Source organism: Coregonus clupeaformis, chromosome 7 (genome assembly GCF_020615455.1).
Source record: "Coregonus clupeaformis isolate EN_2021a chromosome 7, ASM2061545v1, whole genome shotgun sequence".
Classification (NCBI taxonomy): domain Eukaryota; kingdom Metazoa; phylum Chordata; class Actinopteri; order Salmoniformes; family Salmonidae; genus Coregonus; species Coregonus clupeaformis.
In genome coordinates, this window is record NC_059198.1 from 29,383,118 (window position 1) to 29,527,296 (window position 144,179).

A 144,179-nucleotide genomic window follows, 5' to 3' on the forward strand; every position below is an offset into this window, starting at 1 on the left:
TAATTATGTATCTCTGTTAACCTACAAACACACCGTAAGCCAATGTGTCTTTAGTACAGTTATGTATCATAGGGGGATTAAGTGCAGTGATGGATACACAAGCAATAGCATGACTGTAGCAGTGTTTTTCTAAATAGGCCCACTCTCTGTGTGAGTGAAAGAACATCGCCTACCCACAGTACATTACCAAGCCTCTACCCTCATTTTAGTCGAGTATACAGAAAAGGACACAGCCAAAGTCTGAGTGTTTTTTTCTTTCTCCTTTTTCATTATCTCATTTGCGCTGGATCATTCTGCTAAATGTAAAGCTGGTATCTCCTGGCTGGCATCAGTTAATCTTGCAACCTCAACAGGGAGAGACATAGTCATCGCGGCAATCTAAGATCCTACACATACCCTCGGAATTGAACAGATTCACCTTTTATAACCATACCACTTGTAGATATTATTGTTATTAAACCTTTATTTTGACAGAGAATGTCTATTTTTCTGATGAGCCCTGTGTAAATGCATCAAACTTATTGTATATACAGTGCATTCGGAGAGTATTCTGACCCCTTGACTTTTTCCAAATTTTTGTTACGTTACAGCCTTATTCTAAAATGGATTTTTAAAATTACACAATACCACATAAGGACGAAGCAAAAACAGGTTTTTAGAAATTTTTGCAAATGTATTAAAATAAAAAAAACGAAATATCACATTTACGTAAGTATTCAGACCCTTTACTCAGTACCTTTGGCAGCGATTACAGCCTTGAGTCTTCTTGGGTATGACGCTACAAGCTTGGCACACCTGTATTTGGGGAGTTTTTCCATTCTTCTCTGCAGATCGTCTGAAGCCCTGTCAGGTTGGACAGCGACTTTCAGGTCTCTCCAGAGATGTTAGATCGGGTTCAAGTCCGGGCTCTGGCTGGGCCACTCAAGGACATTCAGAGACTTGTCCCGAAGCCACTCTTGCATTGTCTTGGCTGTGTGCTTTGGGTTGTTGTCCTGTTGGAAGGCATTCTGGAGCAGGTTTTCATCAAGGATCTCTCTGTACTTTGCTCCATTCATCTTTCCCTCGATCCTGACTAGTCTCCCAGTCCCTGCCGCTGAAAAACATCCCCACAGCATGATGCTGCCACCACCATGCTTCACTGTAGGTATGGTGCCAGGTTTCCTCCAGACGTGACGCTTGGCATTCAGACCAAAGAGTTCAAACTTGGTTTCATCAGACCAGAGAATCTTGTTTCTCATGGTCTGAGAGTCCTTTGGGTGCTTTTTGGCAAACTCCAAGCGGGCAGTCATGTGCCTTTTAGTAAGAAGTGGCTTTTGTCTGGCCACTCTACTATAAAGGCCTGATTGGTGGAGTGCTGCAGAGACAGTTGTCCTTCTGGAAGTTTCTCCCATCTCCACAGAGGAACTCTGGAGCTCTCTCAGAGTGACCATCGGGTTCTTGGTCACCTCCCTGACCAAGGCTCTTCTCCCCCGATTGCTCAGTTTGGCCGTGCGGCCAGCCCTATAAAGAGTCTTGGTGGTTCCAAACGTCTTCCATTTAAGAGTGATGGAGGCCACTCTGTGTTCTTGGGGACCTCATAGCAAATGGTCTGAATACTTATGTAAATAAGGTATTTCTGTTTCTTATTTGTAATACATTTGCAAAAATGACAAAAAACCTGTTTTCGCTTTGTCATTATGGGGTATTGTGTGTAGATTGATGAGGAAAAACTTTATTTAATCAATTTTAGGATAAGTCTGTAACGTAACAAAATGTAGAAAAAGGGAAGGGGTCTGAATACTTTCCGAATGCTCTGTACAACATACAATATACAAAATTACAAAACATATTAAGAAAAACAGACACATTTATCAGCATAGGTCTCTGATCATTTCTCTGAACTGACCAAGGGGGACCAGAACATCTCATTTCAGAGATCCTTTATGAATTGTTCCACATAAAGGGTGATTAAAAAAAAAAGCAGCAATACCCAACTCTGTGGAGACTGAAGGGGCCTCCAGTGTTATCCAAGCCTGTAACCAGGTTTGTTAATTTATAGGATGTTTCTGCATGAGTGCTTTGTAAATAAACACAAGAGAATGCTGCTCTCTCTTTACATATAAAGAGGTCCAACCCACTTTTTGATAAAAACACAATGGTGAGTTCTATAACCATCACCAGTAATAAACCTAAGGGCACAATGGGAAACAGCATCTAGTGGTTTAAGTGCAGATGCTGCTGCATGCATAGAGATAATATCACCATAATCAAAATAGACAAGAAGTGTCCTGGACAATTTCCTTCATATTAACAAAAGTCAGATATGCTTTGTTTCTGTAAAATAAACCAACCTTGAACATCACCTTCTTCACCAGCTCAGTGACATGTTTTCTTTATGACAGTTTTCCCTCAAGCCAGATACAAAGACATTTGTAGGAAGGAACTCACTCAATTTGTGTACCGTTCAAACTAGTCATTACAAGTTAATTTAAATCTGGGTTATGGAACCTAGAAAAAAACATTCATTTTGTTTTGTTTGCATTTAGCACTAACTTTAGGTCCAATGGGGACCTCTGCAGTGCTAGCAATGTTAATTTCAAATTTGAAAAGGCTTGTCCAACCGATGGAGCAATGGAATACAACACTGTATCATCTGTATACAAATTAATAGATGTAGTTTTTACAGCATTACCAATGTTATTTATATAGATTGTAAACAGTAATGGGCTGAGTAAAGGGGCACCCCTTTATTTAACTCAAGGAACTCAGATTTGACTCCATCTACCTTGATGGCCTGAGTTCTGTCATTGAGATAACTATCAAACCATCTGCAAGCATCAGTACTCAAACCTATCGTGGACAGCTTATTCAACAGAATAACATGGTCTACAGTATCAAAAGCTTTTGCCAAGTCATGGCAGTCCAATTCTTTCTATCATCTAAGGCATTTGCAATATCGTTTACAACAAGCATGGTAGCCATAGTGGTACTATGTTTAGGTCTGAATCCGGATTGATTAACTGTGGCGTACAGCAGGTCAGCCACCAGGGGGAGACTCGTCGAGGCCTGGTAACAGATGGAGTATACATCACGAGGCGGTGGCTCCATCTGCTGGACGTGCCAGGTCTCGACGGGCTCCCCGGACAGGACTAATTGAGGCTGATTGGGAGCTGGTGAGTAATTAAGGGCCGATTGCTCACCAGCTGTGCAAGGCCCATAAAGCTGCCAGAAGGGCAGCACATGGGAGAGGACTGGGGGAAGTAAGGTAACTTCTGTGTAGTTGGAGACGGTATCCTGGAGAGGGTCTCATGGGGAGACTAATCTTTTCTTTTGATTATTTTATTAATAAACACCCTTGAAACCGAGCTAATCATACTCTGTCCATGTCTGATCTGTGTAAACGTCTTGACCCAACCCCCTGACCTGCCACATAACATTAAGAATACCATTTACAGATATAAAATAACGTAGCTGTCTGCTGACCAATGATTCTAGGATTTTCGCAACACAAGGGAGCCTGGAAATGGGTCGATAATTATTGAGATCACTACTATCCCAGCCCTTATGGAGTTGAGTAGCAGCACAAAAGCTGCTTTCCACACTTTTGGAATATTTATATATTAAAGTTAAATAAAGAATGTGTGTTACTGAGCCAGCAATGGGAGGTGCTGCGTACTTAAGCAAAGACGGGTCCAAATTGTCAGCCCCTAATGACTTCTTGGTGTCAATAGCTAATAAGGCAGCAGGAACTTCTGTTTCTGTGATTGCCAAAAATAAAAACCCTGATAAAATTCCCTTACTAATCAAACATGAGATGGACACCACTATTTCCATCTAAAGCTATTGCCCACCCATCCTGACCTTAAACCTTCAAACCCAAGGTGAAAATCTCCATTTTTAGCACATGGCTGAGCGTGTCTTTGCCCTCTTTGGCCTCTAGGGGGAGCAGGGCCTGCAGCAGCATGATTCAGTGGACTTTTGACTTGAAGGGCCTGAGGAGCGGAGGGATGGAAAAAATTACTGTGACCAAGGAGGCGTGCCAGGGAGCTGTAATGGGACAATATAACACCATTTCACCCGCACATACAATTGGCCCGTTGGTCACTTAAGCGTAATATGTTGCAGTGCATTGTGGGTCCAGCTGGTCTGTGACTAAACTGTGGAGAGGTGATAAGGGATTAGACAAGTATGTTGACATAGGCCCGAATATGGTGTTTACAATCACTAATTATTATTCGGATTTAGATGGGACTTTTAAAAACTTGTTTTCTTTAATTTCTGCTCATTCTTTTTGAGCCGTTCACACGAGAAGTATTATTTTCAAGGCAAAAGCATTGTTCCATCTTGCACTGTCACAAATGAACAGTTTTGAATTCTCCCATTCTCGTCCCCTTTCTGAAGACGGAAATAATATTCTCCCTCGTCTCCTGGCTTGCTGTCTCATCGTTTTGGAAGAAATCCAACGAGACTAAGGTTTTTTTTATAGCCTCCCATTTCTGCCATGACTATGTGAAATAGTACATCATCATAGCAGTATCAGGGATTTAACTGATCTGATCCCATGTTGAAGAACTAAGAATAAATGTTTCATTCTGGACTTTTCCATTCACTTCTTGGTTTGTTTCCTTGTCTTGGCAGCATCCTGCGCAGAGTGCTGAGGTGTCAGTATAGTACTGCAGTGGGCACCAGGCCCTGGCCTTTATTTTGGCATTCTGTGACATTGTTTGATGGCTTTGGCTTCCGCCTGAAACTGAAACAGTAAATCTATATGTCTGTCATCAGTCCCCTTACGCCGCCGCATCCTGCCGGTTAGACTGAACATAATTTGATCTCTCAGAGGCCTGCGTGCTTACGTGTCAAATTCGGATCTCGGTTTAATCTGTAACCAAGTACAATTCCTCATATGAAATATAATGTACCTTTAATTACGGCACAATTAACAAAAATATGTACGTTTATAAGTAGACATATTTATTGTAAATATGCTGAGCTCATATCTCAGGCCATGTAGCTCAGTTGGTAGAGCATGGCGCTTGCAATGCCAGGGTTGTGGGTTCGTTTCCCACAGGGGGCCAGTATGAAAATGTATGCACTCACTAACTGTAAGTTGCTTTGGATAAGAGCGTCTGCTAAATGACGCAAATGTAAATGTAAGCATCTGTAATTTCCTCTGGCTGCTCAGATGGTTAGAGGATTCTCCTGTGCTAAAAATGTAGCATTAATTAGTAATATGACAAGGGCTGTGGTGCATATGTAGTTCATATTTTGAATTGCTTACAACATTGTGGTCTGAATTTGAATTTAGCTTATTCAATCATCATTCTTGTATCATCATAGAACCTGACAAGCTTCTCCCCACACTAAAGCATTGAACAACCCATTTTACTAGGCTACATATCAATAACCGCGACTGCAACAGACAGACTACAGTAGACGGACATGGAAACATGGAAACCCACACCCTCGTTAGAACCAGTCCAAACAGACAGTGACATGCAACACGTATTACAGCGTGCTCAGCAAAAACCATGTTGGCAGGCGATTTGTCCGTTGACCGACTTTTTCACAGACCTGTTTGGCATGAGAGGTGGGCCAACAACCCTGAGGCCACTTGGGGTGAAGTGAGAAGTCAAGACAAGCAGATGAAGCTTCTTTTGACTGAGTTGTTATTTTAAAAAAAGGAACTAAGTTCCTCTTTGTGTTATAAGAGAAGGTGCCGTCTCGGCAGAGCCATTTGAGAGGTGTGACTTTTTTCAACTTTTCTGCTGAGTCATTTATATGTCTTCTTCCCTTTCAACACATCTGAGGCTGTTCTGTACACACACACACATGCACATTCTCACACACACAGTTACACACTTACAAATATACCCAAGCAATGTGTCGACTGTAGTCATTTCTACTACTATTACAACTAATACTACCACTACTACTTCTGTAGCTCAGCTGGTAGAGCACGGCGCTTGTAACGCCAAGGTAGTGGGTTCGATCCCCGGGACCACCCATACACAAAAATGTATGCACGCATGACTGTAAGTCGCTTTGGATAAAAGCGTCTGCTAAATGGCATATTACTATTATTATTACTACTACAACTACACTACTAGGCCTACTAAATTAATGAAACAACCAATTTGGAACCTAACAATAAAACTCCTATCTCTACTGTACCAGCATCACAGCTGCTGTAATAAGCCAATGGAAATGTTATTTCTTTGAAAACACATTGTACCCATCACTAATGGTGCTTTTCCAATGAGACTTTCCCACACCAGTGGACCGCCAGTGTTTTATGTTAATGTTGGCTCTAGTGTTATTGTGTTTCCATCAGGAGTGTGATCCTTAAGACTTGTTGCGAGCAGAATCAACACCTGCATCATTCAAGACTGTTGCTTTGTGAGAAGGTGTTAAAGTTCACAGTTAGCCATTGTTATGTAAATGCAGCTGAAAAGTAACCAGGACCTTGCCTTGGCTCCAAGATAGAGCAGGTCCGCTGGAGCCATGACCCAGTGAGACACAGGTGACATCCGACGTAGATGGAAACAGAAAAGTCTGAGCATTTTGGGTAAAACACTGGGGTAAATCCTCGATGGGAAATGAGTGAAAATGACTCAAGGAATTATCTGCTGCTCAACAAACCCTGTTTCTCAAATCGATGTTGATAGCCATATTGTCATGACTTCCGCCGAGGCTGCCTCCCCTCCTTGTTCGGGCAGGTTTCGGCGTTCGTCGTCACCGGCTTACTAGCTACTGCCGATCCCATTCTCATCACTCCACTTGTCATGTCTTGTCTTGTCAATCACACACACCTGGTGCTCATTCCCCTAATTAGTATGTGTATAAGTGTTCCCTCTGTTCCCCTTGTCTTTGTGAGTGATTGTTTATTGTGAGAGCGAGTAGCTCGGTTGAGCTACTCTTCACATTGGTATTTGCCAAGGTGGAATTTTTCCCTTGTTATAGTTTCATTTTCACACTGGGTGTGTTTTATATATGTAAACGATATAAACTCTGGACTTCTGTGTTTTACCTCCTGCGCCTGACTCCTTCATTCACACCTCGTCACAGAATCACTCACCCGCTGAATGGAGTCAGCAGGAGAAGACCGCATGCCTGGAGTTGTGACAAGGGTCCAGGAGCATTCCTCGATGCTGGCCAACTTGGGGGAAGCGATTGATCGGGTTCTTCAGGTAGTAGAACGCCTGGAGAGGAGAGGACCCGATCTATCGAGACCAGCTGGTCAACCGGATCCAGCCACCTACACCCCAGCCCCTGGAGGGATCCAGATATCCCGGCCACCGGCATTTGATGGGACGGCAGCGCGATGTAAGGGATTTTTGCTCCAACTCGAGCTGTATTTCTCCAGCATCAGGCCAGCGCCACTGGAGCGGGAGAAGGTATCCGTCCTCGTTTCCTGCCTATGTGGGAGAGCCCTGGTGTGGGCCAACGCGGTGTGGAACAAGAGAGGTGCCGCGTTGGAGGACTATGGGGAGTTTGCTCGCCTCTTTCGGGCCGTTTTCGATCACCCGCCTGAGGGTCGAGAGGCGGGCGAACGACTGGTCCATCTGAGGCAGGGGACGAGGACCGCACAGGACTACGCGCTGGAGTTCCGGACGCTGGCAGCGGGGTCCGGGTGGAACGAGCGGGCCCTGATCAACCATTTCCGGTGCCACCTAAGGGAGGATGTCCGACGGGAGCTAGCCTGCCGTGATGCCATGTTATCGTTCTCCAAACTGGTGGACATGGCCATCCGGCTGGACAATCTACTAGCAGCCAGAGGACGTCATGGTAGGGGTCTGCCCGTTCCCACTCCGGACAACTCTGACCCCGGGCAGATGGAGCTGGGGGGAGCCGCCGGTTGAGAGAGCGCAGTCTTAGGTATTCCGTGGTTAGCCCTTCACAACCCCAATTTTTCATGGCCGCAGAGGGTTCTTATGGGGTGGTCCGGGTAGGTGTCTACGTGTTTCCGTTGGTGCGACCACGGTGGAAAGTCTAGACGGTACTCCCACCGTGCGCATTCCCCCCGAATACCATGATCTGGCGCTTGCGTTTTCCAAGATGCAAGCGACTAAATTACCACCTCATCGAGAGGGGGGTTGTGCGATAAACCTTTGGGTAGACGCTGTACCTCCCAGGAGTCATGTGTATCCCCTGTCGCAGGCTGAAACGGAGGCTATGGAAACATACGTCACCGAGACCCTGCGCCAGGGGTATATACGTCCCTCCACTTCACCTGCTTCCTCAAGTTTCTTCTTTGTGAAGAAGAAAGATGGCGGTTTACGCCTGTGCATTGATTATAGACCACTGAATAAGGTGACGGTACGATTTAGTTATCCTCTTCCCCTCATTCCTTCAGTGATTGAGTCAATGCATGCGGCCCGTTTTTTCACAAAATTAGACCTCAGGAGTGCCTACAACCTGGTGTGTTTTCGGGAAGGGGATGAGTGGAAAACAGCATTCAGCACAACCTCGGGGCATTATGAATACCTGGTGATGCCCTACGGTTTGATGAATGCTCCATCCGTTTTCCAGTCCTTTGTGAACGAGATGTTTCGGGACATGCTTGGTCGCGTTGTGGTGGTCTACATTGATGACATCCTGGTGTATTCCTCTACGCGCGCCGAGCATGTGTCCCTGGTTCGCAAGGTACTGGTCCGACTGCTGGAAAATGATCTTTAATGCCAAGGCAGAGAAGTGTGAGTTTTTCCAGCAGTCAATCTCCTTCCTCGGATACCGCATTACTACCACAGGTGTGGAGATGGAGGGAGATCGCATTTCAGCCGTGCGTAATTGGCCGACTCCAACCACGGTGAAGGAGATGCAGCGTTTCCTTGGCTTTGCCAACTACTATCGGAGGTTTATTTGGGGCTTTGGCAAGGTCGAAGCTCCCATTATCTCCTTGTTGAAGGGTGGGACGTCCCGGCTCCGCTGGTCAGCTGAGGCTGATTTGGCCTTCAGTAGATTGCGGGGTCTGTTCACCTCCGCCCCGGTACTGACTCACCCCGATCCGTCACTACCGTTCGTAGTGGAGGTGGATGCGTCCGAGGTAGGGATAGGCACTGTCTTATCCCAACGCTCGGGGACGCCACCCAAGCGCCGCCCCTGTGCCTTCTTTTCGAAGAAGCTCAGCTCGGCAGAGCAGAACTACGGTGTTGGTGATCGGGAGCTGCTGGCTGTTGTCCGAGCTTTGACGGTGTGGAGGCATTGGCTCGAAGGGGCGAAAAACCCTTTCCTCGTCTGGACAGGCCACCGTAACCTGGAGTACATTCGGGCAGCGAGGAGGCTGTATCCTCGCCAGGCCAGGTGGGCCCTCTTCTTCACCCGGTTTGATTTCACACTCTCATACATTCCAGGTACGAAGAACGTGAAGGTAGATGCACGGCTGGATCCGGTTGGCCAGCTGGTCTCGACAGATCGGGTCCTGTCCTCTCCAGGCGTTGGACGACCTGAAGAACCTGATCCATCGCTTCCCCCAAGCTGGCCAGCATCGTGGAATGCTCCTGGACCCGTGCCACGACTCCAGGCATGCGCTCCTCTCCCGATGACTCCATAGTGAAGGGTGGGTGAATCTGTGAGAATGTGATTTGAAGGAGTCAGGTGCAGGAGGGTAAATCACCGAATACAGAGTTTATTCCGTAGGACACAGTTATGCTGGATAGCGTCAACAAAAACACAGGCACAAGGGGAACAATATCCCCGGAAATACAAGGTACGGTACAACCGAGCTACACTCAACTCACAGATAACAATCACCCACAAGGACAAGGGGGCAGAGGGAACACTTATACACAGACTAATGAGGGGTTATGAACCAGGTGTGTGTAATTGACAAGACAAGACAAATGGAGTGATGATAAATGGAGCGGCAGTGGCTAGTAAGCCGGTGACGACGAACGCTGAAACCTGCCCGAACAAGGAAGGGAGGCAGCTTCGGAGGAAGTCGTGACAACATTAAAGGGCCAATATGCAACTTTTTGGGTGACCTGACCAAATTCACATAGAAATGTGTGTTATAGATCTATCATTCTACTTGAAAGCAAGTCTAAGAAGCGGTGGATCTGTTCTATGTGCGCTATTTCTAAGTTTAGTTTTTGTTACTTTCGGTTTTGTACACCAGCTTCAAACAGCAGAAACAACAATATTTTGTTTTAGATGGTACAATGATTCTCTACACTATACTAGCTTATTTTGTCACATAAACTGAAATTAGGCGAACTATTAGAGTTTTAGCAACCAGGAAATGGCGGAGCAATTGTGCATATTGCAAATAACAGTTACTGATGTGCACACTCCAAAGGTATCTTGAAAGATGCAACATTAATGTATATTTGACACGTCTGGTTTTATACTCTTGCGCATTAAGTTTTCATCAGATGAAAAACCGAGGGCCTGATCGAACTCTCAATGTTCAGGGCTGGAACTGTCATAAAATATGCAATTGGAGGAAACAAGACAGAGTGTGTGTCAGAACTATTTTACTGGTCTGTCAATGGGAACTCGTCAAACTTAATAAGGCTAAATAAAGCAGTGAAGTGAACGTTTTTTTTCATTCAGTATGTCTGTCCCCTTGTATTTGTGTTGTGTGTATGGGTATATTTGGGTGTTAGAGAGGTTGTGAGAAAGTGTGTGTGTGTGCGTGTGTGTGTGTGTGTGTGTGTGTGTGTGTGTGGACGTGTTTAACTATACTTGAAGAAGTGTGGACGTGTTTAACTATACTTGAAGAAGTGTGGACGTGTTTAACTATACTTGAAGAATAGTAAACCCCAAAAAATTTGACCAACTGGGGACATGTTGTTAGTCCCCACAATGTCAAATGGTATTTCTAGGGGGTTAAGGGTTAAGGTTAGAATTAGTGTTAGGGTTAGGGTTAGGATTAGGTTCAGGGTTAGGACTTAGGATTAGATTTAGGGTTAGGAGCTAGGGTTAGGTTTAGGGTTAAGGTTAGGTTTTCAGGTTAAGGTTAGGGTTAGGGTTAAGGTTAGGGTAAGGGTAAGGGTACGGGTTAGGTTTAGGGTTAGGGGTTAGGGAAAATAGGATTTTGAATGGGACTGAATTTTGTCCCCCCACAAGGTTAGTTGTACAACATTTACATTTTACATTTACGTCATTTAGCAGACGCTCTTATACAGAGCGACTTACAAATTGGTGCATTCACCCTATAGCCAGTGGGATAACCACTTTACAATTTTTTTTTTTTTTTTTTTTTTGGGGGGTAGAAGGATTAGTTTATCCTATCCCAGGTATTCCTTAAAGAGGTGGGGTTTCAGATGTCTCCGGAAGGTGGTGAGTGACTCCGCTGTCCTGGCGTCGTGAGGGAGCTTGTTCCACCATTGGGGTGCCAGAGCAGCGAACAGTTTTGACTGGGCTGAGCGGGAACTATGCTTCCGCAGAGGAAGGGGAGCCAGCAGGCCAGAGGTGGATGAACGCAATGCCCTCGTTTGGGTGTAGGGACTGATCAGAGCCTGAAGGTACGGAGGTGCCGTTCCCCTCACAGCTCCATAGGCAAGCACCATGGACTTGTAACAGATGCGAGCTTCAACTGGAAGCCAGTGGAGTGTGCGGAGGAGCGGGGTGACGTGAGAGAACTTGGGAAGGTTGAACACCAGACGGGCTGCGGCATTCTGGATGAGTTGTAGGGGTTTAATGGCACAGGCAGGGAGCCCAGCCAACAGCGAGTTGCAGTAATCCAGACGGGAGATGACAAGTGCCTGGATTAGGACCTGTGCCGCTTCCTGTGTAAGGCAGGGTCGTACTCTCCGAATGTTGTAGAGCATGAACCTGCAGGATCGGGTCACCGCCTTGATGTTAGCGGAGAACGACAGGGTGTTGTCCAGGGTCACGCCAAGGCTCTTCGCACTCTGGGAGGAGGACACAACGGAGTTGTCAACCGTGATGGCGAGATCATGAAGACGTGTGTGTGTGTGTGTGTGTGTGTGTGCGTGTGTGTGTGCTTAGGTTGGTTGTTTGGTTTGTCACAGGCTACTCCATAAATGGGTATATCTCTGTTAGCCACTCCCCTTCTGACATACTGTATGTTGGTATATAAATATACATAGGTTTACTGTTGTCCTATCTAATGTATTTCACCTCGAAATACCAACGTCTCTGTGTAAGGTGAGTCCAAATAATTTGATTGCATTCCTCTTGTAGAAAACTCACTATTGTTTTTTCATTGCCACTCAATGTACATATTTTATGAATCATCACTTGATATATTCAAATTTAAGTAATGTTATTCTGAATTTCAGTTCTATTTTGGTCATTTACATTTTAGTCATTTAGCAGACGCTCTTATCCAGAGCGACTTACAATTAGTGAGTGCATACATTTTTCATACTGGCCCCCCGTGGGAATCGAAACCACAACCCTGGCGTTGCAAACGCCATGCTCTACCAACTGAGCTACACGGGACCATGATGGTCATATAGTCACTATTGTGAACCCATTAACTATTGTTAAATAATTTGACTATTTTCAACAGTCAATAAGAGAACAATTCACAATCCAAAGAATTGAAAGAGCTCAATTGTTCAAAAGGCCATATTGCCTAATATAAGGTTTAGTGATTTGAATTATCAAAGACAGTTCAAATGAGAGAGCCATTCATTATGAAACTCATTTTAAGATATACTTTATCAAAATTATTTTCTCAAACATGTACAGCAAAATCCTCCCATTAAATGTCAACCAGTTTTCTTTGCTTGAATTTAGATCTGAATCCAAGATGTTTGTGTGCATCAGTAACTCCTCTTATATCCAATATATGATCTATGTTATATATTCAGTGGTGTAAAGTACTTAAGTAAAAATAGTTTAAAGTACTACTTCAGTAGTTTTTTGGGGTATCTGTACTTTACTTTACTATTTATATTTTTGACAACTTTTACTTTTACCTCACTACAGAAAATAATGTACTTTTTACTCCCTGACACCCAAATATACTTGTTACATTTTGACAGGAAAATGGTCCAATTCACACACTTATCAAGAGAACATCCCTGGTCATCCCTACTGCATCTGATCTGGCGGACTCACTAAACACAAATGCTTAGTTTGTAAATGATGTCTGAGTGATGGAGTGTGCCCCTGGCTTTCCGTATTATTATATAAAATAAAAAAATGGTGCCGTATGTTTTGCTTAATATAAGGAATTTGAAATTATTTTTACTTTTACTTTTGATACTTAAGTACATTTTAGCAATTCCATTTACTTTTGATACTTAAGTATATTTCAAACCAAATATTTTTAGACTTTTACTCAAGTAGTATTTTACTGGGTGACTTTCACTTTTACTTGAGTCATTTTCTAATAAGTTATCTTTACCTTTATCCAAGTATGACAATTGAGTACTTTTTCCACCACTGGTTATATTGTTTTCCAATTCATTAACTTTAGTGACCTTTTAAAGGCAATGTGGGAAATACAGATCTTGGAATGCCTGAACGAACTTCCGTGTGGATTTCACAGTGACTTGAGACCTTTTTTAGATTTTTGTCCTTTAATAATACACCCAAATTTAGTAAATACACCCATTTTTGGGATGTTGATGTGACGTCTTTGCTCAGTGGGATGGCAATTGCAAAAGCTTATAATAACTTTATTTCTAAAATCCCTCATTATATTCTTTCTACATCTATACCCTGCCTTTGTCACACCATATTTGTCAATTTTCTCTCTTCCCAGCACCTGCCATGTCTGTCAACCTTCTACTCTTCCTCTTCCTCCCTTTGTGTCACGGTTGCCACACTGGCTCCTTCACCGACTGCCAGAAGGTTCCGTTCGTCCCCGGCCACAACCTGGCCGGAGAGGGTTTCGACATCGTCAAGATGCAGACCTCCGGCGCCTTTGTGGTGGATGTGCAGAAGTTCATGGTAGATGGGCACGATGGTAACTGCACCCTGTGCATCAACACTCTGATGAACAACCAGGTCCAGAAGTTGCCACTCTCTGTAATGGACTGGCGCACAAAGGTGACATGTCGTCGGATCATCAGCAGCAAGATGTACGAATCAAGCAGCTCCGTTCTGAAGGAGACCACTAACTCTGCCAGCATCAGCTGGAAGGTTGGCCTGGGATTCGAGGGCATTGCTGGGGTTGCTGTTGGAGGCACACACTCCAAGACTGCCAGTTCGCCAGAGGCCACTCCACCAAAGATAAGTAATCTTTCACCAGCCATGAATTCAAATGCAAATATTACACATGAGTCGAGATTTTGATTTTAGTGTCATAGGATGTAAATTGAGGTGGTCTAAAGCCAAAAAACAACAACAGCTAATTATATAAAATGTGTACGGAAAAAAACGGTGTTCTCCGTGTTGTTGAAGTTGTTTTCATTCATCATACCTCTCTCCCTGTCCTTAGCTTCCGCCTCCGAACCCAACCTCCCCTGAGCCAGGAGTTTCAGGACTCCCTAAAAAACCTCCCCAGCATGTACACTCACAAGACCGACCCCGCCTACCGCCACTTCCTCTCCATCTATGGCACCCACTACATCCGCAGGGTGCACCTGGAGGGCCGGATGCACTCCACCACAGCCGTACGCACCTGTAAGGTGGCCATGAGCGGCCTCTCCCTCCATTCTGTCAGAAACTGTCTAGGGGTGGAAGACAGTGGCACCATCAACGGTGTCACGATCAGCGCTGAGACCAAGTACTGCAAGTCCCAGAGCAAAAAACTCAAGACAGGCCAAAGCTTCGGAGCCACCTTCTTGGACCGTGTCACCGAAGTGCAGGGCGGCAACGTCGAGGTTGCGGACATCCTCTTCAACCCCGACAAGAAGTCTGGCTACAAAACCTGGCTGAAGTCCCTGAAGAAGGTCCCTGCTGTGGTCTCCTACCAGCTCAGCTCCCTGCACTTCCTGGCCAGAGACAACCCCATCCTCAAGGCCAACCTGCGCAATGCCATCAGAGACTACATCCAGAAGTACACTGTGTACACCTCCTGCCCGTCTGCTTGCAAGATGGGGAGACGCAACAAAGACTGCGTCTGTAAGTGCAGCGGTCACAGGAACGTGGTCAGGATGAATGTGACGGTGGTCCGAGCTACGGGGCTCTGGGGCGACTACTTCTCTAAGACAGACGGCTACGTCAAGGTCTTCTATGGAAAGCAAGGCGATTCCACTCCTGTGATCTGGAACAATGACTTCCACTACTGGAACTACAGGATTCAGTATGGAACGGTGGATTTGAAAAGTAGTTTTTTCCATTTTTTTGTTAAATAGTCAGATCCGTCTCTTGAGGGTTACTATGCATAGGCTTCCTGTACAAAGGAATAAGTGGAGCAGCAAGACATATGTTAAGGGTGTTTTGGGATCTCCAGGGTAGTTTCCAGTTTGCTAATTTTGCTCCCTATTCTATAAAACCTTGTAACAGTAAAAAATAAATAAAAATAAAAACATTTTGCCAGCATTGTGAATATATTGTGTATTCCCACTGCTCTTACTTAGAGTTCTCTCTCTCGTTCACCCACTCTCTGTGTTACTTAACAGAGCCTTGCACTTTGAGGTGTGGGACCGCGACAACAGATGGAACAATGACCTGCTAGGAAAGGGCTCCATAACCCTTCGAAGGGGCATGAACGTCAACCAAAGGTTCAAGTTGAAACACGGCACACTTTATGTCTCCCTGTCTGTGGTTTGCGGCCCCAGCCTTAAAGGAGCCTTCTGTGATCAGTATGCCCCCTCGCCTGGGTCCCAGGGTAGGCTGAGTTACGTCCATGACTGGGACAGAGAGACAGAGATGTTACCCACTCTCCGGAACAGGACCTTCCTGTGAGCGGCGCCCCTCGTGTTAAATTACTTACTTAATTATAATATAATAATAACATATGCCATTTAGCAGATGCTTTTATCCAAAATGACTTACAGTACAGTGCATACATTTTAGAATATGTGACCCCCAGCGGGAATCAAACCCACAACCCTCTAACCATTGCTCTTACCATCTGAGCCACACAGGACTACTTACTCCTCTTCACTCCCTGTGGAACATAAGGTCGCAACAACACACACCATGCCAGACGGTCCTTTGCAGCTTTCTCTCTGCTTCACCTTTGTTACATGAGGCTAATGGTAAATCAGTAAAAAGAATGCATTAAATCTATAGGTCAACCAATTAGTCTTTCCTTTCCAAGGCGATAAAATGATTCATTGTTTCAGGGTTGCCTCTACATTCGTATCTTTTTTATTTCTGTCACGAAAATAATTATTTCTCATTATTTTTTTTTATTTTTTTTTACAATTCTATGTAATGTCTGATACATCCACTCGTATAACTGTGACACACAAAAAAATCTTCTTCAAAGTAATGTGAAAGGAGGGATTTTAAGTTTATTTCAGGCCTGCTTGAAGGGGAACATTACAGTGCCTTGCAAAAGTTTTCATCCCCCTTGGCATTTTTACTATTTTGTTGCATTACAACCTGTAACTTAAATGGATTTTTATTTGGATTTCATGTAATGGACAAGCACAAAATAGTCCAAACTGCTGAAGTGAAATGAAAAAAATTACTTGTTTGAAAAAATTCTAAAAAATAAATAATGGAAAAGTGGTGCGTGCATACAGTGGGGAAAAAAAGTATTTAGTCAGCCACCAATTGAGATGAGAGAGGCCTGTAATTTTCATCATAGGTACACGTCAACTATGACAGACAAAATGAGAAGAAAAAAATCCAGAAAATCACATTGTAGGATTTTTAATGAATTTATTTGCAGATTATGGTGGAAAATAAGTATTTGGTCAATAACAAAAGTTTCTCAATACTTTGTTATATACCCTTTGTTGGCAATGACACAGGTCAAACGTTTTCTGTAAGTCTTCACAAGGTTTTCACACACTGTTGCTGGTATTTTGGCCCATTCCTCCATGCAAATCTCCTCTAGAGCAGTGATGTTTTGGGGCTGTCGCTGGGCAACACGGACTTTCAACTCCCTCCAAAGATTTTCTATGGGGTTGAGATCTGGAGACTGGCTAGGCCACTCCAGGACCTTGAAATGCTTCTTACGAAGCCACTCCTTCGTTGCCCGGGCGGTGTGTTTGGGATCATTGTCATGCTGAAAGACCCAGCCACGTTTCATCTTCAATGCCCTTGCTGATGGAAGGAGGTTTTCACTCAAAATCTCACGATACATGGCCCCATTCATTCTTTCCTTTAAACGGATCAGTCGTCCTGGTCCCTTTGCAGAAAAACAGCCCCAAAGCATGATGTTTACACTCCCATGCTTCACAGTAGGTATGGTGTTCTTTGGATGCAACTCAGCATTCTTTGTCCTCCAAACACGACGAGTTGAGTTTTTACCAATTTTTTTTATTTTGGTTTGATCTGACCATATGACATTCTCCCAATCCTCTTCTGGATCATCCAAATGCACTCTAGCAAACTTCAGACGGGCCTGGACATGTACTGGCTTAAGCAGGGGGACACGTCTCGCACTGCAGGATTTGAGTCCCTGGCGGCGTAGTGTGTTACTGATGGTAGGCTTTGTTACTTTGGTCCCAGCTCTCTGCAGGTCATTCACTAGGTCCCCCCGTGTGGTTCTGGGATGTTTGCTCACCGTTCTTATGATCATTTTGACCCCACGGGGTGAGATCTTGCGTGGAGCCCCAGATCGAGGGGAGATTATCAGTGGTCTTGTATGTCTTCCATTTCCTAATAATTGCTCCCACAGTTGATTTCTTCAAACCAAGCTGCTTACCTATTGCAGATTCAGTCTTCCCAGCCTGGTGCAGGTCTACAATTTTGTTTCTGGTGTCCTTTGACAGCTCTTTGGTCTTGGCCATAGTGGAGTTTGGAGTGTGACTGTTTGAGGTTGTGGACAGGTGTCTTTTATACTGATAACAAGTTCAAACAGGTGCCATTAATACAGGTAACGAGTGGAGGACAGAGGAGCCTCTTAAAGAAGAAGTTACAGGTCTGTGAGAGCCAGAAATCTTGCTTGTTTGTAGGTGACCAAATACTTATTTTCCACCATAATTTGCAAATAAATTCATAAAAAATCCTACAATGTGATTTTCTGGATTTTTTCTCTCTCAATTTGTCTGTCATAGTTGACGTGTACCTATGATGAAAATTACAGGCCTCTCTCATCTTTTTAAGTGGGAGAACTTGCACAATTGGTGGCTGACTAAATACTTTTTTCCCCCACTGTATGTATTCACCCCCTTTGCTATGAAGCCCCTAAATAAGATCTCGTACCTTCAGAAGTCACATAATTAGTTAAGTCCACCTGTGTGCAATCTAAGTGTCACATGATCTGTCACATGATCTCAGTATATATACACCTGTTCTGAAAGGCCCCAGAGTCTGCAACACCACTAAGCAAGGGGAACCACCAAGCAAGCAGCACCATGAAGACCAAGGAGCTCTCCAAACAGGTCAGGGACAAAGTTGTGGAGTACGGATCAGGGTTGGGTTCAAAAAAATTATCAGAAACTTTGAACATCCCACGGAGCACCATTAAATCCAGTATTAAAAAATTGAAAGAATATGGCACCACAACAAACCTGCCAAGGGAGGGCCGCCCACCAAAACTCAGGGACCAGACAAGGAGGGCATTAATCAGAGAGGCAACAAAGAAACCAAAGATAACCCTGAAGGAGCTGCAAAGCTCCACAGCGGAGATTGGAGTATCTGTCCATAGGACCACTTTAAGCCGTACACTCCACAGAGCTAGGCTTTACGGAAGAGTGGCCAGAAAAAAGCCATTGCTTAAAGAAAAAAATAAGCAAACACGTTTGGTGTTCGCCAAAAGCCATGTGGGAGACTCCCCAAACATATGGAAGAAGGTATTCTGGTCAGATGAAACTAAAATTGAGCTTTTTGGCCATCAAGGAAAACACTATGTCTGGCGCAAACCCAACACCTCTCATCACCCCGAGAACACCATCCCCACAGTGAAGCATAGTGGTGGCAGCATCATGCTGTGGGGATGTTTTTCATCGGTAGGGACTGGGAAACTGGTCAGAATTGAAGGAATGATGGATGGCGCTAAATACAGGGAAATTCTTGAGGGAAACCTGTTTCAGTCTTCCAGAGATTTGAGACTGGGACGGAGGTTCACCTTCCAGCAGGACAATGACCCTAAGCATACTGCTAAAGCAACACTCGAGTGGTTTAAGGGGAAACATTTAAATGTCTTGGAATGGCCTAGTCAAAGCCCAGACCTCAATCCAATTGAGAATTTGTGGTATGACTTAAAGATTGCTGTACACCAGCGGAACCCATCCAACTTGAAGGTGCTGGAGCAGTTTTGCCTTGAAGAATGGGCAAAAATCCCAGTGGCTAGATGTGCCAAGCTTATAGAGACATACAGCTGTAATTGCTGCAAAAGGTCGCTCTACAAAGTATTGACTTTGGGGGGGGTGAATAGTTATGCATGCTCATGTTTTCTGTTTTTTTGTCTTATTTCTTGTTTGTTTCACTACAAAAAATATTTTGCATCTTCAAAGTGGTAGGCATGTTGTGTAAATCAAATGATACAAATCCCCCAAAAATCCATTTTAATTCCAGGTTGTAAGGCAACAAAATAGGAAAAATGCCAAGGGCGGTGAATACTTTCGCAAGCCACTGCACCCAAGTGCTTTTGCTGATTCATTACCACCCAGATGAAGTGGGTGAGACCACAGAATCTGGATGCGTTGCAAATTGCATCCTATTCCATTTATAGTGCATTACCTTTGACCAGGGCTCACAGAGCTCTGGTCAAAAGTAGTGCACTATATAGGGAATAGGGTGCCATTTCGGACGCATAATCTGCATTAGACCAAGGTAACAGGAACATGACCACATTCCTCAACTGACATTACACTTGGGAACAGCTGAGAAAGTAAATGTAAATGTCACTTACATTTAGTTGTCACAGTATTTATTATTTGATATATATATATGTTCCTTTCCTTTCACATTTGTTTAAACTTTGTTAATGCAAATTACATTTTATCATTACATTTTCTATTTTCTGCTTGTACTGTCCGTCAATAAATTGAGTAGGCCTATCATGGTGCCAGTGATTATTTCACTACTGAACAATTTGATACCTGTGGGCTGAATCCTATCTGTGGGCTGAATTTACACGCGTTAACCCAGACTTTCATGTAAACCATGTATTTGGGTCAATGGTAGACATGAGAATTCAAGTTATTCATGGATATGAAGTTACAGTAGGATTTGGCCTTGTATTCCCTTACAGAGAAACTACAAGATTTCACATGCAAAATCATTTGATTTCACATGAAATTTCACGTGAAATCATGTGAAAATGTGTTTTTGGAACACTTCACATGTGATCACGTTTTCACATGTGTAGTTTCATGTTATCACATGTTGCGTTACATGTTGTCACATGTTATCACATTAACTTCACATAAGATCACGTGTTCACATGAAGTTCATGTTGTTTTTCTGTAAGGGTTTTGTGAGGATAGTTTAGAATTACAGTTATAACGGCTGGTTATTTGGAAAAGGATAATCACCTCTAAAGATGAATTCCTGAGGTAAAATGTTTTTTGACTTTTTGAAGGGAGCACTTAAACTGCCAGAGATATTTGGGGTGTATACGACAGGTATAATCTCTGACTTGACTACCTCCAGATCATGTTTAGTTATTTCAATTGTAGGCCTTAACTCAGAGTCCTTTTCAGCAGGCCTGGTTTTGTGAGGACAGCTGGGAACTTGTTAGAAGTGATAAGAGCAGCTTACCCAGATGGCATCAGTTTAAACAGAGCAATGTCCACAATGGCTTCCATTATTGTATCTATTTCACACTACTGAGCCAAACTGAACTGAGCCAATCTGAACTGAGCCAAACTGTGCCCAGCCAAGCCAAGCTGTACTGGGCTGAACTGGTTACGCATCCACTATAGTTACTGTAACTCTGCAGGACAGGACAATGTCCAAAATAAAATATCAGAGCCAGCAGTGTATAGTTCAGGTCGGCCCTATAGTGTGAATCAAGCAGATGTGACATGTTATGACTATCAGGGACTCCTTCAGGATATACCCCCTTTTTAGTGAGATGGACCCCCACTCTTTCAGCTATGTTTTAACCCTGCCTCATCTCTGCTTTTTTCTTTCTACTCTATGCTAAATGGAAGACATCAAGGTGGGTTATACAGTACAAGACTGTTGGTTCATCACTGGGTATGCTGCCATTTCCAAGGAAATTAGAGTAGAGCGTGAGTTCATCACAATCGTAAAATCCTTATTTGAAATGACTCTGCACCGTGGCCCAATTTATTAGCGATCTTACTGGATATAAGATGGCACTGCATAACATAGGTACTGATTAATTGGTAGATAGTATATGTTTATCCTTTGAATTTCTCCCATTTAATATTGGTAGCTTAACAACTTCGGTCTAACCTCAGTACCTGATACTGTACATTGCTTGTAGAATTAAAACTGAGAAGTATTACAGATAGTACTGAACCATGCCAAGCCACAAGTTAGGTCATCTGTGCTAGACTAATCATTCCACTGAATGAGGATATAATGTGCATTATTCGGACATGAACTCCATACATTGCCTTGAATACAGGCATTGAATAATGTTAGGAGCTATTATGGATTATTCTTTACAGTCGGCTCTGCTCAAACAGTCAGGGGCCATTCAGGGATACTGTCAATATGGAATGTGAGTGCACAACTCTGATCAATTGAGTCATCATGTGAGGAAATGGAATTGAGCACAAGGTTGGAGACAATATTCATGTTATGTTTAGTAATATGACCCCTTTTGTTGGTTTGGGGGGAAAGGCCACTGAATACGGAATACAATAAGATAACTTTGACACAAGATGTAGACTTATAAAGCAATCTAACATGGTAGCCTATTCTAATTTAATTAAACAAAGGTGTCTGAAATGTTGAAACAATGTTGATGGCATTTGCCTCAGGTTATAGGCTATTAGAATGCAGGTCTAGATGTATTACAATCTAATAACTGTAAAATCAGAGGTGTGAAGGTTTTCAAAATCTAGGCCTGTCAGTAAAATAGTCTGCTGTAGCCTAATATTAAAACAGAAAGTAAAGTATGATATTGAATTCGCTAAATAATTAGGCTACATTGCCTTTTAGCCTACAGCTGACTTCCAGTCATTACGATGGCGTTTGCCATTTTGTGGTGGACAGCTAATACATAGAGCTCTTGTGCATTGAAGTGGGTGCCAGTATGAAAAAAATAAAAAATAATGTATGCACTCACTAACTGTAAGTCGCTCTGGATAAGAGCGTCTGCGAAATGACTAAAAAGTGGGTGGCTTCCGATTTTTTTTTAAACGTGTTTAAGGGGGGAACATCACCTCATCCTCTAATTATCTCACTTCCTTCTGCCTGCCTGCCACTATATACCACCATGAGCCCCTTGTGGAAACCGCTCCTTTGGGTAGGGGGGCTGGGGTTTCCGTTGCCCTACCCGTCTCCGTGCGCGTGAACTGAATTCCACAAAATTATTTTCATTCACCTAAAACAAACTACAGTTCGCTGGTTGGCATAGAGCGCCGACCGATTACGCGCTGCGGATAGACACCGAAGGGAAAAAAGAGCGGAGGGGGAGGGGTAGCAGGTAAAGTCATAGAGATGGAGAGAGGGAGACCACGCGTGCGCACAGAGTTCCATCCCTCTGCATCGCTTCTTTTTTCATCCTTTTTTTTTTTTTTGCAGCATCAGTACCGCGCTCGTATCGCATTCGTTTGCTGGAGTCGGAGCGCGCTGCGGGGCGACACTGCACCGCCAAGGAGGACGCACAAGCACCGTAGAGGGGGGACTAGAGAAAAGGAAAAAAGACAGAGAAGGTAGAGCACAGGGGAGACTCATAGCCTACCCCCTCATTTGAATACTGGTAGAAAATATAAAATTGTCGGACCTTTGGACATAAGAAGACAACGAGGCGGAAAAACCCAGGCGATTATATTTTAGCCAGCACGGCGTGGAAACAATGAAGGATCGTACACAAGAACTACGAAGTGTAAGCTTATATATTTCTACCATTCCTGCCCTCCTCCCTTGGTCACACTCTCTCCTCCCTTCCGAATCCTCATCGCAATCGGGCGTCAGCGTCTGACATCTCCTTGCTGAGCGCTAGCTCACGGCAAACATAAAAAATATGTGCACTGAGGTTTCGGTTCTTACCAAAAATACAGAGGCGGATATCTTTAGGCTATTCATTTCTATTTTACGCATTCGAATGTATATTCCCATCAGTGTCAATAGCCTAGTGGTGCCCGCATGCGTGCACTGATGATCATACACGTAATATGAGCATGATAGAAATATGACTTCTCTATTAAAGGTCCGTTAAAATGCAGTGATTTGAGAAAATAGCATAGGGGTATTAGCATTGCAGGCAGGCAAGCATATAAAACAAACACATCTACCATAGATAGTCTACTGATAGAAATTACCCATATCGATATAAGCTTATGCATGCTTATTGCTGGCTAATATGGATGGACAGCTACCCTTAACAGTGGTAAAAATACATTGGATGAAGGCTATCCTAGCCCATAGTCCTCCTAGCCAAGCAATCTCTGCAAATACCGTTAAAGATTTTTCTTCAACCCTTGATAGAACGAAATATTTGTTCAGAATTGCCTCAGCCCATCGGATTTATCGTTTTCTAGATAGTTGATGGAGAGAGCGTTTTATAGGAGTGGGACGGGGCCGACTACGGTGGGGTTGGGGGGTCATATTATGAGATTGTACATTTAGTTATAACTGGCCTCTATAATAGGGTATAGTTTACATTATTGCTTGTATTAGACCCTAATTCGATCAAGGAGGACAGAATTGTAGCTCTCTCCCAGCTATGTGCCTACAGGGTTCAATTGGGTTCGCTTTGGCGACACTATGCTATGGCAGGATCTGCACCAGGGTTTCATTTTTTCCCTGCATTGGAAAACCACATTCATACCGGTTTAAAACACATTCGGTGACTAGATATATGCCACAAGGATAGACACTGTCATATATTTGTGCAATTTGTCTGTCTAGGTTTAATTGAAAACAAATTTCCCCTATCCTCAAAGCAATAAAATCGATATGAGGCCCGAAGCATGCATGGCTTTTTTGTCGTAGCCCAACCTCCAAGGTCTGGAGATCAATAAAATATCAGAGGAAACGCCTGGACTCACTGCCGCTCTGCACCTATATCTAAAGCGTGTGTGTGTGTTTGTGTGTGTGCCTGTGTGTGATTATTACATCCAAAGGTAGAGCCAATACAGGTTATACTGCACAGCTGTGAACATTATAGCAAATGATTAGGATTGTGCCACCGTCCCTGAGATAGCCCCTGGTCAGCGGATGCACCTTGTATGAATTCTGTGCCTCCTTCCCACTGAAACGCTGAACACAGCTAGATCCATACTCAGTCAGACACTAGGCACTTGCCTCACTGCCCACTGCAGATTCAAGGAGACTAGGCTACATAAATCTCTCGGTTATGACGCTTTCGTGTCCAAACGAACCATAAGAGCGTTTATTAGACGTGTTCATTTTGTAGATTCTCTTGCTCTCTGAGACGGATTTTCGTTCTTTCTTTACCTGTAAATAATGGTTTTGTATATCCAACCCAACCCCCCTCACCTTCCCGATATAATGGATGCCATCTGAAGTGAAATTGATAAATAATCGCTACCGTTGTCTAAGCTCTATGAAAATAATATTGTTAATGTTATATATATATATATATAATGATAGAATATCACGTAATTCTGGCAACAGATGTTGTATGATTGGGTAATAATTACATTTTATGTAATCATCAACATCACAGTGACGTATACGTCGCGCGCTACATCGTCCTACTCTGAGCAAGCCGTGTCTGCACGGGTTTCACCGAATCTGCTACGTGTGTGAGTGAGAAAAAGATTGGCCGGCTATATTTACCATGTCTATACCGACTATTCCCGTGTAAGCCAAAGAGACGGCTGATAGACCTTCGAGTGAGAGTGCGCGCGTGCGTTAATGCACAATATCTGTTCCAATTTTATTGATTATAAACTGGGGTAGGGGTTGCTGAGAAGGGACATAATCGAAGCTCAATCGCACTATATATCATAAACCTAAGATGAAACTGCAACCTTGAGCCAAATTCTGGGGGTTGAAAAGGCACAGGCATAGTTTTCTTATTCTTAACCATATTTCTAAGCATTATAGTCTACAGAGATGTCAGTGGAATTCCTTACTCATAAAAGTAATATTGCTCTCTGTCGTTGACACACACACACACACACACACACACACACACACACACACACACACACACACATATTATTGATTTGTTCTCCCAAGACCAAAGATATATCACTCACTCAATGTCCTTAACATTTCTGTAATTGCACTAGCATTTTGTATGATTACACAAGGCATTTATTCAGTGCAAAATTGTGTGTGTGCATTTTTATTTTTATTGGTTATATGGTTGCATTTAGACAGGAACCCCAATTCTGATCTTGTTTTTACCACTTATAGGTCTTCTGACCAATCACATCAGATATTTTCATGTCAGATCTTTCTCAACGCTGATCTGATTGGTCAAAAGACCAATCCAGAGTGTCATTTTAGTTGCAAAGTGGATACTTTTCTGGACTGTTTTATTTATAGGCCTATAGCATTGCCAACCTCTCTCATATTAGTAGTCAATAGAGCATTATGTAATTTACACTGTCTAGAATATCAGTAATATTACTTGTGGCCTTGAAAGGCAGAGCCATAAATTCAATACATGCATCCAATTTGTAGCTACTCGGTAGGGTCGTGAGCTTATTTATAAGAGGTTTATAACATATCCAGTGACATCTTTGTGTCCAATGCAGAATTAGCACAACATTCTGTTATTCCAGTAACTGTATATTTTGTGTTGTTTTGCTTAAATCTGTGTGTGCCTCGATTCACTGTGATGCATTATTTAGCCCCACATGTATTTAGCATTCATATTCACCACATGTATGCCACAACGGAAGTTTAAGAGTGGGAAAAACAGCTTTCACCTCCCTACCATGCAATGTGTCCCACATAAACAGGGATTTTAGTAAGACACAAGCTGGAACTTCCTGATTGCGACAGAGGAAAGGAGTGTCTGACTTCAGTGTCCGACCTAGACAGCACACCTTTATTTACATTGAGAGGCTTATTCATGTAGAGGTCTGTGGTACTGTATATGAAGTGCCTTCAGAAAGTATTCACACCCCTTTACTTTTTCCACATTTTGTTGTTTTACAGCCTGAATTTTAAAGTAATTGTAAGGTCCCTCAATCGAGTAGTGAATTTCAAGCACAGATTCAACCACAAAGACCAGTTTTTTTTTCAATGCCTCGCAAAGAAGGGCACCGATTGGTAGATGTGTAACAAAATAAAAATCAGACGCTGAATATCCCTTTTAGCATGGTGAAGTTATTAATTAGGCTTTGGATGATGTATCAATACACCCTGTCAATACAAAGATACAGGCGTCCTTCCTAACTCAATTGCCGGAGACGAAGGAAACTGCTCAGGGATTTCACCATGAGACCAATGTTGATTTTAAAACAGTTAAGAGTTTAATGGTTGTGAAATTAGAAAAATTAGATGGATCAACAACATTGTAGTTACTATACTCCACAATACTAACCTAAATGACAGAGTGAAAAGAAGGAAGCCTGTACAGAATAAAAGTATTCCAAAACATGCATCGTTTGCAACAAGGCACTTAAGTAATACTGCAAAAAATGTGGCAAATAAACTTTTTGTTCTGAATTCAAAGCGTTATGTTTGGGGCAAATTCACCACAGCACATCACTGAGTACCACTCTTCATATTTTCAAGCATGGTGGTGGCTACATCATGTTATGGGTATGCTTGTCATCGGCAAGGACTAGAGAGTTTAATATTTTTTTTAAATAAACGGAATACAGCTAAGTACAGGCAAAATCTTAGAGGAAAACGTGGTTGAGTCTTCTTTCCAACAGACACTGGGAGACTAATCCACCTTTCAGCAGGACAATTACCTAAAACACAAGGCCAAATCTACACTGGAATTGCTTACCAAGATGACATTGAATGTTCCTGAGTGGCGTAGTTACAGTTTTGGCTTGAAAATCTATGGCAAGACTTGAAAATGGCTTTCTAGCAATGATTAACAACCAACTTGACAGAGCTTGAAGAATTTAAAAAAGAATAATGTGCAAATATTGTACAATACAGGTGTGCAAAGCTCTTAGAAACTTACCCAAAAAAGACTCACGCTGCCAAAGGTGTTTCTAACATGTATTGTCTCAGGGGGGTGAATACTTATCTAATCCAGATATATTAGTGTTTTATTTTTCATAAATATTTCATAAATGTTAGAATTTTTCTTCCACTTTGACATTACAGAGTATTTTATGTAGATCGTTGACCAAAACTGACCATTAAATCAATTTTAATCCCTCTTTGTAGCACAACAAACTGTGGAAAAAGTCAAGGGGGTGTGAATACTTTCTGAAGGCACTGTACATTGAAACATTCACCTGTACAAACCTCAGATTATACAGTACCATATTTAAATGTTGCAAAACATTGTTATTGCAATGTAATAACAATGAAACAACTTTAAGATTATATTGTTCATATTTTTATCAAGGCTGTTGAGAATTAGGCTGGGAGAGGAGAAATGTATAGCCATCTGTTCTGAGTCAAAAGCCTATGTTTTGGTGACAATCCATCATCGAAATGGGTACAATCAAACACAGATAGCAGCTGATGAATGAGTGAACCTTCTATAACCTTTTGACCTTTGACAACAAGGGTTAATCAAGGCTCCTTCAGGACAAAATGATACTAAAGCTAATAGGGTTAACATGTTGTAGTGATAGTACAATACAAATTATACCAAAGCACAATTTGCCAGGTGTAGTAAAGATCATGCCACATGATAGTTGCGATATATCTTGACTCTATTGTGCCTTGAGCTGTCCTTGAGTCATTGAAGGGCATGGCACAAACCACCACTTAAAAAACGCAGAGCAGAACTATATACAGGAGAGTGGAGAGAGACACTAACATATTATACACGCTGAATGAGGTTTGGTCAAAGTGTATGACTGAATTCTGAGGTTTGGTCAAAGTGTATGACTGAATTCTGTGTATGACTGAATTCTATTTCAGAAATTATAATATTTAGGTAAATAACTGCATGTTAAAACTGTGTGAGGGCAGTTCTGTCTCAAAGGCACAGCCTAGCAGTTCAGCTGTACTGAATGCATTTGACATATTTGCATCTATTTGTGGTGGCTTTTATAAAGGATTTTCTTGGCATGTTGACATGTTGACATGTTCATCTACTTTTATATTGTATTTTATATGAAGTATGCATCTTTTATGTTACACAATTCCATATTAGGACATTCATATCACATTTCTATGAGACAGTAATCCCACCTGACCCTAAAATGTCATTATGCTCACTGCTAAACAAATGAAATCAAAGACCACAGTGGTGATTTGCATTTGATGCAGTTAGTAGATCTATAGGATATCATTATACCCCCCTAACACATTGTCTGAAAGAATTCTCATCCTAAAGTGGATTTTTTCACAAAATGTGTAGCAGAGCATCTCCATTTGATGGCCCTCCAATAGTCACTCCCCATGAGTGATTACCGCAGCTAGTAATACATTATGGATGAGCACCACCCCTGACTACATGCCACATCAATGTAATAGCGGATTGCACCAGAGAATACTGGTCGCTCTGTGTTGAGTATTTTCCATTTAAAGACATTATGCTTCGTGGATGGAGAGTATATTCCAGGAGAGGTCAAGGATGTGCATTATCTATTCTAAAGATGTATTTGTATCAAACGGTGAGTCATAACGGCGGCCATGTTGGAAATGAATAACCCAGGAAAAGCCACAGTTTCCTGGTTTAGCCCTAAAGTCTGGCGCATCTGTGGTAGAGTATGGGCATGATAGGGGACGGACGCAGTGTTCTGTGAGGTCATTTGCAACCAAGGGCAGAGACAGCCACTATATTTAAAACCTCAGTGCTTTTCAGTGGTACACACAATACAAACAGAAACCTAGAACTACCGGTAGATACGTCCTAAATTTGATTTATTTCCCAATAAACAAGGTCGAGCAGACCCAAGCTGAATGAGTGATGTGTGTTTTGAGTCCTCCTCCACAAAGTCATTTAAGCAGAGGGATCTTCATTTGCACTCTGTCAACCCAAAAAGTAATTAAGCCTGAAATTGTTGTCGTATAGACACAAAAGTTAAACAATGAAGGAAACAAATGCTAATCAGGATTAAATAGCAGGAGAGAATGTGACGGATCTATTGCAGCAAGACGTCTTTCATCTGACCGAGGGATCTGTTTGCCTACTGGTACTTACAGACTGGTACACGTGCCCTTGATGTGGTGGACACATTAGACAGTAAAAATAACCCTCCAAGGCATGTTTTAGCATCTATATTCCTCTCAGTGGCAATGAACTGAACAGAGGAGGGAAAGTCACTTTACGTAGACAACAAATAGCCTTTGTTTTGAGTGTAGTATTTGGTGTGGATTGGGTTTGGGGGTATGGTTAAAAGCTGACCCCAATCCATGAAGCCTAGGGTACTCAGGAACAGTCTTTGTCTCTGTCTGTGAGTCTTACTCACCTCACACTGCTGAATCTGTCACATGTTGTTTATCCCCACATATTTGGATTAAAGGATTTTTTATTAAATAGAAACTACCTCGATGTCTGCCCTGCTTTTTTGATATAGTTAAGTTTACCTCAATAAAGCTAGTCATTTATCCTAGGAGTTATACCTTCAAATGAGTTCTAGAAAGTCCAAAAACCATCCGATAATTCCTACTCCACTTTTACTCAATTGTTTTTACTATGTGCTATATAAAGAATAGCTTGCATTTTTTAAATGTCAACGTAGGGGAAAGAAAGACATGCTGACCACTTACTTCCGTCAACAACTTCAGCCACTAAATTAACACGCTGAATAATTACTTCAGCTCTGGCATCCATCCTACTTTTCTGAGGACTCTGTGCCTTACTGTGCCCATACAAGTCAGAGAGGAGCAGGTTGATCAGTCAGATGAGATCGTGTGGCTATCTGGCGAAATTCTGTTCATAGCCTAACGCACATCCCCTTTCGCTCAGACTGAGCTAAACACAGGTGGAGCAGTGAGATCACCACCACATGGAGCCGTTTCAGGATGCTTACGATGTCCTGCAGTTGGAATTTATTGTGACTCACACTGCTTTAAGTAATAAGATGTTCCAAGGACTATCATTCCATCTTTCAAGCACCGTAGAGTCTAAATCTCTTTGGAAATTGAATGCCCATGATCATTCAAGTCAGTTGTTGTACGTTTTGAAACACGGAATCCGAAGTGTGGGGTATGCCATCTCTTTGTCACAAATGCAGACTTTTATTTAACCCTTTACACTCGTGGAAATTGACCTATATGGATAGGGATCCATTGAAATGTTTATTACGGAAGAAATATGAAAACGCATAAGCATGGTCGCAATTGAAAGGGTTTGGAAAATGTAATTTTGGGAAAATTATTAGACTAAAGTTTAGGACACAACAGTTCACATGACACAAGACTGAATCCAAATATTACACTGCGGATTTTATGTGCATTTTACATTTACTCTACTTTTTGCCACATTTGTTGATGACAAAATCTGAAAATACTCTGGATACATTCAGTAACATGATAAAAATATTCCTGGAAAATGTGGGGTAGGTGCAACATAAGACAAAAACATTACAAGGGTTTGAGTGAGAGGACTAACTGGTGTATTCAATTGGCCACACACCTCTCTAAAGTGTGCACAGTTCCTAAGTAATTTCAATGCACTTCAATGACTCAAAGAAGAGTCGTCAACTATAAGGTGCTTTTTTTAGCTCTCCTAGCTGTGCCGTTGAGGAACTAGAGCAAGTACACTTGTAGTTATTTTGTTAGGAACACAACCCTGCATCCCCGTAATCACACAATTACTGTTGTTCACACAATCCAAAAACGGCCCATTATAAATCGCAATCTGGGTCAGGTGGGCATAATTTGAAAGCTTGTTCTATTGCCAACAGTTATAAAATACTATCTTACCATGTAAGGCTTTCATAAGGCAATTCAGAGAAACAGACTGTAATAATAATAATAATATGCCATTTAGCAGACGCTTTTATCCAAAGCGACTTACAGTCATGCGTGCATAATTTTTTTTGTGTATATGTGGTCCCGGGGTTCGAACCCACTACCTTGGCGTTACAAGCGCCGTGCTCTATCAGCTGAGCTACAGAGGACCACATATACATGTAATTTTGGTGCGCATACACGCTTAGAAAAAAATTGTTATTCACCCTTTACCCTTTGTTCCAGGTAGAACCCTATTGGGTTCCATGTATAATCCTTTCCCCTGAGGGCTCTACATAGAACTCAAAATAGTTCTACCTGGAACCAAAAATAATTCTACCTGGAACCAAAAAGGGTTCTCCTTTTGGAAACCTTTTTTCTAAGAGTGTAGAAAGGAGTCATGAGTGCATTCAGGTGCGTGTTCCGCGATATATTTTCTTCACAATAGACAAATATAGGCTCATTCTGTTCAGAACAACCCAGGGTATGACGCCATGTCATCTTGTAACTGTATATCAAACATAGTGATCATAAACGTTGACACTGTATATGACATGAGTTTTATGATATGGAAATGTGAAGTGCACATTTGGACTCACAGGTATTTGGCTTGCTTGTATGCCATCAAAGTGGTATTTATTATAATCCTCAACGTCTCATCTTTCAAAATACATCGAGTCCTCTTAATTTACAGCATTTCCCTCACACAGACAATAAAACATTTGCAAACGTTTCCCAATTTGTGGGAGGGATGGGGCAACTTCTTGTCGCGTGCGGTGCACAAGTTCAGAACAGCTGTCAGTCAAAACCCATACAGCGCTTTGAAGCGCAGAGCCTGAGCTCTGATGTAATTTATAGGATGTTACTGTACAGCTATTGTGTTCCAATTTAGGCGCTTATCAGTGCCCAAATCTGCCATTTTCAACCCCAGGTACGATTGTAAAGGACTACGTCACGTGATTTGGTTTTAATCTAACATCTTTAAATGATTCGGCACAATGAAAGGACAAAGGAAGGACAAGAGTTCAGCAACAAAATTTGCCTTAAGGACCACTATGTTGGGGAGATGTTATTGAAGTTTGATTATCTCCTGCTCTCTCAATTTGTATGATCACCATGTTATCGTTGCAGAATATTATTTCTGAAATTGCTAGTTGGGGAAATTGTCTTGGAAACAATCTAGGAATGTCAGATGGTCTGATTGTGTTGTATGATCTTTTAGAGGTCAGAGTTTTGCCATTTTTGGGGCGAGGAGATACAATAATTCCATGTCTGTTTGGATTGTAAAGGGTAAATGTCAGATCTATTTACTACACTGTGAAGCAATCATACACCTTGATGACAAACACATTTAAAAGGTGTTCCCAGATATATCAATCCAACCACTAAAGTGAGTAAAATTGAAGGACAAAACACTATATGATGACCGATTTAGATTGATGTACTGTATATTTGACATCCTCAAGAAACCATGCCTGCGGGTAGTCTAACTATCGATAAAGCTACAGACTTATGACCCCAATAAGTAATCAATCTCTCTCTCTACTACAGTACATTAATAAGTTAAGCACTTAAATCATTTTGATGGGTGAGAAGCTATGTATGGCTCATGTTAAGTTCTCAGAAAGTTGCAAAGAAGGATGACCCTTCTGTAGTTGTCACGATCGTCGTTAAGAGAGGAGGACCAAGGCGCAGCGTGATGAACGAACATGTTTATTTATCATTAGCGATAAACACGGACAGTAAACAAAAACAACAAACGACTCGTAACATCCTAGGTAACATAGACCAACACGGAACAAGAACCCACAAACACAAAGGGAAAAACAGACAGTTTAAATATGGCTCCCAATCAGAGACAACCAGCCAAAAGCTGACACTCGTTGCCTCTGATTGGGAGTCACTCAGGCCAACATAGAAATAAACCAACTAGAACTCCCAACATAGAAAATACACCACATAGAAAGAACACACCCTGGCTCAACATATAGAGTCCCAGAGCCAGGGTGTTACAGTACCCCCCCCTAAAGGCACGGACTGCGACCGCGCCTCAACTAGAGCAAAACAGGGGAGGGCTGGGTGGGCATTCCTCCTCGGCGGCGGTTCTGGCTCCGGCCTTGCCCACCACCCTCCAATAAACCCCCCATAGCGCCCCTGGTCCGGTCTGGCCCCGCTGGCTGGAGCTGAACTGGACGTAGCAGGAGCGGTTAGCTTCAGCTCCGTAGTGGAGCAGTTGACCGGTACCTTACCAGGCACCGGTGACCCAGGCACGGGTTGTGCTGGACTGACGACGCGCACCCCTGGCTTGGTGCGTGGAGCCGGAACGGGCCGGACCGGGCTGACGACTCGCACCCCTGGCTTGGTGCGTGGAGTAGGAACGGGCCGGACCGGGCTGACGATGCGCACACCCTGGCTTGGTGCGTGGAGTAGGAACAGGCCGGACCGGGCTGGCGACGCACCCCGTAGGCTTGGTGCGTGGAGCAGGGACAGGCCGGACCGGGCTGGCGACGCACACCGTAGGCTTGGTGCGAGGAGCAGGGACAGGCCGGACCGGGCTGGCGACGCACACCGTAGGCTTGGTGCGTGGAGCAGGGACAGGCCGGACCGGGCTGGCGACGCACACCGTAGGCTTGGTGCGAGGGGCCATAACAGGCCGGACCGTACTGGGGACACACACCACTGGCTCTACCCCGGGATCTGGAACGGGCCGGACCGGACTGGTAACACACCCCAGTACCTCTCGCCGTGCCTCTAAACCTTCTTTCCCTCCTTTGACCAGTGGCCCCCGTAACCTGGTGGCCTTCTGAATACGCCCCTTTTCTGCCTCCGTCAGCCCCGTCGTCCATGCCCTGTGCCCCCCCCTAAAAAATTTCTGGGGTTGCCTCTCGCCTGTAAGACCACGGCCCGGTTGACGCCGCTTCTCCTCTCCTGCCTGGGTCTCCCCCTTTATCGCCTTCCGGTACCGGACGGCCTCCTCCTCAGTAATCTGCCCCCAACCGAGGAGGACATCCACAAGAGTCACCTCCTGCGTGTGTTCCTGGACACGCTGCTTGGTCCTGGTATGGTGGGTTCTTCTGTCACGATCGTCGTTAAGAGAGGAGGACCAAGGCGCAGCGTGATGAACGAACATGTTTATTTATCATTAGCGATAAACACGGACAGTACACAAAAACAACAAACGACTCGTAACGTCCTAGGTAACATAAACCAACACGGAACAAGAACCCACAAACACAAAGGGAAAAACAGACAGTTTAAATATGGCTCCCAATCAGAGACAACCAGCCAAAAGCTGACACTCGTTGCCTCTGATTGGGAGTCACTCAGCCCAACATAGAAATAAACCAACTAGAACTCCCAACATAGAAAATACACCACATAGAAAGAACACACCCTGGCTCAACATATAGAGTCCCAGAGCCAGGGTGTTACAGTAGTACTACCCTTTACATGGAAACTATACTATAACAACATTGTAATTGCTGACAATGAAATAATCAAACAACAATTGAATCCTGCATTTAGGGAGGAAATCCAGGTTAGAGAGTACTATATTAACTGTACAATTCAATCCTGATACATGAAATAGCTTTGAATTTGTCCCATACTCTCACTTTCATTCCGAATATCCATCCTCATTTGTGTGTCTATTTTTCTAAAAGGTGGCATTACTGGTGCTATCTGCACAATGCCCCTCGCATCCTTAAATTACCTAGTTTACAAGTATTGCTGATCTCACATTGGTATGATCGTAGTAGCAGTAGTTTGAATCTCCCACATTACATAATAAATTGTAGCCGTTGAATTTTAATCTGGACATACAGTACCAGTCAAAAGTTTGGACACCTACTCATTCAAGGGTTTTTCTTTATTTTTACTATTTTCTACATTGTAGAATAATAGCTAAGACATCAAAACTATGAAATAACACATATGGAATCATGTCGTAACCAAAAAAGTGTTACACAAATCATTATATATTTTATATTTGAGATTCTTCAAAGTAGACACCCTTTGCCTTGATGACAGATTTGCACACTCTTGGCATTCTCTCAACCACCTTCACCTGGAATGCTTTTCCCACATATGATGAGCACTTGTTGGCTGCTTTTCCTTCACTCTGCGGTCCAACTCATCCCAAACCATCTCAATTGGGTTGAGGTCGGGTGATTGTGGAGGCCAGGTCATCTGATGCAGCACTCCATCACTCACCTTCTTGGTAAAATAGCCCTTACACAGCCTGGAGGTGTCCTGTTGAAAAACAAATTATAGTCCCACTAAGCACAAACCAGCTGGGATGGCGTATCGCTGCAGAATGCTGTAGTAGCCATGCTGGTTAAGTGTGCCTTGAATTCTAAATAAATCACAGACAGTGTCACCAGCAAAGCACCCCCACACCATCACATCTCCTCCTCCATGCTTCACCGTGGGAACCACACGTGCAGAGATAATCCGTTCACCTCCTCTGCATCTCACAAAGACACGGCGGTTGGAACCAAAAATCTCAAATTTGGACTCATCAGACCAAAGGACAGATTTCCACCGGTCTAATGTCCACTGCTCGTGTTTCTTGGCCCAAGCAAGTCTCTTCTTTTTTTTGGTGTCCTTCAGTAGTTGTTTCTTTGCAGCAATTCGACCATGAAGGCCTGATTCACGCATTCTCCTCTGAACAGTTGATGTTGAGATGTGTCTGTTACTTGAACTCTGTGAAGCATTTATTTGGGCTGCAATTTCTGAGGCTGGTAACTCTAATGAACTCATCCTCTGCAGCATTGGTAACTCTGGGTCTTCCATTCCTGTGGCGGTCCTCATGAGAGCCAGTTTCATCATATCGCTTGATGGTTTTTGCGACTGCACTTGAAGAAACTTTCAAAGTTCTTTAAATTTTCCGGATTGACTGACCTTCATGTCTTAAAGTAATGATGGACTGTCGTTTCTCTTTGCTTATTTGAGCTGTTCTTGCCATAATATGGACTTGGTCTTTTACCAAATAGGGCTATCTTCTGTATACCACCCTACCTTGTCACAACACAACTGATTGGCTCAAACCCATTAAGAAGGAAAGAAATTCCACAAATTAACTTTTTGGCATGTAGCTTAGTGGTTAAGAGCATTGTGCCAGTAACCGAAAGATCGCTGGTTCTAATCCCCAAGCCGACTAGGTGAAAAATCTGTCGATGTGCCCTTGAGCAAGGCACTTAACCCTAATTGCTCCTGTAAGTCGCTCTGGATAAGATCGTCTGCTAAATGACAAAAAATGTAAAATGTAAAAAAAGAAGGAACACCTGTTAATTGAAATGCATTCCATGAAGCTGGTTGATAGAATGCCAAGAGTGTCCAAAGATGGCTACTTTGAAAAGTATAAAATATAAAATATATTTTGATTTGTTTAACACTTTTCTGGTTACTACATGATTCCATCTGTGTTATTTCATAGTTTTGATGTCTTCACTATTATTCTACAATGTAGAAAATAGTAAAAATAAATAAAAGCCCTGGAATGAGTAGGTATGTCCAAACTTTTGACTGGTACTGTAAGTAAGTAAATTACAATGAAACAGCCTTCAGATGCTATACTTAAGTGGTTAAGCTCATTTACATATAGACTGTTCTTTTTTGTGTAGGTTGAATATGTAATTGATCACCCACTTCCTGTTTCAATCATGAGGCGAGGGATGGAAGGAGGGGGGTGAAGAAATATGCAGCTCACTGCTCCCTATAATGTCTTCTGCAGCAAGGGGATTTGGCAAGGCAGCAGAAAACTGATCAATCAAAAAATTGGTAACACTTTACTCTAGGTGTCCATATGTATGCATTCATAAAGCCTTTATAACAACTATATAACACATTATAACATTTGTCATAAGCTGTTATAAGTAGTTTTAAATAGTTATAAGTAACAAATAATATGTTATAAAACTAGTTATAATGGGTGTTATATAGATGACTGTTCATCCTGTTGTCATATGCTCTTATGTCACTGTTAATAACAACTGCTATTACACAGTCTGCATAACAACTTATGTCATATGTTATTACATGCTTCATAAGAGTCTACATACCAGATGATATTACAGGGTGTTATCTCATTTACCAACCTCTGTGCCACATTATTACATTGAACCGAATGATGGTGTCATAACCATGTCATATGCCATTATAGAGTGTGTACAGACACCTTAAGTAACGTGACATTAATTTGAGGTCTTATAAAACAGTTATGAATGTGCTTATTGACCCTCCTGTAGCTCAGTTGGTAGAGCATGGCGCTTGCAACGCAAGGGTTGTGGGTTCGTTTCCCACGGGGGGGCAGTATGAAAAATTTATGCACTCACTAATTGTAAGTCGCTCTGGATAAGAGCGTCTGCTAAATGACTAAAATGTCAATTGGATCACTTATACCACAGGATGAGTTGAGAGTATCACAACATTTTACCATTCAAAGGATTTTAAAAAACATGGGCAAATGGGAGCACAGATGTACATAGGATTTTTAATTGGACGAGACAATAAACTGCTCTGAGTTGTACAAATTGGACCAGTGCTGCCCCCTCTCATTGAGTAACTCAAGTTGAAGGCCGACCGGGGTACTGCAAGCTGCCATTAGCAACTAGGTTATCCTTATAACTTCTTCTGTGTGCGATTTTAAAATAATCGGTTCATTGACATACATCAGGTGTATTAGAAGCAATTATTGGTACCATGATTGTCTTCCACATTTTTTTTATTTACACAAAGATTGACCACAGATATTGCAATTTTTCATTCACTATAATGGGGGATCCTGTTTTCTGCTAACAATGCCTGCAGTACCGCAGTAGGCCTTGAACTTCTGTGGCTTCAAGGAGTTGGCCCAGTTCTCTCCTGGGCAAATCCAATGATTTATATACACTCTAGATGACAGACAGGGGGCGCCGTTTTGAAGCCCTCGCGCCTCTATCTTGGCAATCCCCCACCATTGTAAAGATATTTTTGAAGCTATAGAAAGGCATTTATTAATGTCTACATTTGTTTTTGCCACGTCTATTCTATTACAGACTTTTAAATGATATTATGTGAGCTGAACATACAAATCTATAGATTTTTTCCCGTAAAATATATATTTTTGAAAGTACTAATGTTACTGTTACTAATTTTGTCCTTGAAACATTTAATTGAAATACCTTAGAATTCCATTCATTCCTATGGAGGACTGCTCCTTCTGGGGAGTGCCAATATGGCCGACCTGTGGCTTCAAATCCTCTCATTGGCCAAAACATACACTATATATACAAAAGTATGTGGAAACCCGTTGCTGACAGGTGTATAAAATCGAGCACACAGCCATGGAATCTCCATAGACAAACATTGGCAATAGAATAGGCCTCCCGAGTGGCGCAGTGGTCTAAGGCACTGCATCGCAGTGCTAGCTGTGCCACTAGAGATCCTGGTTCGTATCCAGGCTCTGTCGTAGCCGGCCGCGTAGGATGCCACCTTTCCATCAAGTCAGTTCGTCAAATTTCTGCCCTGCTAGAGCTGCCCCAGCCAACTGTACGAGTTGTTATTGTGAAGTGGAAACGTCTAGGAGCAACAACGGCTCAGCTGCGAAGTGGTAGACCACACAAGCTCACAGAACGAGACCGCTGAGTACTGAAGCACGTAGCGCGTAAACATTGTCTGTCCTTGGTTGCAACACTCACTACCGAGTTCCAAACTGCCTCTGGAAGCAAGGTCAGCACAAGAACTGTTAGTCGGGAGCTTCATGAAATGGGTTTCCTTGGCCAAGCAGCTGCACACAAGCCTAAGATCACCATGCGCAATGCCAATTGTGTCAGCTGGAGTGGTGTAAAGCTCGCCGCCATTGGACTCTGGAGCAGTGGAAACGCGTTCTCTGGAGTGATGAATCACGCTTCACCATCTGCCAGTCCGACGAACGAATCTGGGTTTGGCGGATGCCAGGAGAACGCTACCTGCCCCAATGCATAGTGCCAAATGTAAAGTTTGGTGGAGGAGGAATAATGATCTGGGGCTTTTTTTCATGGTTCGGGCTAGGCCCCTTAGTTCCAGTGAAGGGAAATCTTAACGCTACAGCATACAATTACATTCTAGACGATTCTGTACTTCCAACTTTGTGGCAACAGTTTGGGGAAGGCCATTTCCTGTTTCAGCATGACAATGACTGCCCTTGACCAGCACAAAAACATCCTGTGGCGTACTGCATTAGCATCAAATAGCCCCCGCGATATGCAACTTTTCAGGGAAGTTAGGAACCAATATACACAAGCAGTTAGGAAAGCAAAGGCTAACTTTTTCAAACAGAAATTTGCATCCTGTAGCACTAACTCCAAAAAGTTTTGGGACACTGTAAAGTCCATGGAGAATAAGAGCACTTCCTCCCAGCTGCCCACTGCACTGAGGCTAGGAAACACTATCACCACCGATAAATCTACAATAATCGAGAATTTCAACAAGCATTTTGCTACGGCTGGCCATGCTTTCCACCTGGCTACCACTACCCCGGCCACCAGCTCTGCACCCTCCGCTGCAACTTGCCCATGCCCCCCCCGCTTCTCCTTCACACAAATTCAGACAGCTGATGTTCTGAAAGTGCTGCAAAATCTGGACCCCTACAAATCATCTGGGCTAGACAATCTGGACCCTTTCTTTCTAAAACTAGCCGCCGAAATTGTCGCAACCCCTATTACTAGCCTGTTCAACCTCTCTTTCATAACGTCTGAGATCCCCAGAGATTGGAAAGCTGCCGCGGTCATCCCCCTCTTCAAAGGGGGTGACACTCTAGATCCAAACTGTTACAGACCTATATCCATCCTGCCCTTCCATCCTGCCATTTCGAATCCCACCGTACCTTCTTCGCTATGCAATCCAGTTTCCGAGCTGGTCATGGGTGCACCTCAGCCACGCTCAAGGTCCTAAACGATATTATAACCGCGATCGATAATAGACAGTACTGTGCAGCCGTCTTCATCGACCTGGCCAAGTCTTTCGACTCTGTCAACCACCGCATTCTTATTGGCAGACTAAATAGCCTTGGTTTCTCAAATGACTGCCTCGCCTGGTTCACCAACTACTTCTCAGATAGAGTTCAATGTGTAAAATCGGAGGGCCCGTTGTCTGGACCTATGGCAGTCTCTATGGGGGTGCCACAGGGTTCAATTCTTGGGCCGACTCTTTTCTCTGTGTATATCAATGATGTCGCTCTTGCTGCTGGTGACTCTCAGATCCACCTCTACGCAGACGACACCATTTTGTATACATCTGGCCCTTCATTGGACACTGTGTTAACAAACCTCCAAACGAGCTTCAATGCCATACAACACTCCTTCAGTAGCCTCCAACTGCTCTTAAACACTAGTAAAACTAAATGCACGCTCTTCAATCAAACGCTGCTGGCACCCGCCCACCCGACTAGAATCACTACTCTCGACGGGTCTGACCTAGAGTATGTGGACAACTACAAATACCTAGGTGTCTGGTTAGACTGTAAACTCTCCTTCCAGACTCACATTAAGAATCTCCAATCCAAAGTTAAATCTAGAATCGGCTTCCTATTTTGCAACAAAGCCTCCTTCACTCATGCTGCCAAACATGCTCTCGTAAAACTGACTATCCTACCGATCCTTGACTTCTGCGATGTCATTTACAAAATAGCCTCCAACACTCTACTCAGCAAATTGGATGTAGTCTATCACAGTGCCATCCGTTTTGTCACCAAAGCCCCATATACTACCCACCACTGTGACCTGTACGCTCTTGTTGGCTGGTCCTCACTACATATTCGTCGCCAAACCCACTGGCTCCAGGCCATCTATAAATCACTGCTAGGCAAATCCCCGCCTTATCTTAGCTCATTGGTCACCATAGCAACACCCACCCGTAGTATGCGCTCCAGCAGGTATATCTCACTGGTCATCCCCAAAGCCAACACCTCCTTTGGCCGCCATTCCTTCCAGTTCTCTGCTGCCAATGACTGGAATGAATTGCAAAAATCTCTGAAGCTGGAGACTCTTATCTCCCTCACTAACTTTAAGCATCAGTTGTCAGAGCACCTTACCGATCACTGCACCTGTACACAGCCCATCTGAAATTAGCCCACCCAACTACCTCATCCCCATATTGTTATTTATTTTGCTCATTTGCACCCCAGTATCAACTGGCTTACCTGGTTAAATAAAGGTGAAATAAATGCCCCTGTGCACAAAGCAAGGTCCATACAGAAATGTTTTGTCGAGATCAGTGTGGAAGAACTTCACTGGTCTGCACAGGGCCCTGACCTCAACCCCATCAAACACCTTTGGGATGAATTGGAACGCCGACTGCGAGCCAGGACGAATCGCTCAACATCAGTGCCCGACCTAACTAATGCTCTTGTGGCTGAATGGAAGCAAGTCCCCGCAGCAATGTCACAACATCTAGTGGAAAGCCTTCCCAGAAGAGTAGAGGCTGGTATAGCAGCAAAGGGGGGACCAACTCCATTATAATGCTCATGATTTTGGAATGAGATGTGAAGATGTGAAGATGTCCACATACTTTTGGTAATGTAGTGTAGCATCCACAATCCAGGCTTTATATACATCATTGGGCAAATCTAGCAGTAAAGTCTGAATGGAATCCTTGGTACTTTCTAACTCTGATGTCACCCCATTGAAATATACATTTTAAACGGTTAAGGTAAGGGTTAAGGTTACGGTTAGGTAATGGTTAAGGTTAGGGTTGGAGTTAAGGTTAGGGTTAGGGTTTAAGGTAGGGACCTCTCAAGGATCCTTGCTATCACTAACCCAAATCTAGCCACAGCAAATAACATGGTTAATAGCTATTGACATTAATTAGATTGTGTAAAATAATGTGTATTAAGATGAAAATGTTATTGCGTTTAAAGTGTGAAAGAGGATGTTAATGTATAATGTGCTACAGAGTACCTTTTTTATTTCCACCAGTAGCTAGTGAAGTTAACTAGCTAGTGCTAGCAGATTGCTAGATAGTAAGCTAGCTAGCCATCGGTGGGTCAGTGAAATGTTGCAGTTGCACATCTTCCTTTTTTCACAGCAGTCACAAATCCTGGTGTGCTCCAGCAACCTTGATGTTGTAAAATTCTATTTGCTTCCGTTTTGTTAGATTATTTTTGTGTTTTGGCAAGTTGTTGGTATTATAATGTTTATTTTTCATATCTGGACTGAGTGCAGTTTTTCAAAAAATGTATAATCCTAAATATATCTGTGCTCCCATTTGACAATGCTTCTTGGAGATCCTTTGAATGGTAACGTTTTGTGATTCTCAACTCATCCTGTGGAGCAACCACATGCATAACTATTTTATAACACCTCAAATGAATGTCACTTTACTTAAGGTGTCTGTGCACACTCTATAACGGCATATGACATGGTTATGACGCCCATCATTACGTGCAATGTAATAATGTGACACAGAGGTTAGTAAATGACCTAACACCCTGTAATATCATCTGGTATGTAGACTCTTATGAAGCATGTAATGACATATGACAGAAGTGGTCATGCAGTTGTTATTAATAGTTGACATTAGAGCATATGACAACAGGATGAAGTGTAATCTAGGTAGACACTAGTTGTAGGATGGAACACTCCTTTTAGGTTCCTAGGCTACGTGATGCAAGATAATTTAAAACATGCAATCATAGATTTGTTAAACGCTCCCATCATTCACCATTTTATATATTGATTACATGGCTCATTGAATTCTGTGAATTGGTCATGTACAATGCCCCAAAAACGTCTTGGCAGCCTCACGAACCTGTCTCCATTTCTCAGCTGTGATCCCCTGAGGGAGACCACAGACTTGGTTCAACGGTGATGAAGTGAATTTGAGTAAGTCTAAATGTATTTTGGGGGCTTTGCATGCAGTTCAGAGAAGGTCTAAATTGAGTTTGAACTTAGCACTGTGCCACATGTTTCCAAAAACACCTCTGGCAATATTTCTACTCTTATCATACTTGTTGATAACACCCACATTTCTGATAAAAACTGATAGTGATAGTCATTAAGGTTTTATAAATTCATTTAAAAGAGGAATTAGAAGATTGTCATTTTGTGTTAGGGTTTTAGAGATATGGCTCAGCCGACACTCAACTTTTTGATTATCCCTCTTTCATTAGTTACTTTAACCCCTAACCCATTCCACAAAGTAAATTATAAACTGAGTGGTTCGAGCCCTGACTGCTGATTGGCTGACAGCCATGGTATATCAGATCGTATACCACGGGTATGACAAAACATTTATTTTTATTGCTCTAATTACGTTGTTAACCAGATTATAACAGCAATAAGGCACCTTGGGGGTTTGTGGTACACTACATTACCAAAAAGTATGTGGACACCTACTCGTCGAACATCTCATTCCGAAATATTGAGTTGGTCCCCCCTTTGCCGCTATAACAGCCTCCACTCTTCTGGGAAGGCTTTCCACTAGATGTTCGAACATTGCTGTGGGGACTTGATTCCATTCAGCCACAAGAGCATTAGTGAGGTTGGGCACTGGTGTTGGGCGATTAGGCCTGGCTCGCAGTTGGCGTTCCAATTCATCCCAAAGGTGTTCGATGGGGTTGAGGTCAGGACTCTGTGCAGGCCAGTCAAGTTATTCCACACCGATCTCAACAAACCATTTCTGTATGGACCTCACTTTGTGCACAGGGGCATGGTGAAACAGGAAAGGGACTTCCCCAAACTGTTGACACAAGGTTGGAAGCACAGAATTGTCTAGAATGTCAATGTATGCTGTAGCGTTAAGATTTCCCTTCACTGGAACTAAGGGGCCTAGCCCGAACCATGAAAAATAGCCCCAGACCATTATTCCTCCTCCACCAAACTTTACAGATTCGTCCGTTGGACTGGCAGATGGTAAAGTGTGATTCATCACTCCAGAGAACGCGTTTCCACTGCTCCAGAGTCCAATGGCGGCGAGCTTTACACCACTCCAGCCGACGCTTGGCATTGCGCATAGTGATTTTAGGCTTGTGTGCGGCTGCTCGGCCATGGAAACCCATTTCATGAAGCTCCCGACGAACAGTTCTTGTGCTGACGTTGCTTCCAGAGGCAGTTTGGAACTTGGTAGTGAGTGTTGCAACCAAGGACAGACCATTTTTATGCGAAACGCACTTCAGTACTCGGCGGTCCCATTCTGTGAGCTTGTGTGGCCTACCACTTCGCGGCTGAGCCGTTGTTGCTCCTAGACGTTTCCACGTCACAATAACAGCACTTACGGTTGACCAGGGCAGCTCTAGCAGGGCAGAAATTTGACAAACTGACTTGTTGGACAGGTGGCATCCTATGACAGTGCCACATTGAAAGTCACTGAGCTCTTCAGTAAGGCCATTCTACTGCCAATGTTTGTCTATGGAGATTGCACGGCCGTGTGCTCGATTTTATACACCTGTCAGCAACGGGTGTGGCTGAAATAGCCAAATCCACACCAGGGGTGTCTACAGACTTTTGTATATACAGTGTATATTGCCAATATACTCTGCGTTGCGTCGTGCATAAGAACATCCCTTAGCCATGGTATATTGGCCATATACCACACCATCTCGGGCCTTATTGCTTAAATATAAGAAGAATACTTTCCCATTTGTCACTAATTCAATTTCAGGATTTTCTCTGGATGCACAGTGCAGTGCAACAGATGGGCATCTTACAGTGCAGAATACGATTCTCCACTCTTCTCCCAACATGTGCACTTCCTGTCATGGATTTAAAAGCATTGGAGTGGTGTAAGCTTAGACTGGAGGGAGTTTCCACCATGGTGAGTGTGCAAGTGCACACTTCTGGAGAAGGGTGGAGAATCGGGACGAAACCTGTGTCTCTATCCTGGAGTCTAGCCTCCCTCTCTCTCTGTGAGCCTCTGGGTGCTGCATATAGCCCAGGTTTGGCAGCCAGTGCAACTCGCACATCACATCCTGACCTTGTTTGTTACTTCACTTAAGACACTCCCCATAAAAAAAAACAGCTCGCTTCCATTTTCTCCCTTGGCCCCCTCAAAGTATCAGAATGACGGTTGATAAAGGAACATGGACACTGACAATCAATGCTTTTTATAGCCGTGGAAGTGGAAAAGCGAACATGGATTGACAAAAGATGGACATGAAGTGGATGAGGGTTGACGTGTGTATACATCAGGGCTCTTTAGTTCATCTCTCCCCTCTCCATGCCCTCTACCTCTGCTGCCACCACTCAAAACCCCCAAGTCTAACCCTAACCCACTGTGTACTACATTGGGACATTAGTTCATGTTGTTACCAGGCCCCAAAGGCATGGGTAGTAATGGCGGACAGGGGACATCTCTCTCTCTCTCCGGTGGCTTCTTCCACTCCCAGCACAGATGGACTAGGGGTAGGGCAAGGCGCTTGTGGCATTTGTATTCACCCCCACACCTGAAGTCGTCCAGGCTTATGTAATTCTCCCTGACAGGGAGCTCTGTGGCATGGATGAAGAGGGATGGCGTTGGGGGTGGGATGACATATGGAATGGGCGAACCCTGGTTGGGTCACAACGGCTGTTTGATCCCCTGTCCTGAGAGCAATGAGATTATTTTGTAGGTGGTAACAGATGCTGTTTAACCTGCATCGTGTGTTAGCTAGCTACAGACTCTCTCCTCTATTCCCCTCCCCCACCATTTTCCAATTTCTCTCCCTCCCTCTCTCCATCTCCCTCTCCTTTTCTCTCTCCCTGGATCTCGCCCTCCCTCTTCCTCCCATCCCCCACTCTCTCTCTCTCTCTCTCTCTCTCTCTCTCTCTCTCTCTCTCTCTCTCTCTCTCTCTCTCTCTCTCTCTCTCTCTCTCTCTCTCTCTCTCTCTCTCTCTCTCTCTCTCTCTCCTCTGTCCCCTCCCCCACAGCCACTCTCTCTTTTCTCTTGACCCTTTCTCTCTCTCTCTCTCACATTCTGCCTCACTCGATCTCTCTCATCCCCTCTGCTCCTCCTCCTCCTCCACACTCACCATAGCTCCATCTTTGCCGCAGGGCTTTAGCTGTCAAAGTGCAGTCAGTCAAATTAATCAAATTAATATGCACATAAACACACTCATATACACATATGTGTAAACATTTGCACAAATTAGTTTATAAGCTGTATGACCAAGCATCTGCACATACATGGGCCCTATCAATCCATCCATCCACCAAGCAGCAGGGATCACAGCAGTATGCATCCTCCCTCTGTGGTTGAACTGATACACTCACTGCTTCTGTTTGGTAGCTGTCTGGATGCTACTCACATTATTCCTGGTGGATCCAATGCTGTCCGCAGGCTAGCAGGCAATCACGGATGCTGTTGGCCGCAATATCTCCCATAAAACCTCAACTGGGTCTCAGTTGTTGTTTTTTAAGCTGCTGCGTGTTTAATATGATTTACTCAATATGATCATTTTGCGAGCCTTCAGTTTCAAATGGTTTTCAAGAACGTTGCAAGAATATAATTCTGCACTTCAAATGTGCTTTGGCTGTTTTCTCTAGGGTGTGTGTTTTTAGGAGATAATCAATACTTGTGTATTTAGGCTATCTCAAAAATCCAGACTGGATATTTGTGAATAACACTTCATACAAATACACATCCACACACATCCACATAAATATACACACATATACACACATACATATTACATACACATCAAAGGTACACATATACACACATACATAATACTCACATTCTATGCATCCATACTCTCTTCCCCCATCCATCCACTCACCCATCCACACACAAACGCAAAGCAGAGAGTGGTAATGCATGTTATATTTTATGTAGACATTTTTACTGCAGGGCCAATGTCATAGCTGCATGTGATTCCATGGACAACGGCATTGTACCTTCCCTTCTTCTCTACCAATAAAACAATATAAATAGAGCGAAGCTCCCCTGCCACTAGAGCCAAAACAGCTGGTTAGGTTGTCAACGGCTTGATGAATAAGCGATAAATTAAATATTTGCTTAAGTAATAGCGAGTGAGATGGTGTACATTTGTCAGTGTTTACGTACGTCCAAAATGTGTAGTGGTGTTCTAATGAGGCGAGGATCATTTATTACACAGTAGTATTTTAGGTAATTAATTGTACTGTTTTAAAATGTTTCTTTGATTATTTGACTTTAGTATCATTATATTACACAGTAGTATTTTAGGTAATTAATTGTACTGTTTTAAAATGTTTCTTTGATTATTTGACTTTAGTATCATTATAGTGCTCCATAGGGGTAACATTGCCTATAGAACATACTGTACAGTACATATTCATCTCTCTGGTGTGCGGAATAGGCCTATTGAACGTTTTTCAATTGCTACATTTTCATTGAAAGCTAACGTTTTCTTTTTTACACGACACTCAGAGATACAACATTAGAATGCATGCTTCCTGCCTAGCATTGTATCGCCATGAATATAATGAAAGAACTACTTGAAAAGGCGTGTTACAGTCCACGAGCGGAGAACCCCACGGCTAGCTTTGTGGTCGCTAAAAGTTTCATTGTGTCACGAGTCGCTGGCATGCATCTTCAACGCCATACAACACTCCTTCAGTAGCCTCCAACTGCTCTTAAACACTAGTAAAACTAAATGCATGCTCTTCAATCGAACGCTGCTGGCACCCGCCCACCCGACTAGAATCACTACTCTCGACGGGTCTGACCTAGAGTATGTGGACAACTACAAATACCTAGGTGTCTGGTTAGACTGTAAACTCTCCTTCCAGACTCACATTAAGAATCTCCAATCCAAATGTAATCCAGAATCGGCTTCCTATTTCGCAACAAAGCCTCCTTCACTCATGCTGCCAAACATGCCCTCGTAAAACTGACTATCCTACCGATCCTTGACTTCGGCGATGTCATTTACAAAATAGCCTCCAACACTCTACTCAGCAAATTGGATGTAGTCTATCACAGTGCCATCCGTTTTGTCTCCAAAGCCCCATACACTACCCACCACTGTGACCTGTACGCTCTTGTTGGCTGGTCCTCATTACATGTTCATCGTCAAACCTACTAGCTCCAGGCCATCTATAAATCACTGCTAGGCAAATCCCTGCCTTATCTTAGCTCATTGGTCACCATAGCAACACCCACCCGTAGTATGCGCTCCAGCAGGTATATCTCACTGGTCATCCCCAAAGCCAACACCTCCTTTGGCCGCCATTCCTTCCAGTTCTCTGCTGCCAATAATAATAATATGCCATTTAGCAGACGCTTTTATCCAAAGCGACTTACAGTCATGCGTGCATACATTTTTTTGTGTATGGGTGGTCCCGGGGATCGAACCCACTACCTTGGCGTTACAAGCGCCGTGCTCTACCAGCTGAGCTACAGAGGACCACATTCCAATGACTGGAATGAATTGCAAAAATCTCTGAAGCTGGAGACTCTTATCTCCCTCACTAACTTTAAGCATCAGTTGTCAGAGCACCTTACCGATCACTGCACCTGTACACAGCCCATCTGAAATTAGCCCACCCAACTACCTCATCCCCATATTGTTATTTATTTTGCTCATTTGCACCCCAGTATCTCTATTTGCACATAATCTCTTGCACATCTATCATTCCAGTGTTAATACTAATTGTAATTATTTTGCACTATAGCCTATTTATTGCCTTACCTCCATAACTTGCTACATTTGCTCACACTGTATATATATTTTCTGTTGTATTTTTTGACTTTATGTTTTGTTTTACCCCATAAGTAACTCTGTGTTGTTGTTTTTATCACACTGCTTTGCTTTATCTTGGCCAGGTCGCAGTTGTAAATGAGAACTTGTTCTCAACTGGCTTACCTGGTTAAATAAAGGTGAAATAAAAATAAATAAAATAAAAATCTGGATGGGGCTGGCTGCTTAAAGGGGGTGAGTGGGACACAGTTTGGGCTTCTTCATGTGGGTTACCCAGTTGAAATGCGATGATGTATGTCTTTGGATCACATGCAGAGGACACACTCTTTTAACTAGGGCAACTGTTTAGATCCCTCAACAGTTTAGAACCGTGTACTGTTCTATATTCTATAGCCAGAATTACTGAGGCTTACATGACAGGTGTATCAGGCCTGCCCTACATTGCTCAGAGCAACACACCAGCATTTCCCTGTGGTGCCCTATCTCTCAGATGTGCAATGTCTTATGTACTGCTCTGTACACTATGATGTCGCATTCACACCCAGCAATTAATGTGTTTTAGAATGTTCTGGTATATCTGAAGGGAGGGGAATGGTGGAAGTACTGTGCATCCATTACATTGCTATCAAATCCTTTTAGCTGCTTGTTGTAACTCAGTGTAGAATAGTGTGTACAATGAAGAATAGGTTGTCTGGAGTTAGCTTTAGTTATAGCCTCTACATTAGCTATAGGCCCTACGTAACATTAGATTAAATATCATTTGGTTCAAACCCTGATTAGCTAGTCTAGCCATTTAGCCTGTCCAGTGTAATCTGAATGCTAGCCTGATGGTTTGTTTAGTCTAGCTGTTACAACAATCCATTGCCACAAGCAAGCGAGCGGTACACTGGGTAGGTACATTGGTTATACTAACCTGTGTATGAAGACTGCATTTCTGTGGATTGTAATGGAACCCCATCTGATTCCACCAACCATGTCCAACCGTATTCAACCATATCTTACCTCACAGCATCTTTTGATGCCTATTCTCTGCTAAATAATTAGCATTTATTATTCCTCAAAAACCTTTCAAACAAACCAGTGTCTACATTGTACCATTGTTGTCCATATTAATTTTAATACTACATTGATCTATCTAGTACCAGTTGTAACACAATCTACTGATTTTAATTAATTATATAGATTCTGTTGCTGATGTTACTGCAGCAAACCTCTCTCAAACCTTATCTCTGCAGCCCAGACATGTTATGCACTATTGTAGTCACATTCCTATCGTCAGTTGAATTCCACCTAAACGCCATTCCATTAAACATAGTCCTAGCAGATTTACCTGCTCATATATGCAACTTTTCATACCTACCTAAGTACCTGCTCTCTCTCCTTACCGATATCTGTTGTCGTGGAATGTTTTGCCCCTTAGCCCCTTTTTTCCTTAGTATGCGCATGCCTCTCATATTGAAGACATGAGCTGTAAACTAGCTTATCTGCCCATTGGCAAGCAAGGGCTAGAGAGGCTGCCATTCCCCCGTCGGGTGAAAGCGGATGCAGGTGGAGTGCTGGGAGGGGTAGAGGAACAGAACAGACAAATATAGCTACAGTGTGTAGACAACACACACAAACGTGGAAATTAAAAAATGCTGACGAGGTCAAGATGAGATATCTGTAGCCTATCCGACATAGCTGCAGCTTGTAATGAGGATCCCCTCAGAGGCATCTGTCAACAGAGCTAGCGGTGAGTTAGCATTAGGCCTGCTGCTCATTTCACTACACATTTTAATACACAAGTTGACTGCTTTCTGTCTGACTTTAGGTAGGCGCCAATAGTAATGATTGCAGATTATATCTACCTTGTAGTGACACCAGGGGGTGAATGAGGTACATATGCTACTCACATCGTAACATAATACTTCTGCATAACATTTGCCATATTTAATTAATAATTGTTACGGGTTCCAACAGAGGTGCTGCCTGACCTCGAGTCATGAAGGGCTGCAGTGGCTGCTGGCTTTCATTCTTGCTTTTTTAAATCAGTGGCTGATTTAAACCTGGCTTTCTAGGTGTGTGGACTCTCTGGGCAATCAGTGACATTAACTGATCAATTAGGGGCAAGGGAGAAATGGAAAACCAGCAGCACTGCAGTCCTAGAGGACTGTTCTACACCCCTGGGTGAAAAGCATGATTGGTATCCTCCTCTTTTCTTGGCTAAACACATAGTACAAAGCCACCACGTATGGACGCACACAAACAATGCATAGTGGTGTAGGGTGATAGCTAGCAAACAAATGTAGCTATTCAAGCGGAGCTATTTATAGCTGTATTGATTTAGCAGGGGTCTGTGTTAGTGTATAGGTAAGATGTTAATGTGATAAGAGATAGTGGAAAGACTCCAAATTGTAATACAACACTGACATTGTGAAATACGAGAAGACATTGCCTCTCTGAAGAGGTCAGCTATCTTGGATATTCTGAATACCTTTGTTATCTGACTCTTTTACAATCAAAGCTACTTGTCATATTAGATTTTTCTACGATCACAATTTATCTTTTTAAAGTCCGGAAATATATATTTCTCATTTAATCTCTGTCACATATCAGAATTAAGGTGCATTTATCCATTTATGTGTGTTTGCCTTTTCAAATAAAGCCAACATGCCTTTGTGTGATGCTGCACGTGGATCTGCATATGCATATTTGTTTGTGGCTTACCATATACATGAAATGGCACGTTTTTTTTAGTTTAAAAATATTAACCTTTTGAGCAGTAGGTAGGCGTAGGCTATATGCTTAGGATTTAACATTGATACCTCTTACAACATCATGCTTGTATCTATATCATATAAGCCCAGTGTCACGATCGTCATAATGATTGGACCAAGGCGCAGCGTGATATGCGTACATCTCTTTTTAATAGTGTACTAGCAACACAATACAAAATACAAAAACAACAAAACGAAACGTAAAGTCCTCGGTTAACAAACACAAACCTACACGGAACAAGATCCCACAAAACACAAGTGCACAACAGGCTGCCTAAGTATGGTTCCCAATCAGAGACAACAAGCAACAGCTGATACACGTTGCCTCTGATTGAGAACCACCCCGGCCAACATAGAAACACATAACCTAGAACAGAACATAGAAAACGAAACATAGACACTACACAAAGAAACTAACACCCTGGCTCAACATACAAGAGTCCCCAGAGCCAGGGCGTGACACCCAGCTAAGATTGTGTGCATCTGTGCAGTGTGACAGTCAGGCAGCCATGGAGATGGTGGGCTGGGCAATATGCAGCAGAAGCTGTTCTCTCATTCCATGAATAATACATAGAAAATGGACAGAATATTTCAGCTCTGGGAAGGAGGAAATCTGAGCAGTTGATCATGAACAAACCTTTGGGGTTCCCTGAAAGTAATGGTAGAGTTTTTGGTAGTTTCAACATGGATTAAAATTTTAAATCTGCATCAGTTATCTTAATTGGAAATTATCTAGGAATAGGCCACTATCTCATATCAAATTAATTATTTACTTGCAACACTGCGGTTATATCACAAGCATAGTATATTACTATGTCTGCTGTATGATTTTTATTTGCTACTTTACACCTATAAAAACATCTAACGCATTATCCAGATTGGTGGTATCTGAAGGCCTATTATAATCAATACTTTGATTGATTGTCTTTTTTAACCTCACCCTTTTACAATGAAAGCTTGGAGGACAACACAATGCATGTATGACCACAGTCACTTGATTGTACACAATCAGTCGTTTCATATCTTACTCCAACATGCTCCAGTCCTAGGCCTTTTGAATGAAACGGACCACACAGATGAACCACAGTTCCAGATCTGTAGCCTTTGATAAAAACCAAGGGAACCTAAACTGATTCAGGCGTGTCTGTCAGAATCGTTGTTCTCAGTGGAAGCCTGTCGGTTGTTTATTCTGATTGAACATTCTATATATCTTTCTCTTTGATGATCGTATGGGGATGTGAAACCAATTACTCATTTGTGCAACATGTAATTTAAGCAAATAATCACAGCAATTATATTTTGTAAAGCTATGGCCATTTAAATGGAGCTGGTACTAAATGCTTCAGAAAATAATTGCAAGAAATTGATAAGAATATGGTAGGTTATTGATATTGCCTGTGTGAATGTTAGCACGAATGTGAGTCACCACTCATTAGCCTGAAAGCTACTGTGAAAACTCAACACATTATATTCTCTATTTTGTGCTTAAATGCAGTAAAAAAAAAAATCAGAAGAGTATTTAATTGACAAAAAATCAATACAAAGAGGTAAGATGAAAAAACAAAACAACAGCTAAATGTCCTCCAAGAACTGCAGCGAGTATCAATGTCAAAGCTCCATGCACTGAAGTCATATTAATCCTTTGTCACACACTCCATATACACTAGCATCACATTACATTGGACAGTGAGTGATCCAACCAGGAACTGTCTCTCATCATACTATACAAGGCAGAGTGGGTGACTGTCATCCGAGGGCACAGAGGGCAGGAACATGAACTGCTCAGCCTCAAGGTGGAGCTAGCTAGTTAGAGGTGGGGACTGGAGGGAAATGTTTCAAACCAAGGCAAAGCCAGCCCCAACAGCTGGAGACATAGTTCACTGTCCGTTACAATCAGGGAGCCAGCGCTCAAGTTCAACACCCAGCAACTCGACTAGGCCTCCCAACGCATCCAGCATCTTCCTTTTCCCTCCCATATGCGCCTATGAAAAAACATTTTCTCCCCGACAAACTTGTCTGCTGCTGTATCTTTTGGCATGAGATGCGATTTAGAGGACTTAACTCTCCTGTCTTTGTCCGGCCAGAAGACATACAAGAACAATGGAGAGTGAAGGGAAAAGGTTGACTAGAGTGTGCCCAAGTAGAGGGCTGCCATTTTGTACATTTCTCTGTTTGCCAATAGTTGTAGATAGCTGTCCACTAGCTGTGTTTATGACTAAGCTGTTCAGCAATGACTGTTCTTGTGTTGTGGACTTAGTAGACGACACTGTAGAGGTCTTGTCGATTTGTTGTTTTTACCCAGGTGAAATGGATTTGTCAACCCCTCTCCCCCTCACAATGTGACTCAACATGGCTGCCATTAGGTCACAAAAACACTCTAGGGGCTAGATTCAATCCGTAGCGCTGAAGTTCAGCGTTATAGCGTGATTTAAATGTAAAGGTAATTTCCGATTGAGCCAACATATGTAGCATTTACCGTGAATGCAGTCTCCGCTAACGCGGGAACATTGCCTTTAAATGTCTATCGCGCTATAGCGCAGCTCTTCAGCACTATGGATTAAATAGAGCCCTAGATCTAACTGCTGCTTGCTGTTATTGCTTGTCTGTTAATTGAACATAAATACTATGCCCTTCTCTGGCGCAAATAGGCAAAATACCCATCAAGCTGTTGCCTAAACAGTTAATCAATTTGACCATTGTCAGAACGGCGACAGTGAAATGCGGTAGGCGAAGTCACACGCAGGACACAGAGCTACAGGAAACCATACTTTAATAACAGTCGCCAGTGAAAATAAACAGTCTCCAAAACAACGGAGAAAACTACCAACCCGCACACTGCCGATGACACAAACAATAACACACAAAACACAATGCACGACAGAGGGTTAAATAGGGAATACAATACAACATAATGGGGAACAGGTGTACACAATCAGACCCAACAAGTCAAACACCGAAACATAGATCGGTGGCAGCTAGTACTCCGGGGACGACGAACGCCGAAGCCTGCCCGAGCAGGGAGGAGGAGCAGCCTCGGCTGAATCCGTGACAACCATACACCAAACACACGGTGATCTATCTCAGGCCTATCTATTGCCTGGTGTCACCTTTTTCATTGGGTGTATAATTTGTATTGCCCATAATATCCTCAACAGAATGAGCTGTGTGCTGCCCCATGGCAGACGGCCCACGCTCCACCTTGCCAACACTGCACACCTCAGGCCCTCTCAATGGGCCTCTGGCAATTCATCAATGCCAAGCGCGACAAGAAGGACACATCTTTATTATTTTAGCGCAAATGTAAGTTGTTCCATCGATTCTGCTGCTTTTTCAACACCTTCGTACAGAGCCTCTCTTTCTCACTGTCTCTTAGTCATTGACCCCGTTGAGGTCAGTTCACACAGCCCGCATCGCTCTAAGTCGAGGAGCGTTTGTGTAAGGGTTTGTGTAAGACGCTGAAGGTCACTCCTTTCACTCCCTTCAAGGGTCACTCCCTTCATATCATTAACTGTTTGAAAGGCTTTTTTGTGGCTTTATCTAAAATGGCTGCCATGCATTTCACCAAGCAGTATGGATACAAGCGTTTCCCTTTTTATTCTCTGCCCCTTACCCTTCCATCCTTACCCCTTACCCTTCCAACAGTTAGGAGAGATCTACAGCCAAGTGTGGTACTGTGTTATCTGCGGTTTGCACAGGTCACAAATACGCAATCAACAATAAATAGCAATATGCCAGTGTAGTGCATGGGGGACTGATGTTGTGTTTCACTTGTTCTGTTTCAGGCTAAGGACAGCGATGATGATGAAGAAGTTGTCCAGGTTGACCGGGATCACTTCATGGATGAGTTCTTCGAACAGGTCAGTGCAACAAAACAACTGTAATATTAGAAATTAGAAATATCCTAATAACCATTATTACAAACTTAACCTGGTAGTTCCTGTATGCACACATCTACAGGTCATATTTAATAAAAGGGGGCAAAATGGCTAATTAAGGTCTATGCATAATGTCATAATTGGCAATTAACTGGTAGCCTTATAAGTGCCATATCTCTAAAGTTAAGTTATTACTGTTTTATATGTTACCTATTTACTAGTGTTTCCAAGTGCAGTGTATTAATGCTATATCATTATGGGGGGAAAACAGGTCACATAATGTAAAAACAAGAAAAGAAAATAGACCTACATTACCTCCAGGTCATGCTCCTTTCAGCTTTATCTTTCAAAATTGAAAGTGCTTAAGCATAATTTATTTCAACATCCTAAACAACAAGGACACACAACATGCTATGAGAGGAAAAGGAGGAGGGGAAGGATATGCAAATAGAGCAACATTATGTTTGGTGTTTTATGGATGTAACAGCTTTTAAGTCCCTCCCCCTGTGTTTTTTGTGATTTGTTTTGCCTAAAATGCCAAAATTGAGTGACCTTACTCTTCTTCCTACCATAATAATACTGCAGTGAATCCATCAACTCTATCAGTGGAGGTATATTTTATACTTTGGAGATGCTGCCAGAACTCTTTATCGCTAAGTGTTAAGTCTTAACGAAGACATTAACACCCTAGATGTCTGACAATATGGCTATAGAATGTCCCAGCATTTATGGGAGTACAGACAATCTGTGGCTTAAAATTTCCAGCAGTCTATTTATTTGTGTAAGACGCTCAGAACGCGGCCTCCATTTTTTACACAGAGGAATTAATTTCTCTCTTTGAAAAGGCTTTTAAAGCAAAAACCTTGAACCCAGTTATCTGCAACACAGCACCAAGAATCGCAAACAAAATCCCCAACTCTGGTCCTTGTCTTTTGATCAGCATCTTATCAAGCCTTGTAGACTAGTTGAGCAGACTCTCAATTGGCTAGGAATCGATCAAATTAGCGGCAGGAAGCGAGAGGAGAGAGAACCAGTAGACACTGTTGGTGGGGCCCTGAGGGGCTAGCTGGGATTGAGGACACCTGCCTTTGAAGAGCTCTGCTGCTGCAGGCAGGGTGTAGTCATTAAGCCTGGCTTAGCTGTGCTCCTCACTACCTTATGGGCCGTGGCTCAACTCCTCCGTCCTAATGAAAACGAATCTGTCTGCTTTACAAAGCTCTCTTCTAAAACTATTAAGTGAACACTATAGGGGAAGGGGAATTGGCTCAATCTAGGCTAAACAATGACTCACTATAAAGCATGAGTTGATTCAGTATGCCTTAGCTTCGTTGAGGAAGTAGCTCACAAGCCATTGTCATTGAACTCTCTGTCCCCTAGGAAGAACAATAGGAATAGCTATTAATAATGGAGTAGAGAATGAATAGGAATGGAGAGCACATATACAGTGGGGAAAAAAAGTATTTAGTCAGCCACCAATTGTGCAAGTTCTCCCACTTAAAAAGATGAGAGAGGCCTGTAATTTTCATCATAGGTACACGTCAACTATGACAGACAAATTGAGAATTATTTTTCCAGAAAATCACATTGTAGGATTTTTAATGAATTTATTTGCAAATTATGGTGGAAAATAAGTATTTGGTCACCTACAAACAAGCAAGATTTCTGGCTCTCACAGACCTGTAACTTCTTCTTGAAGAGGCTCCTCTGTCCTCCACTCGTTACCTGTATTAATGGCACCTGTTTTAACTTGTTATCAGTATAAAATACACCTGTCCACAACCTCAAACAGTCACACTCCAAACTCCACTATGGCCAAGACCAAAGAGCTGTCAAAGGACACCAGAAACAAAATTGTAGACCTGCACCAGGCTGGGAAGACTGAATCTGCAATAGGTAAGCAGCTTGGTTTGAAGAAATCAACTGTGGGAGCAATTATTAGGAAATGGAAGACATACAAGACCACTGATAATCTCCCTCGATCTGGGGCTCCACGCAAGATCTCACCCCGTGGGGTCAAAATGATCACAAGAACGGTGAGCAAAAATCCCAGAACCACACGGGGGGACCTAGTGAATGACCTGCAGAGAGCTGGGACCAAAGTAACAAAGCCTACCATCAGTAACACACTACGCCGCCAGGGACTCAAATCCTGCAGTGCCAGACGTGTCCCCCTGCTTAAGCCAGTACATGTCCAGGCCCGTCTGAAGTTTGCTAGAGTGCACTTGGATGATCCAGAAGAGGATTGGGAGAATGTCATATGGTCAGATGAAACCAAAATATATATTTTTGGTAAAAACTCAACTTGTCGTGTTTGGAGGACAAAGAATGCTGAGTTGCATCCAAAGAACACCATACCTACTGTGAAGCATGGGGGTGGAAACATCATGCTTTGGGGCTGTTTTTCTGCAAAGGGACCAGGACGACTGACCCGTGTAAAGTAAAGAATGAATGGGGCCATGTATCGTGAGATTTTGAGTGAAAACCTCCTTCCATCAGCAAGGGCATTGAAGATGAAACGTGGCTGGGTCTTTCAGCATGACAATGATCCCAAACACACCGCCCGGGCAACGAAGGAGTGGCTTCGTAAGAAGCATTTCAAGGTCCTGGAATGGCCTAGCCAGTCTCCAGATCTCAACCCCATAGAAAATCTTTGGAGGGGAGTTGAAAGTCCGTGTTGCCCAGCGACAGCCCCAAAACATCACTGCTCTAGAGGAGATCTGCATGGAGGAATGGGCCAAAATACCAGCAACAGTGTGTGAAAACCTTGTGAAGACTTACAGAAAACGTTTGACCTGTGTCATTGCCAACAAAGGGTATATAACAAAGTATTGAGAAACTTTTGTTATTGACCAAATACTTATTTTCCACCATAATTTGCAAATAAATTCATAAAAAATCCTACAATGTGATTTTCTGGAGAAAAAAAATCTCATTTTGTCTGTCATAGTTGACGTGTACCTATGATAAAAATTACAGGCCTCTCTCATCTTTTTAAGTGGGAGAACTTGCACAATTGGTGGCTGACTAAATACTTTTTTTCCCCACTGTATACTGATATCCATACAGTCAATGCAAAAGTATCCGCATATACACAAACAGTGCCAAGAAAAGGGGCACTTGTTCTGCCTTTGACACGTCTGTATTGGGATTTGGATTACATAACACATTCAGATGGATTGGTGGAATGAATACAGAATGTGTGGTTAGGCTGCTGAGTCTGACTTTGCACAGGCTTTCAGGGGATAGTCAGAAGTTCTTGGAAATGTATTATCTGCAGGGACGTCTGCACATTCTGTGGGGTTGGAGGAGTTTGAACACCCACCATTAAAACAGCGACCATCTTGTATCATACAAATGTTAGATAGAGGTATTGATCCACGACACTTGACGAGATATAGCTAATAATGTAATAAGGTATTAGAGAATGTATGTAAACATGTCTCGCTGTGAAAACCATTTAAGCTAAATAACATACAATTCCCCCACCGATGGCGAAGAATCAAGCCTCCAAACCCTAAAACCAGCAGAGATTATAATTATCAGTCAATAATTGACTTATGTGGTCCAATGGAGATTCCCCTGCTCTCCCACCCATCAAAAAGTGTTTCCATTGGGTCGTCATGTCAGTCGATGATTGACTGTGTAAGGTAATCCTGTCCATGATGAGGTTCAGAGGCCTCAGCTCTACCACGCTGTACGCACATCCTCTCCATGGGTGGCTGTGGTTGGTAGATTCCATAGAAATATAATTACTAGAACGGGAAAGCCTCTTAGACCACGGCTAATTAAAGAGTATAAGAATTAAGCCCTCATGTATGTTGCCTCTGCCCCCTTCCTCTCACTCCCTGTGCAGGTGGAAGAGATCCGAGTCTGTATAGATAAGCTGTCAGAAGATGTGGAGCAGGTCAAGAAGCAGCATAGCGCCATCCTGGCAGCGCCCAACCCTGACGAAAGTAAGTCTTGGTGGCCACGAGCCACATCCATGAGCCCGAATGGATACTTTTACGACGGGGCCCAATTCCATACCAGTTCCACACTGCTTTCCCTCAGTCCTTATGAACTCCACCTTGCAGCACTGACAGGACTGGATAGGTAGAAGTGATATGCCGGAAAATGTCATATTGCTCTCCTGTTTACTATCTGTATCAAATCCTTTCAGGTCTTTGGGAGGGGGAGTCAGTAAGAGCCTGAAGATAACGGAGACATTTACATTTACATTTAAGTCATTTAGCAGACGCTTTTATCCAGAGCGATTTACAAATTGGAGACAGATTGGTTTAAGTGTGTGTGTGACCCTGGCCATATACCTGTGGGAGATACTCCACCCACGCACCCAGTGAATGTGACCCCACCCACGCATCTCTTACTGAGTCACACCCGGCCCACGAACACAGAACCGGCCAACACACACACACACACACACACACACACACATGACTGAAATAATTATTTTGCAAGGGTGGGACTCCACCCACTGGTTGACAAGGGTTCACCACCACACTCACTGAATACTCAATGAAACATTTTTGTTGTGTTTATTGTGACAATACTGTCACTATTATAACACATTTTAATCTTACGGTCAATAAAGACAACACACACATTTGCCCTAACATGAAATGAAGTTGTTTCAAGGCAGGCTTTTAAAAAAGAAGAGCACTAAAGTATTACCAATCATAGCACTTATGAGTATGGTATAAAACAGACATGAAGATGTGTGTAAATATTTAAATAATATGGTATTTTCTCCAATAATTTGATTGAAATCAAATCCTGTTAACTTTCAACCACTGCTTTTAGGCCCTGATGACTGTCTGGCGTTTTGTCAAAACCCCAATAGGGCCCAAAATATGCCACAATCAATCAGTCAAGAACGCACAATGAAAGACGTTTCAGAAAATGGCCCCTTCATTGTTTCCGTGCTGCTATAGGGCCGTGCGGTTGTTAGGCGATGAGTGTAGTATGATCTTTAGAGTTCACAGTGATCCAGGCTGCTAGTGACTCAACTGGAGTGGATGAATGTTTCATTGCTAATGTTAGGCCTTGTCAGACAACCTCTAGTCTGGGTTAACCCAGAGTCTCAGGGCAGGCAGTGGCACGATACCTACTGTACCCTCATCACGGAATCCTTCAGATTTCACACGTTCACATCCCTTTTATTTCACAATCACTTTTACTGTAGCTCCTCAATGTGTTTTTGCATGCAATTATTTTGCCTTATGATTTCAATATTTGATTTGAATTTCTACATGTGCATTTTATGTTATGTTATGTTGTTGGACTGTTTCTGTCTTTTTCTGTTTGTCTTTCGTTCCTTTTCTTCCCTCTTTCCCCCCCTTTTTTTTATTGTCATACATGCTTCATGAAGGACTTGCTCCAGGGGACTAGTTGTCGGAGTTCAGTTTTTGTGAGTGAGCTAACTGGTTACTAGTTATCTACCCAGGTAGTTTAACTAGTAAGTATGTGGTTGCTATGCTATGTGTGTGTATGTTGTCTGATTTCTTTATGTGATAAATGTGGGGAATCTGGTCATTTGGGACATTTCTTTGTGACTAAAGTGTCTGAGTAGCAAGATCATTGCTTACATATATTCACATCAAAGTCATATATTTAGATTCACTGTAATTATTGATTATATTAAATATTCCAACTCAGACAGTATGTATGTTGTCCCTGCAGAATTGCCGGCATATTTCTGTTTCGGTTCTGTTTTTTATTATATTAATGTATGCTAGCTTAATCTAAAATGTATGTCCTCAAAATGAACCAAATGCTTAAATTTGGCCTCTCCCTATGTCAAGCCATTCCAAATGCTGTTTGGTAGTCAGTGGACGATACAAAATGCATTCCAGTGTACTTCCTTGAGTAATGCATGCTGGGAAGTGTAGTTGCTTACTGAATAAATCTTTGTAGAAAAACCATCTTCAGTTTTCATCAGTTGGAAACCCAATGCTGTAGCCTGTAGTTATTCAGATTGCACTTTGCTATTTTCAAATGAATTGTGAATCGTACAGTGAAGAATCAGTCAAATGGACTTGGCAACGGGACGAAGGGCATCTCCATAATGTATAGTGAAATCCCAAGGAATCACTCCATTTGAGTTGGGCACAGAATTCAATTATCACGTCACACACAGGGTGTACACATGGACAGGGAGCATCCGTCAACAGAAGGCAATACACATCAGCCAAAATATTTATTAAGCTATTTAGTTGTAGTCTATATCCAGTTACATTTACACACATAAAATGCCTTATAGGTAAAGGCCTTATAGAGGGTTTTTATATAGGGTTTTTTGTCAGAGGGCAAAAGCTAAATCTTTCAACTGAAATGGCTTTTTGTTGTAGCCAGCTCTTGTGTTTTGAAATATATATCACGGATGCTAGTCCCAGACTACAGTATTGACCCACAAGGAGATGTCGTTGTGTGCAAATATGAGTTGCCAGTTCAGTGACATAGGACACTTTTTGCTTTTGGATAATCGATAGACAGATAAAATGCAGAGGCATACAGTAGCAACAGGACACCTTAAATACACTAACATTTAGACATGATCACAGAAAAAACAGCACAGGATTCAAAACACAACACAACCCAACAAGCAAGGCCTCCAGTTTTAACCTATTAAGTACCAGACAGGATCTGATTGGTTTGTTGATAGCACCAATCATTTGCCCAGTGACTACAGGTTAATTGGCACTAACTGACTCTAAATATACCCCAATCAAATATAACAAAACTACAATTACTTTCCTTGCTGATACAGTACTTTGAAAGGTAATTGACTTATCTGTGTTGTCTGTATACAAATTACTGGTTATCCAAATTTTCCTGTACATATATCATTTCAATGCATATAATAACGCTGTAGAGCAGTGGTAGAACACTGTATCACTGTAGTAGCCTACTGTTGTGTATGATGAATATCCTTTTCGACCACAAAAATGTGATTTTAAATGATATTATTTTTGTGTGTTGAATGATTTATTTTAAACATTTCCGCTCTCAATATAGCCAAACTACACTCTTATAAAAAAGGGTTTCAAAACAGTTCTTCAGCTGTCCCCATAGGATAACCCTTTTTGGTTACAGGTAGAACCCTTTTGGGTTCCATGTAGAACCCTCTATATGGAACCAAAAAGGTTCTACCTGGAACCAAAAAGGGTTATTCAAAGGGTTCTCCTATGGGGACAGCTGAAGAACCCTTTTAGGTTCTAGATAGCACCTTTTTTTCTAAGAGTGTACTTCCTACATAGCTTCACAGGATTAGATATGTTGTTTCTGTATGATTCATGAAGTACGAGGCTACAAGGCCCATGTTTTAAGATCAACCAGCGGATGTAGGTGCTGCACTCTTATCCAACAGCCAAATTACAACACGAGAGAAACATGCCGGCAGTTAACTCATTAGTTATGTATAATCATGGGTAGACATTATACATTTGTTGTAGATAAACAAATTATGCATAAGAGTTTCTATTACCAGTTAATGATGTGTTAGGAGATAGTCCTCTTGTTAGTGGAGTGCTCTGGAAAACAGACTTTTGCACTAGACTACATGAGAGTGTTGGGGTGTTTGCGGAGGTGGGCGAGAGAGAAGGGAGTGATTGAGGGAATTACGGGTGCGAAGGAAGGAGAGGATGAGGTAGGAAGTGAAGTGTGTGGGTGGGTGGGAAGGAGAGAGGAGAGGAGGAGAGACAGAAAGGGCTGAGCTGGAAACTGACTGAATGAATGGCACTGCAGCGGTAATAAATCAGCCCAAACACTGCAGCTGAGCCCTACACACACATACACACACACACACACACACACACACACGCGCAAACACACACACAGTGTGCACTGTTTCATGCATGAGTGCTTTCTCATATAGATGCAAACACACACTCACACACAAAGGCTTATTAACATATTGACTTTAAAACACTGTCACACACACTCATCCATTCCAACCTACACAATCCCATATTCTTTGTCAAGATAATAAACTGATATAATGTTATGACATGGAACACAATGTTGAGCATGGCATAATTATGTTTCTCTTTCTGTATCTCAGAGACCAAGCAGGAGTTGGAGGACCTCACAGCTGACATCAAGAAGACAGCCAATAAAGTCCGCTCAAAATTAAAAGGTAAATATAAAATGGAAATGGAAAATGTTGTGTGAAACACTGGAAAACAGCAATATTGTATGGTGTTAAGTTGTCCACGCCTCAGCTAGATGTTGAACACAAGATTAGAACCTCTTGGCTATGAAGGAAATGATGTCAAACCTACCCTATTTATTTTGTCAAATAACAACATAAGCCAATGTTTAGTCTTTATCAGCCCCTTAAATCAGAGAGTGTTTGTCCTCAAGGGAGTCCCCATGATTTCAGGCCTAACATCATAAAACAAAATGGTTACGATGGGCAAAAATAAATATATTCGCTATATCTAGTGGCCCGCTGCAATTACGTCAAATGAGCATCTCAGGGACTTTTGTTAAGGACAAGAGTATCAACTCCAACAATTGTATTTTTAATTAGGGGAGAGTTATAACTAAGAGCAAAGCTGAGGGAGCTAAATGTTAACTGCATTGAGAGTTAACAATTCAAGCCATGATGGTTCAAGGACATTGCTGCGTTAATTTGTGACGGTCGAGCCCTGAATTCATCTATCTGGGAGTTCCAACCAACCATTCGCCCCAACACACATCCCATCCACACTCGCATATGCACATGCACATGAAAACAGCTTTGATGGTAGATATCCGTCTATAATTGCAATCCCCACAAGGTCATTCTGTTTTTGTCCTTTACGAACACGGATCTGCTTTTCATGTTTTCATTTTCCATTTGTATCTCGAACATACAGACAAATATTTGCATACGTTGAATATACAGAACATACTACAGTCTTGCAAGTGTGTGTATTTATTTGAACCTTATCTGTGATATCGTTTGTTAATACAATAGTCTCTCTCATGTGGTAGATTTATGATCTAATTGAGTAGGAAGTAAAGATCATAACAGAGAGCATAAAAAAATCTTGGATTCTCTTTGATTCAACATAATACAGAAAAAACTGCAGAATTTGTCAGGTAACTCTCCATTTTTTAATTTTATTTTTACAGTAGCATTACTATACATTTCAACCCTACCCACTGTGAACACGTGAATATATGCCAATCATTTGGCAATTAAATCAGCCCGTCAGCTGCCTAGTTATGCGTACAGTAGAGAACAGAGAATATACTTCTGGGGGTTTTGCTGTAGAAAATAGGTAGTCTCTGGTGATCCCCCCAAGGGGCATATTGTGAAAAACAAAGCCGCAATGGAGGTGACATCACTCTTGTCATCCAAAAGCCTTCTGCCTCCAGCCTCAGACTGGCAGCATGTCAGGTCGCATCTCAGTTGATGCCAGGATCTAGGAGCAATAAGTTGCTTTGGTCACCATTTCCTAATAACTAATAAAGTGAGAATTGACAAATACCCTTTAAAAACTGTAATAGGACTTGATGGTGTAGCAATTTATATTTTAGGCTTTGCATACTGTCACGGTTTCGGCCGAGGCTGCTCCTCCTCCTGGTTCGGGCAGGCTTCGGCGTTCGCCGTCCCCGGAATACTAGCTGCCACCGTTGTATGTTTCGTGTGTTGATTGCTTTGGTCTGTCTGGTACACCTGTGTCTGTTTGTGTCCTAATTACGTGTCCTATAAGTTCCCTGTTTTGTGTTAGTTATATTGTGTGTTGTTGTCCGCGTGTCTTTTGAGCTGCGTGTTTTGCGCTCTTCATGGTATTTGTTTTACGCATGTTGCGTACTGTTTCTCGCCTCTGTATTTTTCGAGGTCGTGTATGGATTATTGTACACTTTACTATAGTAAAGTTTGTTGGACTAAACCTCTGTGTCCTGCGCCTGACTCCTCATCACATCCACATCGGTACCATACTGACAGAACAACACACCACTTATGGAGTCAGCAGGATCAGCGACGACAGCCTGGTCACTAGAAGAACGGCTCAGTCAGCAGGACTCCATGATCCGGCAACTGGAGGCCGTTCTAGGCGAGGTGTCCAACACTCTGCACCGGTTGGCTAGTGGAGAGGTGCCCACGTCCACATACACCATCCCATCGCCACCGGTCAATCCTCCTCTCTCAGCGCCGGAACCCAGTGGTATTCGGCTCTCGCTCCCGAGGGCATATGACGGTTCTGCAGCCGGGTGTCAGGGGTTCCTCCTGCAGATAGAACTATACCTGGCTACTATACACCCAGCGCCCTCGGGATACGAGAGCGTCTCCGCCCTCATCTCCTGTCTATCCGGTAAGGCGTTGGAATGGGCCAACGCCGAATGGAGGAGAATAGACGCAGCTACCATCACCTACGCTGAATTCTCCCGCCGCTTCCGGGCAGTCTTCGATCACCCACCTGAAGGGAAGGCGGTGGGGGGAGCGTCTGTTCTACCTCCGACAGGAGAAGAGGAGCGCACAGGAGTTCGCACTGGAGTTCCGGACGTTAGCTGCGGATGCGGGGATGGAATGAGAGGGCCCTCATCGACCAGTACCGGTGTAGCCTGCGAGAGGACGTTCGTCGTGAGCTGGCCTGCAGGGACACCAACCTATGCTTCGACCAGCTGGTGGACATCTCCATCCGGCTTGACACCCTGCTGGCCACCCGCGGACGTCCCCGAGTGGGGGTCGTCCATTCCATCCTCCAGCACCTCCGAGCCAATTCCTATGGAGCTCGGGGGTGCTGGCGCTAGAGAGAGGAGGAGGGAGAACCCGAGGAGGGCCACCCCCTGCACCAACTGTGGCCGTGGAGGACACACCGCGGCCAGGTGCTGGGGAGGGTCTTCTGAGAGAGGGGACAACAGGTCACGCACTGGGGAGTCATTTCAGGTGAGTAGGCGCCCCACTTACCCAGAGCTCTCTGTTGGTCACATGAGTATTCCTGTGCGTTTTCCACAGGTGGCACCTCATTCCCAGCATAAGGCGCTAGTAGATTCAGGCGCAGCCGGGAACTTTATTGATCGGGCATTTTGTGCTAGGTTAGGAATTCCCCTTCGGCCGGTAGAAGTTCCATTCCCTGTCCATGCATTAGACAGCCGGCCGTTGGGGTCGGGTCTGATCAGGGATGTCACAGCACCGCTGACGATGACTACGCAGGGGGGGTCATGAGGAAATCATTCAGTTCTATCTGATTGACTCTCCTGCGTACCCAGTGGTGTTGGGGCTTCCCTGGTTAAGCACCCACGATCCTACCATAGCGTGGCAACAGAGGGCTCTTATGGAGTGGTCTGCCCAGTGTGTAGGAAGATGTCTAGGTGTTTCCATAGGGGCGACCTCGGTAGAGAGTCCGAACCAAGTGCCCGCACTGCGCATTCCCCCCAGTATGAGGATTTAGCACTAGCGTTTAGCAAATCGAGGGCAGCACGGCTACCTCCTCATAGACAGGGGGACTGTGCGATAAATCTCCAGACCGGAGCAGCTTTTCCCAGGAGTCATGTGTATCCCCTGTCTCAAGAGGAAACTGCGGCTATGGAGACTTACATAGCCGAGTCCTTGGCACAGGGATACATACGGCCCTCTACTTCTCCGGTCTCCTCGAGTTTCTTCTTTGTGAAGAAGAAGGACGGGGGATTGCGCCCGTGTATTGATTACCGTAGTCTCAATCAGATCACAGTAAAAATACAGTTACCCACTTCCACTGATTGCGACGATGACGGAGTCATTACGCGGAGCGCGGTTCTTCACAAAGTTGGATCTCAGGAGCGCGTACAATTTGGTGCGCATTAGGGAGGGGGATGAATGGAAAACAGCATTTAGCACCACCTCGGGTCATTACGAGTATCTCGTCATGCCGTACGGGTTAATGAATGCTCCTTCAGTCTTCCAATCCTTTGTTGATGAGATTTTCCGGGACATGCATGGGCAGGGTGTAGTGGTGTACATTGACGACATTCTAGTGTATTCTTCTACACGAGCCGAGCATGTAGCCCAGGTGCGCCGAGTATTGAGACGACTGTTGGAGCATGACTTGTATGTCAAGGCAGAGAAATGCCTGTTCTTCCAGGAGTCCGTCTCTTTTTTGGGTTATCGGTTGTCCGCGTCTGGCGTGGAGATAGAGGTAGATCGGGTATCGGCTGTGCGTAATTGGCAAACTCCAACCACCGTAAAAGAGGTGCAGCGGTTCTTGGGTTTTGCTAATTACTACCGGAGGTTTATCCGGGGCTTTGGACAGGTTGCAGCTCCCATTACGTCCCTGCTAAAGGGGGGTCCGGTGCGCTTGCAGTGGTCAGCTGAGGCGGACAGGGCATTTGTCAAGCTGAAGAACCTGTTCGCCTCGGCCCCGGTGCTGGCGCATCCGGATCCCTCTTTGCCTTTCCAAGTAGAGGTGGACGCGTCCGAGACCGGTATTGGGGGCAGTCCTGTCACAACGGTCCGGCACGCCACCTAAGCTCCGCCCCTGTGCGTGCTACTCCAAGAAGCTCAGCTCGGCGGAGCGCAATTATGACGTTGGGGACAGGGAGCTGTTAGCTGTAGTCCAGGCCCTAAAGGTGTGGAGGCATTGGCTTGAGGGGGCTCAACACCCTTTTCTCATTCTGACTGATCACCGTAACCTGGAGTACATCCGGGCAGCTAGGAGATTGAACCTCGTCAGGCTAGGTGGAACATGTTCCTGACCCGGTTTGTTTTTAAGATCACATACATCCCTGGGTCCCAGAACGGTAAGGCAGACGCACTGTCCCGGCAGTATGACACAGAGGAGAGGTCCATTGAGCCTACTTCCATACTGCCGGAGTCTTGTCTGGTGGCTCCGGTAGTATGGGAGGTCGATGCGGAAATCGAGCGGGCGCTGCGTACCGACCCTACTCCCCCGAGTGTCCTGTGGGGCGGACGTACGTTCCGCTCGAGGTTCGTGATCGGCTTATTTCTTGGGCTCATACATCACCCTCCTCTGGACATCCTGGTATTGGTCGGACGGTGCACTGCCTTAGCGTGAAATACTGGTGGCCAACGTTAGCCAGGGATGTGAGGGTTTATGTCTCCTCCTGCTCGGTGTGTGCCCAGTGTAAGGCACCTAGACATTTGCCCAGGGTAAGTTACATCCTCTGCCCGTTCCACAACGACCATGGTCCCACCTCTCGGTAGATTTTGTGACCGATCTACCCCCTTCCCAGGGTAATACCACCATTTTGGTCGTTGTGGATCGGTTTTCTAAGGCCTGTCGTCTCCTCCCACTGCCGGGTCTCCCTACTGCCCTACAGACCGCCGAGGCCCTCTTTACCCACGTGTTCCGGCACTATGGGGTCCCCGAGGATATTGTGTCCGACCGAGGTCCCCAGTTCACCTCCAGAGTCTGGGGGGCTTTCATGGAACGCCTGGGGGTCTCGGTTAGCCTTACCTCGGGGTACCACCCAGAGAGCAATGGGCAGGTTGAACGTGTGAACCAGGATGTAGGTAGGTTTTTGAGGTCCTATTGCCGGGACCGGCCGGAGGAGTGGTCGAGGTATATCCCCTGGGCAGAGATGGCCCAGAACTCTCTCCGCCACTCCTCCACCGGATTAACACCTTTCCAGTGTATTTTAGGGTATCAGCCGGTCCTGGCACCGTGGCACGAGAGCCAGACCGAGGCCCCTGCGGTGGACGAGTGGATTCGGTGCTCGGAAGAGACGTGGGACGCTGCCCATGTCCATCTGCAGCGTGCCATCCGTCAACAGAAGGCGAGCGCCGATCGCCACCGCAGTGAGGGGCCGGTGTACGCACCGGGAGATCGAGTCTGGCTCTCGACTCGAAACCTGCCCCTCCGCCTGCCCTGCCGGAAGCTGGGTCGGCGGTTTGTGGGGGCCCTTCAAAGTCCTGAGAAGATTGAACGAGGTGTGTTACAGATTACAACTGCCTATTGAGTACAAAAATATTAACCCCTCGTTCCATGTGTCTCTTCTCAGGCCGGGTGGTAGCTGGTCCACTCCAAGAGGAGGAGATAGGAGAGACCCCTCCACCCCCTTTGGACATCGAGGGGGCACCGGCGTACAGGGTCCGGACTATATTGGACTCGAGGCGCCGGAGGGGTGGTCTCCAGTATCTCGTGGAGTGGGAGGGTACGGTCCGGAGGAACGGTGCTGGGTGCCTAGGAGGGACATCCTCGACCCATCCCTCCTGACAGAGTTCCACCGTGGGCATCCCACGCGCCCGGGTCTGCGTCCTCCTGGCCGTCCCCGAGACCGGGGTCGGCGCACGGCTGGAGCCGCGCGTCAAGGGGGGGGTACTGTCACGGTTTCGGCCGAGGCTGCTCCTCCTCCTGGTTCGGGCAGGCTTCGGCGTTCGCCGTCCCCGGAATACTAGCTGCCACCGTTGTATGTTTCGTGTGTTGATTGCTTTGGTCTGTCTGGTACACCTGTGTCTGTTTGTGTCCTAATTACGTGTCCTATAAGTTCCCTGTTTTGTGTTAGTTATATTGTGTGTTGTTGTCCGTGTGTCTTTTGAGCTGCGTGTTTTGCGCTCTTCATGGTATTTGTTTTACGCATGTTGCGTACTGTTTCTCGCCTCTGTATTTTTCGAGGTCGTGTATGGATTATTGTACACTTTACTATAGTAAAGTTTGTTGGACTAAACCTCTGTGTCCTGCGCCTGACTCCTCATCACATCCACATCGGTACCATACTGACACATTCTTCTTAGGAATACTCTCTTGTGCCTCATATGATTCAATAACTTTTTATTGAAAATGCTTTTTTACAATGTAAGATCTACTATTTACAATTGCTCACCGGTCTAGTTCGTAAATTAAGAAGCAACCTCTTCAGACTCCCAGTACACTGAATTGTCCATTAAACCAGCATCAGTACAGCAAAGGTAATAACATTCAAATGAATTGAATGCCAAGCTGCATTATACACAGTGCTAAAAAAATTCACAATTTTCCATCAGACCTCGGGTGAAAGATCACCTCAGGTTTACAGGTGACCGCTACACTATGCTATGCTACTACTCTGCTTCCTTGTACTGTATGTCATGCGGTAGCTTTGCAGTCCAGGAGAGAGAAGCAGCTGTTTAAGACCACATTAAGGAGACCCCCCTTGGCATTATTATGCAAATCAGCTGAGTCATGACAGTGAAAAATGAAACGGCAGTAGGCAGCAAGCCAGAGGAAGTGCCTCACTAGTGTATTGTAGCTAGGTAGCCGACCAACCGTATATCCACCACTATAGATAGATACTCAACTATACTGTAGATTCTCTAGATTGGTCAGGATGTTATGCAACGATAGGGAAAACATCATAGAGCGATACTGTATGACCTCATAGATGCTGTGGGTAAATATGCAATACATTCCCTGCACTATCCACATTACCACAGGTGCACTACACAAGATACAAGAGCAAAGATAGGTCAAGAATACAAAACATTAAATCGATCATTTCAGAGACACAAACTAAAACAAATCATACTTATTACAGTGGGGGAAAAAAGTATTTAGTTAGCCACCAATTGTGCAAGTTCTCCCACTTAAAAAGATGAGAGAGGCCTGTAATTTTCATCATAGGTACACGTCAACTATGACAGACAAAATGAGAAAAGAAAATCCAGAAAATCACATTGTAGGATTTTTTATGATTTTATTTGCAAATTATGGTGGAAAATAAGTATTTGGTCAATAACAAAAGTTTCTCAATACTTTGTTATATACCCTTTGTTGGCAATGACACAGGTCAAACGTTTTCTGTAAGTCTTCACAAGGTTTTCACACACTGTTGCTGGTATTTTGGCCCATTCCTCCATGCAGATCTCCTCTAGAGCAGTGATGTTTTGGGGCTGTCGCTGGGCAACACAGACTTTCAACTCCCTCCAAAGATTTTATATGGGGTTGAGATCTGGAGACTGGCTAGGCCACTCCAGGACCTTGAAATGCTTCTTACGAAGCCACTCCTTCGTTGCCCTGGCGGTGTGTTTGGGATCATTGTCATGCTGAAAGACCCAGCCACGTTTCATCTTCAATGCCCTTGCTGATGGAAGGAGGTTTTCACTCAAAATCTCACGATACATGGCCCCATTCATTCTTTCCTTTAACGGATCAGTCGTCCTGGTCCCTTTGCAGAAAAAACAGCCCCAAAGCATGATGTTTCCACCCCCATGCTTCACAGTAGGTATGGTGTTCTTTGGATGCAACTCAGCATTCTTTGTCCTCCAAACACGACGAGTTGAGTTTTTACCAAAAAGTTCTATTTTGGTTTCATCTGACCATATGACATTCTCCCAATCCTCTTCTGGATCATCCAAATGCACTCTAGCAAACTTCAGACGGGCCTGGACATGTACTGGCATATTTTAAGCAGGGGGACAAGTCTGGCACTGCAGGATTTGAGTCCCTGGCGGCGTAGTGTGTTACTGATGGTAGGCTTTGTTACTTTGGTCCCAGCTCTCTGCAGGTCATTCACTAGGTCCCCCCGTGTGGTTCTGGGATTTTTGCTCACCGTTCTTGTGATCATTTTGACCCCACGGGGTGAGATCTTGTGTGGAGCCCCAGATCGAGGGAGATTATCAGTGGTCTTGTATGTCTTCCATTTCCTAATAATTGCTCCCACAGTTGATTTCTTCAAACCAAGCTGCTTACCTATTGCAGATTCAGTCTTCCCAGCCTGGTGCAGGTCTATAATTTTGTTTCTGGTGTCCTTTGACAGCTCTTTGGTCTTGGCCATAGTGGAGTTTGGAGTGTGACTGTTTGAGGTTGTGGACAGGTGTCTTTTATACTGATAACAAGTTCAAACAGGTGCCATTAATACAGGTAACGAGTGGAGGACAGAGGAGCCCCTTAAAGAATAAGTTACAGGTCTGTGAGAGCCAGAAATCTTGCTTGTTTGTAGGTGACCAAATACTTATTTTCCACCATAATTTGCTAATCAATTCATAAAAAATCCTACAATGTGATTTTCTGGAGAAAAAAAATCTCAATTTGTCTGTCATAGTTGACGTGTACCTATGATGAAAATTACAGGCCTCTCTCATCTTTTTAAGTGGGAGAACTTGCACAATTGGTGGCTGACTAAATACTTTTTTCCCCCACTGTATATGTAGTTGATACCAATATACCTGAAGCACGAGGCAAATATCTCAGTGGTCAACCCACTCGCTGCTGATAGACCACTACTAAGAAACTATACAAACGTGCACAAGAGGTCTGATTTTGGGGCGTGAATTCATATACCAGTAGGAGTTTCGGACTAATCTCCTTTGAAGTATAAGCTCCCTCTGAAGACAGATAGGAAACCACTCACTCAAAGGTGCTGAGTCACATTCCTCTAGCTTCATTCTTTATTTTAGTCCAATAATCTAGAAGACTCCCACTCATCTGGTTGTTTCTTCTAAATTGCATCACAAAAGACTTTGATGCTGAGAGAGAGCTTCCTCTATCAAAGGTAACTTATCCAGAACGCTGCAGCCCGTCTGGTGTTCAACCTTCCCAAGTTCTCTCATGTCACCCCGCTCCTCCGCACACTCCACTGGCTTCCAGTTGAAGCTCGCATCTACTACAAAAACATGGTGCTTGCCTACGGAGCTGTGAGGGCATCTGGGCACCATGCAGCAGCAACAAAACATCCAATCAGCAATATGGAAATCTCCTTTGTTATTGATCTAAGGTGGGTTCCAAAGTGGGCCTAGCTTATAGAGACACTAGCGGAGCACTGTGTCTTTGACCAGGGCGCACAGTAATAAAGAAAAAGTACAGGAAGAGGATGTGCCATATGGTGAGACAATTCATCTAGAATATAACAGGGGAACTCTTTGTTAAGAGGTGGAGATATTGTGAGGAGCGGTTGCGCAGTTACATTGACAATCTTATGAAGCTTAATGAAGCCTTTATAAAGCCTACATAGATGATTCACAAATACAAATGTTATACTATAGGTGATATAATAGGTCGTTACGTCTGGTGCTTTGGTTTGACATACTTTTATTTCTCCATGTTCTCTTTATTGTTCTCAGAAATGCTCTTGGGGAAGGTCACGCAGAGAGAGAGAGAAAACCAATGTAAAACGATGATACGCAAAATATGTTTGAATAATCACATACAGTACACAATATATTATATTGGGTATCACATTATCTCGTAGTTGTGAGAAACCCAACATTTGACCATAAATATGTATCAGGAATTACCTTTTTTTCCAAAAGCTTTTTAAGGACATTGTCTCTATTTATAAGGGGCTTGGCAGGATCCCCCAAATGTGTTGTTTGTGATCAATATTTTATAGTTTTGGGAACATTGCATTTGTTCAAAAGGAGATGGTATTTCATAAGCTGACAGTTTGACATCCCCAAATCCTGCTATTTCTCTGTTTTGTCAATCCAAATGAAATGCACCAAGGGCATTTTACACAGTTACATCACATTTAGAACACAGCTGGAAAATAATGTTTTGTTTGTGGTCAGCAACACACTATGGGCCCGATTCAGACTTAGGAAATCTATTCCTTTTTGACACATTTTGATTTAAAGAGCGACTGCCCCTAAAAAGCAACTTCTCATTTTGAAAATGGCCTACAGTTCTTTCAGAAAGTATTCACACCCCTGTTGTGTTACAGGCTGAATTTAAAATGGACTACATTCAGATTTTGTGTCACTGATCTACACACAATACCCCATAATGTCAAAGTGGAATTATGTTTTTAGAAATGTTTACAAATTAATAAAATTAAAAGCTGAACTGTCTTGAGTCAATAAGCATTCAATCCTTTTGTTATGGCAAGCCTAAATAAGTTCAGGAGTAAAAATGTGCTTAACAAGTCAGATAATAAGTTGCATGGACTCACTTTATATGCAATGTATAATAGTGTTTAAAATGACTACACCATCTCTGTACCCCATACATACAATTATTTGTAAGGTCCCTATGTCGAGTAGTGAATTTCAAGCACAGATTCAACCACAAAGACCAGGGAGGTTTTACTATGGTTCACAAAGAAGGGCACATATTGGTAGATGGGTAACAACAACAAAAGCAGACATTGAATATCCCTTTGAGCATGGTGAAGTTATTAATTTTATACTCTGGATGGTGTATCAATATACCCACTCACTACAAAGATACAGGCGCCCTTCCTAAATCAGTTGCTGGAGAGGAAGGAAACCACTCACGGATTTCACCATGAAGCCAGTGGTGATTTACAAATATTTACAGAATTTAATTGCTGTGATAGGTGATAACTGATGATGGATCAACAACATTGTGAAAAAAGGGAAGCTTGTACAGAATAAAAATATTCAAAATCATGCATCCTGTTTGCAATAAGGCACTAAAGTAATACTGCAAAGAATTTGTCAAAGAAATTGACTTTTTGTCCTGATTACAAAGTGTTATGTTTGGGGCAAATCTGAGTACAACTCTTCATATTTTCAAGAACGCTGGTGACTGCATCATGTTATGGGTATGCTTGTCATCGGCAAGGACTAGGGATTTTTTTTAGGATAAAAAGAAACAGAATAGAGCTAAGCACACGAAAATTCATTGAGGAAACCTAGTTCAGTCTGCTTTCCAACAGTTTTGACTTAAACCGGCTTGAAAATCTATGGCAAGACTTGAAAATGGTTGTCAAGCAACCAATTTGACAGAGCTTGAAGAATTTGTTAAAGAATAATGTGCAAATGTTGCGCAATCCAGCTGTGGAAAGCTCTTAGAGACTTACCCAGAAAGACTCACAGTTGTAATCGCTGCCAAAGATGCTTCTACAAAGTATTGACTCAGGGGTGTGAATACTTATGTAAATGTGATATTTCTGTATTTCATTTTCAACAAATTAGCAAAAATGTCTAAAAACATGTTTTCACTTTGTCATTATGGGGGATTGTGTGTAAAAATATATATATTTAATCAATTTTGAACTCAGGTTGTAACACAACAAAATGTGGAATAATTCAAGGGGTATGAATACTTTCTGAAGGCACTGTATATTTACAATCCCCTTATGCAAACTGATTACTCATTTACCTAGGTCTTATCAATAGCACTTATCAGTTTATAAATTACAGTACATGGAGATTGGTGTTATTTCTATCATAAAAAAGGAAAGTCAATGTTTTTTCACTTGGAACTGACAAGTTGCTCGACCTTATTAATGATTTCCTCGCGCGTAAAGTCGGTGCAATTATGAGGGAATTAAGTCAAGGTCAGAATACAGCATATCGGAAGACACACCTCTGCCACACCTCCAGTTCTATGATCTCCACCCCAAACGAATAGCTGGCTGGCACATACTTTACCTCATGCTTAAGTTCAAGGGCAGAATATGCCTAGAGAGAAAAGTGCATAAAAAGGGAATTAAGTTCCATTTACGCGCATAAATCGGGTCTGATGTTTGGTATGTTGACCCATTAAGTAAAATGCCTCTATCCGTTGTAAAACAGTAGGATTTTATAATTAGGCCTGGGCCTATTTGTAATTGTAGCATTAGCACATTGCACATGACTTACTAATTGCTCCACCCAAGATGGCATAATGTTAGCATATTAGCATGCTATCTAAAGTACCTGACTCTGATGGGGAGGTAACTGACTGAAATTCAGTGGAAGATGGGGAATCTCCTTTCTGTTTGGCGGTTCCATTGTATATTTCTCACAATTTCTTGCCTCTTTCCCAGCAATCGAGCAGAGCATCGAGCAGGAGGAGGGGCTGAACAGATCATCTGCAGACCTGCGAATTCGTAAGACACAGGTGAGTCACTCACTCTATCTTCTGCACATCCACTGAGGAGATGCCAAGTACCAAAAAGGTGTTGATCAAACATAAAGCTGCTGGTGTATCATAAAGAAGGAGAATACACGGCTTCACCACCACTTTAGCCTTCTGCCAACTACACTTTTGCAGACCTGGGTTTGAAAAAGAAACGAAAACAAATATTATGTGAATACAGGTTTGGATTTAAAGCTATATTGTTATTGTGCCATGTGGTCTGATGCCTACCCAGAATACCACCACTTAGGCCTAGAGTATAAATCTTCATATAGTAGGAGACTTAACGGATACCTTTATGAAGCGGGAATTCCTAAGGCCTTCATGACCATGGACAGTCATGCACCATTGAATGTAAATGCTCATTATCTTTTGACATGATAGAAAATGTGATAAATTGATAATGTCATTTCAATGACTGATGAACTAAGTGATTACAGTGGGGGAAAAAAGTATTTAGTCAGCCACCAATTGTGCAAGTTCTCCCACTTAAAAAGATGAGAGAGGCCTGTAATTTTCATCATAGGTACACGTCAACTATGACAGACAAAATGAGATTTTTTTTCTCCAGAAAATCACATTGTAGGATTTTTAATGAATTTATTTGCAAATTATGGTGGAAAATAAGTATTTGGTCAATAACAAAAGTTTCTCAATACTTTGTTTTATACCCTTTGTTGGCAATGACACAGGTCAAACGTTTTCTGTAAGTCTTCACAAGGTTTTCACACACTGTTGCTGGTATTTTGGCCCATTCCTCCATGCAGATCTCCTCTAGAGCAGTGATGTTTTGGGGCTGTCGCTGGGCAACACGGACTTTCAACTCCCTCCAAAGATTTTCTATGGGGTTGAGATCTGGAGGCTGGCTAGGCCACTCCAGGACCTTGAAATGCTTCTTACGAAGCCACTCCTTCGTTGCCCGGGCGGTGTGTTTGGGATCATTGTCATGCTGAAAGACCCAGCCACGTTTCATCTTCAATGCCCTTGCTGATGGAAGGAGGTTTTCACTCAAAATCTCACGATACATGGCCCCATTCATTCTTTCCTTTACACGGATCAGTCGTCCTGGTCCCTTTGCAGAAAAACAGCCCCAAAGCATGATGTTTCCACCCCCATGCTTCACAGTAGGTATGGTGTTCTTTGGATGCAACTCAGCATTCTTTGTCCTCCAAACACGACGAGTTGAGTTTTTACCAAAAAGTTCTATTTTGGTTTCATCTGACCATATGACATTCTCCCAATCCTCTTCTGGATCATCCAAATGCACTCTAGCAAACTTCAGACGGGCCTGGACATGTACTGGCTTAAGCAGGGGGACACGTCTGACACTGCAGGATTTGAGTCCCTGGCGGCGTAGTGTGTTACTGATGGTAGGCTTTGTTACTTTGGTCCCAGCTCTCTGCAGGTCATTCACTAGGTCCCCCCGTGTGGTTCTGAGATTTTTGCTCACCGTTCTTGTGATCATTTTGACCCCACGGGGTGAGATCTTGCGTGGAGCCCCAGATCGAGGGAGATTATCAGTGGTCTTGTATGTCTTCCATTTCCTAATAATTGCTCCCACAGTTGATTTCTTCAAACCAAGCTGCTTACATATTGCAGATTCAGTCTTCCCAGCCTGGTGCAGGTCTACAATTTTGTTTCTGGTGTCCTTTGACAGCTCTTTAGTCTTGGCCATAGTGGAGTTTGGAGTGTGACTGTTTGAGGTTGTGGACAGGTGTCTTTTATACTGATAACAAGTTCAAACAGGTGCCATTAATACAGGTAACGAGTGGAGGACAGAGGAGCCTCTTAAAGAAGAAGTTACAGGTCTGTGAGAGCCAGAAATCTTGCTTGTTTGTAGGTGACCAAATACTTATTTTCCACCATAATTTGCAAATAAATTCATAAAAAATCCTACAATGTGATTTTCTGGATATTTCTTTCTCAATTTGTCTGTCATAGTTGACGTGTACCTATGATGAAAATTACAGGCCTCTCTCATCTTTTTAAGTGGGAGAACTTGCACAATTGGTGGCTGACTAAATAATAGTACCTAAGGAAGGCCCTATGAAAGATATATTCAAAATGCACTTTTAAGATTATACAAGTTGGCATATATCAAGAGTTTTAGAGTCGCCATGTGAGAAATGTGCTTAAAAACTAGCGATTAAAGATTAGGATAAATGTTCCGCTGGTTTGAGTCGCAGAGGTAGGTCCTCCCCCTTGGGTTGTAACCTGTTCTTAAATTAACCTGTGACGGTGAATGAACCTTCATTCTCAAATAAAAATTCATAAGGTTGTGAGGTCTGTATGAGGACTAATTATCTTTCACTTAGGACCAAATTTAAAAGCCTTTGTTTAGAGAGAGTAACACAAAAACCAAAGGTATGTTCTTTGAATATGAAGTGAAATTATGATGGCACCACATTCTCTGAATGGAATTGTGAAAGATTGTCAAATTGCTCAATGACAAACAGTTATCAATTGTGGCAGGAGGAAGGGTCCTTTTAACCTTTTACTGCAGTGGGCTAAATCAGGGTCACACAGAGTGTTTCTTGGTAGTCTTAAAAAATCTACTTTGAAAGCAAAGTATACACCTCACACACACATGGATATGGGCTTAAACAAAAGAAGTCACCCGTACCATGTCAGATATAGAGTTGAAATGTATTCAATTTTGAGTTTGCACCCCAATATTACACTTTATATACATCACAGAAGACTGAAATATAACAAAACTGTTTGACATAGAAACACCAGATTTTCAGCATTTTTATTTATTTATAATGTTTATTAATTATGAAAAATATTAATAACATTCCACCCATGAGGCCACTAGTCATTTGACTGCAGGAAAGGGATATGAGACCTTTGAATAAGCCGCACATTTTTACATTTTAGTAATTTAGCAGACGCTCTTATCCAGAGCGACTTACAGGAGCAATTAGGGTTAAGTGCCTTGCTCAAGGGCACATCGACAGATATTTCACCTAGTCGGCTCGGGGATTAGAACCAGCGACCTTTCGGTTACTGGCACAACGCTCTTAACCACTAAGCTACCTGCCGCCACTACGCACCACTGCCCTGCAGTATGAAAAGGAGGTGGTATAAAACAGGAGTGACACAGCAACACTACCAACATTATTCACATACAGTGGGGTCCGAAATGATTGACACCCTTGATAAAGATGAGCAATAATGACTGTATAAAATTAATAATTCAAATACTAAGCTGTACTGTATGCTCAAAAATGTGGGAAATTATATTATTTTATACTAATACAACTGCTCTAAAAGGTAGGGGTCAAAATTATTGACACCCCTAAAAATTCTTATAAATAAAGTAGTCAAAAGTTTAGTATTTGGTCCAATATTCCTAGCACGCAATGACTACATCAAACCTGTGACTCTACAAACTTGTTGGATGCATTTGCAGTTTGTTTCAGATTATTTTGTACCCAATAGAAATGAATGGTAAATAATGTATTCTGTAATAGAGTATGTTTCTAAACACTTCTACATTAATGTGGATGCTACCATGATTATGGATAATCCTGAATGAATCGTGAATAATGATGAGTGAGAATGTTACAGATGAACAAAGGTCATACCCCCAAGACATGCTAACCTCCCCTGTTACTGGTAATAGTGAGAGGTTAGCATGTCTTTGGGGTATGATGTTTGACCCTCTGTGACTTTCTCACTATCACTCACATTATTCATGATTCATTCAGGATGATCCATAATGTAGTCATTGTTTGCTAGAAATATGGGACCAAATACTACACTTTTGACTACTATATTTATAAGAATCTTTAGTGGTGTCAATCATTTTGACCCATACCTTTTTGAGAAAAAATTATATTACTTGTTAAACAAAATCATCTCTTTCTCTGAGCAATTGTATTAGTATAAAATAAAATAATTCCCCCTATTTTTGAGCTCAGTATTTGAATTATTATCAAGGGTGTCAATCATTTCGGAACCCACAGTATACCAAAACAAGTACAATGGCAAAGGTGACATTTCCCATATCATACCACATGAACAACTCTATATACTGAGTATAGCCCACCTAAACATTCAATCAAGCTATGTACTGAATTGTGCCTTTTTCAAAACGACACCACTTTCCTTTAAACCACCCAAATGTTTATTCATTTGAAATTCAGATAATCTCACTGTGAACCAATGTTCGTCAGAGGTGGCCAGAAAGAGCATCTGTCTCTTTAGGCTCTTGACTCTCTTAACCACCTGATCCTCTGACTCACTGCCACTAATCCAGCCTCCCTTCCATCCTCACCATAGCTACACTTAGAAAAAAGGGTTCCAAAAGGGTTCTTCGGCTGTCCCCTAAGGAGAATCCTTTTTGTGTTCCAGGTAGAACTCTTTTGGGTTCCATGTAGAACCCTCTGTGTAAATGGTTCTACATGGAACTCAAAAGGGTTCTACATGGAACTCAAAAGTGTTCTACCTGGAACCAAAAGGGTTCTACCTGGAACCAAAAAGGGTTCTTCAGAGGGTTCTCCTATGGGGACTGCCGAAGAACCCTTTTAGGTTCTAGATAGCACTTTTTTTTCTAAGAGTGTACAGTACCTCTCCCTTATTCTCTGTCTTGCATTGTTAGTGGGTTATTCAGGCAAGCGGAGCAGGAAACACTGCTGGGCTGAATCTCAGGCCTTCCCTCCAGGACACAGAATTGAGCCATCCTTGCTTTGACCCCTGCCTGTATTATTTTCGGCAGTAATTCGATGCACAAGGCTCAGTGATACTCAATGATCCCCTCTGGTGGTCGGAACGTTCAACTGCCACTGTCATTGACTTTGCAGCATCAGCAAAATCTCTAATGCAGCAGCCATTATTTGAATGGAGGTGCATGTGTGCATACATATGAAGGCATTTCTGCCATTTTCATCAAGGCTATGATTGATGTGCACTGCAAATGGCCAATTAGGCATCATCACAGTATCAGATGGTGTTGATCGACCTTATTTATGATTTTCTTTGCTCCAGTGGCCACTCCCTAACCCCCTCCCATCTGATCTCCTTGTGTCTGTCCCTTTAGCACTCAACGCTGTCACGCAAGTTTGTAGAGGTGATGACCGAGTACAACACCACGCAGTCCAAATACAGGGACCGCTGCAAGGACCGTATCCAGAGACAGCTGGAGATCAGTGAGTATATGTAGCCCACCACCATCGTAGGGCACATTTAATACACCACTATTACACTCAAGGGACTGACATTAGATACTATACTCTATATCAGGGATCATCAACTAGATTCAGCCGCGGGCCAATTATTAGTTGAGAGGATGGTCGGGGGGCCGGAACGTAATTACAAATAATTTGTAGACTGCCAATTGACCGCAAGAATCCCAAACAGATATAATGTTTGACTAAAACATAACAATTTCAAGCCTTGCTTACATTTGTATACGATTGTCCAACAATGAACATACCATTCCACCTATTCTGCTCCAGCCATTACCACGAGCCCGTTTTCCCCAATTAAGGTGCCACCAACCTCCTGTGTTATGGAGATATTATACAAGTACAGTTCATAGAGAATAGAACCATACACAGACATTATACTGACATAATCAACCTAGATTCTCTCTTTTAGGGTAGGTTAGGCCCAGATTTTGTTCAGCATTCTTTGACAATTACTTTGTTAAAATGACTGCACAAATACAATCCGATTGATTGATTGGTTGATTGATTTTGTGATTGGTAATAAATCAACAAGACTAATGCCATACACACACACATGCTGACAGCAGACAGGGTAACACCGACTGACAAGGAGGTACGTTAGTATCTTACACAAGAAACAGCCAGAGTTCTTACTAAATATACACTGATACCCAACAGCACAGACACAAAGATGGGTTTTGTAGACGTAAGGATATTTTCAAGGCAGCCCCACTCATCTTCATACGAGACAGACTGGAATTCACAGACACTGAGTATCCTTTTAATACTGAAGTGCACAGATACAGACACTGGCAAGCGTTTCATACACAACTCACAGCCATAGTGACATCTGAGGTCCAGACATCAACTAATAGTATGCACAGACACAGTATTTTTCAAAGACTGGGACAGACTAAGCAGAATAAACGCATTTTAAGTTTATTAAGACGATAATATGTAGACAAGGGGGTTGAATGGCCACATATGACCACATATTAGCCAATGATAAGTTGCATAGTCATGCAGTTTGACTTTCCTTATAGTACAGTGATAAATTGATTGTAATTCAGCTCGTACGTTTAATTTAAAAGCTGTATTTTCTTTCATATTATTTCATTTTGAATAATATTTTTAGGATACCTTAGAGCTTTAAATTGATCTAGATTATTCTAGACATCTGGTTAGAGATACGTGCTCTTTTTTAATTACTGCCCAGAATCAGTGCTGTGCCTCAAAGTGGCACTAAAATGGTGGAAATGTGTTGATTTAAATAACTAAGTGCATCAGGCAAAGCGTTAAGATAATTTGTCATTGCGTGTGTGTGTGTGTTTGCGTGCGCTCGGCAGCTGGGAGAACAACCACCAACGAGGAGCTGGAGGATATGCTGGAGAGTGGCAAGCTTGCCATTTTCACCGATGATGTGAGTACAACACCTGAGCCTGGCCATTCCCCATGGCAGACATATATCCACAGTGAAGGCATGGGGACCACAGATGCTAATAACCTGTGTGGCTAGCTATAGCTAGCTAGCTACATCTGTCATGTTTGCATTCAATAAACTACTGTTATGTTGACTATTATTAGTCCTGATATTAATTTTCACAGAAGAAGAATGTTGATTATTACAGGTGGTAAAAGAACAGATAAAATCCTCTTCTCTCCTCATCCTCCGTCTCCTTCTCAACCCTCTGTTTTGGGTCCTTAGATCAAGATGGACTCTCAGATAGACAAGCAGGCCCTGAATGAGATTGAGACCCGACACACCGAGATCATCAAGCTGGAGAACAGCATCCGTGAGCTGCACGACATGTTTGTAGACATGGCCATGCTGGTGGAGAGCCAGGTAAAGTTTTGTTTTTATTTGAAATGTTTTTTAAAAATGAATGAATTAATAAACGCCCAGTCTTATGCCATTAGCCTTATGTTGAGCACAGAATCAATTAGAATCGGCCTACTCACACCAATATCAAGGGTGTGGTTTAATTCTGCACCAATGGCATCAGTCATTTTGTGATGTTAAAATGAAAACATTGGAGCATCTATGTATCTTCGAACTGAGCCTTACATCTTCCATAATGAAATCCGTCAAACTGTGATTTCGTTTTTACCACAATTGACTGAGAACAGGGCAGATATTTGGAGCTGAGAGTTGAACAAATGACATTTAGCCTCAGGCGTGTGGGTTCACAGGCATATTTGAGTAATTGTGCTTTGAGACTGGAGAAATGTTGCATGTAGTACCCTGTGACTATTCTAAGTTTAGATTGAGACTGTGAGTAAACACACTGTAGCCTAAACTAGTTCCACACCAATGAGCAATGCTGTGTAGCCATTCAGAAAAGCTCAGGCTACAACTGTAGCCTTTTTATTTCCTGGTTTCATCAGTGTAGCCAGCTCTCTGCTGCTAGTGTTCAGTTATCTTAATTAATGAAGGGTTCTTACAGTATGTTCAGGGTTGTGGCTGTACATTGTGGTTGCACTAACAGTTGAAGTCGGAAGTTTACATACACCTTAGGAAATACATTTAAACTCAGTTTTTCACAATTCCTGACATTTAATCCTAGTAAAAATGCCCTGTCTTAGGTCAGTTAGGATCACCACTTTATTTTAAGAATGTATGTAAACTTCCGACTTCAACTGTAAGTTGAAATGGTATAGCACAGACTTGCACCTTAAAAATACAAAACACCTCACATGAATACTGGATGATATTCTAGAATTTTTGTCTTAAATGTGTTGGTAACATACTACAGTTTATTCCCAAAGTTATGACAAATTAATTAAGTAACATTTTCAAATATCTTAATATTTACAGAATATTTATTAATATTACATAGCATCTCTTTACATTATGTGAGATACAATATGAGAATACTATGTTGCCAATTTCTATTCTCACTGTGAAGAAATGACCATTGACTTCCACTAAGAGCCTATGAATCTCATCAGGACGACCTAAATTATGAAATTGCTTCTGGGTAACAGGGAAATATGGTTTCTAAGTTTAGCTCATGCACTATAAACCGATTATTTCATCCAAACTACAATAGGGGGGAAAACGCTTTTGAGTGACAATTCTTCTCTTTCTCTGAGGGCTTTTCCTCATGGACAATATGCTATTGTGTGTGATGAATAAACATAGGTACTTAGCTAAGCTTATTTCATTTATGTATCAATACTGTTGTTTCCTTTGGCAACATTATGCAGCTCACAATATAAAAAATCTATCCTTTAGATCAAAGACAACATTTAGATGATAAGTGGCTTCATCAATATGACTTACAGTACTTTGTCACTGAAATAAAAATGAATAGAAAACAGGTTATATTTGTGCTAGAAACGTTGTTTGGATTCAACAGAAATACCACACATGAGCCTTAAAAAATATGGGGGGGGGACATATGCATACAATTGTTGTTGAGGCTGACTTCAAGTGGTAATAGACAAGGTATTCTCCTCAGTCTGCTTGCATTTTGATGACGGTGCATTTTGCTGTTTACAGGGAGAGATGATTGACAGAATTGAGTACAACGTGGAGCACTCCGTGGACTTTGTGGAGCGGGCTGTGTCTGACACCAAGAAGGCTGTCAAATACCAGAGCCAGGCTCGCAAGGTAAGTCACAGGCTCTCCGTATAGCAGGGCTAACGCATATAATGTGTATACGCATATATACTGTACTTCCACATGTTTTATGACTGTTCCTTTGCTGTAACCCACATCCCCCACCTACATGAGGATGTATACATACTGTACATTCTAATATACATACTATACATATGACATCATATAAACACACACATACACACATACTAAAATAGGCACAGCATCCTCCTACAGTCAATCATACTCCAAAAGGTTAATGCCCACCACCCCCTCATACTATATTATTAAAGAGTACACACACACACTCTAATAACAATAATATCCACCACCTCTTCATGTACAGTACATTTCCTCTTGGGCATTCCACCCTCACTCACACAGTACCTTAATGATTAGCAAGCTACCAACCTCCACAGACATGATAGCTTTGGACACAATGTACACACTAATGTTTTGTATAGTTAAATGAAATTGTCCCTTACCGTAAAATGTGTTCAGAAACTGTCCCATAGCATATATACAATCACAAGTCTCCCTGTGTCTTGCTAACACCATCACTGCCTTGTTGTCCCCCCCTGCAGAAGAAGCTCATGATCATCGTCTGCTGTACTATTTTGGGAGTCGTCTTGGCGTCCACTATCGGCGGATACCTGGGCTTTTAATGACGACAACTACGAAAGACTGCCGCAAGAGAAAAAAAAACACACAGAGAGAAAAACATCAAATACAATATCAGATAAGGAAAACGTTCTAAAAGGGGTTGGGTGGGGTTGAAAAAACAAAGACAAAAAAAAAAAAACGACATTATATCTGACTAAATACATAACGTATACAAAAAAGAGGGTACAAATAAACATAATATTTGCAATGTTCATGTAAATGTATTGAACATAAGAAACAGCACATGGGTTAGCTACCTGGAAAGAAATATGACGTAAAACATTTTTTTTTAACGTTTCTTTCTTTTTGGGGGGGATCTCCAGGACAGTGCCAATGACTGCTAAATTGTGTGTTGTTCCAGCAAAGGTAGTTTACTTGGACGCGATTTTAGAACATAATGCACAAAACTGTAGAAAGGAATTGGGATGATCGGTGTAGCTTATTTCATAGATACAATAATCACGTTTCGTTGGGAGAGACTGACTTTGGTTTTGGTTGAACAGTGTCTTTTAGAGACTTCTCATGAGTTGATTATTCCTGTAAATCACGTTAATCAGCCAGTCAAATTAGTGTAGTCAACTTGAGCAACTTGCCAATTGGCTAATCAAATCTCCTAGATAGGCATTCATTTGCAACAATGTCTTTACTTCGACCAATAGGGACAAGAGCTTACACCCATGGAGCTGTTACAACGGCAGATGAAAGGCCCTGGCTGACAGACAGATGGAGGCGTCTCCTTTAGGGCGTGGCACTACAGTAGCAGCTTTAAAAAATAACTGACAGTTTGCAGGTGCTCAAGAAAAGCCCTGCTCTGCTCTTATCCATACAGTAGAAGCATGGAGAGAGGAATGTCTCCGGGTCTTCAGCTAATTCGAAATGCCTGTAGCAGAAACCAAATTCTGAGAGACAGATTAGAGAGGTGAGACAGGAGGGGGGGTGGGGTAAACCGACGGTCAAACTATGCAGTTTTGACAAAGAAAGCTGACCAGCTCGAGTTTTCCCAAGGATGTTAAAAGAGAACAAACAGAGACAAAATGTATATTATAAAAGGTTGCAAGATACACCAGAGAGGTAAGGAAGAGAGGGAGGTGAAAGAAAGATGGACCTTTAGCCGTCATGCCTGTTCTACAGATGTTGCTAAAAATGGGGAACATGTTAAAAAGTAAAGATGAAAATTTAACAACGGAATCTGAAAACTTGAAATGCTGGCTAGCCCTGGTGTAGAGTCTCATGTCTTACTTTGGAAGTGGTTAGTTCTACTGTGGTCGTGTAGTGTGTGACGTGTCCTGTGACATATAGTCTGGCCTCATATTTCCTTTATGGACCTTCTTTAGCTATATTTTGCATTTTGCCGTTTGCTTTATTTTATTATCAAAGATACAAAACATATAAGCAAATGGGTACTGTGAATGGAACAAGTTTGTGTGCCCATCTCGTGAAATTTTATTTTTTACTAAGCAAAGTATATTCTTAAAAAACACGCAACTATAGAATCTATTCACAAAACATGTTATTTATTAATAATTTAACAATTGGTAGGTCATGTTGAGCTTTTAGGGAACCTATTCAACCCTCTGCTTGTGTTGTTTGGGTGCTATTTCATGAAGATGGGCGTTTTTCCTCTTAATATTCCATTGATGGTGCTGAAGTATTACCAGTTCAGAATGCCAAGGTTAGGAGAGAATACTGTGCTCTATGATTACACATTCTAGAAATGAATGCCATTTGAGTTCAGGCTAAGAACAGATATGAATGCTGCTACATTTATCTGAAGGAGACAACTCTACCTTGCCAAGGAAATATGCATGGCAACATGATACGGATGTCATAGTGACTCTGTTGAAGCCAGCACTGTAAAGTCGCAGATTAAGATCCAATTGTGGGAATAACTGGATCAAAATCATGACTCATGAGCCTTGCCCTCGAAGTCCCAATTCCCTGGCTTGCGTTGACGGTGTTGGCGCCGACTAGATGAACTAAAGCGTTCTGACTGTTTGGGGTCACCTTCATGGAATAGTGTCCCTGTGTGGTTCATATGGCAAGGCCCTACCCCCTGTGATCTAGATTGGACATGGACCTAATCAGAATGTAGAATATACTCTACGATCAATAGATGTTGAAAAAGCAATAACTTTATTGCTGGTGTATTGATTTTATTTTATTATAGTCAATTTAAAGATGAACCCAATTATCCTTTGATGTTAGCTTCCTATATGTAAGATCTTCATAGGATATAAGTTGTAGCCTAGCGGTTAAGAGTGTTGGGCCAGTAACTGAAAGGTTGCTGGTTTAAATACCTGAGCTGACTAGGTGAACAATCTGTTTATGTGCCCTTGAGCCTGGCACTTAACCCTAATTGCTCCTGTACTACGCTCTGGATAACAGCGTCTGCTAAATGACTTAAATGTAAGTCATAAGTTGTACTTTTCTTCATTTCAAGTGCCCAAACAGACTATGCTAGCCACCGCAAGATGAAACTGTGTTTTCTTGTAACTGATACTTTGACTGTATATGTTATAGTTTTAAGGAAAAAACTATATGTTGTCAAATGTTTTCTTAAAATACTAATTATGTGTTGAATATGTCCTTAATATTGTATATTCAGAGGGAGGAGCCAGCTCTCAGTTTTCTGAACATGGATTTTAAGAGTGCTATGGAAATGTAGCTAAATTCAACATTTCCAAATGCCAAAAGTGACTCTGTTCAGTGTAAAACTAAAGGCGGATGATTTTACTCTACGAGTGTCCCAACACAGAGAATCACGTTAGATTAACCTTCTGACACAGAATTGTCTATTAATGAAAATCTCACAGGACATTGGATAGGATATTTCAGAGTTAGCATACAGGAGACCTAATTCATCTTACCTATTGGCTGCTGCAAAATCAATACACACCCACCCACCCTTAACAGTTACATGGTCATTCCCCTGTCATTGTCATCAGCAAGGAACATTCTTTGCTTAAGGCATCGGATTCTTGGTGAATTTCTAAGTCAAGTGGCCCTATGATGGTCATCCCTGACTGACTGTCATTGAACTGTCTCTGTTGTCATCCAAACTTTAAACTACAGTAACTACATTAAAATTATGTTCCACTTTCAGCTCAGGGGCCAACCAAATCATGGCCCTTTGAAGTGCTAAGTAGTAGTACGTTCATGCTTTGTGCTAAGGCCTGCCATATCATCATAAGGACAATACTTGCAATAAATAGGAAACTGAAACCTTAAATGAAATGTTCAGTCATTTCACATATCCATGCAAACGGCTATTTGGTTCTGAGTGTGAAACAGTGGCCTTTGATAGTGGGCTGTCCTTACAGAATGGAAGTTTGCGTTGCTGACTTTTTCCATGAACAACAACATAACATTAGGAGATTGGCACTCACTTACACCTAGGAACATATTGAGCAAGAAACAACAAAAAATGGCCTCTATTTAAACATGATTTAACTTCAGGACTAACCCATGTCACTGTTTTCTACGTGCATACCTGTAACCACTTTTGAGTTCAGTCCCACGGCTCTTATATTGTCTTGATGAAGTCCAATTTGTATCTTTCCATGGCTAGAACGTCATGCTGCAGCAAGAGATATTGAGGGCATAGGAGTGGATAACGGGAAATGTAGGGTCGTTCGACTAACATCTCCACCCACAAATCCAGGAGGGAATCTCACTATAGTCCTCAAGTCATTCCAGCACTGGCCAGCATGTTTTTTTTTAAAGCTTCTGTGTATTTAATGTGTCCAACCACTTACATGTACAGTTAAAATGGGGTTATATTGATGTCGTTTTTTTTTTTTTTAAGGAATACGGCTAGGGAGCCCTTATTCTTTAAGGCATGCAACTTTCGGCTTTGTGAGTTTGCATGGTGATTTCTGCTCTCAATCATGTGCGCACTTTACACTCTTTAAGAAAACACTGTCTATCACGTTCACGGTTTAATTTATCGATCGATTATTTATATTTACTCACTAGGAACGGGGTGAGGGGGTTATAGTTATATCGTTGCTGGTGTCTGTTTTATCGCAAGTCTACAGAGACATCATATTTACATTGGTACGTCCAGAGGGGTGATCTACGTATGTACGAGTGTGTGTAAACCTCTGGGTACTGTTTGGTGCAAAATATCGTCCCTCCCTTCCTCCAGAGTACCGTAGTGTGCGGTTTTCCCCCATCATGGCAGAACCACTGGTAGTAATTCTGATACATTCCATTCTGTACCCCTCTTTCTCTCCCATGGCATCTATCCCACTTTGCTTCGAGTGCTTCTATGGTGACGTATGCGTCCTTTGTGAGGAAACGTTAATCGTGAGTCTTTAAACTGCGAGTGCAACTTGTGAGCTCCTAGGCCTTGTGTGCATGCCCCTCGTCCCAGGCAAAAAAAAAGATGATGTGTGTGTTTGTGTGTGAGCATGAACATTTGTTTGTGTACGGTATGTGTGTGCCCGTCTGCGATCGACGCAGACCAGTTGCATCACACTCTGAGCACGCGACTAGGCGTAAGGGCTGTTCGGGTTTAGCAGGTCCATGGGTTGTAGCTGTTGAGTTCCAGTTTTATGTTGAAAACAGAACAAAAAATATATACACTATTTATATATGTTACCAAATTCAAACCAAAGCATTTTGCCCCACGTGTTCTCAGTCACCTGATCAAAGAGCACAAAGAAAGTCAAGTTTACAAAAAAAAATGCTTATAATGTAATAATAGTAATCTAGAGTTATCATCCAGATTATATCCCCCCTTCAAATCATTGTATGTTGTTCTGTCAGCTAATTGATTCAAACCTCAGAAATGACTTGTTGAATAGACTTCACATATTGTCCTTTAATCATTCGTAGTTTGTAGTCTTTGTGGTTGTAATAGTGAAAAGAGATGCATAATCATATGATATACATGCAGTCCTCTTACACTTGAGTCCAAAGGAGACAACAGTGACTATTATTATTTGGTGAGATACATATCCCTATCCACATTTCTATATAGTCTACACACCTGTCTTTATGCCCACAATATCTACATCTTTTTTGTTTTGGCCTCTTTACCACCCAATTTGATGCTCACTTGCTTTGCTTTCTCTGTGCTGGCAACACACCTGAACGGAGTGTACCCAGATCAACTTTGGTGAATATAAGGGCACTGACCTGGATGAACCAAAGTATTCTATGTTTTTACTCCTGTATTGTTTTGAAATGAAAAGATGTATCGGGTGTGCAGAATATCGGAATGCCCTCCAAACGTAGTGAGCATAGAGAAAGTATTCTGTAAATGAGTGGAGAATTAATGACTGTAATGACCTTGCCATCTAGCTTCTGTCCGTGCAAAGCCTTGTCAGTGTAGCCAATGGAAAGGAAAACCTCTTCTGGAAAGGGCTTGAATATGGCCTTGAACTGCAAATATAACCAGTTAGATCTTTCAAAACAAAATATCTGTTTTATATTATCATGGTTCATATTTGGGGTTTCCCTGGCTATATATGGGCACCATTACATATTTGCTTGTTGTAGCCACAAGAAATTCAAGGCCCTATGCAATGGCCACTGGCTTTATCCTCACCGTTAAGTCAATATTCAAACTGCTTTCACAGAAGAGGTTGTTCTTGAAATTAAATAATTTCAATAACCAACTAAACCCTCTTCGGAGATGCTACTTTCTATTGTGGCTTACTAATGTGCTGCTGTCATTTGCCACAACGAAACCTTGTGTTGTTTTCTTTGCTTTATGGTCCTATTCTGGAACATACCAAATCTCACAACAGTATTCCTTTGTATCAGTGTTCTAATTGGGAGGGGGGTTGGCGGTGTAGGAATGGTGCCCCAAAATTGTGACTTCAGAAAGTTGATCATTATCTGAATGGTCATAACAGTAGGTTAACAGAAAACGGATATTAAATATATTATTATAATGGAAATAAAATGCAGTAACATTTGCAAACTGAGTGAGAAAGAACGGCAAAATGATCAAATGCTAAACAAAAAAACGTGAGTGATTATATTATAGCAATGATTTAAAGAGATAAAGGAGTTATGTTAACAAAAATAATAGTAGTAATATTGAATGCTCGCAATTTTGTCAAACTGAACTGGATTTTTGTGTCTTGTAATTATTGTAAATACTTCAAAGAGAGAAAAAATGACTTGCATGTCCATGTATAAAACTACTGAGAAACTTGTTCCTGTCAAAGTTGTGAAGTGGTTCGATCTCTGCCCTATCCCCACTGTCCCCCCTCTTTGGACTGACTGTCTGTACATATATGTTCTTTCAGTTTTAATGTGTGTTTGGAGAGTGTTTGGACAAAATAAATAATAATTTGTGTGCCAACCATATCAGTCAAAAACCAACCAGTTTGATTTCGTTCAGAGGCATCCGTCTCTGATGAATAGTGCTTCCCTCCATCCATAGTAAGAAGGGAGTGGTAACATACATGTTGCCATGTCGTCTCGGTTTCCTGCTTCCAGGCCAAATATGAACTCAAACACTCTCTTTGTCTCCAATTATTAGCCAGTAGTCAGTCAAAAACAGCCCTGTCATTATGATTGGTATTGTCTTGTATAATGACAATGTCAACCTTGTCACTTGGCTTTGGGCTTCTTCTCATGGGCCCAGGGTCTCTCATCGCTGTGGAAAGTATACTATGGTGAAAAAATAAGTCCTTCTCTTAATTGAACCCGCCATTACGTAGTGGTCATGACATTTAGAGTCATTAAGTACTAATTTCTGTGATCTTTAATGTCTGGAAAGTGTTGCAACTCTCCTATGTTCATGTGCATAGGAGAGAAAATGATTTCCATTGTCAAATTTGTAAGAATTTCAATTTTTGAAATTAGTTAGGCTCTGCGTTGAGTTTTTGTCCTCTTTTGTACTGATATCTTAGCGCTTCAGATGCAATCAACCAAATCACCTTCTTATGAATTTGAGAGGATTTTGTCCCAATTGTGAGGCAACCCAAGGAGGTCTGAGCACCCTCAAAGGGAAAGTTGTGGATCATACTGAAAGATTGGCCTGTGACAATATAGAAATCCACTTTTATGTGCAATACAAAAGAAAAAGGGCTTTCTCTAACATGCAGAAGGGAGACAAAATTATTTCAGACCTTGATCGACCACAACACAGTTTTGGTTGCAAATCGAAAGCCACAGTTGGTGGAAGTGATTTGAAATGTGTAACAACACAGGCAGAAGAGAACAACTCCATCTTGTTCTGTGAAAGTCAGTTAGAGGGGGTTGTTGGGGTGGGAGAGATCAGAGTGAAACAAGAAAATTATACTTAGAGAGACTGAAAAAAAGAGGACAGTTGGATCGTTTGCTGCAACTTTGACTGGAAATGCAACTTGTGTCCCGTTTTTTTTGTGTGTATGTGTGCGTACCGTAATGTAAAAAACTATCTGTCCCTCTCTCTCCCTCTCTTGTACTGCTGTGTGCTGTTCTGTTTAGTTAGTGTGATGTGCCAGTATTTTCCCTCCCCACCCTTTGCTATCTCCCCTACTCTCGCTCTCTCTCTCCCTTTTCTCCATGGATCTTTAAGATGACAACTCTATGCAGATGCTGTCTTTTATAAGTGTGTCAAATTTTAATTTAAAATAAAAACTATAAAAAAAACTAACCCGACAGACATATTGAAATGATAACAAAAAATGAATAAAGAAAAGGATTGTTCAGTGTACCCTCGCAGTGGTTGGTCTTCATTAATGTTGTCAGTCTCCATCGCTATAGTATCCAATGACTCAAATTCAATTGTATTATTTGCCAATTTTGTTGTTAGATCATAATCTACCAAACATATGCCAATGTAATGTTATTTCATGTTATTTTGATTTAGGAATATGAGATATTAGTTTGTGTTAAGCATCCTCATGTCATCCTATCAACACCTTGTCATGAAGCATTAAGTGTGTCTGCAGTCCCTGGGGCCTATTCACAGAGATTTGGATTAAGTCACAGTGAGTATCTCTGTAGCCCCTGATCGCCCTCCACTGGGTTAGCAACATCTCAGACAACTTTCCACTGTGATATGCAAGACTTGGCAAGCATTCTGACACAAAAATGGCTGCTGTTCGTCACTCCGGTAAGTCAAGTGTTACAAATTGGTAGTGGGTCAGGTGACTCAGTTCGCTCCTTAAAATTTAACATATTTTGACACGTAGTGAAACGTACAATATAAATGTGATCCATCCTTATTGTATTATGACATTGTTTTTTCTTGAAAGGACCCATTGCCATCCAGTATGTTTTTAAAGGTGGACTAGGTCATATTCAAAAAGCGTCTCAGAGCAGCAGAGCGGATCTATGATCAGCTCCAGCCCTGTCCATATATTATTCATTATTATCCAAAAGACAAAACTGATCCTATATCAGTACTCCTACTCTGAGACCCTTTGTGAACAAAGGGCTTTGAACAGCTGCTCAGCCATTTTGTGTGGGTTAGCTCCTCCAGCACACTGCCCATCTGGTTCCCAGCCTTCCAAAAGGACCATTAGGAATCCATGACTCACGGTCCAATCTACACATTATGACCTCATCATTAAGGCATGCAAGACATTTCCACTTTGATCACTCACCCTGGTGCAAATTCTATCCCCATCACCTCATGAAGTATGGCTACTTACCATTGGGGTGGGATGATTGTTATGTACATTACACTGCTGTTCATCTGTCCTCTGCTATGTGCTGATTGTAATTAGTTAGTATGGGCACCTGACCTGTTAAATGACACAGCACATATTTTAACATTTGAATGTACAATACTTTACACAAGGTTTCGGTGAGAGACTGACACAAAACCAGAGTTGAAGAGCTGAATGGGAAATCTGGAGTAGTAGGAAATTCAAGATTGGGATAAAAGGAAATGGAAAAAACCCCCGCCTGTTTTTGATTAACTAAACCATTCCCATCTGTGTCAGCCACACTAATCTAGCTCCACCAATCAACAAAGGAAAATGTAAACAACCAATTTGAACAATTCTGAAAAAACACCTAAATAAATACAGTGTTCCATTTTATACAGGGATTCAATAGTCTGTTACCTCCACATCCACATTCTGTACTCCCCCACTACCCTCTCATGGCTCCACACTCAGACTCTATCTATGTCCCAAATGGCACCCTATTCCCTACATGTGGTCCTCTGTAGCTCAATTGGTAGAGCATGGCGCTTGTAATGCCAGGGTAGTGGGTTTGATCCCCGGGACCACCCACACGTAAAAATGTATGCACACATGACTGTAAGTCGCTTTGGATAAAAGCGTCTGCTAAATGGCATATTATTATTATTATTACATAACACTGGGCAAAAACCACTTGAATCAATGTTGTTTCCACATCATTGAATTCACGTTAGTTGACAACTCAACCAAATGTAAATCAAAACTGGATGTTGAACTGACGTCTGTGCCCAGTGGGATGGACCCTCGTCGAAAGTAGTGCACTGTAGGGAATAGGGTGCCATTTGGGACTCTATAGTGCCCCCCTCACTACCCCCTCATTGCATCAAACACAACACCAGGGTCACAAGGCCCCAGACAGTGAGGAATGGCTTCCGCTTACTGGACTCTCAGGACAGTCACAGTCCTTGGCCCCAGGGGGATTTGCCTTGTTGCTAGGCTTTTGGACTCCTCTGCTCTCTGATGGTACATGGGGTTTGGGTCACATTCATCATTCCGAATGGGTATGGACATTGGGAAATGGCAGTGGTGTAAAGAACTTAAGTAAAATTACTTTAAAGTACTACTTAAGCAGTTATTTGGAGTATCTGTACATTATTTATATTTTTGCCAACTTTTACTTCACTAAATTCCTAAAGAAAATAATGTACTTTCTACTCCATACATTTTCCCTGACACCCAAAAGTACTTGTTACATTTTGACAGGAAAATGATCCAATTCACACACTTATAGTGCATTCGGAAAGTATTCAGACCCCTTGACTTTTTTGTTACGTTACATCCTTATAAAGTGGATTCAATCGTTTTTCCCCCTCAATCTACAGTCGTGGTCAAACGTTTTGAGAATGACACAAGTATTGGTCTTCACAAAGTTCGCTGCTTCAGTGTTATGAGATATTTTTGTCAAGCATTCCATAAGTGTCAAATACTTTTATTGACAATTACATTAAGTTTATGCAAAGAGTTGGTTGTCACCAAACTGTTTTGGATGGTTGGGAGAAGTTGCTCTCGGAGGATGTGTTGGTACCATTCTTTATTCATGGCTGTGTTCTTAGGCAAAATTGTGAGTGAGCCCACTCCCTTGGCTGAGAAGCAACTCCACACATGAATGGTCTCAGGATGCTTTACTGTTGGCATGACACAGGACTGATGGTAGCGCTTACCTTGTCTTCTCCGGACAAGGTGTTTTCCGGATGCCCCAAACAATCGGAAAGGGGATTCATCAGAGAAAATGACTTTACCCCACAGTCCTCAGCAGTCCAATCCCTGTACCTTTTGCAGAATATCAGTCTGTCCCTGATGTTTTTCCTGGAGAGAAGTGGCTTCTTTGCTGCCCTTCTTGACACCAGGTCATCCTCCAAAAGACTTCACCTCACTGTGCTTGCAGATGCACTCACACCTGCCTGCTGCCATTCCTGAGCAAGCTCTGCACTGATGGTGCCCCGATCCCGCAGCTGAATCAACTTTAGGAGACAGTCCTGGCGCTTGCTGGACTTGCTTGGGCACCCTGACGCCTTCTTCACAACAATTGAACCTCTCTCCTTGAAGTTCTTGATGATCCGATAAATGGTTGATTTAGGTGCAATCTTACTAGCAGCAATATCCTTGCCTGTGAAGCCCTTTTTGTGCAAAGCAATGATGACGGCACGTGTTTCCTTGCAGGTAACCATGGTTAACAGTGGAAGCACCACCCTCCTTTTAAAGCTTCCAGTCTGTTATTCTAACTCAATCAGCATGACAGAGTGATCTCCAGTCCTCGTCAACACTCTCACCTGTGTTAACGAGAGAATCACTGACATGATGGCAGCTGGTCCTTTTGTGGCAGGGCTGAAATGCAGTGGAAATATTTTTTTAGGGATTAAGTTCATTTTCATGATGAAGAGGGACTTTCTTCTGATCACTCTTCATTACATTCTTGAGTATATGCAAATTGCCATCATCAAAACTGAGGCAGCAGACTGTGAAAATTAGTATTTGTGTCATTCTCAAAACTTTTGACCACGACTGTACACACAAACAGGTTTAGAAATGTTTGCAGATTTATTAAAAATAGAAAACAGAAATATTACATTTACATAAGAATTCAGACCCTTTACTCAGAACTTTGTTAAAGCACATTTGGCAGAGATTACAGCCTCGAGTCTTCTTGGGTATGACGCTACAAGCTTGGCACCTGTATTTGGCGAGTTTCTCCCATTCTTCTCTGCAGATCCTCTCAAGCTCTGTCAGGTTGGATGGGGAGCGTCGCTGCACAGCTATTTTCAGGTCTCTCCAGAGATATTTGATCTTGTGCAACTCAAGGACATTCAGAGACTTGTCCCAAAGCCACTCCTGCGTTGTCTTGGCTGTGTGCTTAGGATCGTTGTCCTGTTGGAAGGTGAACATCCACCCCAGTCTGAGGTCCTGAGTGTGCTGGAGCAGGTTTTCATCAAGGATCTCTGTACTTTGCTCCGTTCATCTTTCCCCTCGATCCTGACTAGTCTCCCAGTCGCTGCCGCTGAAAAACATCCCCACAGCATGATACTGCCACCACCATGCTTCACCGTAGGGATAGTGCCAGGTTTCCTCCAGACGTGACGCTTGGCATTCAGGCCAAAGAGTTCAATCTTGGTTTCATCAGACCAGAGAATCTTGTTTCTCAGGGTCAGAGTCCTTTAGGTGCCTTTTGGCAAACTCCAAGAGGGCTGTCATGTGCCTTTTACTAAGGAGTGGCTTGCATCTGGCCACTCTACCATAAAGGCCTGATTGGTAGAGTGCTGCAGAGATGGTTGTCCTTCTGGAAGGTTCTCCCATCTCCACAGAGGAACTCTGGAGCTCTGTCAGAGTGACCATCGGGTTCTTGGTCACCTCCCTGACCAAGGCCCTTCTCCCCCGATTGCTCAGTTTAGCCATGCGGCCAGCTCAAGGAAGAGTCTTGGTGGTTCCAAACTTCTTCCATTTAAGAATGATGGAGGCCACTGTGTTCTTGGGGACCTTCAATGCTGCAGAAATGTTTTGGTACCCTTCCCCAGATCTGTCCCTCGACACAATCCTGTCTTGGAGCTCTACGGACAATTCCTTCGACCTCATGGCTTGGTTTTACCTTACATAGACAGGTGTGTGCCTTTCCAAATCATGTCCAATCAATATAATTTACCACAGGTGGACTCCAATCAAGTTGAAGAAACATCTCAAGGATGATCAATGGAAACAGGGTGCACCGGAGCTCAGTTTCAAGTCTCATAGCAAAGAGTCTGAGTGTAAATAAGGTTTTTCTGTTTTCGCTTTGTCATTATGAGGTATTGTGTTTAGATTGATGAGGAAATTGTTTTACTTAATCCATAAGGCTGTAACGTACCAAAATGTGGAAAAAGTAAAGGGGTCTGAATACTTTCCGAATGCACTGTATCAAGAGAACATCCCTGGTCATCCATACTGCCTCTGATCTGGCGGACTCACTAAACACAAATGCTTTGTTTGTAAATTATGTCTGAATGTTGGTGTGTGCCCCTGGCTATCCGTCAATAAAAATTAAATACAAAATTGTGCCCCCTGGTTTGCTTAATATAAGGAATTTGAAATGGTTTATACTTTTACTTTTGATACTTAAGTACATTTGAGCAATTCCATTTACTTTTGATACATAAGTATATTTAAAACCAAATACTTTTACTCAAGTAGTATTTTACTAGGTGACTTTCACTTTTAATTGAGTCATTTTTTATTAAGGTATCTTTACTTTTACTTAAGTATGACAATTGAGTAGTTTTCCACCACTGGGAAACGAAAGTGGGATTCACTGCAGACCGCTCAGGTAAACTGACAGAGAGCACAAATGAACAAAACCTTAGTGATCATGATGGTGAATATATTTGTTCTTTTTTCTATGACAGGCCTTCCTGACTGAAGGGAAGAGAGCCCCCAAAACAGGCCTACTTTAACCCTACTTATAACAGTTCATGATTATAGCAATAAAATACTGTAGGAGTTTTGGAAATATGTAAGCAACCTTCAAATAAATTGTTACCGTGTTAAAGTGTTATTAAAAACGTAAATACATAAAAAGTGTGAGGAGCTGAAGGACAATTGATTCACAACAAATTTTTCCAGCTATTTATTTTCAGTACTCCGCATTAGGGGGTTATAATATGGACAAGTTTTGTTAAGAAATTAATAATCAAAACAGTTTATGAAAGTGTATAGTAAGCATTACATATATACTTGAAACAAAAAGTAAAAACTTGAAACGAATACTTGTTCAAAGCAATTCTTTCTAAACTAGCTGTAATGAAGGTTGAAGTGTCCAGAATCGAAAATATACAGTTGTCCTGTGGTCTAGTTTTATCACATTACTCCTAAATCACTTCACTGTCACTTTATTTCACTTGCTAGCAGTGCTCCCAGTAAAATATGTTCACACAGAGATTTGAATAGTTGAATATAACACAATTGTATAAGGAAATACTAGCTAATGAATGAATACAGAAACAAGAAACACACAAGTTAGAAAACAATTAGAACCTCACAAGAGAGCAATACACCCTCAGGATAGAACTCATTTACAGAAATGTGATTCACAGTTAAACTCAATCTTTACGATGTCAAATGTCAAAGTACATCTCAACTCTTTAATCCAACATATTGCTCATATGTTTAAAATCCTTTAGTAACTCTTCAATATCTTTTATACTGTATGACACAACAAAAGCCGCAAGCAAAGGCTTCATTGAAGATTAACAGATGGGATGTAATGATGTGTAGCAGTCAAAAAGGAACAATCCCAAAACCTTAATATTGAAGGTTTTTTACCAGTAATCCTGGTGTACCATTGCAGGCGGAAGGGTTGTTGTCCCCTAGCAAAGGCCATCGAGTGAATGTAGCAAGCACAGCTAACTGATTGGGTGGGATGAATGCTGATGGGTGAAGATTTTGCAACCAGTGTAGACATCGTCCATGTCAAGTCCACTTTCTCCCCTTGTCTGGGGTTGCATGCAGGGTCTTGCATGTCTAGACCACATAACCTGCTCTATGAAAATCACGCTCTATAACAAGAGGGAGATGGTGGTGAATGAGGAGGGTGAAGAAGAGTTTTGGCACCTCCAGAACCTTGGCATTTCAATGCTTCCCCTTTCCCCACCCCCACCCATACTTTGTATAGATATGGGTCTGAGGCATAGCCAAGAGGGAGACACTGGTAGCAGCCACAGACACATTGGTGGGCACAGGACGCGCTGAGCCGCCCCAATGCAACTTTATGTGGTGGCGCAGGTTGGACTTGCTGGAGAAGCGCTTGTCGCACTGCTGGCAGGAGAAGGGTGTCTCCTTGGTGTGGATGCGTCGGTGGATTATGAGCTGGGTGGACACACGGAAGGACTTTCTGCACTCTGGGCACTCATAGCGTTTGCTCTCCGTGTGGATGCGCTGGTGGTTCTTGAGGGCGTTCAGATTGTGAAACTCCTTTTGACAGGAGGTGCAGAAATAGGCGCCAGTCTTGTGGATATTCTTGTGGTTGAGGAGGGAGCTGGCGTGGCGGTAGGTACGGCCACACTGGTCACAGACGTGCGATTTGGCCCCCCCACCAATTACCGGTTTACCTGAAAATGTAAACGTTGAACTTGTATTAAACCAAACCTCCAGAAACCTTGGCTTTTCAATGTGTATTACAGTAGCACTTCCCCTTCCCCCACCTATAGAAATGGGCCTGAGCGCATACCCAGGAAACTGGAAGGCGCTGAGCCTCTCCAGTGCAACTTCATGTGGTGGTGTAGGTTAGACTTGCTGGAGAAGTGCTTGGTGCATTGCTGGCAGGAGAAGGGCTTCTCCTGGGTGTGAATGCGGCGGTGGACGATGAGTTGGCTAGGCGCACGGAAGACCTTTCCACAGTCTAAGCACCGGTGTCGTTTGACCTCAGTGTGTATGCGCCGATGGGTCTTGAGAGCCATCAGGTTGGAGAACTCCTTCTGACAAGAGCTGCAGAAATAGGCGCCTGTCTTGTGGATGTTCTTGTGGTTCTGGAGGGATCCGGCATGGCGGTAACCACGGCCGCACTGGTCGCAGACATGCAACTTGGGTGGTCTCCCTGCGCCAATTGGTGGATGACCTGAAAATGTAAAATGTAGGACTTGTGTCATGCCATAATTCTGCTATTTCATTTGTATACACATTAATGCTGGCTTCACATGCTCGTGGGAAATGGGAAACTGGGAAGTCATAAGCCCGACATGATTGTGTCCAAGTGCTTTTGAAGTTGGAACAATTCTTCAACCAATAAGCTTGCTACCATTGCTAATAATAAAGTTAGCTAGCTTGCTTAACGTCGACAATATGGTCAGACTAGCTACATTATACATATTGATAAGGTTGTAATTGTCAAAAACTGATTTGTTGTCAAAGGTAAAAGGTCAGTGGTGAAACATCACAACTCAGGTAACAAAAATGTCTCTGTGTTTCCCACTTGGACAGTCCTTCAAGTGAAATTTCCCACTGGGAACAAAGAGCTTCTGATAACTCCGATAGCATGTGAACGCTGCATTATGAACAGCTTCAGCAATTAAAAAAAACCACATAAATTCTTCAACAATTAAAGGTGCATTCCGTAACATTTCCACATGCACATAGATCTTGATATGTATCGGTAGTAATAAATTAATACTATTAATTGAGACAAAAACAAAAGTGGCCTGGCCACCCTCAGTGTATACAAAATGCAGCGTCTTCTTGATTCAATATTGGTTCTAGTTTTCAGAAGTTGAAAGCCCAACAATAATGTCTCTACAAAATAATATTTTGGGCTTATAATAAGATGTCATATTCGTCAAAACCCGAGAGGGAGTCAAAAATATTCCTGAAATGTTAAAGATTGCACCTTTAACAATACATTTTTAATTTTGGGCAATTCACCTGAGCCTTTTCAATATGTCAATCAAACCATTGGGCAAATCAAATGGGCCTTCCCTACACTGATGGTGTACTGAGCCTGGAGTCAAATGGTGAGGCTACGTGTTGTAAATGTCTACACTCTCCCACTGTACACTGCAGGTATATGGGTTTATTATGTACTTCCACTAGCCAACAGTATTTAATATGGTCGTCTACATAGCTTTGTTACTGTACCTTGAATTTGGTAGAAGAAACTGATTCCTCAATTTGGGAACAAATGTATTGCTACAGTTAATTATATTCAACAAGGATGGATCTTTATTAAGCACAAACTTCTATCATGCAAATATAAAATACGAACATGAAAACAAAACAAATCAGGAATAGGTCAGAGTACATGTGTAGGATTAAGGTTGAGAGATTTGTATCTTCAATATCTAGGCTAGTTTCATCTTCATGGTGACAAATACACAAAAATTGGGTGACAGCCATATTGCAATGTTGATTCTACAGCCCTTAGGACACTTTCCTCAAAAAACGATTTTCTTTGGTTTCTCCCAGTACTTGAGCGTTTCTTAAATCAACCCAGATAAAAATGTTTGATTTATTTATTTATTTTGAGCAGCCGCTTGTTAGTTTAGCATGCCAATCCAAGAGTCCATAGGAACAACAACACACTTAACCACCATGCAGACACTCCATTCCAACGTGTAGTGACCATATCACTCTTGAACAACGTATTATAATAGAAATGCCATTGTGGTTGCTAGACTTTGGCATCAGCTCAACAGATTCCATATGGACACTGGTGTTAGCGTGCTAAGCTAACTAGCGACAAATATGCACTCTCAAACTTGTCTGGGTTGATTAAAAAAAGCTATGTGGAAATATTGGGTTGGTCTAAATATCAGCTAAGTGTAAAAACTAAAGAAAGGAGTTCTGGGAGGATATTCTTCTTCCAAGGATGAAAGAACAACAAACCCTTTTTGCTGGTTATAAAATGAAGGTATATTTTCACCAACCACATTGTAAACTCAATATCATTTGGTGATTTTTGTGTTGCATAAAACAAAAACATATTCTAGCATCAAGATAATGGAGTGCATTTGAACATTGTACCTTAAATATTACATATAGCTATGATCATATGATACTTTTGTAATTCATTAGTCCATTTTTTCATTGTTTGGACTAACATGAGTAAATGACTCAGTCATTTTCATAGGTCTAATCCTCTAGGGCTGTGTTTATACAGGCAGCCTTATTCAGATCTTTTTTTTCACTAATTGCTCTTTTGACTAATTAGATCAGCTCTGAATAAGATCTGATGTGAAAAGACCTGATGCGATTGGTCAAAAGAACAATTAGTGGAAAAGATATCAACATTGGGCTGCCTGGGTGTATGATTTGAGGGCACCAGCCTTTCTAGAGGCAAAAAGCATTATCAAACTTCATCCTCAGTCTGCATCATTTGCTTAAAGATAATCTGCAATTGTATACCCCTCTTCCTTACATATACTCAAAAACTGAAATTATTTGGTCCTTCAACTAGACACATTTTCATTTGACCAATTCACTGAAGTGAAAATGTTCAAGCCAAGCCTTTAACAAGGTTGAGTTTACCCAGGTTGATTTCACCTTCATCACAGGTTAAAAATGTCCTGTGTGAAAACATGTTGATCATTAAAAAACACTTAACACTTTCAAAAGTACATTAAAAGTGTGGAGTTAAAGGACAATCGATTCACAACACTGTTCTTCACTTTTTTCCCCAGCTATTTATTTTCAGTACTCAGCATTAGGTGTTATAATATGGACAGGTTTTGTTAAGAAATGAATTATCAAAACATAGTTTATAAAAGTGTATAGTAAGCAGTACATAGATATATGTATGAAACAAAAAGTTAGAACTACAAATTATTCATTATAGTTGTTCAAACCAATCCTTTCTAAACTAGCCATAATGAAGGTTGGAAGTGTCCACTTTTAACCAATTGTGGAGAAAAAGCAAGAGTTTAATTAAAATAGTTAGTTGTCCTGTGGTCTAGTTGAATCACATTACTCCTAAATCACTTCACTGTCACTTTATATTTCACTTCCTAGCACCAGTGCTCCCTGTAAAAGGTGTTCACACAGAGCTTTGAATAGTCAAAACGCAATTAAATTAAATACTAATAAATACAAGGGTTACGATAAGGTGTAACAAAAACTTAAAAGAATGAATGCACAAACATTTCACAAAGTCATCCCTTTGAGTGTGAGATTTTTGTGAAACAGAAGGAAGTCCAGTCTGACTTGAGGGGAGACGGTCACATCACTTGTAAAAGGCAAACATTTCAGAAATATTTCCTTAAATCTTTGTAATGCAATCAAAAAACACATTATACATGTTCCCTGTTTATTGTACAAGGGACAGATGTTTTCTTTTTTTGAAGCATAACAAATTGAGACAACATGGAGGAGTACTGTCACTGTAACAAGTGTTCTTTGGGAGTCCTTCATACTTGACTCCATGTCAATTATACATACAGGATGAATAGTCAGGGGTAAGTGTAAGGAAAGGGGGTGGTTACAACACAGCTCCTAAACTGAGAGATCCTAAAACTAGCGTTTTCCGTAACAAGTGTTAATATAAATAAATGCATTCTACAATGATCTGTTTTATAAAAGTCGAACTGTAAATAATACAGTCAGAAGTACGATTACGATACAGGATAAAACCAAACGCCGGCATGGGCCTAACAATATACATTTTCTTTACTTTCTTTTTTTATAACCACAACTTATTGTCTATACATGTTAACTAGTTAGGCGCAGTGTTGAAAATATGGGTGCCCAGAATTTTTTTTTAAATATTAGAGGAGGAATACACAAATGTGATGCCACAAAGAAGCAACCGATAAAGAGCATTGCTGTCATCTGCAGAATAATAAGGTTTGAAGCTCATCTTCGTGCTGCAAGAAACACACAAGTTAGAAAACAATTAGAACCTCACAAGAGAGCGATACACCCTCAGGTCAGTTCTAGAATATAGAAATGTGACATCTCCAACCACTGCATTAATTAACTGTTAAAACAAAAATTTTACAATGTCGAAGTACATCTCAACTCTTTGCTCCAACATATTGCTCACTTCAGAGACACGGTTTGAACAATTTGTTACTGGTTAAGATGTTTTGTATAACATGACAAAGGCCGCATGCAAAGGCTTTATCCAAAATCAACAGATATGGAATGGGATGTCATGTGCAATGCATTCAAACTGCAAAGATGCCACAAAAAACCCTTAACATTGGTCAAATTCATCAATGTGGTTGACTTGGTGAACTTCACGCTACACTCTTGGCATGGCATTAGGATGTTCTTCCTATTGTGCCCTGTATGCTGTGACTTCTTTGACACTGGGCTTAACTGTCAATAAAACACTGAGAAATCTACAATCATCTACTGTGTAACATGCAACAGGAGGCTATGACAACAGTATATCATTAAAGGTTTCTAAAGGGCCGAACAGAGAAGTCTAGCACACATCCTACACTGAGTGAGCAGTAATCCTTGTGTACCATTACAGGCTGATGGGTTGTTGTCCCCTAGCAAAGGCCATCGAGTGAATGCAAGCAAGCGTAGCCATGCTGGTTGGGATGAAGCAGATGGGGGAAGCTTTTGCAATCAGACTGTCTTAACCAGTGGAGATGTCATCCATGCCAAGTCAGTCCTCCCCCCCCCCTCCCTTATCTGAGGTTGCATGCAGGGCCTGTGAGTCTAGATCACATAACCTGCTCTGTGGAAATCTATAGATATAAACTTCACGCTCTACAACAAGAGGGAGATGGTGGTGAATGAGAAGGAACGGGACTAAGAGTTTTAGAACCTCTAGAACCTTGGCCTTTCAATGCATCCCACACTAGAACCACCCCTTCCCCCACTCCCACCCATACTTATAGAAATGGGCCTGAGGGCATACCCAGGAAGCTGGCAGCGCCCATGGCCATGGTGGGGGGCGCTGAGCTGCTCCAGTGCACCTTCTGGTGGTGGCGCAGGTTGGACTTGCTGGAGAAGCGCTTGTCGCACTGCTGGCAGGAAAAGGGCTTTTCCTTGGTGTGGATGCGCCTGTGGCAGATGAGCTGGGTGGACACACGGAAGGACTTTCCGCAGTCGGGGCACTGGAAACGTTTGGGCTCAGTGTGAATGCGCCGGTGGTTCTTGAGGGACATCAGGTTGGGAAACTCCTTCTGACAGGAGTTACAGAAGTAGGCACCTGTTTTGTGACTGTTTTTGTGGTTGAGGAGGGAGCTGGCATGGAGGTAGGCACGGCCACACTGGTTGCAGATGTGCGACTTGGTCCCCGTCGCCCCACGGCTCCTGCTGCCACTGGGGCCTTGGAAGGACAGGGAGTTCATTTTGGGTAGTCCATTGGGGTCCAGTCCTTGGGCCTGCAACAGCGTGAGATCCAGGCCGGAGTCCCAGCTAAGGCCTGAGCTCCCGCCCCCGGATGTGCCCCCAGATGCTCCCCCAGCCCTGGCCTGTGTCTGCTGGGGGGGCCTGGGGGCTTGGCCGTGGGAGATCTCCTGGTGGAGCCGGAAGCTGGCCTGGCTGGGGAAGCTGCGCTGGCAGGGGCCACAAGTTAGCTCCCTCTCCTTTAGGTGGACGCGACGGTGGCTGTTGAGCTGGGAGGAGACACGGAAAGCTTTGCCGCATTCTGGGCAGCGGTGACGTCGTATCTCTGAATGGATGCGCCGGTGGTTCTTGAGGGCCAGGAGGTTGGAATAGGTCTTGAGGCACACGGCACAGTGGTAAATGCCGACGGTGTGGGTGTTTTTGTGGTTGAGGAGGGAGCTGGCATGGGCGTAGGAGCGGCCACACTGGTCACATCTGTGGAGAGAGACAAGAGAACAAGAAATTAGTAATGGCTTGCGGTTCTTTTTCACTAATCTAACCAATCTAATTGGCTGGTTACCACTTTTCCATTAGATAAAACTAACATACATACATATATATATATATATATATATATATATATATAAAAAATCTCAAAATAATTGGTACAGGTATATGATCTGGAATCCGGCTTAAAGCTTTGGAGATGACTATAAGTGGTTTACCATGTCCTACAAGAAGAAATAGTCAATTTACACACATAATAAAAAGGGGAACACATTTTGGAGGAAACAGGGGGGGAAAATATGGACTGTCCTTAATCAAATAATTGAAAACTAATTTGAGTCTTGGAAGGTATGTGTGGCTCCCTGCACTGCACATTTGGATACAACAATTCCATATCACACTTTTTATAGTTATTAAAATGATTCTGACTTTCTTATTGGCCGCAACTGTGGTGAAATATGGTGGCTTAGTGCAGATTACCCCACCCCCCAAAAATAACTAAATTACAACAAAGCATGTGCAGTGCAGCAAGCTCCAAATACTTACTGTGGATCTAAGTCTAAGGATAGGCATATGGCCTTTATCAATGTAGTATTCACTGTAAAATCAGCAAAAAACATACAAGAACCTTTTAACTTCTATGGTCTTTTACCATTAAACCAGCTGTTGTGCCTTGACTTTTTCAAATAAATAAGCCCACTAAACTAGGTTTACACTATCAACAACCTAAACGTACAATGTACCTATAAAAGAGACAGGGAAGCACAAAAAAGGAGCACTACAATTCATAACAAGTACAAGGAACACACAAATCATAAATCTTACTTATTATACTACGTCAGCTACTTTGAATTGGTATCAATTAATGGCAGTTTTCTTAGGTAAAAGTAGAAAATAAAACATCCAACTGAACAATCAAATCAATTCTGATTCATAGTAGCCTAGGAAACTAATGTATATCTAACTGAAAGCAAACAGGGTGACTTATCTGGTCTCCACTAATCAATCTGTCCAAACTTCAGAAATATCCGAATTCCGGTGCACGTATGGTCCCAAGGAAGCCGGATTGGAGATCATATACCTGTAATAGACATGTAGAAACCTATGATCTTCACTATTTTCACTTCAAGAATCACAAACAACAGACGAAAACTCACGTGTACCGGCACTCTTCTCCCCCTGTCGTGCTTGCAGTGGCCATCCTCCTGCCCTCCTTGCCTACCTGGTTCTCCCCGCAGCGGTGCCTCGCCAGGCCTGACCTCCCCTGGAAGCTCTTCCCGCAGCTGGTGCAGCCAAAGCGTGTGTGGCCCTCCTCATGGACCTTCTGGTGATTGCGGAGGAACCTGGCTAGCCGGAACGCTTTCCCGCAGTGGTGGCAGATGTGCCTCTTCTTCTGCGTGTGGATGCGCATGTGGTTGCGAAGCGCCATGTAGTTGGAGTACGGCTTGTCGCAGTAGGTGCAGGTAAAGGTGCCTATCTTGTGCGTGTGCTTGTGGTTCAGCAGGCTGCTGGCATGTTTGTAAGAGCAGCTGCAGATGTCACAGCTGTACGGGCGTTCATCTGGCACAAGGTCAGCCCCATCGATACTGAGGCTTGAGCTATTGAGGGAGGCAGAGGACGAAGGGAGCTGCTGAGCAGGGCAGTCATGTGCAGCCAGCTCGTCAGCAGTAGCGAAACCCTCGCAGCACCCATCACACTCGTAATCCATTTGAGCAACAGCTCCTGCAGCCCCCTTGCAGAGCTGTGCAGAGTGGTGGGTGGTCAGCTGCTTTTGGGTGCGGAATCCTTTGCCACATTCTTGGCAAGTGTGCTTCTTGAGGGCAAAATGAAGACGCAGATGGTTTTTCATGGCCAGGCGGTTGGGGTAAGTGGAGTTGCAGACATTGCAGTGATACTCGCCAATTTTGTGAAGATTCTTGTGGTTGGCCAAGCTGCCTGCATGACGATAGCTCCGTCCGCATTCATCACAGGCGAAGGGTCGTCGTCCCCCTTCTTGTAGATCAAAATTCTGAGCCCTTGAAGTACCCGCCTCTGAGTAGGGTTGCTTGAAGCCTTGTTGTTGCTGTCCATACTTGTCTCCCCCTATGCCAGGGTTCTGGGATTTGGACGATTCTCCTCTCATGGCCTGCATGCCAGAGGGTCCTCCTTGATACCTTCCATTGCCTAGTTTCGCGAGCTGGGCGTGAGCCTTTGCTCTGTGTTCTTCATGGAGCCGAAGGTGGTTTTCCAGCTGCTTCTGGATCTTGAAGGCCTTCCCACACTCCTCACACTTGTGCCTGCAAAAGAAAGTGAGGACCAAATTAAAGATGGGTGAGGAACTGGTAAACACTCCTTTTCCCTATTCCACGATCTGCCAGCCACTCAACTCGCTCCTAACATCATGAGTGGACAGCCTACTGGCTGAATGGGCACTAGCTACGTTTAGTAATGATGATAAAAGCACATTTGGGGAAGGTTATTTACCATTCAAGTAAAGCCATCGTTTCGGAATCGGGTGCCACTTGGGGACCGCTTCTCCCTGTGCCAGCGGCAGCCTTGCTGTAGCAAGCCAATAAAGGGAAATCACCAGTCAGAAATACATTTTACGTTTAGAATGGATTCAAAGATGTCATGGCCTGGCCATTTCTTGGGTTCCTCGGCATTGCTTAAGGGGTGTTTTGTTTTTAATTAGCTTTACAGACTGGACTGTAGCACAGAGTAGACTCTTACATTCAATGTCGTTCGTTTTTCAGCTGTGCCGCTGTACAGTGAGGGAAAAGCGGTGTGTTTTCTTCAACAATTCAAATGCCTGTTTTTAACATCAATGCGGAGGCCCTCGATAGGCGAATTGATTATTCTTACTCATATCTAGTATTATTACAATGAAAAATACTGCATCTCAATATTTCAGAGAAAATAAAGACCAATCCATGAAGGTACTGTACAATCCAGATTTTAGTGTAAAATGTCCCATTGATGTCAATTGGAAATTTGGACCAAATTCAAGCTATGCACACAGATCTTATGTTATTAATATGCCCACAAAGACAAAAAGAGTCTCAAATGAGGAAACACATCAAACAAAAGCTTACCTTTTTAAGTCAAAGTGGGTCCTCTGGTGGTTCTTGAGGGCCAGCAGGTTGTAGTAGCGCTTCTGACAGACAAGGCATCTGAAGACTCCGGTCTTGTGAGATTTCTTGTGGTTGAGCAGGGAGCAAGGGTGCCTGTAGCCCCTTCCACACTGGTCACATTTGTGGGGTCGATCCTCCGAATCTGGCATCTGTTGTCTACGGTCCTGTCCTCCCATATCACGACTGCCTCCAGGTCCTCCAACTCCGCCGCCACTAACTCCATCTCCGCCAGTCATCCCTTTAGCTCCATTCAATCCTTCTTTGCTCAGCACTCCTCCTCTTCCCTTTCCAGGACACAGGTGAGTGATCAAGTGATGGCGATCAGCAAAGAACATGCCACAGTCAACGCAAATGTGATTCCTCCCATCACCATCCATTTTTCCATTAGTATTGGTGGGATCTGCCACCATGCCCTGCGCTGCTGCATCTGACCTTTGTGGCCCATGAATCAGTTGGTGGTTTAACAGGTCTTGCTTTCTGGAGAAGCTCTGGCCACAGGTGCTGCAGATAATCCTCCAGTCTGCCTCACCGTTAGGAGAAAGTGCTGAAGTCCCAGGCCCTGTGGGATTGTTAGCATGGCTGCGCAGATGGCTCCTCAGGGCCCTGAGGCTGGCATAATGGTTCCCACACACCGAGCACTGGTACACCTCGCCATCATCTTCATCTTCTTTATTCATCCTTTTTCCACTTCCCTGGGCATGGGACTGAGAACCATACTGAGAGCGCTGTCCATTGCTCTCTTTCACATTTCCTCCACCTGAAGGGAGAGCAGCGCCTCCAGGGCTGTTGTAGCCGCTCATGTTTCCCATGAATCCATTGGACATCCCCTGGTTCTGTCGCCGTTGGGGACACATGTGAGATTTGATGCCAGAGATGTCCCCATACATTTCTCCACAGTCAGTGCACATGTGTCTATCAGCCTGGCGGTGGTTCTGGGGAAGAGGGGAGTGCCCAGAGTTGCTCTGGGCAAGGGAGCCATCAAATCGATCATGGAACTCCAGTGAATCCAAACCACTGCTGTGGCCACCATCAGGTACAAAGTGAGCAGCATCACCAAGATTTCCAGGGAGCGAGATAGGGGTGGTTGCACCACTCCCCTCCTGCACATAACTATTCTGAGAGTCAAGTGTAAGGGGTTCCGAGGAGAGCCAGTCGCCTTCAGTGTTGAGGGATGATTGGTTGGATGTTCTTCCCTTGTGGCTGCGGAGGTGGCTATGCAAGGCTGCCAAGTGCGGATACTGCTTGCAGCAGATGGTGCACTGGTAGAGGCCAGTCTGGTGGGAGCGCTTGTGGTTTACCAGGCTTCCAGCATGGCGGTAGCTTTTCCCACAATCCTGACACTTGAAACGACGTTCGCCATCATCAGAAGAAGACTGCACTCTCTCTCCAGATGGTGATGGGTTAGAGTTAGAGCCAATCCCATCAGTGTTCAGGATACCATCCTGACCATGGGAGCCTGGGTGGGGGTCATGGGTCAGGTAATGAACTTTGAGGCTCTCCAGATCAGGATGCCCAGCCCCACAGTATGCACAAGTGTAAATGGGGTTATTGACAGGAGGTCCAAGCATTGGGTCAAAGGGGCCACGTTTATCATTTGGCAAAGGAGGAAGCGGCAGAGGGTCACCGAGGGCAGGTGTGTACGCTGGGGAACGGACAGCGCTGAGATTGTGCGGCATTATCCCAGGGAAACTACGGGCAAGACCCAGTGAAGAGGAGGCTGCATTATGCAACTGGATGTGCTCCTGGAAGTCACTCTTGTTGGGCAAGGCTACCTGGCACAGGTGGCAGAAGCAATTAGCCGCATCATCGGTTTGGGGCGCAGACGAACGCTGATCAGTCACAGAATCATGTATGTTGTTGTTAACCATCGATGCTCCAGGAGTCTTAAACTTTGAGTGGGTTCGGTCATGGCCGTTGAGAGCAGCCAGGTTGTTGAACTGCTTGTAACAGACGGTACACTTGAACGCCCCCTCCTGGTGACATTTCTTGTGATTAACCAGGCTGCCATGGTGGCGGTATGTCCTATCACACTGATCGCATTTGAATGGACGATCCCAGGCATCATCGGTTACAGGTGACTTCTTATGATCATCTGGGTCATGTGACATCACGCCATGAACCATTCCACTGTTGTTCAGGTGACTGCGGGCAAAGCCATCGGACAGATCCTGTGCAAGACCATAGTTCCTCTCATCATGTCCGTCTTCAGTGCCTTCATCACCGCCGTCTTCCTCTGCCTGGGCACTGCTTGGGGATAGGGTGTGGATACGGAGGTGGTTCTTCAGAGCCACAGCATTGGGAAGGGTTCTGGTGCAGACTGGGCACTGAAAGGAACCCACTTCATGGGATTTCTTATGGTTGGCCAGGCTGCCAGCATGCTTATAGATGCGTCCACATTGCTCACACTCAAACCTGCCATTCTCTTCTTGCTGGTAGTGAGCCTTCATGTGTTCTAACAGACTAGGGGTACTGGGGCAAACCATATCACACTCTTTACAGGGGAAACCCTTGACACGGCTCATATCATGCATTGCCATAGTAGGCTTATACATTTAGGGAAGGGGAAATCAAGTCTCAAGATAATCAACAAAGTAGACAAGGGGAAAAGAGAGTCTTAGCTCTTGGATTCTGTGGTGTCAGCCATTTTCTTCCCAGAGCTGAAGATAGTCTTCTCTTTCAGCCATTCAATGCCACCCCGTCAGGGCAGCACCGGAAGGATCTGGACACGGAGCAGGCACTGGAAGAGCACTGTTGAAATAGAAAAAACATAAAAAGGGGCCATTTAATGATTTAGAAGAGACTCAAACCAGAAAAGATTGAACATACTGAATGTCTAGCCATTTGCACTGTCAATGTGGAAAGGTTATCTATTCTATACTGCAAGAAATATGACACAGAACACCTTCATTAGAATAATAAAGGTCTGGCAAAAGCCAACAAAGGCTACAAATCCACCACATCAGACATTCAGACCAATAAAATGTTTCCAACATTGAAAAACTCTGCCTATCAAGGGTGCTGGGCAGGGTAAATCAAGAACACCTACAGAGCAGTGACACACACAGGATTGTCTACCGTTCGCCAGCCGAGTGTAATTTGCACTTCTGAGCAGTGTCGGCAGTCAATCTCTTTGTGTTCACACAGCAAAGTCGTCAGCCACAAAGCATTGTTAAAATACTACAAACCAGAAGGTGGCAGTAGCATTGTTTGGCAACGCATGTCCGTGTGTTTTGCTTAGTTTATGGTCTAGATTCCAACGTTAGCTAGCTAGCTGCGCTAATGTTCCTATTTTGTAGAATGCCCTTGTTGATCCTAGCCAGATGGCCACAGTTAGTTAACTACCTAAAATGATGACGAAGAAAACATTTAATTCACTCTTCATAATCCCATACGGCCAGTGCCAGCACATAGCCAAATGTTTAGCATATTCACTAGCTAGCACAAAATAGCTAGCTAGGGATGGACACTGCATTAACTTGGCAGCTAACACAGGCAGTTGTTTCATGGAAACGAACCCATTGTGATTTAATTATAATATCAATACTAGCTATAGTGGTTAGCTAGCTTGGAGGAAGTATTTAGCGTTGTGTGCATTGTGTCTGTGCACTTAGCTAGCTACCATCCCATAGCCTACAAGTGTGACTGGCTCATCTGTGGATCCGTCACTCCTGTTGGCTCCCCCACATGGGGGTTCGTGCTCTCTGATTGGCTCAAAGTCAAGTTGTTGGCAACTGATGAGCATTGCGATTCTACAAGTAGAAATGGCAGGTCCGTCGCCACCGGGTCAGCACGCAGCTGGTACCGCTTTTGTTCGAGCAAGAGAAGGAACGGCCTCCCACTGTGATAAGTACCTATCGGCAGTCTGATTCTCTGCGTTTCATTATTAATCGTCCTGAAATTTAGGCTCTGTCCAGAAACAACGGCCCAATCCCAAATCGACCCCTATACCACACAGATTATACACTAAGATCTGATTGGATTTGAAAGGTGCAAGTAACATGGCAATAGCTCCACTTGCCCTCTGATAGGCCAGGGGGAAGTTTCCCCATATTGCTTATACAAATCAAATCCTCTCAGATCTCCACAAGTGCATTGGGCATAGGGGTCAATTTGGGATTGGGCCAACCCCTAGCCCCATATCCCCTAGACCAGGGATACTCATCTCTTACCATATGACAGGGTTTCCCAAACTTGGTCCCCAAGTGGTGCACGTTTTGGTTTTTGCCCCAGCACTACACAGCTGATTCAAATAATCAACTAATCATCTAGCTTTGATAATTTAAATCAGCTGTGTAGTGTTAGGGCAAAAACCAAAACGTGCATCCCTTGGGTTCCCTAGGCCAGAGTTTGGGAAACGCTGCGCTACGAGGTCCGGAGGCTGCTGGTTCTTTTCTACCTGATAATTGCACACACCTGGTGTCCCAGGTCTAAGTCAGTCCCTGATTAGAGGGAAACAATTACATAATGCAGTGGAACTGGCTTTTATAAATTATTCCCCTCTAATCAGGGACTGATTTAGACCTGGTACACCAGGTTGGTGCAATTAATTATCAGGTCAAACAGAAAACCAGCAGTATTCCTGACCTCGTAGGGTAAAATTGTAATATCGCTGCCCTAGACACTTTTTGAAATCCACCAGGAAGTCAATCACTATTCTTAAAGCCCTAATGCAGACTTTGGAATAGTATTTTGAAATCATCACTGTATGTCTCGAAATGCTCAGTCTGATTGTGTAGGCGTTGGGAAACAAATTGGAAGATATTGACATACACAGCCCTGATTGGCTTATAGGATGGTCTAGAGCCCACCCACTTCACAGATGAACAGTCATAGGTCTATTATACTCAGATCACATTGTAACATCCTTTCAGTTACTGGCCCAACGCTCTTAATTGCTAGGCTACCTGCTGCCCAGAAACAACTTGGGCCAAAAGTTTCTGAACAGGCTGAAATTCCTGGAATTTTTTCCCAAACAGCTCTTACATATCATAATTTTCACAATTTCCATGTGTTATTTTGACCTGTGTGGAAATAATATTTAAAAAAGGAAAATCTTATTTGTAACTGCACTGCCCTTTTAACATTCAACCATTATGCATTATTGTGGGGTGAAAACATGATATCAGTTCACAACCTCTTTGGACAACATAAAGGTTACTTTGGAGTCATTAGAATAGTGAATATGCATTGACAAACTTAAATATGTTGTTTTACATTTATAGAATTCATCGCTTTATGTTTTGCCAATGTTTGATGAATAGGACATTGTTCAAATTAGCCTATATTTTATTTGTACATGATTTATCATCTACTGACAATTGTCAGTGCGGATTGTGAGAACTTTTAGACGTGGCTTTTGTTTTATTAGATCTGGCATGTTTGCAGCTTGTGCTCACTTCCGCCAGGCTGACCAATGTGTCCTGTGCCAAGTTCTTCCTGCAGAATCTTGGAACCACACCTATAGTTTGCACATTAACAGCACACATAGCAAAACAGACAGTACACAAAGGTTTGTGGAATGCTTCATTTCATAATTTCACATTGTGAAAAATCATCCATTTAAGTTCTGTGATAATTCATGCAAATTCTAATTAAGAAATGGGTCCAATGCCACATTGGTCATTTTCAGTAACATAGGCCTAGTAGTCTGTAATAGTCAAATATAGGCTCAATTCACTATTATAGAGCTTTCCACAATTTTTTACCCAACCTATATTTGAATAAGGCATCCTATTCCAGAATGGCTTATTGACATAGGCCTACCAGTATTTGTTCCTGTAGTCAAGTGAACTCAACAGAATACACTTTTTACCCTGCATGGGTTAGTCTCACAGCTCTCGTGTGAAAGTCCCATAACCTCCGGGAAGGTACCCTGACCCAGGGCTCTGACGCCAGGCCATCTGGATGTGCTAGGCTCATCAAGTCAATCAAGATCTGTGTAGCGAAATACCAGATGGGTCTAACATCACAAAAAGCACTTCCGCTACAGTTTGGGTTGTCTGTCATCTGTTGTTTACACTTTGAAGCATATATATTCATTGCTGAGCTGAGGTGGGCCCAGTTTGGAATAAAGGCATATGTCTATTCAAATGATAGCGGGGTGGGAAGGATCTAGATTTATATAGAAACATCCAGTGAGCAAGGCTATTTGACACTTTAAACAAATGGGAATTAAAACCATTTATATTAGAAAACGTTGTTTGCTTAACTTATGGGATGCAAAAATTATAATCACAATGGGCCCATGGTGTAAAAAGTGAAATAATTTATAAATCTCTGGCCTGCAGAAGCCAGGGTTTCTGGTTCTCTATGGGGAGAAAAATGTAATGTGAATGTTCACACTTCAGCTCGATTGGCCATTATCAAACGTGGTGTGAATGATGCAAGTAGCAGAATTATTCAAACGTAAGAGACAGAAATGGGGAGGTGAAGCATAAACAACTTTGGAATAATTTTAACTTCACTGACTAATTCCCATTTGCAACTAAATTCAAACAGAAAAATATTTACACTGTCTAAGAACTGTCAAATAAAATTAAGTAACGAGTGTGCACATAAGTAGTTAGCCTAGCAAACTAGCTAAACTAATTTGATAGCAGAAGAAAGAAAATTAATCAAACAGTGAAATCACAACCACCTTTACCTTTAACGCGCAAAAATGGTTTGCAGGATTCTGTAAACAGCCAAGGAACCACATAAAAGAAACATTTTTGTATTTAATATGAATATAAATATTACAGATAGTTGTACATACACCGTTTACCTGGGCTAATATCTTTACAATTACTTTCCGTGTGACTCGATGTTTACACGTGCATTGTTTTGATTGAGAGCTCGGACGACTTGGGGCTGGATCTACACTTCAACAAATCATATTTTTCTTTCATAATAGGGAGGCCCAAGAAACTGTAATTCGAAATAATTGAAATAAAGTATAATCTGACTGTAGTGGGCGGCGATTCTAACGCGCTCCCTGACCTTGCCACTGAGTTCACACAGCGTAAATTTGTCAGGACAAAAGCAGGGCATCTTTAACGCCGATCCGCAAGACATTCCGTGCTCTTTTCCATCGGACGACTCCCCAAATTTGGCAACGTCAAGGCCGGAGGACCGAGAAAACATAAACTATAAGGAATTTTGCTCATAAATGCATAGTTAACTGAAACATCGAATTACCAAATGTTGAAATATAACGTAAATTCGCGTTAACCAAAAATATAACAACGACTCAATTTCCATCAAAAATTGCTTTCTAAGAAGCTACTTGCAACTAGCTAGTACACTAGCCGCATTTTAGCTAGCTGTGCAAACATTAGCCTGTTAGCTAGGTCAAGTCGTGAAAATACATGACTTCGGATCATAACTGCATTTTCGGTTATTTTAATACAGTGTAGTTAAATGTTTGAGACATTACTTCACCTCAAGGTGCAATTAAACTGGCCAACTATCAAACTAATGTAATAATCTGCACCGAGCCGACAAACTAGCTAGCGCGGCCGCCTAGCTAACTACCCCCCACGATGCTAAAAAATACAAGGAAAACGGAAGTCGTTAACTCTACATTTTGCAAACTCAAAGAAATATAAGATGCACATTCTGCATAAATGTATATTCCCTTGTTATCTGCACAGACCATATTATTTCAGGGGTAATTCATGCCTAAGAAGCCAAATAACCGTGGCACGCAAAGGTTAGCTTGCTGGCTAACGTGCGCTAGCCTAGAACCAACAAAGATCTCGACAAATACACTCTGGCCCATTGATGGAAAACATCGTTTTTGATACGTTTTATGCAATCGACTTACCAGTTTAATGACGTTCTTTGCACTAGAGCGAATGATGCCGAATCTGAAAACCGCAGCATTTGCGTTCTCATTTAGGAGACTTGTTATTTTTTCAGAACAACAACCGACTTTGGTTCTTCGGTCATTTTTTTCTTCACCGATTCAACATACTTCCTGCTAGCTAGCGGTGTGAAGCGGAGACATACGTACTTTTGCGCGTCATCATGCGCAGAATAACATTTGAGTCTGCATCAAACACCTATATATTTTTAAAAACAGATTACTGTTTTGCATGCTGTACTGTATTTTGCTCTCCAGAAACTAACTGGTCCATTTTGCTCCTGCGCGCTCAATCGTGTTATTAATCCAAATCAGACAAACATCCACAATTGGTGCAGGCGCTGCTCATAATAGATTCTCGTGGAAACAGCCTTTGCTTCGTTGATCATGGAGGAAATGACATTCTGAGGTCACTATGTCTGTCTATGGTATTGTACATTACTGTCATCGTTTCTTTCATGGTTTGGGAGTGATAGTATAATACTCCAAAATGATTTAGTTGATTTTATTAGGCTGTCCGATGTGCTTCACTGTCTTCTAATCTGTTTCGTATTAACCTATTCCCAATTTAGTTTGAAGTGATTCACAAGTGCAAATATCTAAGCTTGTGAAAAGAAATCACGTGTATCAGTTGACAATTCACAGCCATCGAATACATTTTATGCCATTGTGTTTGTGAATCTATGAGTATTTCTAAGGCATATATGTTTCTTGGTCCACAGATGTAGCCTTCCTAACCATCATTCAAAGCTATTGCAATCATTTATGATTGTTCAATCAGTGACAAGTTACCTAGGAGCCTGGAGGAGGTCACATAGGCCTGATTATAGGACACTGCATTTGAGTCAAAATATTTATTGTCATTTGTTTTATTATCATTATTATTGTTGTATATTATTATTATTATTATTATTATTATTATTGTAGGAATATTTAATCATCTAAACCAGTTCTTTTATATATATGTTGAGACATTTTCGTTGGCTAAGTTTTGTCTTTTTATTTTGAGCTCCGTATTTAGTTTAAGATATGTTAAAAGTAGGCCTGTTGTAAAATAAATAGCATCAGCCCATTGCTGTCATTTGTTGGAAATTGCAGCAATGTAGGCCTGTTCAAGGTTTAAACCAGTTCTTTAAATATACACTGAGTGTACAAAACATTAAGAACACCTTCCTAACAACCGCAGACCACGTGTATGGCGTCGTGTGGGCGAGCGGTTTGCTAATGTCAACTTTGTGAACAGAGTGCCCCATGGTGGCGGTGGGGTTTTGGTATGGGCAGGCATAAGCTACGGACAATGAACACAATTGCATTTTATCGATTACTATTTGAATACACAGAGATACCATGACGAGATCCTGGGGCCCATTGTCGTGCCATTGATCCGCCGCCATCACCTCATGTTTCAGCATGATAATGCAGGGCCCCATGTCGCAAGGGATCTGTACACAATTCCTGGAAGCTGAAAATGGCCCAGTTCTTCCATGGCCTGCATACTCACCAGACATGTCAGCTATTGAGCATATTTGGGATGTTCTGGATTGACGAGTACGAAAGCACGTTCCAGTTAACGCCAATATCCAGCAACTTCGCACAGCCATCGAAGAGGAGTGGGACAACATTCCACAGGCCACAATCAACAGCCTGATCAAATCTATGCGAAGGAGATGTGTCGCACTGCATGATGCAAATGGTGGTCACAACAGATACTGACTGGTTTTCTGATCCATGCCCCTACCTTATATATATATATATATATATATATATATATATATAACTCAGCAAAAAAAGAAACGTCCTCTCACTGTCAACTGCGTTTATTTTCAGCAAACTTAACATGTGTAAATATTTGTATGAACATAACAAGATTCAACAACTGAGACATAAACTGAACAAGTTCCACAGTCATGTGACTAACAGAAATTGAATAATGTGTCCCTGAACAAAGGGGGGGGAGTCAAAATCAAAAGTAACAGTCAGTATCTGGTGTGGCCACCAGCTGCATTAAGTACTGCAGTGCATCTCCTCCTCATGGACTGCACCAGATTTGCCAGTTCTTGCTGTGAGATGTTACCCCACTCTTCCACCAAGGCACCTGCAAGTTCCCAGACATTTCTGGGGGGAATGGCCCTAGCCCTCACCCTCCGATCCAACAGGTCCCAGAAGTGCTCAATGGGATTGAGATCCGGGCTCTTCGCTGGCCATGGCAGAACACTGACATTCCTGTCTTGCAGGAAATCACGCACAGAACGAGCAGTATGGCTGGTGGCATTGTCATGCTGGAGGGTCATGTCAGGATGAGCCTGCAGGAAGGGTACCACATGAGGGAGGAGGATGTCTTCCCTGTAACGCACAGCGTTGAGATTGCTTGCAATGACAACAAGCTCAGTCCGATGATGCTGTGACACACCGCCCCAGACCATGACGGACCCTCCATCTCCAAATCGATCCCGCTCCAGAGTACAGGCCTCGGTGTAACGCTCATTCCTTCCAACGATAAACGCGAATCCGACTATCACCCCTGGTGAGACAAAACCGCGACTCATCAGTGAAGAGCACTTTTTGCTAGTCCTGTCTGGTCCAGCGACGGTGGGTTTGTGCCCATAGGCAACGTTGTTGCCGGTGATGTCTGGTGAGGACCTGCCTTACAACATGCCTACAAGCCCTCAGTCCAGCCTCTCTCAGCCTATTGCGGACAGTCTGAGCACTGATGGAGGGATTGTGCGTTCCTGGTGTAACTCGGGCAGGTGTGATGTTCGGATGTACCGATCCTGTGCAGGTGTTGTTACACGTGGTCTACCACTGTGAGGACATTCAGCTGTCCATCCTGTCTCCCTGTAGCGCTGTCTTAGGCGTCTCACAGTATGGACATTATTTCCCTGGCCACATCTGCAGTCCTCATGCCTCCTTGCAGCACGCCTAAGGCACGTTCACGCAGATGAGCAGGGACCCTGGGCATCGTTCTTTTGGTGTTTTTCAGAGTCAGTAGAAAGGCCTCTTTAGTGTCCTAAGTTTTCATAACTGTGACCTTAATTGCCTACCGTCTGTAAGCTCCCCTACGGACTCGGGAGAGGTGAAGGTCGAGAGCCATTCGTCCTCCGAAACACAACCCTGCCAAGTCGCACTGCTTCTTGACACACTGCTCGCTTAACCCGGAAGCCAGCCACACCAATGTGTCGGAGGAAACACTGTCCAACTTACGACCGAAGTCAGCATGCAGGTGCCCGGCCTGCCACAAGGAGTCGCTAGAGCACGATGAGACAAGGAAATCCCAGCCGGCCAAACCCTCCCCTAACCCGGACGACGCTGGGCCAATTGTGCGCCGCCTCATGGGTCTCCCGGTCACGGCCGGCTGTGACACAGCTTGGGATCGAACCCGAGGCTGTAGTGACGCCTTAGCACTGCGATGCAGTGCCTCAAACTGCTGCGCCACTCGGGAGGACCTCCTACCTTTTTTTAACCCCCTAGAGTCGATTGACGCACCGGTGTGTCAATCTAAATTACATAACCAAAAAAAATCCCCATCAAAATCCATCAGTTTAAGTTAAAAGTAACTCGTTTTGCATTGGATCAATCACTCAATCCGCTGCATCAGCCAGTGTCGCATTTCCGCATCTGCGGTGAAAGGTGGCAGAGCTGAGTGGTGTTTGTCAGCCCATGAGACATCCCGAAAATCTGTTTTCTCACGTAAACGACTGTAGCGGTTATGATCACTGTATGGAAAGGGGAGACTCTCACGAACACAATGGTGTTATCCGTTTTGCTCTACGACCCCCACAAGTGTCAGTAGACTTGTCTGAAGTCGGTACCATTGATGTGTGAACTTCTGTTTGGTAGTGTCCGAACCGTTTGGCCTACAAACTAATTGGACCCCACTGTGGAAAGGGGAGATTCTCACTAACATGATGGTGTTCTCCATTTTGCTCTTCTGAAGATAACCGGTACCGGTTTAAAAACAGTATGAATGTAGTTTTGTGCCTACCCAACAAAAGGGTTTACATATATGTAAATAAAACGACAAAATATTTCCAGTTTTTTTTTCTCTCCTAGATTTAGAACAGACACTTCAAAACCTTGTTTCTTATGATTTATTTATTTTGACTGACTTTTTTTTGCCATTTATGAATGTGTTATTCAATGCGTTTCTATGGGCTTTAGTAGTAAAGGCCAAAATCTATATTTTATCAAATAATTTTTTGTATATACACTACCAGTCAAAAGTTTGGACACACCTACTCATTCAAGGGTTATATTTTACATTGTAGAATAATAATAAAGACATCAAAACTATGAAATAACACTTGGAATCATATAGTAACCAAAAAAGTCTTAAACAAATCAAAATATATTTTGTATTTGAGATTCTTCAAATAGCCACCCTTTGCCTTGATGACAGCTTTGCACACTCTTGGCATTCTCTCAAACAGCTTCACCTGGAATGCTTTTCCAACAGTCTTGAGGGAGTTCCCACATATGCTGAGCACTTGTTGGCTGCTTTTCCTTCGCTCTGCCGTCCGACTCATCCCAAACCATTTCAATTGGGTTAAGGTCGGGGGATTGTGGAGGCCAGGTCATCTGATGCAGCACTCCATCACTCTCCTTCTTGGTCAAATAGCCCTTACACAGCCCGGAGGTGTGTTGGGTTATTGTCCTGTTGGAAAACAAATGATAGTCCCACTAAGTGCAAACCAGATGGGATGGCGTATCGCTGCAGAATGCTGTGGTTGCCATGCTGGTTAAGTGTACCTTGAATTCTAAATAAATCACAGACAGTGTCACCAGCAAAGCACCATCACACCTCCTCCTCCAAGCTTCACGGTGGGAACCACACATGCGGAGATCATCCATTCACCTACTCTGCGTCTCACAAAGAACCAAACATCTCAAATTTGGACTCATCAGACCAAAGGACAGATTTCCACCAGTCTAATGTCCATTGCCCGTGTTTCTTGGCCCAAGAAAGTCTCTTCTTATTATTGGTGTCAGTTAGTAGTGGTTTCTTTGCAGCAATTCGACCATGAAGGCCTGATTCACGCAGTCTCCTCTGAACAGTTGAACTCTGTGAAGCATTTATTTGGGCTGCAATCTGAGGTGCAGTTAACTCTAATGAACTTATCCCCTGCAGCAGAGGTAACTCTGGGTCTTCCTTTCCTGTGGCGGTCCTCATGGGAGCCAGTTTCATCATAGCGCTTGATGGTTTTTGCAACTGCACTTGAAGAAACTTTCAAAGTTCTTGACTTTTTCCAGATTGACTGACCTTCATGTCTTAAAGTAATGATGGACTGTAATTTCTCTTTGCTTATTTGCGCTATTTTACCAAATAGGGCTATCTTCTGTATACCCCCCCTTGTCACAACACAACTGATTGGCTCAAGCGCATTAAGAAGGAAAGAAATTCCACAAATTAACTTTTAACAAGGCAAACCTGTTAATTGAAATGCATTCCAGGTGACTACCTCATGAAGCTGGTTGAGAGAATGCCAAGAGTGTGCAAAGCTGTCATCAAGGCAAAGGGTGGCTACTTTGAAGAATCTCAAATATAAATATATATTTTGAGTTGTTTAACACTTTTTTGGTTACTACATGATTCCATGTGTGTTATTTCATAGTTTTGATGTCTTCGCTATTATTCTACAATGTAGAAAATAGTAAAAAATTAAGAAAAACCCTGGAATGAGTAGATAAGTCCAAACTTTTGACTGGTACTGTACATGCATTGTTAACATTTTCAGATAGTTATGTGTATGTTCCTAACAGGCTGGACATATCTCATGGTCCATGTGTGAACAATCCACCTATAATTATTAGGGTTTAAGTGCCTTGAGTTAGACCAGTATGTTTTTCTGAAAGTCAAACATATAATATTTTCCTCAAATTGGTAAATATGTCATTTTTTCCCCAAAAGTTATGTGGTCCAAAAGGCACTGCATAGTAGGATTGACCCAGCTACATAGCTGAAAATAATGAAGTAAAACGTTTGCTTTGTGTATATCTTGTTTTGTCTCTATTGCCCAAAATTTAAAAAAAAAGAATAATAATAATGTATGCACTCACTAACTGTAAGTCGCTCTGGATAAGAGCGTCTGCTAAATGACTAAAATGTAAAATGTCCTGGAAGGAAGAAGGTTCAGTGTATGGGGAGGTGCAGTGTGAGGTAATACACTAGGGGGAGTGCCAGTGCATCTCAAATGTAATTTTTGATGTGTTCTTCACACTCATCCTCACAAGAAGTACTCAAGAAAGCGTCCTCGGAGAATGCACTCGGAGCATAAGAGTGTGGAGCACAGTAGTACGCATATTGAGAGACACCCATGGAATACATTGATTCCTAGGTAAAGGAGATGTTACAAACTTTACTCATTTCTTTGTTCAGTCAACTTTATCACTGTTTACTTTAGGCAGGCTTTTGAACCACTCCTTCCTGCAGGGGCGTTTCTATGATTTGAGGACATTGGGGGCTTAGCCCAAAGCCAGAAGTGCAACCCTAGTAGGGGGGTCCGGGGTAATCCTAACCCGGAAGAAGACAATTTTTTTTTTTTTTTTTTAACTACACATTAATGTGGGTGAACTATCCCTTTAAAATGATGGTGTAGGCCGTCATTGTAATTAAGAATTTGTTCTTAACTGACTTGCCTAGTTAAATAAAGGTAAAATAAATAAATTAAAATAAATAAATAAAATAGGGCTTGAAGAAAATCCTTCAAGGGGGTATGTTTCAAAAGTGCAGGGGGATTGAAAATGTTAATGTGATAACAAATAATTTCTCCAAGTCACCTCCCCTTCAAGAAAAATCTAAAAGTGGTTGCTGCTGACTAGTTGCAGACACTTGTCATCTTACTTATTTTGTTTAAAAATCATCTTTATTTAAAGATGCACTATGCAGAAATCTCTCCACCATTTCCTGGTTGCTAAAATTCTAATAGTTCGCCTCATTTCAGTTTATGTGCCGAAACAAGCAAGTATTGTGTAGAGAGTCATTGTACCATCTAAACTGCTGTGAAATATATTTTCCATAACCAAAAATATTGTATCTTCAGCTGTTTGAAGCTGGTGTACAACACCGAAAGGAAAAGATGCAAAGACTAAACTTAAGAACGGAAAGCATAGAAATAGCACACATAGAACATATTTTCCGCTTCTTCGACTTTCTGGATAAGTCTCTAAGAGCTTTCCACACCTGGATTGTACAATATTTGCCCCATTTATTAATTTCAAGGTTTTTCAAGCTCTGTCAAATTGGTCGTTGATCATTGCTAGACAACCATTTTCAAGTATTGCCATAGATTTTCAAGCAGATTTAAGTCAAAACTGTAACTCGGCCACTCAAGAACATTCACTGTCTTCTTGGTAAGCAACTCCAGTGTCGATTTGGCCTTGTGTTTTAGGTTATTGTCCTGCTGAAAAGTGAATTAATCTCCCAGTGTCTGGTGGAAAGCAGACTGAACCAGGTTTTCCTTTAGGATTTTGCCTGTGCTTAGCTCCATTCTGTTTATTTTTTATCCTGAAAAACTCCCCACTCCCTACCGATTACAAGCACACCCATAACATGATGCATCCACCACTATTCTTGAAAATATGGAGAGTGGTACTGAGTATTGTATTGGATTTGCCCCAAACATAACACTTTATATAAAGGAAAAAATGTTTTTTGCAGTATTAGTTTAGTGCCTTGTTGCAAACAGGATGCATGTTTTGGAATATTTTTTATTCTGTACAGGGATACTTCTTTCCCTCTGTCAATTAGGTTAGAATTGTGGAGTAACTACAATGTTGCTCATCCATCCTCTCTTTTCTCCTATCACAGCCATTAAACTCTGGAAGTCGTATAATGGTGAAATCCCTGAGCGGTTTCCTTCCTCTCCGGTAACTGAGTTAGGAAGGACGCCTGTATCTTTGTAGTGACTGGGTGTATTGATACACCACCCAAAGTGTAATTAATAACTTCACCATGCTCAAAGGGATATATTTTTTAAAATATCTACCCATCTACCAATATGTGCCCTTCTTTGCGAGGCATTGGTTGAATCTGTGTTTGAAATTCACTGCTCGACTAAGGGACCTTACAGATAATTGTATGTGTAGAGTCCAGAGTTGAGGTAGTCATTAAAAAAATCATGTTAAACACTATTATTGCACACAAAGTGAGTCCATGAAACATATTATGTGACTTGTTAAGCAAATTTTTTTTTTTATTTTTATTTTTTTTTTTTAGGGGGGATGGATCAGCTTAATATTGCAGATAGATTGCATCTTCTATCAATGTAATTGTCTGCATCACTTCCAATCCCCCATGTTTTTTTTAATTTTTTATATATATATTCCCCTTTATTACTTTTCAACCCCACCATCCTTTCCCTACTTGGAGTAAATTAGTGAACAACAACGCCCAGGCCTCTACTTCCGGTCTATACTTACTATCTACACCTTATGGACAGAGTTAATTTTACAATAATTCTATATATATATATATATATATATATATTTATTTATTTTTTGCTCCTGAACTTCTTCTACTCTCAACCTCTCCGATCATTTTCATGATGTCCATCCGGTTTGCTTCTAAATGCCATATCTTTCTAACTGTGCTCTTTCCCAAAAGCTCCCAACATACAACCTATATACTTATTATGGACACAGTATGCTTACATTATTAGCTATCTTTGTTATTATTTGTTGTTATTTGTTATTAGTCCCATCCTTCAACTCTATTCAATACCTCCCATCTATCTCTTAACACCATCCATATAGGATTTCTATTTGCCATATATATTTCAACCGTACTGTGATGTTTTACAAAAGTTCTGAACCTTTCTATTCTCATTGCTTCTACAGATTGTGAATTAAAAATAAACATTTTTGCTAAAAGTATTATTATATTATTGATTGATTGACTATGACTTTTCAGATCAGCCAGTAATGCTATCTGCAAGGTTAGTTCCAGGTAAATATTGCAATCCTTTAGCCATTCCTGGACCTGTGTCCAAAAACAAGCTACAAATGGACAGAACCAAAACAAATGATCTAATGATTCTATCTCTTCACAGCAAAATCTGCAGAGCTGGGAAGATTGTATCCCCATATAAATAACATTCTATTGGTAGCAAGAATTTTATATAATAATTTAAATTGAAAGATTCTAATTTTTGAATCCGGTGTCGCTTTTGCGTGTCAGTTCATAAACACTATGCCATGGGATCGGTACGTCAAAGATCTCTTCCCAACTATTTTGCAATCTATATGGGACGGCTGTCAATCCTTTGGTCCTTAAGTGAAACTGATATACTTTTTTATTTATCACAGTTTTCCTTAACCAATTATGTTCTTTAATGCAAGGCCGACAGACAAGTTCCTTACTTTCTCCCCCTTCAACTTTCCTCTTCCACTTTTGCGGTAAGGCTGCAATTATTTGGTTGTAATTTTGGGTAGAGCAGACATTTCCATATGTTTTTGTTAGCTGCATGTGCGACATAACTCCACCAGTCCTACCGATGATATCATTTACGAAGATTATACCTTTTTTAAACATTCTGTCAAAAAATAAAGGTTTTTTGTCAATTAGTATATTTGAATTTAACCACAATATTTGTTGCATTATTTGTTCTGTCGTTTCTGGAGGATTAAATTGAAATTGCAACCAACTTTCTATGGCTTGTTTTAGAAATAGTGACATTTGGGAGATTATTTCCTTTTCAAATAACTGAAAGTGAGAGGTTGTAATCTGAATAAAGGGAAAAAGGCCTTTCTTGAACAGTGGGTGAGACAATCTTACTAATTTGCTTGAGAACCAGTTCGGATTTAAGTATAACTTTTGGATGACTGAAGATTTTAGGGATAGGTCTAATGCTTTAATATTTAATAATTTCTGTCCTCCGAATTCATATTCATTATACAAATATGCTCTTTTAATTTTGTCTGGCTTGCCGTTCCAAATAAAATTGAATATTTTTTTCTCATATAATTAAAAACTGTTTGCTAGGCGTAGGCAAGACCATAAGCAAATAGGTAAACTGGGATAATACTAAAGAGTTAATCAGGGTGATTTTTCCACAAATTGACAGGTATTTTCCTTTCCATGGTAGTAAGATCTTATCTATTTTTGCTAACTTTCTATTAAAATGTATTGAAGTGAGATCATTTATTTCCTTTGGGATATGTATTCCGAGTATATCTACATCACCATCAGACCATTTTATTGGTAAACTACATGGTAATGTAAAAATTGTATTTTTTAGTGATCCAATACGTAATATAGTACATTTGTCATAATTTGGTTTTAATCCAGAGAGGTTAGAAAATGTATCTAGATCCTCTATGAGGCTGTGGAGGGATTCTAGTTGTGGATCTAAAAGAAAACATGAATCATCTGCGTACAATGACACCTTTGTTTTTAAGCCCTGTATTTCTAATCCTCTGATATTATTATTGGATCTGATTTTAATAGCTAACATCTCAATGGCCACAATAAATAGATATGCCGATAGTGGACAACCTTGTTTCACTCCTCTTGACAGTTTAAAACTTTCTGAGAAATAGCCATTATTTACTATTTTACACCTAGGGTTACTATACATGATTTTGACCCATTTTATAAGAGATTCTCCAAAATTGAAATGCTCCAGGCATTTATATATAAATTCCAGTCGAACTTTATCAAATGCCTTTTTCGAAGTCTGCTATGAATAGCAGGCCTGGTTTCCCATATTTTCCATAGTGTTCTATTGTTTCCAATACTTGCCTTATATTATCTCCAATGTATCTTCCATGTAAAAAACCTGTCTGATTAGAATGAATAATATCCGACAATACCTTTTTAATTCTATGCGCTATACATTTTGCTAGGATTTTTGCATCACAACACTGAAGTGTAAGTGGCCTCCAATTTTGTAAATGGACTGGATCTTTATATTTTCCACTTGTATCCTGTTTCAGTAATAATGAGATCAGACCTTCTTCTTGAGTGTCAGATAATCTACCATTTACATAGGAGTGGTTAAAACATGCTAATAATGGTCCTCTTAGTATATCAAAAAAGGTTTGGTATACCTCGATTGGTATGCCATCCAACCCTGGAGTTTTCCCGGACTTAAAGTCTTTAATTGCATCCAGAAGTTCCTCCTCTGTAATTTCACCTTCACATGAGTCTTTCTGTGTGGCTGTTAATTTGACATTATCAATAGAAAAAAAATCTCTACAATTAGCTTCAGTTAGAGGAGATGGAGGCGACTGAAAAGAAAACATATGCTTAAAATACTTTGTTTCTTCCTTCAAAATATCATTAGGTGAATTATGGGTGACTCCGTCAATTGTGACCAGTTTCATTAAGTTCTTTTTGGTAGCATTCCTATGTTGAAGATTAAAAAAGAATTTTGTGCATTTTTCCCCATATTCCATCCAGTTTGCTTTATTTTTATAATATATTACACTTGATCTTTCTTGAATAAGTTTTTCCATTTCTTTTTGTTTTTCCTCTAATTTATTCTGAGCCTCTATGTTACAGTTTTTATTGCCATCTATCTGTTCTGTTAGACTTTCTATTTCCTTTCTTAGTATAAACTCTTTTGACCTAAATTGCTTTTGTTTTCGAGATGAGTACTGAATTGCATGGCCTCTAAAGGCACATTTAAAGGTGTCCCATACAATAAGGGGATTCGCTGTACCTATGTTATGTTGGAAAAAGTCAGTTATAAATTCCTTTGTTCTAATTATAAATAAATTATCATCTAATAGGCTTTGATAAAATTTCCAATATCCTCGCCCACGTGGAAATTCAGTCAGAGTAATGTATATGCCTATTATATGATGGTCCGACCGCATTCTGTCCCCTATCAACACTTTTTTTTACTTTTGGTGCCAACGAGAATGAGATAAGAAAGAAGTCAAGACGACTAGCTTGATTCAGTCTCCGCCATGTATATCTCACTAGATCAGCATATTTAAGCCTCCATATATCTACTAGTTCTAATGTATCCATGACATTCACAATTTCCTTAAGAGCATGTGGGTGATTGTTTGTGGTGTGATTTCCTTTTCGGTCCATTGAGCTATTTAAAACAGTATTATAATCCCCCACCATAATAATATTGTCTTGAGTTGCTTGCAGGCTTGATAATTTATTATATATATTGTCAAAGAATTGTGGATCATCATTATTTGGTCCGTAAAGGTTAATGAGCCATATCTGTTTATGGTCCAATACCATATTTAAAATAATCCATCTACCTTGCGTATCTATTTGGACAATTTGCACATTCGGATCGAAATTACTATTAATTAATATCATCACCCCTTTTGAATTTCTTTGCCCATGGGAGAAGTATATTCCCCCCATTCTTTTTTCCACGCTACTTCATCTCGAATTGTTGAATGAGTTTCCTGTATACAATAGATATTATATTCCTTCTCTTTGAGCCATGTAAATATTGTTCTTCTTTTGTTATTATCAGCTAAGCCATTACAATTATAACTGGCTATACTTATTTCACCATACACCATAATGAGATACAAGTTTCAAGTCTATTTATCATTATATATGTTTGTAAATTTACCAATAAAAAATAGCGTAATGATTGAGTGTCCATATAGCTGTACCGTGATATTTGCATTGCTACGGAGTAACCCTTCAATTGTTCTCCACTAATTCCCCCGCTAAAGCCCCTCCCCATCCCAAGTTGAGCCGTCATCCCAGTGATCAGCATCCCACCCACGTCCCTCCGTATCCCTAAGGCCCCGAGAGGCCAGGACCCATCCATCGAAAACAGCACACAGTGCCACCCACAAAACAGAAGCAGGTTAACCGCCAAAAGCATTTCCAATGCTTTCACCTCTATATATATATATCTATATAACTATTATTATTTTTTTAATTATGCATATCCTATTTTCCATCATTATCAATTAATATGCGTAATAATGTCGGCAGTTCACGCATAGGATTCTAACATATAACCAGGATTGCCATTGTATTACATTTAATTCATTGACAAGCAATTATTATCCTAGCAAATAATTCCCGCGGTCCATCCCATACCCCCCACAACAGATGCCAGACAAGCACACACGCACATACTCACATACTCCAACACACTCAACCCCCCCCTCCACAATCCACCATAAAATCCGATACTCAACGGCTGTTATATCCCAGAGCCCAACTCGAGAAATAACTTGATCTATGTTAAGCAAATTCTTACTCCTGAACTTATTTAGGCTTGCCATAACAAAGGGGTTGAATACTTACTTATTTGTAAAAAAAAAAATCAATAGAAAAACATAATTCCATTTTGACATTATGGGGTATTGTGTGTTGGCTAGTGGCAAAACAATTATTAACCCATTTTAAATTCAGGCTGTAACACAACACAATGTGGAAAAAGTCAAGGGGTGTGAATACTTTTTGGCACTGTACATTTATCACTCTTATAATATAAGCAGTCCAATATTAAATCATCGATGTCTGCAAAGTCTGTTATTCTAAGCGCTTTGAGATTATTGGCTTACCTTCTACTGGAGACTTTCTTTTTAACTTGGCTTTGGATTGGGACGTGTGAATGGCGTTTCACTTCACCTGCTTCATTGGTGGGGGGAACTAACTCTTACAATACATAGGTATGATCTTTTGCGTTTATGAGCTATTGAGAGTCCCCTTACCATCTCTGCCTAGCAGCTTGTGCACTCTACTAAAAATACAAAATAATTGAAGTAACCAGCATTTCAATATAGCCTATTTTGACTTACAATCATCATGTACATGACATTGCCTACCAAACAAACCCCCTGCAACTAGACATGGACGTTTTGAAGACTTTGGTTGTCTTGCAAGTCGGAAATTGAGAAAGTATCAACAAGTTAAAGGATACTTCAGGATTTTGTCAAGTAAGTCATTCATCTACTTCCCCAGAGTCAGATGAACTTGTGGATACCATTTTTATGTCTCTGTAGGTAAAGGGCTTCATTGCCAAAATCCCGAAGTATTCCTTTAAGGTTGGTCGAAAAGTCTCCCTGCTATGCCAAACAGGACCTATCTTATAACGCCTTTCAGCCAGCTGGAATAGAGCAGTGGCGACCCGTCATTCAGGGCAGGTGGGGCAGAGCCCCACCTGTTTTGAGCCCCACCTGTTTAGCTCAAAAAAAATATATATATATATATGTCAGTTTGCAAACAATGTAAAAAAACAAAAATCATTGAGTTAATAAATCCGCATACAAACATGGTCTCTTTTTTGCTTTCTTGAGTAAGGCAGCTCCAAAATGCAGGTGTTTCAGCCTAGCACAGTGCTTTCTGTGGTGGTGGGGCAGCCAGCAGAAAATACGGAGCGTAGGGGTTGGTCATGTTCTCTAGTTGCGCCATTATTGGCTCAGTGTTCTGTCACTCATGGGGACACTACATCACAGCAAAATCAACGGGGAGAGCTCGGAAATTCAAGCTCCTTTGGTGCTGCCATAGAGTTACATTAGAAGTGCCCATCCAAGAAGGCTCAAGGTCATTGGCCACAGATAAAATTACGTCAAATCACGTCATTGGCAATTTTCGCATGTAAATCTTGGTGGGGCAAAACAAAAACAAAACATGCATGCCAGCAAAGCCACTACACAACACTAAACAATACATGAATTGCACTATAACGGTGACAAACGGTGCCGACAAACTGTTAGGGCCTACATAAAGCTGTCCCAACAGCAGAGTCCCAAACTGCAGTCCCAACACCTTACCACCGCTACACCTGGCTATCAGCGGAGTCTTGTCTGGCAGCGAAACAGTTCAATCAGCCTCATTTACTGCCTTTAAAAAACATAGCTGATATGGTTGACTTGCTTAAACAAATGTGATTTCTACTGACAATTGATATGTACAAACTATGGCACAAGGGGACGACGAGCGGATAAGAGGCAATCCATAGTTTTGATTAAGACATTCATGAGCGAGCTAGGACGGACGTAGTCAATAAGTATTTGTTCAGCACTTTTAAAATGTACGGCGACAGAATTCAGAACATGGGCCGTTCTTACAGTGTTCACCCTGTAGACCAACTCAGAACCGTAGGATAAATAAAGGGTCCTAAGCAGACAATGAAAGCTCTTACAATATTCGATGATGACTTTTCTCTAATATAGGCTATAGGCTAAATGTGCACCACCAAGTCAGAACAGTAGGCTAAGTTATGAGGTGAAAAGGGAACAAATTATTAGGGTGAGGCACATTGGCTACTAACAGCTTACTACACAACATACACTTAGTATTACTTTCTTAGCTACAGTACACGTATCTCCCTGCATATTACATCATTTATGCAGCAGCATACAAGACATTTTGGACTCACCTTGTCAACATCATACTTTCAAAATCTTAGCTAGCAAGCTAGCAGTCATCATCATGAATCAAGTTGACAACCTACTGGAAAATCCTTTTAAATCCTTGTCATATGAAGAGAAATTATAGATAAAACGTATCTGTGCTCATCGGCCATTGGACATGAACATTACACAACAAGTTGGAAATCGCAAATTCAACAATGAGTAGTTTGGAAGGAATCAGTGGCTAACTGCAAGCATTGCAAAACAATCACTAGCCTGCTATTCAGTGGAGTGGATGTGTGGTCCAAGTCTGGTTTTAAGGGTCTCTTTTCCAATTTTAAAAGGATAAACATTGGCCATGCTGTCAATCCAGCATGACTTCTGCCGTGTTCAAAACAACTGGAAACTCGGAACTGGGAAATCTCAGACTTCAGTGAGTTCAAGACAACTGGGAACTCTGAAAAAAACTAGCTACGACTGGAAAAATATGTTTTGAGCGGTCATCCAAGTCGGAATTCCAAGTCGGAACTCAAGCATCTTTCTAGAGCTCCGACCTGAAGATCACTAACATCATGATTCAACCTTGTTTTTTTCAGAGTTCCCAGTTGTCTTGAAAGTACCATAAATCCAGAGAATTGCAGACTTTGATGACAAAGTTTGATGACAAAATTTGCCGAAGAAGGACCAACTCGCCACCTTCCTGTTCAAGTGAGCACAGCACAACAAGGTGAGTTCAAAAATGTATTGTATGCTGCTGCATAAATGATATAATATGCCAGGGAGATATGTATACTGTAGCTAAGAAAGTAATACTAAGTGTATGTTGTGTAGTAAGCTGTTAGTAGCCCAGGTGCCCCACCCTAATAATTTGGTCCCTTTTTCCCTCATAACTTGGTGGTGCACATGTAGCCTATAGCCTGTTTTAGAGAAATGTCATCATCTAAATATTGTAAGAGCTTTCATTGTCTGCTTATATGCCCCCTTTATTTATCAGACGGTTCTGACTTGGTGTACAGGGAGAATATTGTATGAACGTCCGATGTTCTGAATTCTGTCATTGTACATTTCAAAAGTGCTGAACAAATACTTATATTGACTATGTACGTCCTAGCCCACTCATTAATGTCTTAATCGAAATTACGGATTGCCTCTTATCCGCTCGTCATCCCCTTACACTCCAAAATTAGGGGTTCAACAAGGGTTCTTCTAAGATCCTCAAAGTTCTTCGAAGAACCTTGGCACTGAAAATTGCCCCCGAAAAGTTATTCCAAGAACCCCATAGGAGGTGGGGTTCATCGAGGAACCACCTTAGTTGGTGGGGGTTCTTGCAGGAACCTAACTGTCCAACTGAAACATTTGGATTTGAATTTGAAAGGACAGCAGGTGCAGGCACTTAACTGAAAAATTTATAGATCTCCTCAATTTAAGGTAAGGTTTGATCTAAATTGATATGGTTTTATGATGATACCATCTAGCTTTTCATATTTGTGCAAATCTTTCTAAAACAGAAAATGGGGACACAATTCAATGGATATCAATCAACAAAGAGGTAAGAATATGTATGCTATAAGAATATTTTGAAGGCTAGCTGTATTGGGTGCAGATGACTGAACTGCTCACTTTTGTGTCTGTGTCTGCAGGTATACAGACGAGGAGGCATACAATGGTATGTTAATTGGTATTGGTATGTTATGCAGATCACATGTACCATCCTCCTCCCTTAACTCTTCAATGAAATTCCTATAGGCCTCTACATTATGGACAGGGTATGTGTATGAAAACCATTATCAAAACAGTTTTTTCATTCACATTTAACACAAAAACCAAGGTATGAATACTGTCGTGTGCATGTTTTGTTAATCATCTATATAATTACAATTGTTTTGATTCACAGACTTCACCCTCCCTACACCTCTGAATATAACAGGAAACCTGTTTGATCACCATGCAATGAAAAATAATTCTGGCTATGGATACGGAGAACATCAACACATTAACATCAACACGCCAGAGGATATACCCATTGGACAGGGCTCTGCTGGGAGTTTCCCTCATATTTTGAAGTGGTAGGCCACACAAGCTCACAGAAAGGGACTGCCGAGTACTGAAGCACGTAGCTCGTAAAATCATCTGTCCTTGGTTGCAACACTCACTACCGAGTTCCAAACGGCCTCTGGAAGCAACGTCAGCACAATAACTGTTCATCGGGAGCCTCATGAAATGGGTTTCCATGGCCGAGCAGCCACACACAAGACTAAGATCACCATACGCAATGCCAAGCGTTGGCTGGAGTGGTGTAAAGCTCGCCGCCATTGGACTCTGGAGCAGTGGAAACGCGTTTTCTGGAGTGATGAATCACGCTTCGACATCTGTCAGTCCGACAGACTAATCTGGGTTTGGCAGATGCCAGGAGAACGCTACCTGCCCCAATGCATAGTGCCAAATGTAAAGTTTGGTGGAGGAGGAATAATGGTCTGGGGTTGTTTTTCATGGTTCGGCCTAGGCCCCTTAGTTCCAGTGAAGGGAAATCTTAACGCTACAGCATACAATGATATTCTAGACGATTCAGTACTTCCAACTTTGTGGCAACAGTTTGGGGAAGGCCCTTTCCTGTTTCAGCATGAAAATGCCCCCTTGCACAAAGCGAGGTCCATACAGAAGTAGTTTGTCGGGGTCGGTGTGGAAGAACTTGACTGGCCTGCACAGAGTCCTGAACTCAACCCCATCAAACACCTTTGGGATTAATTGGAACGCCGAATGCGAGCCAGGCCTAATCGCCCCAAATCAGTGCCCAACCTCAATAATGCTCTTGTAGCTGAATGGAAGCAAGTCCCTGCAGCAGTGTTCCAACATCTAATGGAAAGCCTTCCCAGAAGAGTGGAGGCTGTTATAGCAGCAAAGAGGGGACCAACTCCATATTAATGCCCATGATTTTCGAATGAGATGTTCATCGAGCAGGTGTCCACATCCATCTAGTGTATTTAACTTTGATGCATACAGTACAGTAGATGGCGGTAAAGTACTTTTACTTGGCTAAACCTGCATCCTTAACAGATGAAGAATAATTTATTGACCAATCAGGAAATATCGGGTGTACTCCGCGCCTGCGCGTTTGAAATATGATAGTTTTGTTGATATGCTATGCTATGCTAGCTAGCTAGCGGAGTTTATTTTTGCATATTAGGTTACCATTAACTTTCCTCTCTTCACTGTCTCGCCACTATATCAAGAGAAAATAGAAAACGCTCTGCATGAAGGGCTGATGGAAAACGCAAGAGATTTGGTGAGCGCGATTATTGTGTTCTGTGTAAATATCTGGTGTAATCCAATTTCCCCCTTTCTTTGTTGTGGTTGTCAGACTGCAGCAGCTAGTTTAGCTCGCTAGGCAGTAGTAGTGCCAGCTAGTTAGTGTAGCTGCAGAAAATAAGACAGGCAGCTTTATTCCAGCATTGCCTGCCTTTCAATTGTTTTATAAAGCTAGCCGTTGTTGTTGGCAAGCTGTTGTGCTGCTTCTTCAACAACCCTCCAACCTTCTAGGGCAGCTTGTCCGCTTGTATAACGGTGCAAGATCTAGCAGCTACCGTTAACGTTACGTTAGCTGGCTAGCAAATAATTGCAAGAAGGCAGGCCCGTCATGTTAAATAGACCGCACTGCAGTGATTTTTGGTGCTGTATTGGGGTGTCTTGCCGACTTTAATTCCTGGGATATCAGGTCATGAGCCAGCGCGTGCAGCTGTCATTTCAATGTTGTGCTTTTGCAACAGAGGTTCTGAATAGAAAGGGGGCGGTACGCCACCGATGACATTAGCTATCTGTTTCTGCAGTGCAAAGCGTTTGGCATGTACTGTAGCTTGTCACAATATGTCGCAGTTTTGATCACTGAGAACATAGACTTATTTTAGTGTGAAAATTGTAGGTGAGCTACCACTAGATATGTGGTGGTGGGTGTTACGGTTATAATTGGTTAACATGTTGAGCTCTGAGCAATTCCCATGTTGGTTCAATGCAGCGCTATTAATAGATTAATTAATTGGTATGTAACTATTGAATTGACATGTTATACTTTCAAAGTCACCTTCATCCGAATTCTGGCCGTGTTGCATGGAAACATTGGACATATTAGCCTACATATTCTCTTGGACCTCTATATGTAAGCGTATCTAAAAAGGTTTATGGATGCAGTGATTGCTTTGCAGTTATCAGAAAAATGATCATCAGTAGGTTATCATGCAAAGCAACCACCTGTAGTGGCATGCGGGTAAATGAGACTGCATTGACTGCACTGTGCTAGCTCTAGCTGAAAACAATCCTCTCTCTCCTACAGGCTGAACGGACTGTTCGTTCAGAAAGGAAGAGGCGGGACTCATTTGGGATGTTTGATGGCTATGACAGCTGCAGTGAGGACTCCAGTAGTAGCTCCAGCTCCGAGGACAGTGATGAAGAGGTGCCCTCCCTCCCTGCTAGCCTGCCCATCATCAAGACCAACGGCCAGGTCTACACCTACCCCGATGGGAAGGCAGGAATGGGTCAGTAATACTGTGGCTGCCTCTGCCTATTGAACATAACCGCTGATGGTGTTATTACATGGTTGAACTGAGATTTTAGCATTCTATTATATGGCCATCTCTTCGACTGAACAGTTCTCACACCTCGGTGTGTGTCTGTGTGTGTGTGTGTGTGTTTCACTCTCATCAGCCACCTGTGAGATGTGTGGGATGGTGGGAGTGAGAGATGCTTTCTACTCCAAAACCAAGCGCTTCTGCAGTGTATCCTGCTCAAGGAGCTACTCATCCAACTCTAAAAAAGCCAGCATACTGGCCAGACTGCAGGTAACAGCTGACTGCACTAAGTCTACTTCTATTGTCCTTGTATGTTCCTCTATAACCACAATTTTCAACTTGAATTGACATTGAAAAGGTGTGAAAACAGGTTGTATTTATTTCATTTTAATTCCTTCCTCTGTGTATCATCCTATGTGTTCTAAAATTAGCTATATTTCCATTAACTGGTCCAGTGATTTTTTTGTTGTTGTTGACATTTAGAAAGTTCGTATAGAAAATAGATGCGACAATTGCCTGCTACAGTGCGTTTCCATTTAACTCTCTTGTCGATAAAAACAGCTGGACGTAAGGAAGTAAAATAAAAATAATTACGTGGTTAAAGTGTTTCCATTAACCATTTAGGCAAATTGCGCATTAATAAATTGCTGACAGCCTGGATGCCCTCCCACCTATGTGTTTCATGTCTCAGGTAGCCTACGAAAGCCAGCATGGATATACTGCAATAATTTACTAATATTTGCCATATTCTAATAATTCTCATGTTCCAACGTATTGCAACAGTCCGTGCCATAGTGAAACTTGCATCCAGCCAACCAGAAAAGCAAGGCGAAGCAGTTCAGGCATTCTAGAAAGTCAGGACAATCCTTGTCCTGCAAAGAAAACACTTTTTATAGTTGAACATTTTTATTTAGCAAGCAATAGGCATTTAAAATTAAATGTTGAGTGGATCTTTTTTGCTTGGGCTACGTAAGGATATCATGTGCCCCGGTTACCTTCAAAATTATTTGGCAATCATTTATTCGAAAAACACAGTTTCCATCATAATTTGTCACAATAAAGAAAGTTGGACAAAAGTAAAATCCATCCCAGTCGCACTGATAAAAATGTTGTTGATCTTTAGAAAATATATCCTATATCTGCCATTTCCATTACACACGTTGCAATGATTTATTTTGCAACATTTGTTGCATAAACCTGGGACAATGGTAAGCTGCCTTGCTTGTAAGATTCTTCTTCCATCTCTCTCAATATTTGTTATTTTATTATTATTTTCAAAGGGTAAACCACCAACGAAAAAGGCTAAAGTATTACAGAAGCAGCCTCTCATGGCAAAGTTGGCTGCCTATGCCCAGTACCAAGCTAACCAACAGAATCAAGTCAAGTCAAAAACCGGTAAGTTCCATGTAAAAGTCCATGGCACGTGAAAATGCATGTATTACCAATTACAAATGACAACCATTACAAATTACTACAGTATAGGTGCAATAGTCTTCAACGATGATTCTTCTAGGACTAGATTGAGATGATATCTTTCTCACTATAAATAAAGGGGCCAGTATAAAAAAAAAAATTTTAAAAAATAAATGTAATCACTAACTGTAAGTCGCTCTGGATAAGAGCGTCTGCTAAATGACTAAAATGTAATTGACTTTTGTTATCTCTCATGACGATACTTGTGGTGGTTGCAGTGATTCCTGTGAAAGGCTTTGATTGGGGACGCTACATAGGCACCGGCGACATTAACGGGGCACCTGTCGGCTGTTTCAAACATGTAAGCAACGCTCAGCTCACACACTCCAAAGGGTTGCTGATGAAAAGTGACAGTGTATGGAAGTTAGAACATGTAGACACAGCCAATATGGTATATCTTAACTGACATTATACTTTTAAAGTAGAGATCACACTCAGTAGATAAATGATGCAAGCATCTATGGTTGCCTCTCATGGTGAGTACTTATTAAGGGACTAATATTACAATAAATACGAAGTAATTGAATTTCAGCTTGGGCCTTTCTTATTTGTAATAAAGAAGTAGATTCTTCTAGATATTAGAATGTGTTGATTTGTAACCCTTTAAGACTTTTTATGCTCCAGTACAACGAAACTCAACAGAGCAAGTATGTTAGAATATACCTAATCTCTATTGACCCATCAAAGGTCATTTTTCACCACAATAGCTCTTCTGGATGTTTTGGAAATACGGTGTCATTCTGTCTCTGGGGGGAACTCTTGGGTGGCAGGTATCCTTGCGGTTAGAGCGTTGGGCCAGTAACCGAAAGGTCGCTGGTTCAAATACCCAAGCCGACAAGGTGAAAAATCTGTCTGTGTTCTTGAGCAAGGCACTTAAACCTAATTTGCTCAAGGGGCACCATACTACTATGGCTGACCCTGTTAAACACCACATTTTACTACACCTGTCTGGTGTATGTGACAATAAAACATATTTTGAGTTGTTTTTTACATTGTTGAAGCTGCACTAATTGTCAGGATAGGTGACCATGAAGAATATTAGCTTGCCATGATGAGTTTGGTTGTTGAAATTAATAGCAGTCCTTTTTGAGGGGACATATTTGTATTGTCATGATGTGATGATGTTATTCTCTATGTTCAGCGTGTGATCCCGAGTGTTGTCTTCTCTGCCTTAGGTTCCCATGGGAACTTCTTGGGGTGACCTTGCAGAAGGGGTGAGGGTAGAGGTGCCCAATACAGACAGCGGCCTTCCAATGAAGGTGTACTGGATAGCAGGAGTTATCAAATTAGCAGGTAACAAAGCAGCCCCAGAGAATCCTCTTCACTCTAAAATGCACCTGGTTGGATTCATAGATGACGGTGTAATATCTCTGCATTCATTGTTTTCATCAAACTCTGTTTACACATGGACATGTTACACTTAGATGTAGCCTACACACAATGCTTGGAAACATAGATATCTAATCCACAATAATCCTATAATTCATTTTTAAGGGTATTTCATGGGGGAAAAATAATCAGAAAATCACAAATAAGGTTGAGTGGTTTTCCTCATCTTAAAGCACCGCTGTGTTTCTCTTCGCAGGCTTTAAGGCACTACTACGGTACGAGGGGTTTGATGGTGACTCTGGCAGGGATTTCTGGTGTAACATCTGTGTCCCTGACATCCACCCGGTGGGCTGGTGTGCAGCAGGAGGAAAGCCCCTGGTTCCTCCCAAATGTAAGACTTAACAGAGGGAATCACTTAGAAAACACAGGCAGGAAATTTGTGGCCACAAGGCTACCAATTCAGTGCTCATCGATCAGTATGTATGAATTTGTGGCCATAAGGTAAATAATGATAATGCCTTTATTTTTAAAAGCACCTTTCATGCATTACACTCAAGGTTACCAAATCACTGCTCAGTATTCTTTAAACAAGGTACTGTATTTTGTTATGTATACGGCATGCATAGTCTGTTCTATGAAAGGTAATAAAAACAAATTATAGTACTGCACTTTGTTTTGCCAAGATAAGGATATATGCTGTGCTACAAGTGGTGGGGCAAGTGTTGAGTCATTTATCATTTCTGACCGGTTTGAGAGAATCATTTCTAATCTTTGCCAAACATTGTCTGACTGTTTCACTTTAGCCATTCAGCACAAGTGCACCAACTGGAAAGCGTTTCTCGTGAAATGCCTGACAGGAGCAAAGACTCTACCTATTGATTTCTCCACAAAGGTGAGCTACAACTGTACATCAGAAGACACCCCAACACCTCACTCATAGTACAAATATGCATCAAATATCAATGTGAGAAGAAGAATATGTTTGTATTATATCCACAAATGCAACACTAATGACCTTATGGCACTACCAGTACAAACATGCATTGCATGTATTATTGTATTGTACACTAGTGACATTCTATAATGCCTAACTGGATTGTCAAGTAACCTTGTAGAATCCTCACCTCCTCACTCTTCCCAAGGTTCAGCAGAGCATGCAGTTCCCTTTTAAGAAGCTGATGCGTGTGGAGGTGGTGGATAAGACTCACCTGTGCCGGACGCGGGTGGCCCTGGTAGAGCAGGTGATCGGAGGTCGGCTTCGGCTCGTCTACGAGGAGTGCGAGGACGGCTCGGATGACTTCTGGTGCCACATGTACAGCCCACTGATACACAGCATTGGCTGGTCCCGCGGCATCGGACACCGCTTCAAGAGATCTGGTCAGTGACATTTTGGGGAGGGCACGCGAGACTAGGCACTTGGGTCTTAAACATAAGGGTAAAGATTTATTTGGGGTTTAAGGACCCAGAAAAGCTCAACATGGGTGAAACACTTATAGGCACTTTAAGATTAGAGTTGTTTCTGTATGATTTATATTGAGTTGTAGGGTTTGATTGTTGTCCATTAATGACAGACATTTTTTCTTTATTTTGGTGTTACGAACGTTCATATTATTGTTTCAGATGTGTCAAAGAAACTTGATGGCCAAGTAGATGCCCCAGGACAGCTTTTTGCGAAGGTTAGTTCAAATAAATGTTTCAATCTGCCACTTGACTCAGTTGATTGAAGTATTTTTGTAGTCTTTGACATTTGTTTGACACGTGGCACAATCTCTCTTAGGTGATGGATGTTGACCAAAGTGGGGAGTGGTTTAAAGATGGCATGAAGCTGGAGGCTATTGACCCTCTGAATCTATCAGCTATTTGTGTTGCTACTGTCAGAAAGGTAAACCCTATAATCGTGATGAGAAATATGACTGACAGAGAAATCAGGGAAATAAAGACAAATAAACTTGCACATGTAACAGTTTGGACACATTCACGCTCCCTACCTTCTCTCTTTACAGGTCTTGGCGGATGGATACCTCATGATCGGAATTGATGGTTCCGAGGCGGCTGATGGCTCTGACTGGTTCTGCTATCACTCCACCTCTCCCTCTATCTTTCCTGCTGGATTCTGTGAAATCAACACAATTGAACTCACCCCTCCACGTGGTACACACTGAATTACATTACATTGTGTGGTAAAAGCATCATCACAATTGTCTATTTGAGTTTATTTGTAGTATCAAGAGAGTGCACACCACTGATTCTCACCTCACAGTGGCTATTTAAATTGGCCTGCCAGTTGCTGTTACTTGTAGCCTCAATAAGTAAGTCTCTTCTCCAGGGTACACAAAACTCCCATTCAGATGGTTTGACTACCTCAGGGAAACGGGTTCAGTGGCAGCTCCGGTGAAGCTCTTTAACAAGGTAACCTTGTGCAGCTTTTGGTCTGCTAGCTATTTTGCCTGTTAGGTCATTTTGGCTCTTTACTTTTATTCTCAGTCTGTTAGACTGAATTTGTTGTCTAAACCAACTACTTGCTTGTCTAAGTAACTCTTTACATTTTTCACCTGTTGGATTTAATCTATTTGAAGTTTGATTGTTTATGCAGTTTGCCTTTCTCAAATTGCTGGATTTCTCTCAGTAGTGTAGTCGTTTCAGGAAATTAGTCTGAATAAGGATGACCAAGCGCATCTGAGTGCAGTGAAGTTAAGAAAGACTAGTAGCCCACCAATGTACAATGTCGCTTGCTTGTAGTTGTAGTGTTATGAGAAATTCCCTGAGTCCACCAGCTGAATGTTCCTTTCTTTTTCTTGACTCTGAAGGAGGTTCCAAATCATGGGTTCCGCCCTGGCATGAAGCTGGAGGCTGTGGACCTGATGGAGCCCCGGCTGGTGTGTGTTGCCACAGTGACACGTATTGTACATAGACTGCTGCGCATCCATTTTGACGGCTGGGAGGACGAGTATGATCAGTGGGTGGACTGTGAATCACCTGACCTCTACCCTGTGGGCTGGTGTCAACTGACTGGCTACCAGCTACAGCCACCAGCTGTGCTAGGTGAGTTTTTTTATATTCTGTTTATTGGTATTTCTCAGCATTTATTAAAAAAGATAAAGATGGTCTGAACTCGCTCTAGTCTAGCACAAAACAACCTTTTGGAAAACTAAGTCCGATTTTTCATTAGCATCATCCCCCAAATGACATTTTACATTTGAGTCATTTAGCAGATGCTCTTATCCAGAGCGACTTACAGTTAGTGAGTGCATACATTTTTCATACTGGCCCCCCCCCGTGGGAATCGAACCCACAACCCTGGCGTTGCAAGCGCCATGCTCTACCAACTGAGCTACAGGAGACCTTGACTGTAATCTCTCAAATTACCAAAACTACCAATACAGGTAGAACTGCTTTGAAACAACTGCCAATAAACAAATGCAAAACAAAAACAACCAAGAGAGACAGTCAAAACATCAAACTTAATTCAACCAAAACACAAACAGAAACCTTCAGATAACCAAAACACTGCGACTTTAATGCAAACCTTTAATCTGAAACGAATTCTATTAATGTAGGAAAAATGAGCTAAAGCAGTGCATTTTTTGAATGAGGTGAGACGAGCTGTGCTGCACGAATGTATGAATGAATGAGTTGTTCTCTGGTTTGTGCTTTTTTTCAGCCTCTAGAGAGCTCCCTCCGAGTGTGACAAAACAGAAGAAGAAATCCCAGCAGTACAAAGGCCAAAAGAAAAGTGGGTCATCTGTCCCCTTGTTTCGCCCCGTGCCTCAGCCCCCTCCCCCTGCATCCTCTGCCTCTCGTTTCTGCCCCTGTGCCTACGCCTCCTCCACTGCACCCTCCCCTTTCCCTCTTTCTCTCTCTATTTAAGGGCAAAGCTGCACTCGCCACAGCTTTTCACGGTTCTTGCTCTGCGGGCATCTCTATTCACACCAAAACAGAGCATTGAAACCAAGTCAGAAACCTCCTACAACGGATGGATTTTCATACCAGTGTGAAGCTGTTATTAAAGGATGAGACCTCAGGCTAAAGACAAATCTTCAATGACTGCAATAAAATACAAATTATTTGATTATGTAGGCGCATAGTGTAGATCTTTTTATAGTGTGCTTGGTTTTTGTGTTCATTCAGTCTACATCAAGCTTTTCCTGAATACCTTAAATTTCTAAGACATTTTTACCTAGATTTGAATATTGAAATTGTACCTTATT

The 144,179-nt window shown here is 42.3% G+C and overlaps 3 protein-coding genes and 1 pseudogene across 6 annotated transcripts in view; 3 read left to right on the top strand and 1 right to left on the bottom strand.

The window, feature by feature from the left end:
* Nucleotides 1-13,668: 13,668 nt before the first annotated feature.
* Nucleotides 13,669-15,750, top strand: LOC121570235 (annotated as a pseudogene).
* Nucleotides 15,751-22,613: 6,863 nt separating this feature from the next.
* LOC121569646 (syntaxin-1B) lies at nt 22,614-87,777 on the top strand. Its single transcript, XM_041880783.2, has 10 exons — nt 22,614-22,936; nt 55,228-55,302; nt 59,174-59,273; nt 63,380-63,454; nt 75,937-76,010; nt 81,073-81,181; nt 82,549-82,622; nt 82,908-83,045; nt 84,705-84,815; nt 85,388-87,777. The coding sequence occupies exons 1-10, from the start codon at nt 22,907-22,909 to the stop codon at nt 85,466-85,468; spliced, it is 867 nt and encodes a 288-aa protein (XP_041736717.1). The 5' UTR covers nt 22,614-22,906; the 3' UTR covers nt 85,469-87,777.
* A 10,937-nt stretch (nt 87,778-98,714) lies between these two features.
* Nucleotides 98,715-117,717, bottom strand: LOC121569645 (zinc finger protein 646). Of its 3 annotated transcripts, XM_041880780.2 has the most exons (7): nt 117,281-117,716; nt 109,438-112,224; nt 108,830-108,904; nt 107,524-108,642; nt 105,447-106,354; nt 100,317-100,703; nt 98,715-100,197 (listed from the first exon to the last, which is right to left on the bottom strand). In XM_041880780.2, exons 2-7 carry the CDS (start codon nt 112,026-112,028, stop codon nt 99,719-99,721), a joined length of 5,559 nt encoding a protein of 1,852 aa, XP_041736714.2. In that variant the 5' UTR covers nt 112,029-112,224; nt 117,281-117,716; the 3' UTR covers nt 98,715-99,718. The 3 variants fall into 3 exon arrangements, with proteins under 3 accessions (XP_041736714.2, XP_041736715.2, XP_041736716.1); XM_041880781.2 differs by lacking the exon at nt 108,830-108,904 and having other exon boundaries at nt 117,281-117,717; XM_041880782.2 differs by lacking the exons at nt 98,715-100,197; nt 100,317-100,703 and adding an exon at nt 101,778-104,436 and having other exon boundaries at nt 117,281-117,712.
* Nucleotides 117,718-135,528: 17,811 nt separating this feature from the next.
* The window catches only part of LOC121569644 (MBT domain-containing protein 1-like), a 13,276-nt gene continuing 4,625 nt past the window's right edge, over nt 135,529-144,179 (top strand). Inside the window, exons 1-15 of one of the 2 annotated variants that reach the window (XM_041880778.2) lie at nt 135,530-135,893; nt 136,935-137,136; nt 137,306-137,439; nt 138,450-138,564; nt 138,861-138,943; nt 139,818-139,935; nt 140,228-140,362; nt 140,775-140,863; nt 141,114-141,348; nt 141,592-141,647; nt 141,749-141,853; nt 141,975-142,122; nt 142,298-142,380; nt 142,779-143,013; nt 143,633-143,704. In XM_041880778.2, the coding sequence (XP_041736712.1) occupies nt 135,873-135,893; nt 136,935-137,136; nt 137,306-137,439; nt 138,450-138,564; nt 138,861-138,943; nt 139,818-139,935; nt 140,228-140,362; nt 140,775-140,863; nt 141,114-141,348; nt 141,592-141,647; nt 141,749-141,853; nt 141,975-142,122; nt 142,298-142,380; nt 142,779-143,013; nt 143,633-143,704 (1,831 nt within the window). In that variant the 5' untranslated portion in view covers nt 135,530-135,872. Of the gene's footprint in view, nt 135,894-136,934; nt 137,137-137,305; nt 137,440-138,449; nt 138,565-138,860; nt 138,944-139,817; nt 139,936-140,227; nt 140,363-140,774; nt 140,864-141,113; nt 141,349-141,591; nt 141,648-141,748; nt 141,854-141,974; nt 142,123-142,297; nt 142,381-142,778; nt 143,014-143,632; nt 143,705-144,179 lie in introns of both variants that reach the window. The other variant, XM_041880779.2, reaches the window with a different exon arrangement.

What these genes read in the sequence shown, in the direction of transcription:
- LOC121569646 (XM_041880783.2), top strand. Translation starts at nt 22,907, where the DNA reads ATGAAGGATCGTACACAAGAACTACGAAGT. An exon ending in GTACACAAGAACTACGAAGT is followed by an intron (nt 22,937 to 55,227) that starts GTAAGCTTATAT and finishes GTTCTGTTTCAG; the next exon opens with GCTAAGGACAGCGATGATGA. An exon ending in TGGATGAGTTCTTCGAACAG is followed by an intron (nt 55,303 to 59,173) that starts GTCAGTGCAACA and finishes CTCCCTGTGCAG; the next exon opens with GTGGAAGAGATCCGAGTCTG.
- LOC121569645 (XM_041880780.2), bottom strand. Translation starts at nt 112,028, where the DNA reads ATGTATAAGCCTACTATGGCAATGCATGATATGAGCCGTGTCAAGGGT. An exon ending in GGGCGCTGCCAGCTTCCTGG is followed by an intron (nt 100,704 to 105,446) that starts GTATGCCCTCAG and finishes TTACATTTTCAG; the next exon opens with GTCATCCACCAATTGGCGCA. An exon ending in AGCGCCTTCCAGTTTCCTGG is followed by an intron (nt 100,198 to 100,316) that starts GTATGCGCTCAG and finishes TTACATTTTCAG; the next exon opens with GTAAACCGGTAATTGGTGGG.